This window comes from Canis lupus, chromosome 1, assembly GCF_048164855.1.
Source record: "Canis lupus baileyi chromosome 1, mCanLup2.hap1, whole genome shotgun sequence".
NCBI lineage: Eukaryota > Metazoa > Chordata > Mammalia > Carnivora > Canidae > Canis > Canis lupus.
Window position 1 is genome coordinate 102,586,556 of NC_132838.1, and position 141,662 is coordinate 102,728,217.

Here is a 141,662-nt window from a genome sequence, read left to right on the forward strand (position 1 = left end):
TTTTACCAGAGACATACTTCCACATATCTCTACAACCATCTCCTCTCCAGGCAAACATACACAGGTTTTTCTACCCCTTCTCATGAGACAGAATTTCCAGACTCTCCATCATCCTGGCCTCCCACCTTATTAAAATCCTTCATAAAATGCTGCTCAAAAAAAAAAAAAAAAATGCTGCTCCCAGTATCAAATTCAATCCTGTTATAGTCTAGGCATTACAGGACATAGGAGGACTATGAACTTTCAAATGAACACCATGAGGTAGTGGAAAAGGTGGAATCCCTAGAGTCTGCCAGATGTGGTGGGAACTCCAGCTGTGGCACCACTCCCACCTGGCATCACTCAGCTTATACTGCAAGGAAATGACTTCAAGTTCACTGGGATAAAATCATTTTCATCTGTTCTTCCGACCATTTCAATTCCTTCCAACTTCTTGTCTTCACATCTTTTGTTTTTTGCTTCTATCCTCTATTTTTAAGAAAAGTGGAACCATCAAAGTAAAAAAAGACATGGATGAGAAAGTGATTCATCCAGGTATAAAAGTTTCTCACAGTAAGTTTCCTTATAGAAATTAGGTATACAAAGTATTTCCAAGTAAGACTTGGTTTGCTAAACAAACTTTTCTGAAGGTATAATGACCGCTCAAGAAGAAGGGCATTGGACACTTTATGCCTGCCTACCCAGAGTCCACCAGTAAAGCTAGATATCACGTAAAAGTATGAACTGCTGGAGGGTTTCTAGGCTGGAAAAAAAAATCCTCAGGAGGGGCAAGTAATATATTAAGGAGAGAGAGGACCTGCAGGGTAATGGCACTTTTGTCAAGATCATTCTTCTCCAGGAGTTTCTGAACCAAGTGTAAGGAAGTGACATCTTACCACATGAATTCGTGATGTTGCTAATGAAAGCATTTGAGAACCAAGTAAAACATTTTTTAGCTATTTTAGTGTGAAAATTAATAAAAAGGAAACCTCACTGACAAAGAGTTGGGAAGCTAGCAGGAGGAGCTCTCCTGGACAACTGCAGACCTAACAGATAAAGAGGGACCTTGCACTCAAAGATCACTTTACTATCTCAGCAGGTGAAAGGAAGGTTTTCCTCCTCCCCTAGCAACAGCCCAGCCATTGAGAAGCCACTGTACTCCCAAATCCAAGTTTATTCCCATGGACTTTGTGTTTATAAGTCTCCCAACTCTCCCCCTTCCTCTGTACAAGAGCGTCCCTCTCTTTCTTTTTCCTTCCTCACCTTTGTTCTCCTGACTTGCCGGTGGTTCTGCCCTAGCTTGCACATCCCCAATTGTGAGTATCTGCTATTCCTGAAAAAAAAAAAAATTTTGCCCATAAAATAAGTGATTTTCAATTTTTAAGGCTAACATTAGGCAATAAATAAATCAGAATATTAAAATTAAATTTGCTTCATTAAAAAATGACCCTTTAGGGATCCCTGGGTGGTATAGCGGTTGGGCGCCTGCCTTTGGCCCAGGGCGCGATCCTGGAGACCCGGGATCAAATCCCATGTCGGGCTCCCAGTGCATGGAGCCTGCTTCTCCCTCTGCCTATGTCTCTGCCTCTCTCTCTCTCTCTCTCTATCATAAATAAATAAAAATTTTAAAAAATGACCCTTTACAATAAACACTTAAGATCTGTACTATTTTAATAAAACTTTCTTAAAAATAAAGACATCTATTAAAAAAATGAAGACATCTATCCTTGGGGACAGGACAGGCACCGCCACACATAATTACCCACACACTAATGACTGAAGGACTTTGGTATCGTCGGCCCGTGAGAGTCAGAAAAGGAACCAGGATCAACCTAATTTGGGTCTAGGCCTGATACCAAACTGGAAAGAGAGCTCTGGGGCAGAATCTGAAGGAGCGGTGAGCTCTAGTGGCTGCAAGTACAACTCCATGCATGTTCCATAGATGCTCCATTGCACAGCTTCACTTCTCCATGCCTATGTCTACCCCACATTTAGTAACAGTAATAGCGGTACTGTCATAACTTAAGTGAGCCCTCTGCACGTCATCTCTCTAACCAGCACAATTGCTACAAAACAGAGATTAAGTTTTCCTCTGACAGATTTAACTGCCAGATTGGATTCTGAAACCCCAGATCCAAGTTCAAAAAAAGAAAAAAAAATCATTCCACACCAACCAGGCCCCTGCTTATTTGGGGCTATGTGCCGTTTCAAGCATTCAATCCTCAGGACACTATCTGCTGTTCAAGAAGCAGCCGCCCTGGGGCGCCTGGGTGGCTTAGTCGGTTAAGCGTCTGCCCTAGGCTCAAGTCATGATTTCAGGGTCCTGGGATTCAGCCCCGCACGGTGCTCCTTGCTCCGCGGAGAGTCTGCTTCTCCCTCTCCCACTGACCCTCCTCCAAGCTTGCTGTGTCTCAAATTAATAAATAAAAATCTTTTTTAAAAAAGCAGCGCCCCATTATGCACAGGCTGGAGCCCTGAAAGATGAATGATCAGCGAAAAGTCACACAGCGGGCAGCCCCGGTGGCGCAGCGGTTTAGCGCCGCCTGCAGCCCTGGGCCTGATCCTGGAGACCCCGGATCGAGTCCTACATCGGGCTCTCTGCGTGGTGCCTGCTTCTCCCTCGGCCTGTGTCTCTGCCTCTCTCTGTCTCAATAAATAAATAAAAATCTTTAAAAAAGAAAAGTCACACAGCGTCTCTGCAGCTAAAAGACTGGTCCATGCAACACCCCCAAGGGCGCCTGGAGAGCTGCTGCTAGCTCAGGGACAGGCCGCCCACATATCAACACTGACCCCCAGCAACCCCCAGTACCCGTCACCACGGGCGCCCCCCAAGAAGGCCCACCTCACACAGCGTGGATACCCCTACTACCTCCAGCTCCCGAACACCACAGTCGTCACACCCGAGAGCGGCGACCTGGTGCCCTGTGCGCGTGCGCAGCACACGCCCACCACGCTCCTAAGAGAACGAAACCAAGCCCACGCCCACCCCCCACCCCCAACGACCGCACGCATGCGCGTACTAACACTCGCAAACGACTTCCCTTCCGACCCGCACACCGGAGACCCAGTGAGCTGAGGCCCCGCCTCCGCAGCCAGCAGGAGGCAAGCGTGTTCCTAGCCGCGAAAACTCCCCCACCATGCCAGCCCCGACACACGGCAGAGGAGATCAAGCTTTTTTGGATAAAGGCTTCTAGCTCGTTTACGAACCCAGGCATTTCCAGTTCTACATCCATTCCTCGCTGCCGAATTCGGCCTCTAACTGGTCAGGTCTGTGTCGTGTTCAGCATTCCAGGACTACGGCGGTAGACGCACGCCTGCGCACGCCGCGGCTTAGGAGACACACAAGCCACCGTGGCACGTGGGTGGTGCCGGGCTGTGAAGGGGCCCCTCGGTTGGCCCGGAACCTGGGAGATTTGGGTTCGGTACGTGGCTTCCTCTCCTTGGAGAAAGACCGGGATGAGACTTGGGCGGGGCTGCGGGGGAGAGTGGGGTGCTCAGATCTGCACATTCCAAGTTCCAGTAAAATTTCCCAAGTGTCGTCTTTCTGTGATAGTGATACAAGCAGACGGTGCGGTGGAGGTGTATCTGGAGAGGATAGGTGATTAAAACCATTGTGTATCATCATAGTGTGATGACTATTGGAAAGGAAGACTAGCCGTAAGCTAGGCATCCTCAGGCCTTCCCTGACTCATGCTCCGTAAGCAGCTCAAGATGGAACCGAATCTTTGCTCCTGTTGCAGGCTCGGATAGAAGCAGATGAGGTCAAACTTATCCAGTTTCAGAGGCACTGCTATAAAACAAAATTCAGCTGAGTATATTGAAGATCTAATTGATTTTTAAAAAGACTTTATTTGACAGAGCACAAGCAGGGGGAGCAGCAGGCAGAGGGAAAGGGAGAAGCAGGCTCCTGGCTGAGCAGGGAGTCAGAAGTAGGGCTGGATCCCAAGACCCTGAGATGATGACCTGAGCCAAAGGCAGATGCTTAACAGACTGAGCCATCCAGGTTCCCCTCTAATTGTCTTTATTAAAGAATTCGTGAATCTGGTAGTAAACTATCTAGTGAGTACAGGGGAGCACTGAGGAGTGCTATAATGTGGAGGGTTTTTATGGGAAAGAGAGGGGTTGAGAAAGTTACTAGCAAAAGAAAAGATAGAGTTGTTCCAGACAAGGTCATCTTTCCTTGGGGGAAGGGCAGGTCTTATTAGGTGGATTATCTCTTCTTACTTTGGAAGATAGAGGACCCATGTGAGATTACAGTTGTGGTGGTGACCAGAAAGTTCCTGCCTGATAAGTTAAGACTACATTTCTGGGAGAGGATAAAAGTGCATTGAAGTTGGTTAGTAAGCCCTGATTTGTTGACTTACCCTAAGTGACGCCATTTTGGTGACACCATTTTGGGCCACAGGTTTTCTTTTTAAATGTCTTTAACATTTTTTGCTGCATAACAAACTCTACCTAAAATGTAGTACTAGCTAGAGCAAGGACCATTTTATTACTTTCTGTTTGCGGCAGTGAGGAATTCAAACTGGGCAGGATTTATGTTATTTAATACCTGCTGCCTTGGAATACCCAAGACTCTTCATTCAGGAGTGTGATACGTAACTTGAAGTCCTATATGTGGTCCTGTATCCAGGCCTGTAGATACACCTAAAACTAATATATTTATTAGTTTTATTTATTTATTAACCTCTATTTTTGCTGTCAGTTGGGTTTCTCAGCTTTTTGTCATGTAGTCTCAGAATCTACCCCTCTTCATTTGACCTCTTACTGGCCTTTCCAATGAGATGGCTGGACTCCTTCCCTGAGCTTCCATGAGGGCAAAACAACCGTCTATGTATCTGACCTGGAGCTGGCACAGTGTCACTTTTGTCACATTTTGTTGATTAAAACAAGTTGTAGGTCCAACCCAGATTCAAGAAAAGGGAGACTGCATTTCATTTTGTCAAGAAGAGTGAATTAGCCTGATATTCTTCCTAGAGATTCACTAAAGGTAATCTACTTTAGATTGCCTAAAGTAGAATTGATTAGAAGGAGCTTTCAACAGAGTCTGGGTATGTTCACTATATTCATATGTAGGGTTCTAGAAACAACTGTGAGAGGTATTCAATTCTCTTTAATAACCTTGTTTACCTTGAACTTTTCCCTTATCATTAAAAGTTTTCTTAAACCCAAATTTTAATGAACAAATAGTATGTCACAATATTGCCCTTTAGTGATTTAGCTAAGCTGCTCTTAAGAGACACAGAGTTCTGATCAGCTACTTTCTATGCCTCCCAACTTCCTATTATTTAATTAGGCTCTTTTAAATGTCATTTCAGGGATCAGTGACATTCAAAGATGTGTCCATTGGTTTCTCCAAGGAAAATGAGGATTACTAAACCCTGCTCAAAGAGATTTGTACATAACTGTGATGTTGGAGAATTATCAGAATTTGGTCTGGGTGGATAAGTGCACCCCGCCCTTCATTCAACATCTGGTCTTGGGTGTGTCTCTGTTTTCTACTAGGAATATTTGGTGAGGCTCTAACTTTCCTTAAAATGTGAAAATTGAAATGAGCAGCTTTCTTTATCCCATCTGCCAGATATTCACCAAGACTTTTTCTTGTTTTATGATAGTTTCTATCCTGATTACAATGTGGCTGTATCCAAACACTTAAGTAACAACAACATGGCCAATTCTTTCTCCTTATTTTCCCAGGTCTTTCATTTTTAGTCTGATGTAATTCCACTATTAGAGCATGGGAAAGTACCCTGAATGATAGGGAAAGAAGAGATGAGAGGATCAATGCCAGGTGCTTAAGAGGAATGAGGTAAGGGTAAGGCAGCTGATTCTAGAGGGCAGCACCTTTAAGTTATGAAAGATGGTCTCATCACATGTTTCAGGCATGTGCAGAAATTGAGGCTTCTTGAATTTGAGTTTCTACAGGAATACTAGTCATTTTCTGCCATCACTCAATGTTTACATTGACCTTTTATAAATGCCTACAGCCTCAGAAACTATAGGTGTGTCTTTTTTTTCCTCAGTCTTTGGTAAGGTTTTTTTTTTTTTTTTTTTTTTTTTTTTTTTAATTCCTGATCCTATTCCTCACCAGCACATCCTTATTTCTTTGGTCTTGTATATGGCTCTATATTTTTAAGAAACATATTCTTTGCTACTGCTGTTTCTTTATTGTAAAATCATCTGTATAGTTGTCTGATTGTCCAAAAGGATGTATTAATTGATCATTTATTCACTAACAAACATTTATTCTTTTTTGAAAACTGGCCAAGTGGGATCCCTGGGTGGCGCAGCGGTTTGGCGCCTGCCTTTGGCCCAGGGCGCGATCCTGGAGACCCGGGATCGAATCCCACATCAGGCTCCCGGTGCATGGAGCCTGCTTCTCCCTCTGCCTGTGTCTCTGCCTCTCTCTCTCTCTCTCTGTGTGACTATCATAAAAAAAAAAAAGAAAACTGGCCAAGTGTTGCAGGTCCCCAAGATCACCTCTGGGTTTGATGACTCACTGGGAGTAGTCACAGGATTCAGCCTAAAGTTAGGGAGTAGTCCCCAAGAGCACCCTTATTTCTGATACAATTTGCACATTAAGGGGTCCCCAAGATCACCCTCAAGTTGGATAATTCACTAGAAGGACTCAGAACTTAATAAAAATTTTCTACTCATGTTTATGATTTATGAAAGGATACACATCGGCCAAGTGAAGAGACCCATAGGGCAGAGTCCAGGAGGATTCTAGATGCAAAGCTTCCATTTGTCTTACAACACTGCAGTCATGGACAATGTAAACTCCTCCCAGTAACAGCATGTGATGATATGCAGAGTATGGCCATCCAGAGGTGACCTGACTTGCTCTGGATGGCCAGAAACATCCAATAAAGTGGACAATAAAAAGTGTCTGCTCTTTATTGGGTCTCTGTCAGAGATATGATTAGTTGCTTATGTGACTCACCTCTGTCCCTACACCCTATGGAGGTCACACTGATATTGTGATGCAAAGCCTCACCATAAGTCACACTGACTATCTGGTATGGTTCAGTTTCCTACCTAAAGAAAGATACTTTACTTTTATCAGGCATAACATTTCAAGGAGTCAGATTACCTCCCAGGAGCCAAGGGCAAAGAGTAGAGCTCTTTGGGAAAGGTTAAATTCTTTATTACACAACAGCTAAGATTTATTTTAAAAAAGGATAAAAAGCAAAATAAGCAAAGGTAAAAAGCTCATGGGGCAAAGCCTGGAGGAAACTAGGTACAAGAGTCACACAGGATGTGCTTAATTCTTCTAGCCAAAAGTTGTTAAAATATGCATGATATGTTGGCTAGACAACATTTGAGATTCACTGTCTAAGGGTTTTATTGCTGGCTGGTCACAAAGATTCCCTTCACCTAGAATATGCTAAAATTCCAGAGTCTTCGAAGATAGGTATTCTGCATAAGCTACATTCGTACAAATAATTTAGGCACAGGGATCCACTTTTATTCTAGGAATGGCAGAAATTCACCACCCAAAACCAAAATTCCTAGAGAGCATTGAGGGCCAACTTTGTAAGCAGGACTTCTAAGGAGAGCATTCTCAGGCTTGCTATGTTAATTCTCTCAAGAGTTTGTTTAAAAGTATAGAAGCATTCAGTTTTACTTTTGAGTGGAGGAACTAAGACTTGCTTCCGTGGACCTGTGCATACCAGAAACTATCATTAGAAGGACATAAATCAAGGGATCACTGGGTGGCTCAGTGGTTTGGCACCTGCCTTTGGCTCAGGGCTTGATCCTGGAGTCCTGGGATTGAGTCCTGCATCAGGCTCCCTGCATGGAGCCTGCTTTTCCCTCTGCCTCTCTCTCTCTCTTTCATGAATAAATAAATAAAATCTTAAAACAAAACAAAAAAGGACATAAATTGGTTGTTTTGATGTAGAAGATGAAAATAGTTTTAATTTTGAATCTTGGTGATACGTTGATAGAAAGTAAGGAAGTAAAGCACATTTGTGATGCTTTTATTAAGGAATCATTTAGAGTTGAGCTATAGCTTCAACTATAAGCTGTAAATGTGTAACTGAGATTCAGTAGATGAAACTCAGGACCAGAGATGAATGCATATTTCATACACATATATACCACATACTCTGGTGATAGAGCCCTAGGAAAAAATAGATTACTTATGCATAGAGGAAAATCCATGATTGATCACTCGATAGTAAGAGAAACAAGAAAGTCCTCTGTTTCAATTCTGAGGCGTATTACAAGAAGAGATGGATTTAGGCAGCAAAAGAGCTATAGGACCTGGCTCACCGGGCACCACATCCGCTGATACCTTGATCTTATATTTCCCAAACTCCACTGTGAGAAATGTTTGCTGTTCAATCCACTCAGGTATTTTGTTATAATAAGCTCATGTTGATTAAAACAACTTACAGCCAACATTGTATTTATGGATGCTTATTTCCTAAAATTAAGAAAAAGAAAAAGAGTCTGCTCTCACTGCTTGTATTAAACATTGTCCTAGAGGTTTTAGCCAGTGTAATAAAGCAAGAAAAAAAGTAGAGGGCAGATTGGAAAGGAAGCAGTAAAACTCTCTGCAGATGGCACGATCATGTAGAAAGTCCTGTTTTATACAGAAAGTTACTTTAGAGCTAAATGAGTTTAGTAAGATTGCATATTCTAAAATATATAAAAACCAATCACATTTTAATACAGTAGCATGGAAAAATCAGAAATTGAATTTAAAATACCACTTATAATAGCATCAAAAATATGAAATACTCAGGGCACCTGGATAGGTCAGTGGTTGAGCATCCACCTCTAGCTCAGGTCGTGATCCTGGGGTTATGGGATTGAGTCCCACATTAGGATTCCTACAGGGAACCTGCTTCTCCCTCTGCCTGTGTCTCTGCCTCTCTCTCTGTCTCTCATGAATAAATAAATAAAATATTTTTTTAAAGATTTTATTCATTAGAGAGAGAGGCAGAGACACAGGCAGAGGGAGAAGCAGGCTCCATGCTGCGAGCCTGATGTGGTACTCGATCCCGGGACTCCAGGATCACGCCCTGGGCCAAAGGCAGGCGCTGAACCACTGAGCCACCCAGGGATCCCCAGAATCTTTTTTTTAAATATAAAATACTTAAATAATCTATACTACACTAAGAACTACAAAACACAGTTGAGAGATATATTGAACAAATAGATATGTTACATTCATACATTGGAAATCTCAATATTGTTAAGACATCAGTTCTCACCAAAATTCACTTATATGTTCAGCACCATCTCAATCAAAATCCCTATAGGCTTTAAATAGAATTCAACAACCTGATTCCACAATTCATAGAGAAATGTAAGAGCTACAGTCATCAAACAGTATTGGCATAAAGACAGAGAAAGAGGTTAATGGGATAGCCTAGAGTCCAAAAATAAACTTGTACATAACATGGTCAATTGGTTTTAGGGAAAAAAGCAATTCAGTGAAGACTGTAAAGTGTTTTATCAATTGGTGCTTGAACATCTGGATATTTATATGAAAACAACTTTGATCCATCTCTTTCACCATATTCAAAAGTTAACTCTTCAGTAGAGCTAAATGTAAAACCTAAATCTACAAAACTTTCAGGAAAAAGTATTTGTGACCTTAGGTTAGGCAAATATTTTGATATGTCACCAAAAGAGTAATCCATAAAATATAAAAATGATAAATATAATGTCATCAAAATTAAGAATTGCCTGGGTGGCTCAGTTGGTTGAAAGTCCAACTCTTGATCTCAGCTCTGGTCTTGATCTCAGAGTCATGGATTCAGGCCCCATGCTGGGCTCTGTGCTGGGTGTGGAGCCCACTTAAAAAAAAATTTTAAGAGGCAGCCCTGGTGGCCCAGCGGTTTGGCACTGCCTTCAGCCCAGGGTGTGATCCTGGAGACCCAGGATTGAGTCCCACATTGGGCTCCCTGCATGGAGCCTGCTTCTCCCTCTGCCTGTGTCTCTGCCTCTCTCTCATGAATAAATAAATAGAATCTTTTAAAAAAATTAAGAATTTTGGGCAGCCTGGGTTGCTCAGTGGTTTAGTGCTGCCTTCAGCCCAGCGCATGATCCTGGAGACCCGGGATCGAGTCCCACATCGGGCTCCCTGCATGGAGCCTGTTTCTCCCTCTGCCTCTGCCTCTGTCTCTGTCTGTCTGTCTGTCTGTCTCTCTCTCTCTCTCTCTGTGTCTCATGAATAAATAAAAAATCTTTTTAAAAAATTTAAGAATTTCTATCCTTTGTAAACCACAACTAAGATAACAAAAAGACAACAGCTTAGAGAAAATTACATATCACATATGCAAATAGTACTTGTATCTGGAATATATACCAAACACTAAAAACTCAAAAGAAGGCAAAAAAAAAAAAAAAAAAAAAAAAAAGAAGGCAAACAAACCAGTTTATTAAAGGGTAACAGATTTGAGCAGATACTTCACCAAAGACCTAAGTAATGGCAAATAGGTGCATAAAAAGATGCTCAGTATCATTATTCATTGAGGAAATGCAGATTAAAATCATAATGAGATACCTTGATACACATTTGTATCAATAAAATTATAAGGAATGACTATATACCAACATTACACTATTGAATAAATACTGGAAAATACTAAATTAGTATATTGTTTGTAGACATGTTAAGATGTATGTTAATATAAAAATATGATATTGGAGGGATGCCAGTGAATTATTTTCCTTCCCATATTTATAGGAATTTTCTGTAGCATGAATTCCTTAAGGTTGACAAAGATTACAATATCTGAAGGCCTCTCACATTACTACATACATAAAGAGTGTTGTTGAGGAAAAAAAAATGTTGTTGAGGGACGCCCAGGTGGCTCAGTGGTTGAGCATCTGCCTTTGGCTCAGGGCGTGGTCCTGGTCCAGGGATCGAGTCCAAAATCAGGCTCCCTGCTGGGAACCTACTGCTCCCTCTGCCTATGTCTCTGCCTCTCTCTCTGTGTGTCTCTCATGAATAAGTAAATAAAATCTTTTTTTAAAATGTTGAATAAGTTGTGAACACTGACTAAAGACTTTCCCACATTCCTTACATTCATGGGCCTTTTCACCAGTATGAATTTTCTGACGTTGAATAACTAGTGTTAAGTGACTTTTCCACATTCAGTACATGGATATGGGTTCTCACCAGTATAGTTGCTCATATATTTGTTAAATTGTGAAATCCAATCAGAAGGTTTCATGATATTTATATGGCTTCTCACTAGGATGAATTTTCTGGTGATGAGAAAGCTATGAGCCCTGTTTAAGGCCTTCCCCCAAATCTCACATTTATTTATAAGTATCTCATCAGTATGAGTCCTCAGATTTGAGGGAGACATGAATGATGATTGAAGGCCTTTTCACATTCATTACATTTATATGGCTTCTCACTGTATGTATTATTCGATGTTCATTAAGTAGTGTGATACCCCTAAAGGCATTTCCATGTTCCTTATAGTCATAGAACTTTTCTCCAGTATGAATTCTCTCATCTTGAATAATTAGTGATAAGTGACTAAAAGCTTTTGCACATTCAGTACATTGATAGAATGAGTTCTATGATATACATTAAGTCTCCAGAACTGAATACAGCTTTTTTTTTTAATCCTTACATTCATAGGTTTTCTCACCAGGAGGAAGTCTCTGATGTCAGATAAAGAGTAAAACAGAACCAAAGACCTTTCCCCATTCTTTACATTCATAGAGTCTTTCCCAGTTTGAATTGTATGATGTTGAGGAAGGTCAAAACAGTGATTGAGAATCTTCACATATTGCTTACATTCATAAGATTTGTCAGCAGTATAAATTTTCTGATGACTAAGATGAGATCTCTTCTGCCAAAACCCTTCTCTACATTCACTACACACAGGGTCTATTTCCAGCTAGAACTTTCTGATGTAGGTTACGAGATGTTTGCTGTCTCACAGTAAGTATTTCTTCATGGGTGATTATTACTTCACTGGAATTTCCTTCCTCTTTTCTTTGATGCTTCTTAAATGTGCCTTTATATTCCCAGTCATCTTGGAAAGTGAGTTCCTCAGGATCTTTGTTTCTGCATTTTTCCATTTTCTTCCACTGAGATACATGATCTGAATGATAGAACTTGATCTCAGAGAGATCTCCTTTAGTAGAAGTCATTTTTTTTAAAAATTTAGACTCAATCTGGGAATCCAGGATCATGCCCTGGGCCAGAGGCAGGTGCTAATCTGCTGAGCCACCCAGGGATCCCCAGTAGAAGTCATTTTTATTGTTTTTAAAGATTTAATTTATTTATTCATGAGAATACACAGAGAGGAGAGAGAGGAGAGAGGCAGAGACACAGGGAGAGGGAGAAGCAGGCTCCACGCAAGGAGCCCGACGTAGGACGTGATCCCAGGTCTCCAGGATCACACCCTGGGCCAAAGGTGGCACTAAACTGCCTGAGCCACCTGGTCTGCCCAAGTTAATATCTTCTAAAACATGACCAGCATGCACCCAGAACCAAATGGAATACCGTGCTAGTTTTTTGTGAGATTACAGTCTCTTTTCATTCCCATTCTGTCCCTCTCTTTTATCTCATTTATATTTTGGTGGTCAATGTTGGGGCTTTCTATCTACAAGTATTGCTGGTTTACATATATTTGGGACTGAGTATCTTCTAACATACAAAACTTAATACACTCAAAACCAAGAGGATCACCCTCTACGACCCCTCACATAGACTACATTCTCCCTCCACTACAACTTCTTCACCACCACAATCTCACAGTGCCCCACCTTTGTTTTCTTTTTTCTTCTCTTTTTTCTTTTTTCTTTTTTTGTCCTCTTTACTTTTGCTTTTTTTCTCTATTTTCTTTTAATTTTTTCTCTTTTTTCTTCTTATTTGGGAATCTTGGCCTTTCATTTTTTATTACTCTGTTTTAAAATTTGTTTTTCACTTTAGTGGTCCTTTTGTTTTATTTTGTTCTGATCTTTGTTTTCATTTTCTGGTCTCTGACCTCATCAGAATCATCTAGGGTGAAATTTACTTAGGTTGTGGTTGATATTCTTGACTCGGCCTACTCATACAGTCACTCTGCACTGAGCAAAATGACTAGGAGGAAGAACTCACCAGAAAGCAAAGATTCAGAACTGTACTCTCTGCCAGAGTTACAGAATATGGATTACAATTCGATGTCAGAAAGCCAATTCAGAAGCACAATCATAAAGCTATGGGTGTGTCTGGAAAAAAAGCATAAAGGATTCTAAAGACTTCATGACTGCAGAATTTAGATCGAATCAAGCCAAAATTAAAAATCAATTAAATGAGATGCAATCCAAACTGGATGTCCTAACGACGAGGGTTAGTGAGGTGGAAGAAAGAGTGAGTGACATAGAAGACAAGTTGATGCTATTAAAAAAAGAAGAAGAAGAAGAAGAAAAGTTGATGGCAAGGAAGGAAGCTGAGGAAAAAAGAGAAAATTAAGAGACGATGAGGAAAGGTTAAGGGAAATAAATGACAGATTCATAAGGAAGAATCTACGTATAGTTGGGGTTCCAGAAAATGCCAAGAGGGCCAGAGGGCCAGAAAGCATATTTGAACAAATCATAGATGAGAACTTCCTAATCTGGGGAGGGAAACAGGCATTCAGATCCAGGAGATAGAGAGATCCCACCCCCAAAAATCAATAGAAACCACTCAACACCTCGACACTTAATAGTGAAACTCGCAAATTCCAAAGATAAAGAGAAAAATCCTTAAAGCAGCAAGAGACAAGAGAAAATATTAGATTAACTTCAGACTGCTCCACAGACACCTGGCAGGCCAGAAAGTGTTGGAAGGATATATTAGGGTACTAAATGAGAAGAACATGCACCCAAGAATACTTTATCCAGCAAGGTTCTCATTCAGAACAGAAGGAGAGATAAAGCGCTTCCAAGATGGGCATAAACTGAAAGAATATGTGACCACCAAACAAGCTCTGTGAGAAATATTAAGGGGGACCCCATAAAAGAAAGAGGAAGCCTGGGACACCTGGGTGGCTCAGCAATTGAGCATCTGCCTTTGGCCCAGGGCATGATCCTGGGGTACCAGGATTGAGTCCCACATCGGGCTCCCTGCGAGGAGCCTGCTTCTCTCTCTGCCTGTGTCTCTGTCTCTCTCTGTAAGTGTCTCTCGTGAATAAATAAATAAAATCTTTTTTAAAAAGGAAGAGGGAAGCCCAAAGACATAATCCACAAAAACAGGGACTGAATACATATTTCGATAACATTAAATTCATATCTTTCAATAATTACTCTGAACGTGAATGGGCTAAATGATCCCATCAAAAGACACAGGGTATCAGACTGGATTAAAAAGCAAGACCAATCTATATGCTGTCTACGAGAGACTCATTTGAGACCTAAGGACACCTCCAGCCTGAAAATGAAAGGTTGGAGAACAATTTACCATTCAAATGGTCCTCAAAAGAAAGCTGAGGTAGCAATCCTCATATCAGATAAATTAAAGTTTATCCCAGAGACTGTAGTAAGAGATGAAGAGGGACAGTATATCACACTAAAATGGTCTATCCAACAAAAGACCTAACAATAAGGAATATTTATGTCCCTAATGTGGGAGCCACCAAGTATATCAATTAATAACCAAAGTAAAGACATACTTAGATAATAATACACCAACAGTAGGAGACTTCAACACAGCACTTTCTGTCAATGACAGATATTCTGAGCACATCACCAAAGAAACAGGGGCTTTAAATGATACACTGGACCAGATGGATTCCACAGATATATAGAGAACTTTCCATTCGAACGCAACTGAATACAAATTCTTCTCAAGTGCACGTAGAACTTTCTCCAGAATAGAACAAATACTGGGTCACAAATCAGGTCTCAACTGATACCAAAAGATTTAGATCGTCCCCTGCATATTTTCAGACCACAATGCTTTGAAACTAGAACTCAATCACAAGAAGAAATTTGCAAGAAACTCAAACATGTGGAGGTTAAAGAGCATCCTACTAAAAGATGAATGGGTCAACCAGTAAATTAGAGAAGAATTAAAAATATTCATGGAAACTAATGAAAATGAAGATATAACCATTCAGTATCTATAGCAAAAGCAGTTCTAAGAGGGAAATACATCGCAATACAAACCTCTCTCCAAAAATTGGAAAGAACTCAAATACAAAAGCTAGCCTCGCACTGAAAGAAACTGGAGAAAGGACAGCAAATAAAACCTATACCGAGCAGAAGAATAGAGATAACAAAGATTCAAGCAGAACTCAATGAAATAGACACCAGGAGAACTGTAGAACAGATAAACAAAACCAGCAGCTGGTTTTTGAAAGAATTAATAATATAGATAAACCATTAGCCAGCCTTATTAAAAAGAAAAAAGACTCAAATTAATAAAATCATGAATGAAAGAGGAAGGATCACAACCAATACCAAGGAAATACAAACGATTTTAAAAATGTATTATGAGAAGCTATACGCCAATAAATTAGAAAATCTAGAAGAAATGGATGCATTTCTGGGAAACCACAAATTACCAAAACTGGAACAGGAAGAAATAGAAAACCTGAACAGGCCAATAACCAGGGAGGAAATTGAAGCAGTCATCAAAAACCTTCCAAGACAGAAAAGTTCAGGGCTCGATGGTTTCCTAGGGGAATTCTATCAAACATTTAAAGAAGTAATAATACCTATTCTACTAAATGTAAGGTTGGGGATCCTTTCTACCAAATGAAAGGATAGAAAGGAACAGAATATTTCCAAACTCGTTTTATGAAGACTCCACCAAAAAGGAGAATGATAGACCAATATCCCTGATGAACACAAATGCAAAAATTCTCAACAGGATACTAGCCAATAGGATCCAACAATACATTAAGAAGATTATTCACCATGACCAAGTGGGATTTATCCCTGGAATGCAAGTTTGGTTCAACATTCATAGAACAATCAACGTGATAGATCACATCAACAAGAGAAAAAACAAGAACCATATGATTCTCCTAATAGATGCACAGAAAGCATTGGACAAAATGCAGCATCCATTCCTGATTAAAACTCTTGAGGGTAGGGTTAGAGGGAACATTCCTCAGAATCTTAAAAGCCATCTATGAAAAGCCCACAGCAAATATCATTCTCTCTTTTTTTTTTTTTTTTTTTAGATTTTATTTATTAATGAGACAGAGAGAGAGAGAGGCAGAGACACAGGCAGAGGGAAAAGCAGGTTCCCTGCAGGGAGCCCGACGTGGGACTCGATCCCTGGTCTCCAGGATCACGCCCTGGGCTGAAGGCGGAGCTAAACCACTGAGCCACCCGGGCTGCCCACAAATATCATTCTCAATGGGGAAACACTGGGAGCCTTTCCCTAAGATCAGGAACACAACAGGGATGTTCACTCTCACCACTGCTATTCAGCGTAGTACTAGAAGTCCTAGCCTCAGCAATCAGGCAACAGAAAGAAATAAAAGGCATTCAAATTGACAAAGAAGGAGTCAAACTCTCCCTCTTTGCAGATGACATGATATTGTACATAGAAAACCCAAAAGACTCCCCCCAAGATTGCTAGAACTCATACAGCAATTTAGCAATGTGGCAAGATACAAAATCAATGCCCAGAAACCAGTGGCATTTTTCTACACTAACAGTGAGACTGATGAAAGAGAAATTAAAGAATCAATCTCATTTACAATTGCACCCGAAAGCATAAGATACCTAGGAATAAACCTAACCAAAGAGGTAAAGGATCTATACCCTAAAAACTACAGAACACTTCTGAAATAAATTGAGGAAGACACAAAGAGATGGAAAAATATTCCATGCTCATGGACTGGAAGAATTAATAGAGTGAAAATATCTATGCTACCTAGGGCAATCAATTCATTGATTGATTGCATACCTATGCTACCCAGGGCAATTTCAATGCAATCCCTATCAAAATACCATGTACTTTCTTCACAGAGTTAGAATAAATAATCTTAAGATTTGTGTGGAATCAGGAAAGACCCTGAGTAGCCAGGAGAATATTGAAAAAGAAAACCAGAGCCAGGGGCATTACAATGCCGGATTTCAAGTTGTACTACAAAGCTGTGATAATCAAGACAGTGTGGTACTGGCACAAAAAACAGACACATAGATCAATGGAACAGAAGAGAGAACCCAGAAATGGGCCCTCAACTCTATGGTCAATTAATATTCGACAAAGCAGGAAAGACTATCCACTGGAAAAAGGACAGTCTCTTCAATAAATGGTGCTGGGAAGATTGAACAGCTATGTGCAGAAGAATGAAACTAGACCATTCTCTTACACCATACACAAAGATAAACTCAAAATGGATGAAAAACTAAATGTGAAACAAGAATCCATCAAAATCCTAGAGAATAACACAGGCAACACCCTTTTTTGAACTTGGCCACAGCAAATTCTTGCAAGATACATCCATGAAGGCAAGGGAAACAAAAGGAAAAATGAACTATTGGGACTTCATCAAGATAAAAACTTCTGCAGAGCAAAAGAAACATTCAACAAAACTGAAAGACAACCTACAGAATGGGAGAAGATATTTGCAAATGACATATCAGATAAAGGGCTAGTATCCAAGATCCATAAAGAACTTATTAAACTCAACAGCAAAGAAACAAACAATCCAGTCATGAAATGGACAGAAGACATGAACAGAAATTTCACCAAAGAAGACATACACTAGGCCAACAAGCACATGAGAAAATGCTCCACATAACTTGCCATCAAGTAAATACAAATCAAAACCACAATGAGATACCACCTCATACCAGTGAGAATGGTGAAAATCAATGACAGGAAATAACAAATGTTGGAGAGGATGTGGAGAAAGGGGAACCCTCTTGCACTGTTGGTGGGAATATGAACTGGTACAGCCACTCTGGAAAACTGTGTGGATGTTCCTCAAAAAGTTACAAATAGAGCTACCCTATGACCCAGCAATTGCATTACTGGGGATTTTCCCTAAAGATACAGATGCAGTGAAAAGCTGAGACACCTGAACCCCAATGTTTACAGCAGCATTGTCCACTGTATAGCCAAACTGGAAAGAGCCTCTGTATCCATCGAAAGATGAATGGATAAAGAAGATGTGATATATATATATATACACACACACACAATGGAATATTACTCAGCCATCAGAAACAACAAATACCCACAATTTGCTTTGACGTGGATGGAACTGGAGGGTATTACGCTGAGTGAAGTAAGTCAATTGGAGGACCATCATTATATGGTTTCACTCCTACGGAGAAAATAAAAAATAGTGAAAGGGATTATAAGGGAAGGAGAGAAAATGAGTGGGAAAAATCAGAGAGGGTGACAAAATATAAGAGACTCCTAACTCTGGGAAACAAACAAGGGGTAGTGGAAGGGGTGGTGGGTAGGGGGATGAGATGACTGGGTGACAGGCACTGAGGGGAGCACTTGACGGGATGAGTACTGGGTGTTATACTGTATGTTGGCAAATCAAACTCCAATTTAAAAATATACATTTAAAAAAAGAATGGAGGCAGGCACAGGGAGTGGTCCATGTGAGTACAAGAGAGGCCCCCCCAGGAGCTCACGCTGATGGGAGTAATGCTCTAATCTGAACACTAGGGATTGCTACAGGACCTTCCCAGGCATTGTCTCAAAGGAGCTCCAACTTGCTGACCTTCTTGACCATTACCTGTAGGCCAATATTGTTCTTAATCATCCTAGGCCAATATTGTTCTTAATCATCCTTCACTTACCTGGCACACGCTTCCTGTTACATCTCTTTCTGTCAACCAGGATTCTTTCCCTTGTTCCTGTATGGAGCTCATATTTGGCTTGACAATAGAAAAACCTGTGTACACAAGGAATGCAGCAGAGATTCATATCCATTTCATATCAAAAGTTCTGAAAAAGTGCTTTCTTTTTCAGAAAGCATTCTTATTACATCCTGAGGCTGAGACCTTTTGTCTTAGTCCCTTCTGGATGCTGTAACAAAGTATCACAGTCTGGGTGGCTTATTTACAACAGAAGTTTGTTTTTCACAGTTCTGGAGGCTGGCAGTCCAAGATCAGGGTGGCAGCATGAATGGGTTCTGGTGAAGGCCTTCTCATGGGTTGCAGATGGTCATCTTCACATTACATCCTCACATGGTGAAAGATGATCTCTCTAGAGCCTCTTTTATAGGGATACTAATCCTATTCACCCTGACCTAATCACTTAGTAAAGGTCTCATCTCCAAATACCATCACGTATGAACTGGGGGAACACATTTAGATCATAGTAGAAACCAAACACCACCACTGCCCACCTTGTCTAACTGGGAAACCTGGTCTGTAGATGACCATTAAAACATTATTATGTGTGGTTTCTTTAAACACTGATTAGTCCATTAAATTATATTTCACATAGGAATCTTTCATGTTTCCCTGAAACAATGCATATCTGGTCCATCAAGGCTCCTGCAAAACTGAGTCCATAGGAGATGTGAACATGTGAACTCAGGTCAAAGAGAGATGGATCATTAGTGAGAGTTTAGGGCTTTTGATCCTTTTGTGCATGGGTGAGTTTCAGGCAGGAAATCTCAGGAAAATTTTTGTACATATATATAACATGAGCACAGTTTGAGGAAGGAGAAAGAAAGTATGACTCACTCAGGCCACAGCTTTCTGAATAGCAAGGACCAATGAATCCTCCTCCAGTTTCCCTTCCTGGAGAAGAATGAGTCCTTAAAAGGCAGAAGCAAGGAGGGAGGAGAAAACATGAGAGGTCAGGTTTACCTCCCAGAAGGACATGTTGCAATTTTCTTCCTCATCTTGTGCCAACCTTCCAGTGTTCATGAAAACACTGAGCATTTTAGACAGACTTCTAAAATGTTCCCCACCCCCAAATTCTGTTCCTCCCATGTTACATGCCCTGCATGATTATAATTAAGCTACTAGTCAGTTGCCTTTGAGTTACCAAAAGGAAGATTATTTTTGAATGAGCCTGATCTAATCAGACAAGCTCTTTAAAAACAAGTCAGAAAGAGAGGTGTTCCTGCTGCCCCCAAGGAAGAAAACAGGTGTTCTGAACCGCTGATGGAGAGGTGTGGCCCCGGGAACTGAGAATGACCCTGGTGGATCCAGCAAGAAAAAGGGTACCCACGTCTGAAAGGCAATTAATTTTGCCAACAACTAGTAGCCTTGACAGAGAACCCTGTGCTCCAGGTAAAGTTGCAGTGTGGCAAATACCTTCATTGTAGCCTCGTGAAACCCCAAGCAAAGGACCCAGCTGAGCCATGCTGACTCCTATGGAAATTGGGAGATCATAAAGGATTATTGTTATAAGCCTCTGAGCTTGTGATAATTTATTACACAGCAATAGAAAACTAATATGTTGAGGTTGATGGGGAGACTGTGGACATATCTCAGCCATCCCCAATCCTGAGAAACTATCACCAGCCCCAGTGAGGAAACAGGGATGAGGTGGCCCACCCATTCCAGTTCTCCAAATCCCCAGAGTTCCTGCTTCACCAGGAAGGATCCAGCCAGGCGACCAATGCATGCCTGATATGTTAATGGAGATACTAGGTGGGACTCTCACCAGGCAGAGCTGTCCCCATGGGTCCAAGCACCGGACACAACCTCATCAGAGCAGCATGCAGGATGAAGCTGGCTGCCCCTGGCCAAGTTGTGCAAGCCCAAACCAGGAACAACAACAAGGAAACAGCATAAACAGAGAATATAAACTAAGCATGGCTTCAGCTATATGAAGAGCTCAAGGAAGAAACAAAAATCACACTGCTGAATGGAAACAAACCAACCCGGGACTCCTGGGTGGCTCAGCAGTTGAGCATCTGCCTTTGGCCTAGGGCATGATCCCAGATGTCCCTGGATCAAGTCCTGCATCAAGCTCCCTGCATGAGAGTCTCTCTCTGACTGTGTTTCTGCCTCTCTCTGTCTCTCATGAATTAATAAATAATTTTTTTAAAAAAAGGAAGCAAACCAACCCAACCAAAGGATGTTGAGAAAGAACTAAATAGAAATTCTAGAAAAAATAAGTTATTGTGCTTAATTTTATCAACTGGCACTCAATGTCCATTCCTACATCCTCCTGGTTGAACTTCCTCTACCTTTCCAGGTCTTTGCATGAAAGACTGGACAGAAATAAAAGTCCACCCTTTAGTTGCCCTTGTGTGAAATTTGGATGACAGAGGCAACATCTCCTGCTGCTTTGGCTACCAAAAGGCAGTGGCAGTGATGGCAGAGCTGGCCTCCAGACTCCAGTGTCCACGCATTTGTGACAATAGTGGGTAGTGGTTTCACCATCTTATCTGATCCCTGGATTGCAAGTAAAGGAATGTGTACTGGGAGCTGATGGTTCCTCTGGCAGCCTCCTGCACCTCTACCTCTTGACTGGCTGAGGTAACAGATGTTTTGAAGGTTCAGTTTTGCCACATTTTGGGAGACTAGAAAGAAGAATATTTTAAAAATCATAATATTTGAGTTGCATCTAGTCAGAAAGAATTTGCAAAGATTACATTCAAATATGTTTTAAATGGGTGATTCTATGAATGTTAGATAATTTATAGCTAGTTTATATTATTGGACTCAATACATTAAGGCTGTCTGCAGTTTCTTTACAGTGGCCTCCTTCCGTTCACATACTTCTCCCCTCAGAGCCATGTCATTGCTCAGCTTTTATTTTTTTTTTAATTATTTATTTATTTATGATAGTCTCACAGAGAGAGAGAGAGAGGCAGAGACACAGGCAGAGGGAGAAGCAGGCTCCATGCACCGGGAGCCCGACGTGGGATTCGATCCCGGGTCTCCAGGATCGCACCCTGGGCCAAAGGCAGGCGCCAAACCGCTGCGCCACCCAGGGATCCCTGCTCAGCTTTTAAAACTAAAAATGTTGGTTTTTCAGATCAGGATAGTACAGAGATGTGGCCATCCTTGAGCAGAGTGTGGTGGCTGGTCCCTGGCTCTCTCCTCCAACCCCACACATATCGATCCAGAGGGATGGAGAATGACAGGAGTCTCAATTGCTGGTTCAGATCGGTCTCTCAAAATTCATTGGCTCTCATTTGGAGCAACATAATTTCTCCATCATGACTCTCCGGGGAACTCCTAGTGTTTGAATATTGAAAGCATTCGTTTCTGATTTATATTGCTGGAAATAGACTGGGCTGAATATCTGAAATTTTACCTTCTTGATTCTTCCAGCCATTCTCTTTGCTTTTCTGCATCAATGTCTTCTCAAGGGACTGGACTTGAATTTTTGAATAGCAATAGTATGTAGGTCTGACTCATTTTCCTATATGCAGGGCTTAGCAGTTCTAAGCCAAATGTGATTGTTGGAGCAATGGAGCAGCCATTGCTGGTGAAGAGCAGCCTAGGTGAGCAAGGAGGGGAAAGGCATTGTGGGGGAAAAATGCTCATCCATTTGGCAGGTCAAGGCTTTTCAGGTTTTCCTCCTAAATTCTTTCCTGAGCTGAAAGCAGATGCTTAACCAACTGAGCCACCCAGGTACCCCGCAAATATAATGGTTTCTTTTTTTAAATTTTTTTTAAATTTTTTATTTATTTACGATAGTCACAAACAGATTGAGAGAGAGAGAGAGAGAGAGAGAGAGGCAGAGACACAGGCAGAGAGAGAAGCAGGCTCCATGCACCGGGAGCCCGATGTGGGATTCGATCCCGGGTCTCCAGGATCGCGCCCTGAGCCAAAGGCAGGCGCCAAACCGCTGCGCCACCCAGGGATCCCCAATATAATGGTTTCTTAAAAATACGTTCATAGTTATGAATGTTTACCATTAGATCATGGACATTTTTCCTTGTTCTGAAAAACCTTAAAGATATTCTTTTTAACTCATAGTATTCTACCACATGGACATAGGAGATCCTATGATTTGCCAAGTCATTGCTGATTGTAGGGCACTCCTCTCTGACAAGACCTTAAGGTCTTTCACAGACATCTGCTTCTAGACCATTTCCAAATTTTTCATTGGTGGCAGGTGGAGGTGGAGTCCAAACTTCAGTGAGACTGCCTGGGGTTGGAATGGAACCCCCAATATCCTTCACTTACCTATGCCTCAGTTCCCCAGTCTTTAAAATGAGATTGATGAGGGCATGTGGGTGGCTCAGGTGGTGAAACACCTGCCTTCAGCTCAGGTCGTCATCCCAGGGTTCTGGAATTGAGTCCCTCATCAGGCCCCTTGCTCAGTGGGGAGTCCGCTTTTCCCTCTCCCTTTGCTCTTCCCCCTGCTCCTTCTCTAAATATTTTTTTAAAATATATTAAAAATAAAATGAGATTGATGACAGCATATACCTTGAAGGGTTGCTGTGAGGACTGCAGTTAAAACCATGCAAAGCACTTACTGCAGTGCTTGCTACAGTCATGATCCTCTCTGATCCCTGATGTTCATTTTCCATCCACTGAGCCTCACCATTGTCCTGGGCTACAAATCCACATTGTCCTTGTATTTGGGATGGAACCCCAAAATAAATTTGCCTTCAATTACTTTAACTTCTGTCCAGCTCTGGTTTTGTTAACAGACAGGGGGAGGGCAAAGATACCTCAGAGAATCGGTCCAACTACAGTCCTCTTCCCGGGGAAAATGCAAGTGCAAAGACAAAAGCAAAAGCAGATGGGCGCCTGGGTGGTTCAGTGGTTGTGCGTCTGCCTTTGGCTCAGGTCGGGTCCTGGGATTGAGCCCCATATTGGGCTCCTCATGGGGAGCCTACTTCTCCCTCTATATCTCTGCCTCTGTGTGTGTCTCTCATGAATAAATAAGCATTTTTAAAATGAAAGAAAAGTAACGGGTTGAAAATAAAGGGATGAGCAAAAATATACCAGGTAAACAAAGAAAAATCATTGTCAGTAGTGTTATCCAGTACGAAAATAAAATGTCAAAGGGGTTACATACACTAGCCCAGGGTTGGCAAGTCAACATAGGCTTTGCGACTACAGACTTTGTTGCAACCACTTAGTTCTGCTGTTGCAGCACAAAAGCAGTGGACGTGTAAATAAATGAGCATGGCTGTGTTCCAATAAAGCTTTATTTATAAAACAAGCAGCAGGCCAGATTTGGTTTCTCAACTCCTACACTTGGCAGAGTAGGATACTACAGAATGATAAAAAGTATGATTCATCAATAGGAGTTAAGTTGTAGGTCTTTGTAAATCAAGCAACATAAATTAAAAATCTAAAAATTCAAGATTTTGGCTTAAAAAAATCATTTTAGGAAATTCCGATCCAGTGTACCAAATTATATAAATCTGGAGAATTTTATCATTATAATCCACCAGCTTAAATGGAATCTTGTACCCAAGAAAAGTAGAATATATATTTTTCAACATTACAGAATATATACTAAAATCAATCCTGTATTTAACCAAAAGAAATGTTGAATTAAAAAAAGTAGATATTTTCAGGCCATATTTACCAATCTTAGTTAATTGTAAAATAAAATTTGGTGTTACATAATTAGGATGGTTTTGGATTCAAGTTTACAAAATATCCAACTAAAAGTAATTTCAGCAATAGAAGTTTATTTTTTCCTACACAAGGCTTCAGAGAGCTCCAGAATTGGCCTTGTGGCTCTGGGTCAGCTTCTCTGAGGTCCTTGGTTTTCTCCTTTTGGTTCCAACATGGCTGCAACAGCTCCAGGCATTATGTTCTCATAGGAGAATGTTTAAAAGCAGAGGAGAGGAAAAGAAGTCTTCCTAATAGATGTTTCTTCTAAATGAGAGAAATCTTTCTCAGAAGCCTCTACAGATCCCTGGAATATACTGGCCTTACCCTGGTACATATGAGCCATCCTGAGCTGTGGAAGAGGCTGGAAAGTTAGCATATGGTATCTTCAGAGACTAAGGCAAGACACAGATACTGCTAGTAGAAAGGGGAACTGGGCATGGCTATGTAAGCAACCAACTCCTTTTTGTGACAAAATTTATGAAAGATAACCTAAAACAAGATGGAAATTGAGTAATACTATCTTAAATTTTATTTTGGGGTCAGAAAGAAATAAAAACTGAGATTATAAGAATAACCACTTTCTAATTTCATTATTTTTTATTTTTATTTTGTACCAATTTGTCTTTCATCACCCTGATGTTTGGTATTGTCTTTTCTGGCTTCTTGAATAGTACATTTAATATACTCCAGAATAATCTTTCAGGTTTTCATGCTTTGCATGCATTTAAAAGCTAAAATTCTTCTCAGTAACTTTAGCCCACATCCTACAACTCCTGGAATGTAAATCTCTCGATTGTTATTTTTATTTCATTCATAAATCAAGCACGAAAATGTGCATGATTTATTTCCTTATTAGCCCAAGAGTAATGGAGTGCCTGGCTGGCTTAAGTCAGTAGAGCACTTGACTCTTGATCTCAGGGTCATGAGTTTGAGGCCCACATTGGGCATGGTGTCTACTTAAAAAAAAAAAAGAAAAAAGAAAAAAAGAAGTTGAGCCCAGAGTAATTTGGCTGGGTTTTTTTTTTTTCCCCTTTTTAATTGCTAAGAAAATTAAAACTTTTGGCTGTTGCTAAAATTATTACAGCATGGTTAGAAAATGTGATCCCATATTGTGTTAGAGACAAATTTTTTTCCAACTTTTCCTTGCTTTCATAATCATGGTCTCAACAATTTATATTCATAAAATGTTTCATTATGAATCTTAGAACTCAAGATAAAGGATAGCTTGAATGAAGGCATTTCCATTTGCATTACATTCTTCAAGTCTTTCCCCAAAACATAAGAAGTTGTGACTAGCCTAAGCTAATGGGCTCTCCCCATTACTTCCACTCATATGGTTGCTTGCTAACATCAATTCTCTAATGATTAATAAAGGATAAGTGCTGATGGAAGGCTTTTCTACATTTATGATATTCACTTGTGTTTCCCTATTATGCATTCTCTGATGCTGAAAAGTAGTTGAATCATGATGTAAAGTCCTCCCACGTTCCTTATAGCCACAGGGCTTTTCCTCAGTATGAATTACCTGATGTTGAATCAGCTGTGAGCAATGACCAAAGGCCTTACCACATTCCTTACATTCATATGGTTTCTCACCTGTATGAATTCTATAATGTACAGTAAGGTGTGAGACCCGTTTGAAAGCCCTACTGCATACCCTACATTGGTAGGGTTTCTCTCCAGTGTGAATTCTCTGATGTTGCTTAAGTTGTGAGCTCACCCTAAAGGCCTTCCCACATGCCTTACATTCATAGGGTTTCTCACCAGTATGGATTCTCTGATGTCTAATGAGAGTTGAGCCCTGATTAAAGGCCTTCCCACATTCCTTACATTCATAGAGTTTCTTGCCTGTATGAATAGTCTGATGTTGAATCAACTGAGACCGATGACCAAAGGTCTTCCCACATTCCTTGCATGCGTAGGGTTTTTCACCAGTATGAATTCTATAATGTACTTTAAGATGTGAGATCCTATTGAAGGCCTTGCCACATTCCTTACATTGATAGGGTTTCTCACCAGTATGAATTCGTTGATGTTCAATCAACTGGGAGCTTCGACTAAAAGCCTTTGCACAATCCTTACATTCATAAGGTTTTTCACCGGTATGAACTCTCTGATGTTGTATGAAATTTGAACCAGAATTGAAGGCCTTTCCACATTCATTACATTCATAGGGTTTCTTGCCAGAATGAATATTCTCATGTTGAATGAGTCGTGAGCCATATTTAAAGGCCTTACCACATTCCTTACATTTATAGGGTTTCTCATTAGTATGAATTCCTTGATGACTAATAAGGAAGTCCTCCTGCCAGAAGTCTTTTCTATATTCATTATATCCATAGAGTTTTTCTCCAGTATGAATTTTCTGGTAAAAAGGAAATGATGCTTGTTGGTTGAAAGTGGACATTTCTTCAGGATTGATCATCATTGGACTCAAATGTCCATCTGATTTTCCCTGTTGTCTGTCAAACTGGCTTATGCATTCCCAATCATCTTGGAACCTGGAGCACTCAAGACCATAATTTGTAAGGCTTTCCATTATCTCCCACTGTGGTGATTGTATTTCATAAAGGTGCTGCTCTGGAGATGATACTTTGGTATCACGCCTGGACTCCAATACTGAAAACAAAACAAAACAAAAAAGCAAGTACGTGTTTTTTCCTTTTCCAGAAAAAGGAACTTTTTTTTCTGGAAAATCAGAAAACTTATACTCATGATTATACCTATAAACTCTTGAATGTGGCTAAGCAATTGGAAAATGGGTAAGTAGAAGAGACAGAGGAAATACCATAAATTGAAATGAAGAGTCAGAGAGAGGTTATAAGAATAGTTCTAAAATGTTAGTGTAGATCAGGATCACCTCTGAACCATATTTATTTTATTTTATTTTTTTCATATTTTTTTTAATAAAGGTTTCTATGAACCCCCAAAAAACACAAATATAACCTAGAGTGACAGAAGAAATCACTGGTTGCCGGGGGTTGGGTATATGAGCAATTGTGTGGGAAAGGAGCACAAGGGAACTTTTCAGGATGGTGAAAATGTTCTCTAGTCTGTGGTGACAGTTATACAAGTGTGAACATTTGTCCATTCTCATCAAAACATTGTACTTAAAATGCATGCATTTTGTTGAATATAAATATACCTCAATAAAGCAGATTTAAAAAAAACAATGGTGAAGGGTGGCTGGCCAGAGGTACGGGTTGGTGCATCTGCTTGCCAGGGTATTCAGTAGGATGGGGTTGGGGTGTGTGTGTGTGTCTCTCACATGTCCACTGGAAGTTGTAACAACACAGCTGTGGTCCTCTGCCATGAAGACCACATGCTTCTATCTCTTCTGCTTTCTATCTCTGAAGTTTAGCTGAATACTATGGCTTAGACCTAGTGTCTACTAAACCAGTCTCTCCTGGACCTTTTCATTGCCTAAATGTGGCTATGGAAAAAGAAGGGCCTTGTTCCTTGTTTGGAGGATTAGGCCCCAATTTAATGGGGGTGGCTTCTTCCAGAGCAACATTCTTTGCTGCTTATTCAAACTGCAAGAAATAGCCAACTGAATTAGCCCAATCTTCAAAAGAACCTCCTGTTTCGATTGAATTACTGTAGTGACTTTGTCATAAATCAAATCATACATGTGTTTCTGATTCTGGATCTGTTCTTTTCCAGTGATCAATTTATTTTGGGATGCCTGAGTGGCTCAGAGGTTGAAAGTCTGCCTTTAGCTCAGGGTGTGATCCCAGAGTTCCGGGATCGAGTCCCACATCAGGCTCCCTGCATGAAGCCTGCTTCTTCTACCTGTGTCTCTGCCTCTCTGTCTCTCATGAATAAATAAATAAAATCTTTTAAAAAAATTATTTTGCCAATACCACATTTTCTGAATTTTGTGAATTTATTACAAATTTTAATATTTATAATGTAAGGTTTCCAATTTTTCTTTTAATTCAAGATTATTTTGCAGATGTTTTTTCAGACACCATGTTTGGTTGTTCAGAAGGAAGGTTATGGTCTGATAATTCTAGTGAGACAGGTCCCAAATACAGCCACTATGAATTGGTGGTTGACCTACTCAAAAGTTACCAACACCTGACTGCCATCCCATATAGAACAACCATAAGACTGAAGGGGAACATGGAAAATTAAAGTCAACTTCACAGACAGAGAAGACTACTTTGTGAACATTTAACATGCCTAAATGGAAATCTAGTTTATAGAATTAAAGGCAGGCACATTACTTGCTTTTTGGGCAATGTGGAAAGAATCTGGGTTGCCTGTAAGGGCATGCCTTAAAAATAATTCCCTGGGGATGCCTGCATGGCTCAGTGGTTAAGCGTCTGCCTTTGACTCAGGTTGTGATCCTGGAGTCCTGGGATCAAGTCCCACATCAGGATCCCTGCAAGGAGCCTGCTTCTCCCTCTGCCTATGCCTCTGCCTCTCTCTCTCTCTCATGAATAAATAAAATCTTTAAAAAAAAAAAAAAAAAAAACAATTCTCTGTCCAGACTGCCACTTTTTCTATTTTTCTATCATAGACCCTGACACAGTTTTGTTGATTGATGGCAGAGTACAGTGTTGTTTATTACATAACCCCTTTTACACTGATCTAAATTAAGCCATCTCTAATTATACACTGCACTGTAAGCATCCAAAGATAGCACTGACAGTCATAATAATTTTCTGACTTCTGTCCAACACTCTATGAAGTTGCAATATAGCAATAATAATAGTGAGGTCTTCTATACTAACTTGGTATTTTTCTGACAGGGACTGGCAGAGCATTTTAAAGTTAATTATTTAGCTTAGTAGTCACTGTTTTGGATAACCAAAGAAATACCTCTAAAAATCTTACATACAGTCTTAGCATTAAGATATTTTAGTATCCTCATATGAAGAAACCTCAAGGGATCCCAAAAGCCAAAATAATCTTGAAAAGGAGAACAAAGTTGGAAGTCTCACACTTCCTGATTTCAAAACACACTGCAAAGCCACCATAATCAAAACAGTGTTGTACTGGCATTAAGGCAGCCGTATAGATCAGTGGAATAGAACAGAGAGAGAAACCCCCATGCACATGGTCAAATGATCTTTGATAGGGCACCAAGACAACACAATTAGGAAAGGACAGTCTCTTTAACAAATGGTTTTGAAGAAACTGGATATCCACATGCAAAGCAATGAAGCAGGACTATTACCCTACACATATACAAAAACTAACTAAAATATATGAAAGACCTAAATGTAAGACCAAAAAATGTTAAGTTCCTAGAAGAAAGCACAGGGGAAAAACCTCATGACATTGCATTTGGCAATGATTTCTTGGATATGGCACTCAAGGCCCAGGCAACAAAAGCAAAAATAACAAATGAGGGACGCCCGGGTGGCTCAGCGGTTGAGAGTCTGCCTTCCACCCAGGGTGTGATCCTGGAGTCCTGGGATTGAGTCCCACATCGGGCTCCCTGCATGGAGCCTGCTTCTCTTTGCCTATGTCTCTGCCTCTCCCCCTCTATGTCTCTCATGAATAAATAAATAAAATCTTAAAAAAAAAAAAAAAAAAAGGGATCCCTGGGTGGCGCAGCAGTTTGGCGCCTGCCTTTGGCCCAGGGCGCGATCCTGGAGACCCGGGATCGAATCCCACGTCGGGCTCCCGGTGCATGGAGCCTGCTTCTCCCTCTGCCTATGTCTCTGCCTCTCTCTCTCTGTGTGTGTGACTATCATAAATAAATAAAAATTTTAAAAAAATAAAAAAATAAAAAAAAATTAATTAATTAATTAAAAAAAAAAAAAGAGACAATATCAAACTTAAAAGCTTTGATGCATTGGGGTACCTGGGTGGCCAGTGGTTGAGTGTCTGCCTTCGGCTCAGGTCATGATCCTGGGGTCCTGGGATTGAGTCCTGCTTCAGGCTCCCTACAGGGAGTCTGCTTCTCCCTCTGCCTATGTCTCTGCCCCCCCTCTGTATCTCTCATGAATAAACAAACAAAATCTTTAAAAAAAAAAAAAAAGAATAGGAAACAATATTTCCTAATCATATATCTAATAAGGATTTACTATTTAGGATATATAAAGTAGTACTACAATTCAACAACAAACTACCCTATTAAAAAATTGGGAAAGGACTTGAATAGACATTTCTCCAAAGAAGGTATACAGATGGCCAAGAAGCATATGAAAACATGCTCCACATCACTTAGAGAAATGCAAATCAAAACTATAATGAATCATACCTCAAAGCCATTAGGATGGCCTCTATCCAAACAAAACAAAACAAAACAAAACAGAAAATAACAGGTGTTGATGAGGATTGGGAGAAATTGGAACCACTGTGCCCTGATGGTAGGAATATAAAATGGTGCAATTACTACAGGAAATAGTATGGGGGGGGGTGCCTGGGGGGCTCAGTTAGTTAAGTGTCTGACTCTTGGTTTTGGCTCAGGTCATGACCTCATGGGTTGTGGGATTGAGCCCTGAGTCAGGCTCCTCACTCAGGAGGGAGTCTACTTGAAAGATTCTTTCCCTCTGCCCCTCCCCCTACTCATGCATGTGCTCTTTCTCTCAAAAGAAAGAAAGGAAAGAAGTAAACAAAGGAAGAAAGAAAGAAAAAAGGGAACAAACACAGGATAGAGGGACACCTGGCTGACTCAGTTGGAAGAGCATGCAACTCTTGACCACAGGGTCATGAGTTTGAGACCCATGTTGGGTGTAGATTATTTAAAAAAATAAAAAAATAAAAAAAATAACAACAAAAAACAACATGGAGAGTTCTAAAAAATTAAAAATATAATTACCATATGATACAGCAACTCCACTTCTGAGTATATATCCCAAAGAACTGAAAGAATCTGAAAGAGACACCTACACACCCATGTTTACTGCAACATTACCCACAATAGCCAAGAGGTGGAAGCCATCCAAATGTCCATTGACAAATGAATGGCTAAAAAATTGTGGTACATACATACAGCCTTAAAATGGAAAGAAATCCTGTCACATGTTAAAACACGGATTAACCTTAAGGACATCATGCTAAGTAAAAGAAGTCAGACTCAAAAGGCCCCATATTATATGACTCCATTTATGTGAATATCCAATAATAAGACATTCCAGAGATGGAGAGCAGATTACCTGTTGCCAGGCGTGCGCTGGGGGAGGGGGGAGAAGAGAGGGAGAGAGGGCATGAGGAGTGACTATTTAATGAGTATATATGGGGTTTCCTCTGAGGTGTGTTTAGGAAAAACACCCCTTTCAACACAACTCTACTATTCATACTGTTCTTCTGACCCTACTGATGACAAAATGTGTATGGATTTCTCCCTCATACCAGGTAATTCTCCAACTCTGGATACCAATTGGGTGTCCTACAGATTTAGGTCAATTTTCAAACTATCTTTCTGCAGATAGCATCAGATCCTACAGGTTAAGAGCTCAGGCCACAGACTACCTCTAGTCCCCTCACCTCCCACCCCAATAAACTGGAGGTTCCCACAACCCCTTCTGGGGTTCAATCATTTTATAGAATGGCTTACAGAATTCAGGAAAACAATTTACTTACTATATTACCAGTTTATTACAAAGGACATAACTCAGTATCAGTCACATTAAAGAAATGCAAAGGATAAGGTATAGAGGAAGAGGATGGAGATTCCTTTCCAAGTACACCACCTGCCAAGTACCTCCATGTGTTCACAACCCAGAAGCTCTCCAATCCTTGTACTTTAGAGATTTTTATGGAAGCTTCACTACATAGGCAGGATTGATTAAATCATTGCACTTTGGTGATTCAACCTTTAGGTCTCTCCAGAGTTTGAGAGATGGGGCTGAGTGTTCCAATTCTCTAATTACAAAATCCAAGCTCATCCTGAAGCTATCCAGGCACCCCCAAACACAGTCATCTCATTAGCATACAAGAAGACACTTATTACTTTAGAGATTCCAAGGGTTTTAAGAGCCATGTGCCAGAAAACAGGAGTGAAAACCACAGGGTGATAAAAATATTCTGAAACGAGATAATGGTGATATTGCACAACGCTGTCAATGTACTAGATGCCAATATACTATACACGTTAAAATGGTTAAAAGGTGAATTTTGTTACATATATTTTTGAATTTTTTTAAATTAAAAAGAGCATTTCCAATAATAGCAATAAATATACAATACCTAGGAATAAACATATAAAGAAATGTAGGGGATCCCTGGGTGGCTCAGTGGTTTGGCGCCTGCCTTCAGCCCAGGATGTGATTCTAGGGTCCCAGGATTGAGTCCCACATCGGGCTTCCTGCATGGAGCCTGCTTCTCCCTCTGCCTGTTTATCTGCCTCTCTCTCTGTCCCTCATGAATAATTAAATAAAATATTTTTTAAAAAATGTACAAGACTCATATAAATAAAACTTTAAAACCACCAGGGGATGGACATAAACGAAGAGAAAAGCCTACCATGTCCTTAAATAGATAAAATCAATAAAAAATAAGTTTTCTCCTCAATCTGTAAATTTGTGGTGATCTCACTAAGAATAATTACATGATTTTTTTAAACCAGATATTCTTTTTTAAAGACCAGATTGAAAAAAAAAAAAAAAGTCCAGATGGAAACTTGAATGATTATAGCCAGGAAAATTCTGAAAAAGAATGAGGAGGAACTAGTCTACCAGATATTTAAAACCTTTAATAATTAAAACAGTATGGTATTGGACACATAGTTGACAAAGAGATTGAGATAGAAACAAAAATTTAAAAAAAAAAAAAAAAAAAAAAAGTCCAGGGGTAAAAGAGTAGATGATAAAGGTGGCTATACAGATTAGTGGTGAAAAGATAAAATTAGTTAATGCTGTTTGAATAAATGGATAAGAACCTGGAAAATAGTGTGAAATCACATCCTCCACAGGTAAACTCCACAGGGATCATAAGCAGCACCATAAATATACTACTAGCAAAAAACCACAGGAGACTCATGTATAATGTCAAAGGGGGTAGTCCTCTTTGATTATGATGTAAACCCACATCATCTAAGAAGTAAATAAAACTCAGGACCTCAAACAATCAAACACACACATGCCTTCAAATGACAAAAACCAAAGCAAAAATGGTATCATGGGTGTGGCTGACAGAATAATGGCCTCCCACAGATGCCCACATCTAATCCCTAGAACCTGTGCAGATGTCAGGTAATGCAGCAGCATACATCTCCTCTCTGGATGCTCACTCTGCACCTGACCTCACTTACTTCTAGGGGCCAACTCCCAATTCAGTGTGGAAGAATCCACCACATCTGTAGTGTTAAGTCCTTACAGTACATTGTATATGGTGGAAACTCTTTTTATCAACACACACATTCTTGGTCTCACATCACACCTGGACTTTGGCTCTCATTCAGGGAAGATTCTGCCCCCTGGAGGACACCTGACCATATCTGGAACATTTTTGATTGTCACAACTAAGGAGAGGCAAGTATACTGGCAACCAGTTGAGTAGAAGCCAGGGAGGCTGCTGAACATCCTACAGTACATGTGATGCCTACCCAATGCCCCCACCCCCACCCTGTGTCAACACTGCTGAGCTTGAGGAACCCTTCACCCAGAGCAAGAAGCCCCAAGGCAGGAACATGCTTGCTGCACCAAGGCTAGGGTGGGTAAACTTGTACTGTCTGCTCTCATGCTACTACAGCATAGCTGGGTAGTTGTGACAGAGACCATATATGGCCCACAAAGCCTAAAATATTTATTGTCTGGCCCCTTTGAGAAAACATTTACCAATCCCTATGTTAAAGGAACAGCAAAGAGGCTTGTGCAGCTGTAGCCGAATGAACAAGAGTAGCAGGAGGGAAAATCAGAGAGGAAGCAGGAAGTGGATCATAGAACACAGTCCAACAGAACTTTCTATGATGCCAAAATGTTCTATTCTGCCCTAATATGGTAACCACTGGCTACATAAGTCTACTCAGCTTTTGAAATGTGGCTACAGGCTACCATGGAATGGAATGTCACATTTTATTTAATTTTAGTTAGGGAAGCCTGAGTGGCTCAGCCATTGAATGCCTGCCTTTGGCTCAGGGCGTGATCCCAGATCCCCAGGTTCAAGACCCACATCCTGCTTCTCCCTCTGCCTGTGTCTGCCTCTCTTTCTGTATGTCTCTCATGAATAAATAAAATCTTAAAAAAAAATTTAGATTTTTAAAAAATTTTTTAAAGATTTTATCTATTTATTCATGAGATACACAGGAGAGGGAAAGAGAGGCAGAGACACAGGCAGAGGGAGAAGCAGGCTCCATGTAGGGAGCCCAACATGGGACTCGATCCCGGGTCTCCAGGATCACGCCCTGGGTGAAAGGCAGGCGCTAAACTGCTAAGCCACCCAGGGATCCCCTAAAGCTAAATTTTAAACAGCATGTGTGGCTGGTGGCTACTGTGTTGGATAGCATATAGAGGGTCCTAGGCTAGGGTATCGATTTTGGATTTTATCTTGAGATGGGAATGTGCTAGTAAGTCTTGAGCAGAGACAATACACCCTCACTGAAGTTTTAAGGTCCCTGTGGCTGCTGTGTGGACAATACACTGTAGTGGGCAATAGAAGCAGCGGAATGGGGGAGGAGGCTACTGCAATAGTCTAAGCCAAAGACAATGGTAGCGTGGATGGAATGGCAGCAGTGGTGCCAGTGAGAAATGGTTAAATTCTGGACATATTTCAAGGTAGAGCCAATAGGATTTGCTGACAGACTGAACAGGTATGTGAGAGAGAAAACTCAAGAATGAGTTTTTGACTTGAGGGACACCTGGGTGGCTCAGTGGTTGAGTGTCTGCCTTAGGCTCAGGTCAAGTTCTGGGATCGAGTCCCACATTGGGCTCCCTGTGGGAAGCCTGCTTTTCCCTCTGCCTGTGTCTCTGCCACTCTCTCTGTGTCTCTCATAAATAAAATAAAAAAATAAATAAAATAAATAAAATAAAATAAAATAATAAAATAATAAAATAAATAAAATAAAAAAATAAAATAAAGTAAAATAAAATAAAGTAAAATAAAATAAAATAAAATAAAATAAAATAAAATAAAATAAAATAAAATAAAAGAGAGAGAAGAGCAAATTGTTAGGGAGGACCAAGGACTCCTTTCTGGACTTGTTAAGTTCAAAGTCCCCAATGAATGCTGAAGTGGATATAATGAAGGCAGTTAGATAGAAGTATCCAGAATTTAAAGGAAAAGCTGAAGATGATGGAAATATTCTGTATCTGTATTGTCCAACACGGTAGACACAAGCCACAAAGTGGCTACTGGACTTCTGAAATGTGGCAAGGGCAACCGAGGTACTGCTTTTTTAAATGTATTTAATTATAATTAATTTAAATTACAACAGACATGGGGCCAATGGCTCCACACTGGACAACACAGGTACAAATGGTATTTAAAGCATGGTAACGGAGAAGGTCCTAGTGAATGAAAATAAACAGAAAAGAAGAAACTCAAGTCTGAGCTCTGGGGTGCTCCAACATTTAAAGAAAGTGAGAAAATCCAATCAAAGGAGGCTGAAGATGGTTTAATGAGGGGGTAGTAATGACCCAAATACACAGAAATGTTTTGGGATGAAAGGAACATCCACTTTTGTGAAATGCTGTTGATAAGCTACAAAAGATGGTAACTGGGACCTGACCTCTAAGTTTGGTATCTTGGAGGGAAGATTTTCTAACTCAAAAATCCTGTTTCCTTGTCCACGTACCAGATGGCTATCTGTGGTGACTTCTCTCTTCCCCCACAGGCCTCACTCACCTGGGCACAGGCCGCCTGTAGCTGCTTTCTCTACCATCCAGGGCTCTTTGCCTTGCTCCAGGAAGGAGATCACATCAGGTTTGGAGATGGCAAGACCTGGGTGTGAGAAAAAACACACCACCCAGTTATGGCGCAGGTCCCCAGAATTCAGATCTAGGACCTTGGCATTGACCAGGAGAGGCAGTTGCAGAAGAAATCCAATGTGAAACCCAATGTGACAGTCACCTAAGGACTGAGGAAAATGTACTATCAGCCCATGGAGCTGCTCCTTGACTTCTCAAAAGGTACTCAGAAATGGATAAGGAACAGATATGCTGAGGGTAACATCCAAACTCATATACCAGGTCATCTTACCCAGTGAGACCAGGTTATTGTAGGTCTCCAACATCACGTCTCTGTACAAATCCCTCTGAGTGGGTACCAGCTGTTCCCATTCTTCTTGGGAGAAGACTACAGCCACATCCCTGAACAAGTCTGACTCCTGAAACAACAGGCAGGTATGTTATTTGCATATTTCAAGAAAATGTTTCTTGGTGGGATGAGAGGAGGTAGAGGAGGTCTTTGTAGGAGTGGAGTGTTTGGTAAAAGAGAAGGATGGGGCTGGACGCCTCCAATGTGAGCAGATGACAAGAGAGGGTGGGCATGAGTACAACAGTGCTGAAATGTTCTGGATCATTCCTTTTTACTACAAACCAAAGCTCTGTACAAAGATCTAGAAGGAAAATTAAAATTCAGCAAAGTGGACTTTTCCCAATTATGACAAGCAGTATAATAAAGTGTGTTGACTACTGTCCTTGGCATATAAAATTCTCAATGAGAGAACTATAATTTCTACTTTTGTACAATAACAACAAACCAAACCAACAATTTTTGTTAGATTTACCCTCAAGTTTTATTAAAGAAACATTTTCTTAGAAAAGAGGAGTTTCATATAAATTGAGAATTTGTTGAAGATGTCGGTTTATCATTTTGTCAGAACATATCAAAGCATATTTCCTTATGAGAAAAATCTTAAATTAAGATTACTTTTATTAAAAAAAAAAAGATTACTTTTATTAGCTGTACAATTTTCTATCAAGTGAAAAAATGACTCAACCATTCTCTTATTTTGGATACAAACGTTGGATCAGATCTCTGAAGGCTCTTCCAAGTTCTGACTATACAGATTCTGAAAAATTCATCCACCTGCTCAGTTGCTTACAATCCTTTTACCTCTGTGCTCCTCTCACTCTCAAGCTAAAGAAGCTGCTATAGGATGATCCACATTCAAATGCTCTGTTTGACCTCAAACCAGACCTTAGTTCTGGCATCTAACCTCTCACATATACTCAGCTAAGCTTCAATTACACACCCAATCATTAATCCCTCCAAAAGCAGGAGATCGTGCCTGAGACCAAGACCAGTTCCCACGCTTTTCTATGTCATATCCCTCATAAGTATTCATCTCCATTTCATCAAACCTTGGTTGACAGTTTATACAAGGAGATGGATTTCTGCTCTGTCTAGGCTTCTGGAAGAATACCATACCATCAGAAGATAACGAATGCTATACAGAATGAACCCATGGGCACTGGTCCGAGTGGAGGGGGCAGTGAGAGAGGGTACCAGCTGCCTGGTCTTTTTAGTCCCTAAAGTGAGAACCTCTAAGAACCAGATTCTTGGCTGAAACCTAGGTGGGAGGCTTCAAGAAAAAGAAAGCAAATATTTACATGATTTGAAAACTCACAAGGGACATGACTTTTAGAACTTCATGGGCTGATGGGTCTTCTTCCTGGTTCCTCTCTTGAGGGAGGGCCGAGTCCTGAGATGACAAAGCTGGGAGAGGAAAGAGCAAACATGAAAGGCCAGGCTTGCCTTATAGCTCCCAGAATGCCATGGCTACAAGTCCCCACCGTTCTAGCCCCCACTCCCCACAAAAACTAGTGAATTGGAACATTGAGGCCCTTACCCAAGTCCAGGAAACACAGCTTTAGCTGCTGCAATGAGACAGGGAACCAGTGGCCCTTTCTCTCTCACTTCCCCTAAAAATCCAGAGAATCCCACCTTGTTACTGATGCAAATCTGTGATGGGGATGTCAGTCCTGGTTCAGTGACTAAGACCACGTGGTGTCCCAGGCCAGGGAGCACAGCCTGCTTCATCAGCATCAACCCAGCCCACAATGAAACCTTCCCAGAAACAGAGCATTTAACTCTTTCAAGTCCACAATGAAACACCTTCAGAGGTCTCCCGGGCTCTTTACTCAACTTCCAAATTCACCGAGAAACTTACAGCCCTACCTAAAGCCTGGTGGACACCACTTTGAGTGGACTCTGCTTTGAGTCAACAAATGGGATGTGGTTACAATGGGCAAATTAGTTGGCTCCATTATCATCACATAAATATGCCCATGGACAGATTTAACAGTGAGGAAAGCCGCATACACAAAGTTTACTGAAAAACAGAACAAAAATTAGTATGTAACAGTCCAGAAATAGGCAAGTGGTTGAATCATTTTTGGCCCAGTCATATGACAGAACACCAACCAACTATGAAAGCTAATGTGCAGGTGGAGCAACTGGGTGGCATAGTGGTTGAGCGTCTGCTTTCAGCTCAGGTCATGAGTCCCATATCAAGGTCACCATGGGGAGTCTGCTTCTCCCTCTGCCTATGTCTCTGCCTCTCTGTGTCTCTCATGAATAAATAAATCTTTAAAATAAAATGATGTGGGGCAACATTAACAGACAAAAAAAGATGGGGATCCCTGGGTGGCGCAGCGGTTTGGCGCCTGCCTTTGGCCCAGGGCGCGATCCTGGAGATCCGGGATCGAATCCCACATCGGGCTCCCGGTGCATGAAGCCTGCTTCTCCCTCTGTCTATGTCTCTGCCTCTCTCTCTCTCTCTGTGACTATCATTAAAAAAAAAAAAAAAAAAAAAAAAAGATACAAGTGCTCTCTTTATACAACATGAGAACATTCTGCAAAAGAGGGCAAACCTCCCACTATTGGCACTTGGGCTTAAAAAAAAAAAAAAAATGGAAACAAAAATCCAAGTATTAAGACTGATGTCATTTAACCACTTTGTGAGTTCATCATTAAACAAGTAGTATTTTATAAAGGAACTCAGAACAGGGGATCCCTGGGTGGCTCAGCATTTTGGTGCCTGCCTTCCACCCAGGGCATGATCCTGGAGGCCTGGGATCGAATCCCACATCAGGCTCACTGCATGGAGCCTGCTTCTCTTATGTCTATGTCTCTGCCTCTCTCTCTCTCCGTATCTCTCATTAATAAATAAATAAAATCCTTTAAAAAACAAAAAGGAACTCAGAACAACGCCAGACATATTGCAAATATTTAATTTTAAATAATGTGTATATAAAGTAATGAATCGTCCCTTAATAACATGTGATAGAAATTTTTTTCTTAGTATGACCACTGCTCTAGCATTATCTGTAATAGCTTTATGGTATCTTATTAACCGAATGGCCCATGATTTATTCAACCATTTCCCCATTGTTGGACACACATCTTTTACATGATCATCTAAAATGTTCTCAAGGGGGCAGCCCCAGTGGCTCAGTGGTTTAGCGCTGTCTGCAGCCCAGGGTGTGATCCTGGAGACCTGGGATCGAGTCCCGCATCAGGCTCCCTGCATGGAGTCTGCTTCTCCCTCTGCCTGTGTCTCTGCTTCTCTCTCTCCTCTCTGTGTATTCTCATGAATAAAGAAATAAAATCTTTAAAAAAAATAAAATGTTCTCAAGGGACGCCTGAGTGGCTCAGCGGTTGGGTGTCTGCCTTTGGTTCAGGGCGTGATCCCAGAGTCCTGGGATCGAGTCCCACATCGGGGTCCCTGCGAGGAGCCTGCTTCTCCCTCTGCCTATCTCTGCTTCTCTGTGTCTCTCATGAGTAAATAGATAAAATCTTTTAAAAAATAAATAAAAATAAAGTGTTCTCAAATTTGAGTCTCTGCTTCTAAAATAGTGGTGCTAAATCTTTTGAGGTTTTGAAAAAAGATTTCGTCCCAAATTAAAAAAAAAAAAAGGCATGCATAGGGAAGACTAAAACATCCACCTGCATTTTGGGGAGTCGGGACCCCTTCATACCCACCTAACGGGTCCATGGACCGGGGCTATGCGCCTGAGCGCGGAAAGGGGGGCGTTCGCGGACCGCGCGCCGCGGAGCCCGAAGGGAAATGTAGTCCAGAGCCCGGAAAGTCGCAGCCAGACGCCTGGGCGAAACGTTCCGGTTCTAGCCAGGCCCGAGAGCGGCTCGGGCGTGGCGCCCCTCCCGCACCGACCCCGGTGCGCCTGGCAAGCTCCAGAGCCCCTCACCTGCCGCCTCCTCGAGTTCAAGCGCCACCGTGGCCGCGTTTCCCGCAGCCCGGAGTGCGCTTCTTCCTCGGTATCGGCGGACCAGCCGCCTGGAGCCGGAAGACGGCGCAGGCGCACAAAGCACCGCCGCTACAGCCTCGCGAGTGGACCATCGCCGCAGTCACTTCTGGGAAAGGTAGTCTCCAGGCACTAAGGGGTCGCCAAGCCTCAAGGCCGGCTCTCGCGATACTTGGGCGTGGGGGGTGGAGGGAGCCAGGCGTGTTCAGGAGTGGTGGCAGGCAGTCTGGGGCCCCCGGACTGCGTAGGAGTCGGCTGGTCCCCCGGGAAGGTGTGCGTGTTCGCGTTTCTGGTGGCAGGAACATTGTCCGTTTATGCGGTTCGGTTCAGACCGTCTTGGGTATAATTGGTACCAGTCCACTCTGGTGTGTGACGGTCAGTGTCTGAAAATGTTTCTCGTTTATTAAATCATTGTTTCTGCGGAGCAGCCATTTTATCAGAATTTTCAGAGGAGGAAAAAGCCGGAATTTACCTGGTCACTAATTTTAAACGTTATCTATGTTGAAGTAAATGTAGGTTCGGAAGGAGAGAGCTTCTAGAATGAGCAAAATATATTTTTTTTTAATTTTGGAAAAAAAAAAAGAAAAAAAAAATTAGGCAGCCCCGGTGGCTCAGCGGTTTAGCGCCGCCTTCAGCCCGGGGCATGATCCTGGAGACCCGGGAGCCAGTTCCGATGTCGGGCTCCCTGCGTGGAGCCTGCTTCTCCCTCTGCCTGTGTCTCTGCCTCTCTCTGTGTGTGCCTTTCATGAAAAAAGAAATAAAATATTTTTAAAAAATTTATTTATTTATTTATTTATTTATTTATTCACGAGAGACACACAGAGAGTGGCAGAGGGGGTCTCCAGTGGCATCCCGGGTCTCCAGGATGGCACCCTGGGCCAAAGGCAGGCGCCAAACCGCTGCACCACCCAGGGATCCCTCAGATAACATATAAAGACAACAGCCAAAAAACTTCAAGCAACTTCTGAATTAATTTAGAAGATTTGGGGCAGCCCGGGTGGCTCAGCGATTTAGCGCTGCCTTCGTCCCAGGGCGTGATCCTGGAGACCCGGGATCGAGTCCTGCGTCGGGCTCCCTGCATGGAGCCTGCTTCTCCCTCCGCCTGTGTCTCTGCCTCTTTCTCTCTGTGTGTCTCATGAGTGAACAAATAAAATCTTAAAAAAAAAATTAGATTTGTCCTCATAATAACATAGGTGTAATGATTTAAAAACTATTTTGTATGCATCAATAAACATATTGATGGAAACTAGTGTTTTATTGTGACACAAGAGAGATATAAATAAAGGTGATGGAAGGTAAGGAAGAACCTGTGATGTTGGATTGATATAAACTCATGATTTAAAATTTGAGTGTCTTATCTAACTCAGGTGCTCAAGGTTAACATCAATATTGATAGTTCATACTCTTGATGATATATTATGAAAATGGCATTCAACCTCTGTGGTCTCACTCTCCAAAACACATACCCTAGTGTAATAAGAAAACATCAGACAAATACCAATTCAGGAACATTCTACATAAGATCTGACCAGAAAAAAAAAAAAAAAAAAAAAAAAAGACCTGACCAGAACTCCTCAAAACTGTAAAGGTTTTTAAAAACCAGGAAAGTCTGAGAAACCATTACAATGAAGAGAAGCCTAAGAGAGTGTGACTGCTAAAAATAATGTATCTTGAAAGAGATCCTGAAACAAAGAGCATTACATTAAAAACTATGAAAAATGGGATGCCTGAGTGGCTCAGTGGTTGAGCACCTGCCTTTGGCTCAGGGCGTGATTCCGCAGTCCTGGGATGGAGTCCCACATCTGGCTCCTTGCATAGAGGCTGCTTCTCCCTCTGCCTGTGTTTCTGCCCCTCTCTGTGTGCCTCTCATGAATAAACAAAATCTAAAAACGAAGAAAACAACCTAGGAAAACTCCATATGAATAAAGTATGGAAATTAGTTAATAATAACATATCAATGTTGGTTCATTAATTGTAACACAAGCACTATACTAACATAAGATGTTAATAATAGGGGAAACTAGGTACAGGGTAATTGGGAACTCTGTACTATCTTTGCAGCTTTTCTGTAAAACAAAAACGTTTAAAATAAAACTTGAATTTCCTCATTAAAGTCTTAACTATTTCTTTTCAAAAAATGTGGTTTTGTATTTTCTGTTTCTATTTGGTGAATGATGCCTTGAAGTAATGAGCATAAACCTAGTGCCCAGACCTTGGTTTCTAAATACCATTCTCTAAGAAGAGAAACCAAAGCTTCTTGAAGTATCTGATTCTAGGACTGGGGCAAGGAAAGCACATGATAACAAAACTAGATAATGTGTAGGAAACAAGTCTTTTCAGATATTGGACAAGTAGTACAAGACTTTGATCCCTGAGAGAAGAGAAATAAATGAGATCCTATAATTGCAATGGCTTTCTCTCTGAAGACATATTACATTCCACAAAGTAGAGAGGAGGAACCAAGACAGAGCACTGATTAGCTAAGTTGACACAAACCAATAGTTTCAGGAAACCAAAGTGACTATATTTATGGGACAGAGTGTGGAAGAGGAGTTGGTATTTCCATGAAACAAGACCTCAGTACCTGCGGGTGGAAGAAACTCTACCTCTGCCCTCTGAATTATGGAGGAGCCAATGTGGTGGAACCTTAGAGGAAAGCATCTTTGGAGACAGACATTTGCTTCACGACTCTTCATGGAAACAGAACCAAAGAATCTGGGCTGGGACCTGGAAGAGATAGGGTGTGAGGGTTCCCAGAGAAGAAGATCACTGGGCCCTTTCAGGCTTGTGGTAGGCCAGACATTTCCAAGAAATGACCATAGAGGATGAAATTAACATCAGGGCCTTTGGTCAGGCTTGTAGGGTGGATGGTTTGGTGGGCCTCTGGAGGCCGTTAGCATTAGGCAGGTGGATGACCTAACTGGGAACAAATTTGAAGGCATGAAGCCCCAGATCACCACATAGGACAGGTGCAATAGCCTGCCATTATGGCCAGACTGGGTTCAGATATCAGGTAGTTTATATAAACTGAGCTGCTTTCTCTGCTTGTCCTGACTTGTGGGGTCAAGACCTACATTTCCCATAAGCGGCTGTTGCTCCAGGCCAACCATCTCATTCTTTCCCTGAATGTCCACCTCAGGCCTAATCTGGGAACAAAATTAAGGAGGTGAAAGGGGGTGGAATTTTTTATTTTATTTATTTTAAAGACTTTATTTATTTATTAGAGATAGAACTAGCACAATGTGGAGAGGGAAAGGGAGAAGCAGGCTCCCTGCTGACCAGGGAGCTTGACTTGGGGCCTGGCCCCAGAACCCTGGGATCATGATCTGCCTGGAAGGCAGATATTTACCCAACTGTGCCACCCAGGTTCCCCAGGATTTTGTATATATTTTAAAGGTGGAAGTGTAGTAACAGGATTGGCTGATTTATTGGGTGAAATAGCTAGAGAAAGAGCAGTGGTGAAAGATCACACCAGGGAATTCTGAGATTAATAACTGGAAGAACAAAAAAATATATTAATTAGTTAAAATAACTGGAAGAGCAAATGTCATTAACCAAGATAGGAACAGCTGGAGAGGAGTACATCTTTGGAGATAAGATTGGGGATTTGGTTGGGAGTATGATAGTTTGAAGTGTCTATGAGACAAAGAGGTGCAAATATTGAGTACCATTTTAGGGGCAGTGTCTGGGCTAAAATATTAAGCTAGGAAATATTTTTATCACGTAGCTAGTTTATATTCTGTTATGTAGAGGCAAATCAATATTATTCATTCATCCTCTCTACTTTTTTTGCTCAAAAGTTGTTTTTCTACCCTAAATTATAAATGTATACCTTTATTTTTCTGTAGAATTTTATCTGGGTGTTAAAAAATGCATTTACTTCAATCTCTTTCCAATTTGTTATGCTGCAAAGTGTGATGAATCAATGTTATCTGTAATATTTCTATTTTGAAATTTTATTTATTTATTCATGAGAGACAGAGAGAGAGACAGAGAGAGAGAGAGGCAGAGACATAGGCAGAGGGAGAAGCAGGCACCATGCAAGGATCCTGATGTGGGACTTGATCCTGGGACTCCGGGATCACGCCCTGAGCCGAAGACAGACGCTCAACCACTGAGCCACCCAGGGATCCCTCTCTTCTAGTTTCTTGAGGTAGGAACTTAGAACAGTGACTTGAGACCTTTCCTGATTTCTAATGTAAGCAATTTAGTGCTATAAAGTTCTCTTAACACTGTTTTAAATGCATCAGACATATTTTGTTAAGTTATTGTAAAGGCAACTTACACTCTTCCTCTTGTATTTCTCCTTTACTACTCACACAGAACATCTCAGTATACTTCTGACACCAGATATGTCAGAGTTCCCCTCACACACACACATCAAGCAATTTTGCAACACTAGCTGAATGTCCTACAATTTAACTAAATTCTGATGCTATCTACCCAAAGATAGTATCAGATCCCACAGACTAAGGGCTCAGTCCCAACAGACTCCAGACTCCCCACTCCCCACCCATGCCAATCACAAGCCCCATGTAATATTGGGACACCTGGATGGCTCAAAGATTGAGCGTCTGCCTCTGGCTCAGGGCATGATCCTGGGTCCTGGGACTGAATCCTGCTCATGCTGTGATCCCAGGATCCAGGATTGAGTCCTGCATCACGATCCCTGCAAGGAGCCTGCTTCTCCCTCTGCCTATGTCTCTGCCTCTCTCTGTGTGTCTTTTTTTTTTTTTTTTTAAGATTTTATTTATTTATTCATGAAAGACACACAGAGAGAAGCAGAGACACAGGCAGAGGGAGAAACAGGCTTCATGCAGGGAGCCCAATGTGGGACTCGATCCCGGGACTCCAGGATCATGCCCTGGGCCAAAGGCAGGCGCTAAACCGCTGAGCCACCCAGCGATCCCCTCTCTGTGTGTCTCTTAGAATAAATAAATGAAATCTTTAAAAAATAATAAAATTAACATGGAAAAGCATAGGCTCAAAAATAGCTAAAATAATTTTGACAAAAAAGAATAAAGTGGGCGAAATTACCCAATATAAGTACTTACTCTATTGGTACAAGGCAATGTATAAATGGACATGTAATCGAGGCCATGAAGCATAGACAAAGGGATATAAACATCGGTCAGAGGAACAAAAGAGAATCTAGAAGTAAGCCCACATAAATATGCTCAACTAATTTTTTACTTTTTATTATTATTATTATTATTATTATTATTATTATTATTATTTTGAGAGAGAGTGTGTGCACAAGTGCAAATGGGGCAGGGGCAGAGGGAGAGCGAGAGAAAGAATCCTAAGCAGGCTCCATGTCCAGCATGGAGCCCATGCTGGGCCTGATCCCCACAACCCTGAGATCATGACCTGAATTGGAATCAAGAATGGGACATATAACTGACTGAGCCACCCAGACACCCCTCAGCCATTTTCTAACAATTGTATTGAGATATAATTCACACACCATGCAATTTTCCTATTCAAAGTGTACAATTTAACATTTTTTTAGTATATTCATAGGGTTGTGTAACTCACCACAGTCTAACTGTAAAATGCTTGTTGCCACAAAAAGAAATCCTGTATCCATTAGTGGTCATTCTTTATCTACTCCCTTCAGCCCTAACTAACCACTAAAATGCTTTATGTCTTTGTGAATTTGCTTATTCTGGTTATTTCACATAAATAGACTCATACAATACATGATCCTTTGTTACTGGCTCCTCTCACATAATGTTTTCAAGGTTCATCCATGTAGAATGTATACTGGCACTTCCTTATTCTTATCACTTATGGCTGAATAATATGGGCACTTGGGCTGTTTCCACTCTTTAGCTACTATGAATAATGTTGCTATGAACATTTGTCTACTAACTTTTGCATGTATGGATGTTTTCGTTTTTCTTAGGTATATACATAGGACTGAAATCGCTGGGATCATACGGTAACTCTATGTTTAACTTTTTGAGGAATTTCTAGAACATTTTCCAAAGTAGCTGCATCATTTTAACTTCCCACCAGCAATGTTATGAGGGTTAAATTTTTCACATCCTTGCCCATATTTGTTATCTAACTTTGATTTTAGCCATCCAAGTGAATGTGAAGTCGTATGCCAATGTGGTTTTGATATGTATTTCCCAAGGGCTATGAATGTTGAGCACTTTTTTTTTTAATTTTTATTTATTTATGATAGTCACAGAGAGAGAGAAAGAGAGAGAGGCAGAGACACAGGCAGAGGGAGAAGCAGGCTCCATGCACCGGAAGCCCGACGTGGGATTCGATTCCAGGTCTCCAGGATCGTGCCCTGGGCCAAAGGCAGGCGCCAAACCGCTGCGCCACCCAGGGATCCCTGTTGAGCACTTTTTTATGTACTTATGGAGCATTTGTCTATCTTCTTTGGAGAAATGTTTATTCAATTCCTTTGCGGATTTTTAAACTGTTATTTGTGTTTGTGTTATCTGTAAGTGTTCTTTACATATTATGGATACAAATCCTTGTTAGATATCTGAACTAATTCTTTTCTTTTCTTTCTTTTCTTTTCAGACAGAGAGAAACCAGAGGAGGAGGGGCAGAGGGAGAGGGAGAGAGAATCTTAAGCAGGCTCCACGGCTAGTGTGGAGTCTCATGCGAGGCTCCATCTCACAATCCTGAGATCATAACCTCAGCTGAGATCAAGAGTTGGACACTTAAACGAATGAGCCACTCAGGTGCCCCTGAACTGATTTTTGACAAAGGTACAAAAGCAATTTAATGGAGGAAGGATAGACTTTCCAACAAATAGTGCTGGAGCCATTAGACATCCATAGCCAAAAAGGAAAAAAAAAAAAAAAAAGAGAGAGAACTTTAACCTCATGCTTCTTAAAAAATTAGATTTATTTATTTTTTTAAATTAGACTTAAATTTGCTCCAGTAATCACCAATGAAAAAATAAATATATTGCATCTTCATTGTGACAATTAAAGACAAAATAAGTAGGTCCTTCCATCTCTCAGTAGTCTATATTTATTTCTGCTTCTGAAGATTATGTGATTAGATTAGGACATTAAATTTAGTTGCTGGGGAGACATCTGTTGATTACCGTTTGAAATTAATGTATTTCTTATATCAAAATAAATTTGATTCACTTAGTGACTACTGTCAAGCTTTGTAGAGGGTTTTTTCCAACAGAAGAAACCTAAAAGATAATGGCTGGAATGAAAACTTACCACAGGGATCCCTGGGTGGCGCAGCGGTTTGGCGCCTGCCTTTGGCCCAGGGCGCGATCCTGGAGACCCGGGATCGAATCCCACGTCGGGCTTCCGGTGCATGGAGCCTGCTTCTCCCTCTGCCTGTGTCTCTGCCTCTCTCTCTCTCTCTCACTGTGTGCCTATCATAAATAAATAAAAAAATTAAAAAAAAAAAAAAAGAAAACTTACCACAAATTTTCCGGATAAAATATACCCTATCTCTGGGGCGCCTGGGTGGCTCAGTGATTGGGTGTCTGCCTTCAGCTCAGGTCCTGATTCGGGGGGTCCTGGGACCCAGTCCCACCTCCTGCTCCCTGCTTCTCCCTCTGTCTCTGCTTCTCTCTCTGTGTCTCTCATGAATAAATAAAATAAAATAAAACTTAAAAAAAAAAGATACTCTATCTCTATACATTTGTGAAATGTGGAAAAGGCTGCAAAAACCTAGAAGTTTACTGATACGTCTTAACTTACATAAGGTTTGTCTCTACGGTCTGAAAAAGCAATGAGGAAGATATTCAGAATTTCAAAATTCAAACACAAAACCGACTTCATTTTCGTTGACTGTGTTCCTTTTACTTTTTACACTGGAACGTTTTTCCAATATTGCTGTCTTAGTTCAACTGTAACAGCTTTGTTCCTCCTTTAAAAAACACAGAACTCAAGTATTTGGAGATATTGCTTCATCACCGCACAATTTTTATTACGTTGTATGATTTTCAAACCTATAGATGTACTGTTAATCATACTCTACTCATAGCCATATTGTTTATAGTCAACGTTTTATTACTATAATTGTTTCAAAGATCTTCTGAGACTGTAGTTGCGTTTTAAAAATTTCCTCAGTTTAAAAGTTCCCATCTCCTATGCTTTTTGTCATCGTGCCTCTGGCGAGACGAGTTGCATGGAAGCACATAAAGGCATAACCCAATTTCGGAAGGGTTGAAACATTATTAGGAGTTAATGAAATATTTCAAAGGTTGAAATACAGGAACAATAGGGTAGGTAGAACGGAAAGTATGACCCATAAACTGCTATTTTTCTTTATAACACGTATCATTTCCAGGTATATATCTTTTCTATTTTTTTTCCTTTTCTATTTAATTTCTCCTGAATTAAAATGTCAGCCTGAGAATGGAGAATCGTTATTACGTGTTCAGGTGTGTCCCCAGAGCCTCTAACAGTGCCTGGCATACAGTAAGCGCCCAATAAGTGGAGGAAAGACGCTAAGGAAAGAGCGTTAAGAACCCCGGCACGCGATGCTCTGACCCACTCGCACACCTTCCAGAGGCCCCCGCCCCCTGCAGCTGGGGATCGGGACGCTCGCGCAGAGTAGCCAGCTCCACTCCTGCATCCCTTCCAGCCCAGCCCGCGCAACCCCGCCCACTGTGCCTGCGCAGCCCCCCCACCTCGCCCATTGCGCCTGCGCATCCCCGCCCCGCTCTGCACGCGTGTCCGGCGCGTACCCAGGCTTGAGCGCCTACTGGGACCGGCCCGCTGCGCCCGCGTACTCCGAGCCGTCCCGTCCAAGCCTGGGCGGGACTCGGTCGGCTGGACGGGGTTGACGCGGCCCTGGTTCTGAAGTGGGAGCTCCCAGGCTGGGGGAACGCGTCACACGACTGCGGGCGGAAGCAGGAACCACCGGCCGGGTCCGCGCCTCCGAAGGGCCGCCCCAGGATGCCCCGCGCCGCGCCCGGCCTGGACTCCATTTCCCAGCGGCCCCTGCGGCCGGCCCCGCTGCCCGCCCGAGCGTCGCGGCGCCTTTGTGAGCCCGCCGGTGAGGCCGAGAGCGAGGCCCCGCCCCGGCCCTCGGGGCGTTGGGCTCCAGGAGGCAACGGCGCGGCGGGAGTTGCCAACCCGCAGGGAGGAGGCGGTGAGCACGCCGCGGGCGGGCGTGAGCCCTGGCGGGCCTGCGGGAAAAGAGCGGATATGCGAAGGGGCCTATGACCGTGGGAGAGGGTGTCACTGTGTGTGAGCCCCTGTGACCCCCTTGTCACCGTGTCCGTGCTTCTGTGTGTGACACCGTGTCACCGTGTGTGTGTTCTCGTGTGACACCGTGTATATGCCGTGTGTGTCACCGTGTGCGTGCCCCTGTGACTGTGCGAACGTCTGAGAATATGACAGCGGCGGTGAGTGTGCGGCTGTAAGGTCGTGAGACCCCGTGAGGTTGTGTGACATTATGTTCTGTGACGGTGCGACCCACTGTGAGGTGATGGATGCCAGCTCCAGGATTGTGTGGCTCCTGCAGTGAGAGGGCGACATGCTGGGTGCCTGGGGAGACTGTCGTTTAGGAGAGCCTGGGAGGGGCCGAGATGATGGAGAACACCTGAGTGGGAAGGAGAGGGGAGCCGCCGCCCCAGCTCTGGAGCACAGCAGAGGAGGCTGCAGGACTTTAGCCCTCCATGGCACAGAAGGAAGGTCTTTCCCTTCCTCTCCTAGGTTCTGCCCTATGTGAGGAATTGAAGAGGAAGAAGAGAGGCCTGCCGTGTGCTATTTATGAACATAAACACAGGACTGGTGTTTACTGAGCCCAAAGGATGTGCTAAGCACTATGCTAAATGCTTCATATGAATCATCTCAGGATCCTCCCAACCATTAATAGGGAATGGGTACCATTTCACAGATGAGGAAACTGAGGATTGGAGCGGTTATCTAAATCATGGAGGTTGCAGAGCTAGTGAGTGGTAGACAGGGTATCTGAGGGGAGGTGTTCTGATCCTAAGAACCTAGTGGTTCTTACCATTATGCTGCTTCTGCCTTAGTCTCCAAGGCAGAGAGGTTTAGTGGAAAATAACTCATGATTAGGGGTTTCTGTGACTGTTAATGCATAGTCCCCTCCTTCATCTCTTTGAGGAAATTGCTCAGAAAAGTTAAGAGATTGGTTTACAGGTGCAGTTTGTCATAAATCAGGACTTCAAGCAGAGCGTTCTCTTTTGCTCAGTGTCCTCCAGACCACAGGACCCCACTGATGCCTACCCTGTGTAAAGATGTTTTTTTCTGAGGCATTGTTTGTAGCTTTATCTTGTTTTGTAGTAAGGGTGGTAACATATTCTCTTTTACCATCATTATTTGGTGGGAAGACTATAAAAAGTCAGATCTAGATTCCAGTTGGACTCATTTATTACCACAAAACCTCGGAAAATTTCGATAATGTCATTGATAGGCAACTTTCATATGTGAAGGGGGGAAATAATCCTTACTTGATAGTACCATTTATGGTTTCTTCCTCTCTCCAGGTCTATTTTTCCAGACACTGCCTTTCCAGTGAGGAGCCTGAAGTAGGAGGACAGAGGAAGTCATAAATTCTTAAATTCTTAAAGCCATGTCCAAGGTAAAGAAAGATTTCTTCTCCCTTCTGCTTTGTTTTTTAGGTTTCATAAGAACATCTTGCTTTTCTTCTGAAATTCCCCAGCTAATAAAGCCCCATTCAAGTGACTTTGTCTCATATTCTCCCAGTCCAGTAAAGGAGGTTCCCCAAAGCCCAGCGAGCTTTTTTTCCTCAATCAGCATTTTCATCTTCATTCAAGAAATAGCACTCCTACAGGTTAGGTTTTCTGTCAGGAGCTCTCAGGAAGCAAAAATGCACTCCTTAGTGGGATATGATAGCCTTCAATGTAAGGGATTTGATTTATTGAGGTCATGGTGTATTCTGATGTGACCATTAGCTTAGAGCTTCTTCACAGACTTAAGTTTGGGAGGAAGGCAAGACAAGGGCTATTGGACAGTCCTGGTCATAGCACATGACAAGATCCTTTGCTCAAGGTGATCTTGAAGAAGAGTATGTGTTGAGTTTTGAGTATTAAAGTGAGGGTCAGCTAGGGCACGGATTTTTTTCCAAGATACTCTGGGTTTTGAAGAATAGGGATCCATGGGAGTAATAAGGTCCTGACATAGGGACATTCTGAATTAATAGTAGGCTACAGCTAGCATATTCTAGGTCATCCAGCTAAGATTAGTGGAATTACTTATGGAAAAATAGGACATTTTCTGAAAAAACAAGAGAGTACTTGAATCTACATTTTTAAATGGTGGCATACACATCTATAATGAAAACAATACAAAAAAAAAAAGTACATAGTATGGAATGGGAGGCAGAAGAAACAAATGAAGAGATCAATATAAAGTGTCCAGAAACAAATACAAGTATAAATAAGAATGGAATATATTTATTCATTCACTGAACATAGAGTTATTAAAGACTTATTATATACTAAATGCAGACAGTACTGTGGTAAATGAAAACAAACAATGTCTTTGTTTTCATGTAGTTTAATGTCTACTAATTTATTATATGATGTGATAGTATTTCAAATCAGTGGAGACAGAATGGATTATTCATTTAGAAAACACACATTGAGTTAAATATATTCTGTAGGTTAAATGTAAAAAATAAAACCATATGAACTGTTGGATGAAAATATAGAGAATGGCTGTAAAGAGGAAGATGAACCAGAAGCAGAAAACCACTAGAGCAGCTCTGTCCAGTAGAACTTCCTGTGATGATTGATGATAGAAATGTTCTATATCTGCACTGTCCAATACAGTAGCTACCTGTGGCTGTGGAACACTTGGATATACTAGTGTGACTGAGGAACTGAATCGTTAATATTTGATTTATATTTAAATAGCCACATGTAGGGCAGCCCTGGTGGCACAGCGGTTTGGCGCTGCCTGCAGCCTGGGGTGTGATCCTGGGGACCCGGGATCGAGTCCCACATCAGGCTCCCTGCATGGAGCCTGCTTCTCCCTCTGCCTGTGTCTCTGCCTCTTTCTCTCTGTGTCTATGAATCAATAAATAAAATATTAAAAAAAAATAGCCACATGTGACTAGTAGCTAGTGTATTGGGCAGCACAGATCTAGGCTAATAAAATAATAGCCAGGAATCTTCCTAGTGGAAGTGATCTTGTGGTCAGTGGTCAGTGATCTTGTCCATGTCACTCATTTTACAGATGAGGAAAAACAGGCCTGTGAGGAAAAGGACATGCCTATGTCACCAGTTAGTGATTATATCAGATGCAGGAAGTTGTAATATATGTTGAGGGTCAGTATAAATAGATGATGGTGAATGATAATTTGAAGAGGGTGGTAGAAAGTAATGAAGGACTGTGGAACAGTGATGAGTTTCCCTTTGCCTGGAACCTCATTGGCTTCTCATTTTACTAGGAATGAAATCCAGTGTCCTCTCCACAGTTTGTAAGGCCCTTGTATGATCAGCTCCTGGCTACCCTACTCCTGAACCCATTTCTCCAAGTCTTTACCTTTCTGTGTTGCAGTCACACTGGTCAGTTGTTCCTCAAGCTTACTAAGCTCTTTCCTATCTCTGAACCTTTGCATTTGGTCCTCCCTCTTCTGTAATTCTCTTCCCTTAGATATTGGCATGGTTTATCTCTCACTTTTGGATTGTTGTTTAAATATTACTACTTCATTGAGGTTTACCGTGGCCATCTTATCTAAAACAAACAACTTTGTCACTCTAAATCACCTTACTTTGTTTTTTGTCCTAGTGTTTAACACTACCTGACATTGTATACCTGATGTTTAATGTCTTTCTACTTTGTTAGAATATTAACTCCACAAGCAGAGGGACTATATTTTGTTCACCTCTATGTTCCCAAAGCTTGGAGCATTGTAAGTACTAGGCATTCAGCAAATCGTTGTCAAATTAATATATAAATGAACAAGATTGTGAATTCCTCATCTATGAGTGAGACCAGAGAGGGAAGAACCACCTACCTCTTTTCTCCTGCTGCTAAATTGGTAATGGAAAAAGAGAAAGCAGAGGTATAGATGTATATAGATGTATTTAATGTATAGAATAGACAGAGCCCATCAGTCCAAATGGTATTTCTGGGACCCCACCCCAGACCTTCTGAATCTCTGATGGTAGGCCCCAGGAAACTGCATTTTTATTAAATCCAAGTATACTTTTAAAGCACTTTTGAAAGCCTCTTGTTTCTAAAGATTATATTTAAAGTGCACCTCTTAAAAACAGCACTTTGTTGGTTGTTAGCCGTGTGCCTGTCATAATCTCTATGCTTGCCATGATTCTCTATACTCCTAGCAAGGCACTTGAGTGGCCTGTGTACCTTCCATGATTCCCTGTGCCTCCCAAAATCCCACGTCTCCTTCAAACATTGATTTTTTTAAGAAATCCAGTCTAAGAATCTTTGTCTTTTAATTAGTGCCTGGTACATTTAATGTAATTACTGAATATTTGTGTTTAAGTCTATAATATTGCAGTTTGTTTTCTACTTATTCCATCATTCTTTGTTCCTTTATTTCTTCTTCTTTGCTTTCTTTTGGTTAAATCAAGTACTTTCTCCTTATTATCTTGTTAATTATACATTATTATTCTTTTAGTTACCATTATAGGATATTTACCTGTTTCTCATTATGTAATTATCTTCTCTCTTCCTTCTGTAATCTTCCCTCTATAATTAGCATTCTTACACTTTCTGAGCAAGATGGGACCCCTATAGTCTTACTGTCAACTCTAATTTATTATTAGTAGTAGATATTATATTTATAGTTATTCCTTTGGGGCTCTTGATTTCATATTGATTTCATTTCCATTTTCTTCCAGTTTCCTTTTACTCGTAAAACAATTAGTATTTCTTTGAGGGCAGGTCAACACTTTTTTCCCCAGCATGAACGAACTTTTCATTAGCTCCTATTCTTGCTAGGTCAAAATAGTGTAATTTTAAATTTTTTATGAGGTTAAGTAAGTTTGGGAAATCTCAGTCTAAGTGGAGAGAAGATCTAGGATTTATTTTAAGGAAATAATTAGAGACCTCTGTTGAATTCTTAACATAAAGTAGTAGTATATGAGAACTGCACTTTAATGTTTATAAATAGCATCAACTATTCTTACATCATAGTGAAAAATTAAGATTCATGTAAATGAAAATAAACAAGGCATTAGTATATAAGATATAGCATATTTATACCATGCAATGTTTGCTATCCATCTAACAAAAATGTTAAAGTGAATATGGATAATCATCAACATGTCTGTATAAGGAAACATTTGGACAAATATATACTAGCTATAAATTTAGATTGCTTTTAGGAAGTGGGGTGACATGGTGGATAGTTGTAGGGATGGAGGACTTGCAATTCTTTTAACTTTTATAAAAAGGAAAAAAATCACTAAGGGTAGAAATACTGGACATTATTTGCTAAGCTTCTTTAATGATTACAAATTGTATGAAGTACCTGTTTGCTCAAATTAAAATAAATATTAAAGTATTTGAAAGATATTCAAGTCCCATTGGCCAAGAGGAAAAGGTCAGACAGTTGAAACCATTAGTTTATGTGTGCACCTAAAAAAAAGGTCTTTAAAGAACTTTACCTAGCAAAAGCTGCCTCACCTCTGTTTACAAAGGAAAGGTATGTAGAACACTTTCATTTGAATAAAATGTTAGTTTGAAGTGTTTGAGTTTTATTTTTTTTTAAGATTTTATTTATTTATTTGAAAAAGAGAGAGCACAAGAGGTATGGAAGGGCAGAGGATAGGGAGATGCAGGAAGCCTGACATGGGGCATGATCCCAAGACCCTGAAATCAGGACCCGAGCCAAAGGCAGACGCTTAACTGACTAAGCCACCTTGAAGTGTTTAATAGCATTGACGATTGACAGTACCCAGCCTTATCTAGGACAAGTTTTATCTTTTAAGACTCGGTCTGTGTTCCCCTCCTTCCCTGAAGCCTTTACTCACTTTCCATATTTCCCTTTATTAAGTATTTTAGAGATGGAGGCCTGTAAGAATCAAGCTGATGACATAACTGACATTCTTTGAAGGCATAATTCTGCTTCCCTTATAGCCTCCTTAAATATTTTTATCCATTACTTGGGCACTAGCAGTTCACATATTGACTCATTTTTTCCATTAAAAATATTTCTGCAGGGGCAGCCCAGGTGGCTCAGCGGTTTAGCACCACTTTCGGCCCAGGGCGATCCTGGAGACCTGGGATCGAGTCCCACGTCAGGCTCCCTGCATGGAGCTTACTTCTCCTTCTGCCTGTGTCTCTGCCTCTGTGTGTGTGTGTGTGTGTGTGTCTCATGAATAAATAAAATCTTTAAAAAATAAAAAATAAAAATATTGCTGCATAGTATCATTGATGTGCTTAAATAAATCTTCAATAGGACCATTACTCTGCAGAGTCACATTTAATAGGAGTGATGTTCATATTTGATAACCAGTAGGGCAAGGGCACACACCAGAACTTACCCTAGCTGGGATACTGGAGGCTTCTGCTGTGCTGGGCATTCCCCTTAAGTTGCTGGGTTGTGGGGAGATCTGGAATGGTCACTAGAAGGGCTCAGTGCACTAGCTGTTTCCCAACCACTGTGTCAGTAGTTTAATATTTAACAAGTCAGTTCAGCTCTTCAGATGTGTACCATTAAGTGCATCTATTGTATCAGCTCAAATAAAGAGTAGGCTTTGCTCTGTGACATGCCAAACCTAAGAAGCATATAGCAAACCACATGCAAGCCCTGATAAGTCTGGAGCAGATTTACCTCATTAGAAAGAGCACACATTTGGAATTTTTACACTAGGTCTTATTCTATTTTTTTATTTTTTATTTTTTTGGTCTTATTCTATGTTATAAAGATCCTTAATTCAACATAGTATTACTTGTGAACTGTCCTTTACCAAAAACTCTCACTCATTAGATCCGCACAATTGGGTATGTTCCTCTAGTGAGAACTATAGGGATTTTTTGGTGCCCATCTGAAATGTTCATAAATAGTGCTTAAAAATACTATTATTTTGTCTCTACATGAGAAATTACCAAACTGTCTGAAACTCAGCAGAGTTATCAGGAGCTGTTAGATCATCTTTTATTGCCCCGATTGTTCTGTTACGGCATACACTTGTTTGTTATACTTGTAGTGTAGTGTCGTGTTTTTATTACCTATATTATAAACATTTATTTATGTTCCCACTTGATAAAGCTAGAACATTGGCCATTCCATTGAGGAGTTTGGAAATTGTAGATTTAGACCATATAAAATTCATAGGGCTAAACTCCTATTCCTGCTGCTTCTTTTAAAGCCTTTCTTCACTGCTCTAGTCTATCCTGATTTTCCATATTGACAAATGCATTAGCATTTAGTATGAATAACAATTATTTTGCTCTTGTTTACTTGCTTGCTCTTTTCCCCCTCAGTAGAGACTGTTAGAAACTGCATACTTTCCATGACAATATTAAAACTAAGCACAGAGAAGTCATTTTAGCAACTGCTTGATATATGTTGCACAGAACCTAAGATACTGCCAGAAGATTTCGCTATATACAATATTTCTCTCGAAAAGTACAGTTTAACTCTTCAAACTATGCCAGTCTGAGGTGAAGAACACTAGTTGAGCATAAAAGAATATGTTTATGTCATTTCAGGATTTGGTGACATTTGGGGATGTGGCTGTAGATTTCTCTCAAGAGGAGTGGGAATGGCTGAACCCTGGTCAGAGGAATTTGTACAGAAAGGTGATGTTGGAGAACTATAGGAGCCTGGTATCACTGGGTAAGGAGGTTCCCCAGAATTCAGAATCTGCACATAGGGCTGCTTTCCAGTGTTGGGGAAGCCTCTGATGTACTTCAATAAATTTCCCCTTCTTGTGCTCCCCAAAATAGGTTGAGTGTTGTAGAACTGGCAGCTTCATTGGACTATTCATACAACTTCATCTTCCCCATTCTTGAGACTACTTCACCTCTTCCTCTACTCCCTTCTTAATACCCTTGACTTTCTGATGACCAAGTACCTTGATCTGATTTATGGGCCTGGCTAATTCCCTTTTTATTTCTTATAAGCAGGAGTTTCAGTTTCTAAGCCAGATGTGATCTCATTATTGGAACAAGGAAAAGAACCCTGGATGGTGAAGAAGGAAGGGACAAGAGGCCCATGCCCTGGTGAGTGAGAAAGACCTAGGGAGGTAGAAGAGGACATTGCAAGGAAAAACTCAACTATTCTGAGAGGTTCCAGCTTATAATTGATATTTTGTGGGTAATTTTTCTTAAAGGCTCAAGGTCTGGTAGGAAGCACTGAGGTGCCATTGGCATGAACTCCCTAACTTACTGTCTTTGTATATATTCTCTCACAAATTACTGTCTTCTCTGACAACCTTTTCCTATTCTCTGGGTCCAAGATGTCAGTGTCTGTTTGTTCTTGGTTTTTGGTTTTGCAGGGGTTGCTCCATCATATTTTTTAAAAATCTAGACAGCAATGTCAGTTTTTTTTTTTTCCTTTTCAGTCACTCATTCCTTTTAGAGTGAAGGTTTGATTCATTTATTCACTTATTCTTTTACCAAGATCAGTGAGTTTTTACTTTGACAAAATCATTCTGTTAAATTCTTGAGGTTATTCAGAAGCTTATTAATCATCAAAGAAAGATTTCCAGTTATTCAAGTCTGGGTAACTGAAAATAAGTTTAATAGAAATAAGTCAGAAGAATATACTGGTAGGGGGAAAATAGTGCACAAGATGGAGACTTCTGAGTGAAGAAATGCAGCATGCCACTAGGTGGGGAGAGGCTCAGAAAAAAGTCTGATTTAGAGATGCTAGTATGATTGGATGAGATCACTTAGTTTTATAGTTTGAGATAAACCCTGGTTATTGGGGCCTTTGTGGGAAAGTCGATCTTTGACAACTTTCTCAGTGTTCTGTCTGGTAAATGATCTCTTTACAGTTTCTGTCTTGGGTGAAATTTTATAAACTTTAAGTTTTCTAAACAATTATAGTTTCATTTAGTTATCAAATTTATTTTCATAAAGTAAAAGTAAAAGTGATTTTTTTTATATTTGTACTTTCCAATTTTAATTTAGATAGCTATTTTTTAAATTATTAGGTAAGTTAGTCATTAATTCTATTTTAAAAATCCAGCTTATGGATTTATTAGTGTTACCATTATTCTCTTTTCCAATTCTTTATTTTCTGCTTTTCATTAATTCTATCATTCTAGTTTTCTTAAGTTTTGTTCTCTGGTTTGCTGAAATAAATGCTTATCTATTCATTTCATTCTCTTATTCACTAAATATTTGAAGGACTGCGAATTTTCCTCGGAATATACCTTCAGCTATCCTCCAAAGATTCTAATATTTAATGTTTTTATTATTGCTTTTTCCTAGATAACCTACTTTTGAAAATTTTATTTTACTTGAGAGTTGTTTAAAAGTGTAGTTTTATGCGGGCACCTGGATGGTTCAGTTGGTTAAGCCTCCAACTCTTGATTTTGGCTCAGGTCGTGATCCCAGAGTCCTGGGATTGAGCCCTGAGTTGGGTTCCCCATTCAGCAGGGAGTCTGCATGTCCCTCTCTCTCTCTCTCTCTCTCTGCCTCTGCCCTTCCCCCAACACTTGCTCACTTTCTTTCTCTTTCTCTGCAATGAATAAAGAAATCTTAAAAAAAAAAAAAGTTTGGGATTTATTAACATACTATTATATTTGATCAGATAAGAATTAGCATTAATTCTTTGAAAACTTAGAATTTTGTATGGCATAATATGTAGTTGGTGTTTGTAAAATGTTCCATAGGTTCCAAGGTGTCTTTATTTTCAGTGTTAAGAGCTTGTTACATGAGTTTTACTTTTTTATGGTTATTAAAGTCTGTCTTTACTTATCTTTCTTATTTCCATCTATTTTTTCTTAATAGCTTTATTAAGGAATTATACAGTAAATCAGATCCATGTACATCATAAAATGTGATGAGTTCTGACTTTGTATACACCCATGAATCAAGACATAGAGCATTTCCATCACCCTGAAAGATTGCCTCTGCCTCTTTGCAGTTTATTTTTCTCCACTCCTGGCTCCAAACAATAAATGATCTTTGTCATTTTAGACTGGTTTCCATCTAAACTAAATGGAATCATGTAGTATATATTGTTATGTCTGGCTTATTTTACTCATAGTTTTGAAAACCATACATATTTTTGCATGTATGAATACTTTATGCCTTTTATTGCTGAGCAGTAGTTTATTGTGTAAACATTTTATTTTTCCTTTCATCTGTTCATGCACATTTGGGTTTCTAGGTTTTGGCTATTATAAATAAAGGGGCTCTGAAGCTGTCATTTACAGGACTTTGTATGCGCATGTATGTTTTCATTTCTCTTGGGTAAATACCTAAAAGTGCAAAGAGTTATACAATAGGAATAGGTTTAGCTTAAGAAGCTGCCAGTTTTCCAAAGTAACTGAATTTTAATTCAGTTATTTTTAATTCCCAATAGCAATGTATAAGACTTCCAGTTAACTCCATAACCTCACATCTTTGTCAGTTTTTTACTTTTATTCATTATAATGGTGTTGTATCTCACTGTGGTTTTAATATGCAATTCTCTGATGATGTAATGTTGAACATCTTTTTGTGTGTTTATTGGCCATTCTTTCATGAAGTGTTCAGATCTTTTGCCCATGTTTTTTATTAGGTTGGTTTTCTTGCTATTGAATTGTAAGAGTTCTTTATATAGTCTTCATATAAGTTTTTTTTTTGTTTTTTTTTTTTTGCCATTTATATATATTAGGATATACATGTGCCAACTCTGGCCTATGTTTTGGTTTTTCTGCTACTGTCTTTTGAACATCCAAAGCTTTCGATTTTCATAAAGTCCAATGAATTTGTCATCTTTGATACTTTTTGTGACATATCTAGGAAATTCTTGCTATTCCTTAAGTCACAAAAATTTTCTTCTGATTTCTCCTATACATTTTGTAGTTTTAGCTTTGACATTTTGGTATATGACCCATTGAGCTAAGTTTTGTGTTTGAGGTTTTAGGTGTCTGTCCCCCCCACATTTGGATATTTCAGTTACTCCAGTATCTTTTTTTTTTTAAGATTTAAAAAAAAAAATTTTTGTATTATTATTTATTCATGATAGTCACAGAGAGAGGAGAGAGAGGCAGAGACACAGGCAGAGGGAGAAGCGGGCTCCATGCTGGGAGCCCGACGTGGGACTCGATCCCGGGACTCCGGGATCACGCCCTGGGCCAAAGGCAGGCGCTAAACCGCTGAGCCACCCAGGGATCCCCTTTTTTAAAGATTTTATTTATTTGAGAGAGTGAGTACATGAGCCAGCGGGGGAAGGAACAGAGGGAGAGGAATAAACAGAGTCCCCAGGGAGTCTGATGTGGGGCTCGATCCTAGGACAGCAGGATCATGATCTGAGCCAGAGGCAGACCCTTAACCAGCTGAGCCACCCAACCACCCCAACTCCAGTATCTTTTCTTGAAAAGACTTAACATTATACCACCTTGTTGGTACCTCTGTACCAAAAGCAGTTGACTTTATCTATATGGGTCTAGTTCTGAACTCTATTGTCACATCAATCTATATGCCTATCATTTCAACAGTACCAGTCTTGATTACTGTAGCTTTATAGTAACTTTTGATATCAGTTAGTTCAACTTGTAAAATCACTTTAACTACTTAGATCATTTGCATTCTCAAATAAATGTTAGAATGAAGTTGAGAATTTCTACCCAGAAACCTGCTAGGATTTTGATTTGAATTATATGGAATCTATATATACATCAACTTGGGAAGAACAGACATCCAAATTAACATCAGTTGAATTTAATTCATGAATATGGTTTATTTAGCCATTTATTAGTCTTTTTCTTTTTTTGTAAAGATTTTATTTATTTATTTATTCATGAGAGACAGAGACAGAGAGAGAGAGGCAGAGACACAGGCAGAGGGAGGAGAAACAGGCTCCAGGCAGAAAGCCTGATGCAGGACCCAATCCTGGGACTCCAGGATCACGCCCTGGGCCAAAGGCAGGCACTAAACCGCTGAGCCACCCATGGATCTCCTGTAAATTGATTTTTATATTAACTTTGTATCTTACTATCTTATAGGTTTATTTAATAGCTGTTCTAGTACTTTGTAGGTTTCTGAGGATTTTCTGCATAGACCATCATGTTATCTGCAAACAGTTTATTTCCTCCTTTCTGATCTTATAACTTCTTTTTCTTGACTCAATGCAATAGTAAGGACATCCTCTACAATGCTGAATCAAATGATTAAGAAGATACACTTGCTTATTCTCAATCTTAAGGGAAAATGTATTCAGTCTTTCACCATTAAGTTGATGTTTCATAGATGCCCTTTATCAGTTTGATATTTCTTTTTCTTTTAAAAATTTTATTTATTCACGAGAGACAGAGAGAGAGAGAGAGAGAGAGGCAGAGACACAGGCAGAGGGAAAAGCAGGCTCCCACAAGGAGCCCGATGTGGGACTTGATCCTGGATCTCGGGATCAGGACCTGAGCCAAAGGCAGACACTCAACCGCTGAGCCATCCAGGTGTCCCAATATATATTTCTATTCCTGGTTTGCTAACAAGTTTTATAATAAATAGATGTTGAATTTAGCCAAATACTCTTTCTACATATATTGAAATGATTATATGATTTTCCACCTTTAATCTGTTAATGTGGTGGATTACACTGTTTTTCACATATTAAACCAATCTTGAATTCCTGGGATAAGTTCTACTTGGTAATCATGATGCTTTCTTTCATAGTTCCTGGATTGGATTTACAGTAATTTTATTAAAGGTTTTACATTCATGTTCATGTATTACATTGGTTTTGTAAAGCATAATAGGAATTTTGTCTTTATTATAAATGTGAGAAACCATTGGAAAGTCTCGAGCAGAATAGATGACTGGTGAATGGAAAGAAGGCAACAAATTAAGACCTGTGGCAGGTTAATAAAAATCAAGCAGTTTGATACAAAAAAAAAAAAAAAAAAATTTTTTTTCTTTTTTTTAAGTAGGCTCCACACCCTGGAGCCCAGTGTGGGGCTTGAACTTCATGACCCTGAGATCAAGACCTGAGCTGAGATCAGGAGTCAGACACTTAACTGACTGAGCCATCCAGGCACCCCTAATCAAAATTGCTTTTATGTGAAGGCATTTTAGCTTTGGGATCAATTAAAAGTTTACATTTGGTTGGAATATATCACATAGAAAAAGCCTGGCAAGAGACTTTTTAAAAAGTAGGCTGCATGCCCAGTGTGGGGCCTAAACTCATGATAAAGAGTCGCATGCTCCACTAAGCCAGCCATGTGCCCCCAAAAGACAGTTTTTAGGCTACAAAAGTTTAGCCATAGTTGCATGTACAACCTAAGGCAACCAATATTATCTGGTATATCTTTGGGTCTAGGGATCTTATATGGAAGTTTTTTAGTCACATTGACATTATGGAATTGGCTTTTTAAAAAATAATGAACTTAGCTTGAATTCAGGATAACCTGAGGCAAGACAGGACAGTTGTTTGGAAACTGTAATATTAGATATAAAATTATTGTTTTTAGGTAACTTCTTCAGTTCCTATTTATATCCTAACTTTTAAGTTTTTATTCTTTATAATCTCATACTTTTTAGACTACATCTTACAACTATTAAGTCCCTAACTTTCCTATTTTCAATTTTTGTTTGGAAGTTCTTCTCTTCGGATGAACAAATACAAAAAACCTTTGTTTTCTTGATATCTTTTAGATTGGGAGTATATATTGAAAAGCAATGAATTTTCATCAAAGCAAGTTATTTATGAAGAAACATCCAAAGTAGTAAAAATGGGAAGAAGCCATCTTACTTATAGCCTTGACTGCCCCAGTTTGAGAGAAGACTGTAAAAGTGAGGACTGGCTTAAGAACCAGTTAGGAAGTCAGAAGGTACATTCCAGACAACTGATCATCACTCATAAAGAAATCCTCACTGAAGATCAAAGTAATGAATATACTAAATCTTGGCAAACTTTCCATCAGGATGCACTATTTGATATAAAAAAGACCTGTCCCACCAAAGAAAGAGTACATAAGCATGAACCACAAAAGAGAAGTTACCAGAAAAAATCAGTTGAAATGAAACATAACGTTTATATACAAAAGAAACTTTTGAAATGTAATGAATGTGAGAAAGTTTTCAACCAGAGCTCATCCCTTACTCTTCATCAGAGAATTCATACTGGAGAGAAACCCTATGCATGTGTTGAATGTGGGAAAACATTCAGCCAGAGTGCAAACCTAGCTCAACATAAGAGAATACATACTGGGGAGAAACCTTATGAATGTAAAGAATGTAGGAAAGCCTTCAGCCAGAATGCACACCTTGCTCAACACCAGAGAGTTCATACTGGAGAGAGACCTTATCAGTGTAAAGAATGTAAAAAAGCCTTTAGCCAGATTGCACACCTGGCTCAACATCAGAGAGTTCATACTGGAGAGAGACCTTTTGAATGTATTGAATGTGGAAAAGCCTTCAGTAATGGTTCATTTCTTGCTCAGCATCAGAGAATTCATACAGGAGAGAAACCTTATGTGTGTAATGTATGTGGGAAAGCCTTTAGCCATCGTGGATACCTAATTGTACATCAAAGAATTCATACTGGAGAGAGGCCATATGAATGTAAGGAATGTAGAAAAGCTTTCAGCCAATATGCACACCTAGCTCAACATCAAAGAGTTCATACTGGAGAAAAACCTTATGAATGTAAAGTATGCAGGAAAGCCTTCAGCCAGATTGCATATCTTGATCAACATCAGAGGGTTCATACTGGAGAGAAACCCTATGAGTGTATTGAATGTGGGAAGGCCTTTAGCAATAGTTCATCACTTGCACAACATCAGAGAAGTCATACTGGAGAAAAACCTTATATGTGCAAGGAATGTAGGAAAACATTCAGCCAGAATGCAGGCCTTGCTCAACATAAGCGAATTCATACTGGAGAGAAACCTTATGAATGTAATGTTTGTGGGAAAGCCTTTAGCTATAGTGGATCTCTTACTCTACATCAAAGAATTCATACAGGAGAGAGACCCTATGAATGTAAGGATTGCAGGAAATCTTTCAGGCAGCGTGCCCATCTTGCCCAACACGAGAGAATTCATACTATGGAGTCATTCTTGACTCCTTCCTGTCCTTTACCCTCCATGTCCAGTCAGTTACCAAGACCTGTAGGTTTTATCTCCTAAATATGCCTCAAATCTGATTCCTTTAATCCGTTTCCATCCCATCCTCTTTATCCAGTACACAGTATTGGTAGTCCTATTTCAGTATGGACTATGGAAATACCTTTCTGATTGGTCTCCCTGTATTTACCATTTCCTTTGTCAGTTGCCTATGAAGCAGTCAAACTTGTATTTTAAAAGTTTGATAATATCACTTCCTCATTGATACCCTTCATTGGTTCCCCCATAGTTCTTGGGTTGAAGAATATATTTCTCAAAATAGCCTAAAAGACTGCTCTGCCCCAAATTCTTTGGATACGTATCCAGAATTAACTTGTATTCCAGCATCAAATAGATCTGGCTTTTAATCCTTGCTCTTTCCATTTTCTAGCCCTCTAGTTTCAGGGAAACATTTTGTTATTTTTAAGGTTCAGTCTTCTTATTTATATTATGGGAATAATAATGGTACTACCTCAAAAGTTGATGGGAGAATTAAGTGAAAGAATGCATGTAAATTGCTCACAGTGCCTAGCATAAAGTTAATAAATGTTACCATAAAATGAAAAGATACTGTGGTATACAAACAAGACTTGATCATCTCAGCAAGATTCATCTGAGAAACAAGCAGCAGTTCACTTAAGAGATTATAAAGATTTTTGATTAGGAACAGTAGTTATTGTTCTAAAGGTGGGTAATAAGTGTATCTAATACAGTAGCATTGATGTTAAAGTCCATAATGATATAGAGTAAGATTATCTTTGTTCGTAAGAAAAACCAACTTCATTAGATACTCAGTAGTTCTAAGCCAGATTTTAAAAATTACTAGTGAGAAGTTGAACTTACTGAGATGTATTCATTTACATTTACACAAAGGCAAAATAGGTATTTTTAAAAAGAAAAAGATCAACCACCAAAGAATAGAAAATATAAGTTTGATGCCCTCTCTTTCAGGTGGTTGAACTGTATGAAATCTATGTCGTTTAAAACTGAAAAAGGTGTTAAGCTAGTCCTAATCTGTAATTCCAAAACTACAGGGGAAAAGAAAACTATAGATCAAAACTAAAGAAAACTATTCATAAACTGGAGCCCCACAAACATGTCTTATTTGGTACTCATCAGGTTTAAAATGAATACAAAAAATATATATATCTTTATGTGGGTATGTGTTTTCCAGTTATCCAGTTAAAACCACTCCTTCCCTTACATCTGACTTATTTTATGCTTTATGTTACTGCCTGAGTCCTGGAGGCTTTGAATACACAATCAATTCAGTAACCAATTCACATATAAATATAGGTACAAATAAAATAATGAAATGGAGGATAAAAAGGAAGACTTGAATAGACAGTTTATCCTTCTGCAGGGGAAGACTATTCTCAAGATGTTGGAGGCCCAAAATTAATCTGCAGATTTTCTGTACTTAACAAAATCCTAAGAATATTTTTTTTAAGGTTTGAAACATTGTGTGCATGTGAATATACACACACATACATTCATACAAACACATAAAATACATAAATAAAGGTAATTTGTCACTGGCTTCACAGTATTGGTAAAATTGATTCTGTCCTGTACAAAACCAATTCCTCATTCTTTTATCCAAATGTGAAAAAATTATTAGAAGACATAATAATATAATTTATAATCACAGAGTGAAAACAATCTTCCTAACAAGACATGAGATCCAGAAGCCACACACAGATTTAGATTGGACTGCATAAGATTTATGCTATACTTTATGCTATACTTTGACTATAGTCAAAGACAGTATAAACAAGGTTTTAAATATCAGTATTGCAGATGATTATTACAACATATATGAAATTCATACCCTTAACATAAAAGTGCTCCTACAAATCACTTAGAAAATGACATTACTATTCCCATGGGCAAAGGATTTAAAGAGGCAACAGGTGACTGATGAATATATGATGAATACATATCTCACTAGACTTGGAAGAAATACAAGTTAAATCAATGAACTATCCATCTGTCAATATCAAATTGATACTGATTCCTGCAAAAGCAGGAAAGGAGATACATGTATGAACTGATGTGTAGGAGTATGAATTTGTATAAATTTTCAGAAAGTCAACTTGTCAATATCAGAATTTTCACTGGGGAAACCCAAGATTTTTTTTTTTTTTTTGCACTTAACAGCATACAAATTTATCTTTTTTCCATATCCCATAAAGTAGATAAAACAATGTAAGAGATAACAAAGATCAAAAAGGAGAGGGTCATCAATGGATGAAAAGAATTGAGCAAGTAAAAGACAAAATGGAGGAAAAGTGTTCATTCATGAAATGTAGCAGAGGCTGCTTTGACCTGAAATGTTTGAATGACAGGGATTTCAATAAGAGGAACTACTCTGCCCACATGCTGTGTACAGAACATCCCTAGACAAGTTAAGGCTTCAAGCTGGTCGTGTATAGAGGCTGGGGAAGGGAAGTTGGAAATAAGGAGAAACAATGACAAGACTATTAAATGCTTTTCTATTTGGAAGCCAACAGCTTCTTCAGTCTACCCTCTTCTGTGAGTAAATGGATAGGATCCTTACATCACACCATCCACAAAAATCCAGTTAGGGCAGCCCAGGTGGCTCAGCGGTTTAGCGCTGCCTTCAGTTGAGGGCATGATTCTGGAGACCCAGGATTGAGTCCCACGTCGGGCTCCCTGCATGGAGCCTGCTTCTCCTTCTGCCTGTGTCTCTCATGAGTAAATAAAACCTTAAAAAAAAAAGAAAAAAAAAAAAAGATCCAGTTAAATAAAATCCTAAATGTAAAACTAATGAGTAAAAGTATTGTAGTATAGTAGGATATGTTTACTAACTCATGTTGAACATGTTTCTAAAAAAGAAAATGCTCTTAAAATTCAAAACAGGAAGAGAATATTTGTAATATAATACAAAGGGAAAGATGTAAGAACACCTATAAAAAAACAAAGGACACCTAAGCAAGTATAAAAATGGAGAAAATACGAGAATAGGCAAATCACAGAAGAAATACAGATGGTTGATAAATAGAAGTCCCTGCTTAACCTCACTTGTATTTGAGATGCAAATTTAAATAACGTACCATCAAAAAGTGATAGCTGTATGGAGCAATGAGTACTCCTCACTCACTTTGGAGGCAATGAAATTTTTTCACATGTTCAGTATAGTCGCTGTGGAGGGCAGTATGGTTAGTACATGAAACTGTGGAAAAAATCTAAATTTCTATGAGGGATGACTAGAGATATTAGTAGCAGTTGGAAAGAATGGACCGGTGATATTGACTGACATGGATGGATTTGACTAAAGGACATTGAAACAGCATATTCTGCAGATTTGCATGGTATTATATATTTTTAAAACATTTCTGGGCAGCCCTGGTGGCACAGCGGTTTAGCACCGCCTGCAGCCCAGGGCGTGATCCTGGAACCCTGGATCGAGTCCCACATCGGGCTCTCTGCATGGAGCCTGCTTCTCCTTCTGCCTCTCTGTGTCTCTCTGAATAAATAAATAAAATCTTTAAAAAATAAAAAATTAAAAAAATTAAACATTTCTAATATATTTAGATAAGTATGCAAATGCTTAGAAAAGGTTCTGGAGAGACACATGCAGAGAAGACCTAGTGTTATCTGTAGTATTTGAAGTTCTAATAATGTAATAATATAAGAAACTTTATGAAAAAATGATCTTTTTTTTTTTAATGTTTATTTATTTATGATAGTCACAGAGAGAGAGAGAGAGGCAGAGACACAGGCAGAGGGAGAAGCAGGCTCCATGCACCGGGAGCCCGACATGGGATTCGATCCCGGGTCTCCAGGATCGCGCCCTGGGCCAAAGGCAGGCGCCAAACCGCTGCGCCACCCAGGGATCCCCTGAAAAAATGATCTTATGGAAACTTGGGTAGCTAGCATGAGAGATGGTGGCTAAGTCAAAATCTTTTTGGAATTTGGAGAATCTCTGACTTGGCAGCCTTTCCCATGCATACAGAGACCCCAGTAACCCTTCCTCTTCAGGAAAAATCATCTACAGCTTCCTGCAGTAATCAAGCCATTTTTTTTTTAAGTAATTTTTACACCCAGCATGGGGCTCAAACTCAAAGTTGAGATCAAGAGTAACATGCTCTGCTGACTGAGCCAGCCAGGCACTCCAAGCCATTATTATTATTCTTTTTTTTTTTTTTTTAAGATTTTATTTATTTGTTTGAGACATAGAGGGAGAGAGGCAGAGACACAGGCAGAGGAACAAGCAGGCTCCATGCAGGGAGCCTGACGCGGGACTTCATCCCAGGTCTCCAGGATCACACTCTGGGCTGAAGGCAGCGCTAAACCGCTGAGCTACCCGGGCTGCCCATGCCATTATTATTCTTAAATGCTTATTAGACAGTTAAGGATCATAACATATGAAGAAAACTATCAGCATAATAAGGACCAAGAGACAGAACTAAACCTACAGTTGAGAAAGTTTCTGTAATGACAGAAGAAAACTAAAAATTTATGTTAGGTTCCAACAGGTAAAAATGGAACGCTATCAAAAAAAGAATTAGATAATAGTGTATACTTGAAATTAATTTTTAAAATATTTCATCCATTTATTCATGAGAGACACAGAGAGAGGCAGAGACATAGGTAGAGGAAGAAGCAGGTTCCCTCCAGGGTGCCCAATGCAGGACTTGATCCCCATCCTGGGACTCTGGGATCACGCCCTGAGCTGAAGACATACACTCAACCAACCACTGTGCAACCCAGCCGTCCCAAAACTAGTATTTAAATACTGTTAACTATACTGGAAATTAAAATGTTTAAAAATCACTTTTTTAGGGCAGCCTGGGTGGCTCGGCCGTTTGGCACCGCCTTCAGCCCAGGGCATGATCCTGGAGACCTGAGATCGAGACACAAGTCAGGCCCCCTGCATGGAGCCTGCTTCTTTCTCCCTCTGCCTGTGTTTCTGTGTGTGTGTCTCTCTGTGTCTCTCATGAATAAAATCTTTTAAAAAATGACTTTTTTAAAGAAAAACATGAATAGGAAAAAAAAAATCATGTTTTCTGGAGAGAAAAAAGAGAAGTCAGAACTCCTGAGAATGAAATACTATTGCTGAAATAAACTTAATAAAAGTTTTAAAGAAAACAGAGGAAACTTTACAAGCTCATAAATTAAAAAGAAAATAAGAAACAAAAAAGACATAGAAGTTTAATCAATAGGAGTTCCAGAAAAGTTTACATAGAAAATATAAGGGATATATCAAATAAATGATTGAGAATCTTTCTAAACTGAAGCAAGTTATGAATATTCAGCTTAGAACAACTCAGTTTTGGGCAGACTGAACTGGCAAAAACCACAATTACAATAGAAAAAAAATATCCAGAATTATGCTTGTGAAATTTCAGAATACTGAAGATGAAACCATCCTGAAAAGCTTTTAAAATATGTGAATGTTTCCTAAAAAGAACATTAAAGTTAGTGTTAGTTTTCTCTCCTGTTAGCAATATTAGATAACAGAACATAGAACAGGATCTTCCAAGTTATAAGGTAAAATCACTTTGAATCTGGAAATCTATACCCAAAAGCATAAGGCCAAAGACTGATACTCTGTATATGCAGTTTGCTTCAGTTTACTCTCATTTACCCTTCCCTAGGGTATTAAAGGATTAGGTTTAGTAAAATTTGGATAGAACAGGAAGGCAGTAGCAAGAAAGGCTTCAATAAACAATGGATCTAACCTGAGAAAGTGTTATTGAGGATGATGAAGATGATTGTTTTACAACCATCAGACCAAATTACTGGTAGGGGAGGAATCCAGGGACTCAGTGAAGAAAATCTTCAGAAGGATTGGAAAAGGTTACATTACATAAGTATGAAGTCGGATCATTTTAGCAATATGGTAAAGGCAAGTCTGTCCTTAGGAAAACGGAAAGAAAGGCAATTACTGGCTCTGGGAAAAACAGAGGAAACCATAGCAGTTGTCAGATCTGAATACAAAACAAGCCCCCATGAAATGTGGTATGATTTTGGAAAATAGAATATAAAAAAAGAAAATCCAGGGCACCTGGGTGGCTCGGTTGGTTGGGGATCTGCCTTTGGCTTGGGTCATGTCCCAGGGTCCTGAATCAGGGGTTCCTGCTCAGTGGGGAGTCTGATTCTCCCAATTCCTCTCCCCCTAATCATGCACTCTCAAATAAGTAATCTTTTAAAAAACTCCATTTGATTGGGCAGCCCAGGTGGCTCAGCGGTTTAGCACCGCCTTTGGCCCAGGGCCTGGTCCTGGAGACCGAGGATCGAGTCCCACGTCGGGCTCCCTGCATGGAGCCTGCTTCTCCCTCTGCCTGTGTGTCTACCTCTCTCTCTCTCATTAATAAATAAATGAAATCTTAAAAAAAAATTCCATTTGATTGATATTAGGAAGAGACTCACTCCTTTAAGCACATACCGGGATAATAACATTGGACCTACAGAGAAGGATATGTAATCACATATTGCTTGGCTCTGACGCTTCAGAGAATATTTACATTGTGATAATGATCAAGTGCTATTTTATTTCCAGCTTTATAATATATAGACAAATCACTTAAGTCTGTCTCTGTATGTATATAGACCTACTGTCTACTTAATGTAAAAGGCAAATGTAGCTGATAGACTGGATGGTGGGAGGTGGATAGTAATAATGAGACCGAATAAAGCAAGGGTAAGGGGCAATATTCCCAGAGAAGGGATTCAAGAGATCTAAAATTGAAGAAATTAAGAATGAAGATTAAGAAATATAGATTAGCTATGTTTCAAAGTAAAATACAACACAGTAGTGAATATATAATCCATAATCATAATATATGATTATGAATATGTAATCATAGTAAAGATTACTAAAAGGGTGCCTGAGTGGCTCAGTTGGTTAAGCGTCTGTCTTTGGCTCAGGTCATGATCTCAGGGCATCCTGCTCAGCGGGGAGTCTGCTTCTCCCTCTGTGTCTCTCAAATAAATAAAATCTTTTAAAAAATATTACTAAAGAGTCTATAAAGTTGATAAATGGAGAACAAGCAACTGTCATAAACATTCTGACAGAGGGGTGCACAAGTGGCTCAGTTGAGCATCTGATTTTGGCTCAGGTCATGATCTCAGGATCCTTGGGTCAAGCCCTGCATCAGGCTTCCCACTCAGGGGCAGTCTGTGTCTCCCTTTGCCCCTGCCCCTGGTCAGCTCATGCTATCTCTCACAAATAAAAAATCTTAAAAAAAAAAAAAAAAAGATTCCGATGGAACCCTAATCCCAATTAGCTTAGAATAAAGGTTTTTATTAGTACCTATAATTGAAAGGTATAATGTATATATGGTACAGCTTCAGGCAAGTACTAGACTCATGAGATTAGTAGCTCTGCTCTGTTTCATACTCGGGCAAGCTCTCTCTTTGTGAGGGAAAAAAATGGCATCTGATATTAGACTTAAAATATCCTTCGAGCTTTTAGTCTCAAAAGGAAGGTGATTTCATTGCTCTTAGCTTCCATGTCAATCAGAGAAGAAAAATACAACTTGTTCCAGTTTAGGTTATGTGTCCACTCTGGATCAATGACCGGATCCATATGAGATACTCTGGCCAGTCTAGGTTAAGTGCACATACTTCCAGCAGCAGGACTGGATCACTGGACTGAACAGTTCACAAAAATTCACATGGAACAGAGGCAGTGTGGATGCTGGTTAAGATTCTGTTCGCGTAAAGAAAAAACTTGACCAGAACTGACAGGAGGGCATTTATCAACTCACTCACAAAATATGTGAATATTCCTATCTTTTGCTACAGAAAGACTGTTTGATTAGGTGGTGCTGACTCAGATCCTGTAACAAAGGTAAGTTAAATTGCCAAGAGTGAAGTGGACTCAGTACACTGTAACTTATAATTTAGCTATCTTGCCACTAATCCTAAAACAGCTGCATGCTAGTTAAGGCCACTTCAAGAGCCTAGGGCTTGGGTGACAAGTGGTTGAGCCTCATCACCTGAACCATTCATGCTAGAAGTTCTTTTAAAACCCTGCAAAGGGAGCACCTGGGCTCAAGCCTTGGGCTCAAGGCATGATCCAAGGGTTCTAGGATCAGGTCTTGCATTCATTTCCCGACAGGGAGCCTGCTTCTCCCTTTGCCTATGTCTCTGCCTCTCTGTGTCTCTCATGAATAAATAAAATCTTTAAAAAATAAAGAGGTGGAACCAAGATGCATCCAGCCATTTCTCCCTTTTGTAACCAAATTAAAACAAGGAGAGTAAGAAACATGTAAGAAATGTAAGAACTTCCATCTTTGATGAAGTCAAAAAATATCTACAATTCTGAGCTTCAAAATCCATAAGGAAATACTGCTAAAATGTGGTAAATTGATGCTGTATAGAAGAGTATGATATCCCTCCAAAGCAGTGTCATATCTGGAAGGACAAAAGAAAAGGCACCTTGAGGGGTGCCTGGGTGGCTCCGACGGTTGAGTGGCTGACTCCACATTCAACATGGAGTCTGCATGAGATTCTCTCTCCCTCTCTCTCTGCTTCTCCTGCCCCCATGCTCTCAGATATAAATAAAATCCTTTTAAAAAGGCACCTTGATTGGAACCTTCAAAGTGTTACTTCAAAAAGTCTGACTTTAGAAGCCTTCCTAAACTGTTTACAGTTGCAGAGTGGCAGGGTGAGAAGCTGAAGGGTTCAAGGAGGAAACACTTGGGTTTTGAAAAGGATCTATCATGTCATGGGAGAAAAACTGTCAATGATATGCAGGACAGCAAGGCAAAGGCTAAATCTTTACTACTCAAGATGTGTGAGCTATGGACTGGCAGCATCAGCATTACTTGATAATTGGTCAAAATTCCAGAATAGTGGGCCCTAATCCAGACCTAGTGATTCACAATCTACATCTCTATAAGATCCCCAGGTGATCTGAATACACAGTAACATTGAGAATCACTGGGCTAGGGATTCCTGGGTGGCTCAGCAGTTGAGCATCTGCCTTTGGCCCAGGGTGTGGTCCTGGACTCCCAGGATGGAGTCCCACATTGGGCTCCCGGCATGGAGCCTGCTTCTCCCTCTGCCTATGTCTCTGCCTCTCTCTCTGTGTGTCTCTCTCATGAATAAATAAAATCTTTAAAAAAAAGAGTCACTGGGCTAAAAACAAATTTCCTGCCAGTCTGGAGTACTGACCTTGCATAAATAGCTAGATAAAGAAGAGCTCTATTTATTCAAAGATTTAAAAGTCTAGCCTTTCAAAGACTCTATGGAATAATGTTAGACTCAGACTTAACAGAACTTCCTTCTACCAACACTGAACAAAATGAACAGCAACAAAAAATCTCAGCATCTAAAAGAGCAAAGTGATATCACCTCACATCACACAATGAAAAGTTGAATACAGAAACAACGGGACCACACTAAAAGGACATGCCAGGATCTTTGGCACTTTCTGCCCTCTGGTAGGACTAGGAATAATGGAGAAAAAGCAGGTAGAAGAAATTCTGAAAAACTATACTAATATGTATATATTCTAAATTGAATATTAGAACTTACCTGTTTTTTGATCCAGGAACTTCTCCAAAAATATTGGTAAAAATTTTCAAAAGTTTATGTACAAGAATATGAACTGAACATTGTATTTTATTTAAACTCTACATCCATAGGGATTCCTGTTCTCACTAAATGTGTACTTGAGATAATGCACCTCTGGTGAAGATGGAATTATGGGGGAATAGTTTACCCTCCCATCTGAAACACTATAAAAACTGGACAAAATATATGAAACCTTGGTTTCAAGACACTGGGCATCATTTCAACGAAATGAAAAAATGGGAAACAAATGAAAGGAGTACTAGGACTTATCCAAATAACTGCATGAAGAGTTTCCAGATTATGGTCACTCTGAGTTGAGAAGACAGATCTGGGAGTCAGGGAGATTGGGATGGCTAGAGTTCCCAGGAACTGCCTGAGAGCTCTTAGAGAAAAAAAAAACCTAGACATAGAATTTTTCATCTGTGTAAAAACTCTAGTTTTTACCAGAACAATGATCAGTGTGCATGCATGTGAGGAGGAAATCACCTGAATTACCTGGGGAAAGAATGGAAATATCTACAAAGAGAAATGAACAAATCCAAAATTATAATAAGAGATTCTGACACAGATTTCTCATAGCAACAAGCAGAGAGAAATCATAAGGCTACTACACAACCAACCAACTTTACCTAATTGACATTTTGAAAACCCTCCACTCAAGAACAGAACACAAATTATTTTCATATATACCAAGAATAGTTACCAAAACAGATCACATCCCAGGCTTCAAAATATATCTCAATTAACTTAGAAGAATTCAAGTCATACAAAATATGTTTCCTGACCAGAGGGGATTAAATTATAAATCCAGTAACAGAAAGATACTTGGAAAATCTCCTAATGTTTGGAGCTAGGTAGTATCCCATTGGTCAAGAGAGAAATCTAAGGGAAAACAAGAATTATTTTAAGTTGAATAAAACTTAAAACAGGCTTACAGCATGTCAGAATGTGTGGGATGCAAATAACAGTTCATAGAAGGAAATGTAATAAATAGTACCATTATAAAATTTTGAAAGATCTTAGTGACTTCAATTTCCACCTTAACTAGAATATGAAAAGCAATGAAATGCAAAGTTAGCATAAGAATGGAAGTAATTACTAATAGAAATCAATGAAATAGGAAGCAAAAATAAAAGGTCAATAAAACCAGTAAATCTTAAGAATACTGGAAAAAAAAATACTCAAGGTACCAATATCTAGAATGCCAGGGGTGACATCACCACAAACTCTGTTATGAAATGGGTTGAGAATGTTGTGAACTTTATGTAAATTATTATGTAAATAATTTAACTAAGATGAAATGGGAAATGTTCTTGAAAGAAAATACCAAGTTTCTAAAGAAATAATCTGAACAGTTATTTAAAAACGTATTTATGAGGCACTTGGGTAGCTCAGTGGGTTAAGCATCTGCGTTTGGCTAAGGTTATGATGGGGGGAGGGGTAGTTCTGGGATCAGGTTCTGCAACAGACTCCCCTGCGCAGTGGGGAGCCTGCTTTGCCTTCTCCCTTTGCTGCTTGCCCTGCTTGTGCTCTTGCTCTTTCTCAAATAATCTTTTTTTTTTAAAAAAAGGAATCTGTAATTTAACTCTCCCAAATATTTCCAGATGTTATTGCTAGTTTAGTTCTGCTACTAAATACCAAGGAATATACTTTATATAACGTTTTAAAACTCAAATTTTGTTGTATGGTCTTGTGTACTCCTTCATGTGTAATTGAAAAGAATGTATTCTGCTCTTGTGTTTTATAAATGTCAACTAGTTAACTTGGTCAGTTGTGTTGTTCAGGTCTATATTCTGATTTTGTGTCTATTTGTCTTATTGATAGCTGAAAGACAAAGGAGAAATCCCTTGTAATAGTGGGTTAATCTATTTGCCCATTTTGTTCTTTTTTTCACTTGTGTAATTTGCACCTCTGTAGTCTAATACATAAACATTTAGGATTGTTACATTTACCTGGAAATTGATCCCTTTATTATGTAATGTTTTTCTTGATCACTGAATACATTTATTGTTCTAAAGTCAGCTTCGGGATCCCTGGGTGGCACAGCGGTTTGGCGCCTGCCTTTGGCCCAGGGCACGATCCTGGAGACCCGGGATCGGGTCCCACATCGGGCTCCCGGTGCATGGAGCCTGCTTCTCCCTCTGCCTGTGTCTCTGCCTCTCTCTCTCTGTGACTATCATAAATAAATAAAAATTAAAAAAAAAAATAAAGTCAGCTTCATCTGTTATTTCTATAGTGACTCCAACATTTTTTAATTTTCAAAATATTTTAATTTATTCATGGCAGAGACACAGGCAGAGGGGGAGGCAGGCTCCTAGTGGGGACCCCGATGTGGGACTCAATCCTGAGCCGAAGGCAGACACTCAACTGCTGAGCCACCCAGGTATCCTTCAACTTTTTAATTTAAATTCAATTTGCCAACATATAACCAATCCAGTGCTCATCCCATCAAGTGACCCCCTCAGTGCCTGTCACCCACTTCCCCCAACTGTCTTTTTGTTTGTATGATCCTTTTCCCCACTATTTAACTTTTAATTAACTATGCCTGTATAAAATACGTTTCTGCTAGCATCTAGTTGGGTCCTGCTTTTCCGTTCAGTCTTAAATGTCTTTAAGTATGCTTAGAGTATCTGCTTTTTTTTTTAATTTTTTTTTAATTTTTATTTATGATAGTCACAGAGAGAGAGAGAGGCAGAGAGTATCTGCTTTTGATGTAATTAAAAAGTATATTTGCATTAAAATCAACCTACCCTCAACCACTTTCTAATTGCCCTTTGTCTTTTGTTCTTTTTCTGCCCTCAACTAAATACTTTTAAATTATTCCATTTTATTCTATTAACAAATTTACCTCTTTACAATATTTCAGGGGTTATCCTAGTGTTTAGAATATATACCTTTAATTAGCCAGAATAGATCTTCAAGTTATACATCACCTAACAAGATCCTGCACAACATATTCCGTTTCTCCCTCCCACCTTTTGTACTTGTCATGCATTTTGCTTTTATATGTGATAAACACACAAAGCATGTTACTGTTTTAAAGTTATCTTTTAAATATTTACATAAGTGAAGAAAAATTATTTTACCTTCATTTATTCCATTTATCTTCTTTCCTTTGTGTATATCCAAGGATCTGTTGTGATTTCACGTTCCTTCTTCTTCAAGAGCTTCATTTAACATTTCAAATAGATCTTATGGCAATATATTGTCTTTATTTTGAGAAAATCTTCATTTCTCTATCAATTTTGAAAGATTTCCATGAACAGTTTCACAAAGACAGCTTTTCTTCCAGGACTTTACAAATGTCATTATCCTCCAGTTTGCATGATTTCTAAGTCTATTGTAATTCTTTTACTCTAAGTCTGCTGTAATTCTTATCTTTGTTCCTCTGTAATTAAAAAAAAAAAATCCTTCTTCGTATTCTGAGCTTTATATATGCATGTTCTGGTGTCATCAGCCATTGAATTTCCAAATATTTCTTCTGCTTCATTTTTTTCTATGCCTTTTGGGATGCTAGTTATGTGCTGACCAGATCTTTCCCCACAGCTCTTGGATGTTTTGTCACCTCCTCCCACCCCACATCCCCCTTTGGTTTGGTTTGGGTGATTTTTATTCCCCTATCTTCAAGTTCAATTATTCTTTCCTTGGCTGTGTCAAGTATGTTGAAGGCACGGTTTGTGTTCTAGTATTTCCATGATTCATCTACTCAAATGACCCATGTAATTTGCCTGTTGTGCAACTTTATTAGAACCTTAAACAGGGATCCCTGGGTGGCGCAGCGGTTTGGCGCCTGCCTTTGGCCCAGGGCGCGATCCTGGAGACCCGGGATCGAATCCCACATCAGGCTCCCGGTGCATGGAGCCTGCTTCTCCCTCTGCCTATGTCTCTGCCTCTCTCTCTTTCTCTCTCTGTGACTATCATAAATAAATAAAAATTAAAAAAAAAAAAAAAAAAAAAAAAAAAAAAAAAAAAAAGAACCTTAAACATATTATAGTTTAAATTTTGTCAGTCCAAGTGATCTGTGTCACTTCTGAGTAGTTCTAGATTGTTCTGTCACTTGGTGGGGGTGGGGGGTGATTTTTTTTTGTTTTGTATGCCTTGCGATTCCACACCTCCCCCCAGCCCCAAAAGCTAGGAATCTTGTGTAGGACAGTAAAGAGGTAGATTTCTTGGAAATAGTCATTCCTTCTGTTAAGCCTATGTAGGTGTGTAGAGTAGGGTCATTAACAGAAAGGAATCAATTAGGTTTAAGTTTGGTTGGATGTGGTTACCCTGAGTTCAAGACAGTTTTAAAACATTAGTGATTCCTTAGAACAGGAGCCTGTTTTCCCAGTGGTTTATCTCAATATCTGGGTCGCCTTCAGGGTTGTGTTCCTTGTTATGTCTCAGAGAAAATCCGGTTATGCTAAAACATTTTCATTAATTCATTTATTCACTATTTAATGAGCGCTGATCACTTATTTACTAGTCACTGTACTAAATACTGGATTACAATTCCTTTAATACTCCACAACCCTCTGCCATTATGTTGTGCATTTGTACTTTGGCTTCAGCAGCCTTCCAACTTTTGTGTACCTAGTCATCTTTAAAGTCCTGTTCTTCCTTTAATATGGTCACTATCTCCAAGGGATCCCTGTCCACATATCCTCCATTTACCGGAGTTCACCATTCTCTCCGATATTACCTGTGTATATGTCTCCACATTTCAATATCCTGTATGCCCTTATAAACTGTGTCTGCAGGCAAAAATATCTTATTAGTTTATATATATTAGGTTCATGACCAATGATTTGGAACCATCTTATGGCAGATCTGCAAAGTAATTAAATAGAGGGGTGTAGAAGGGGAAGGAGACTAGACATGCCTCTCCATGAGCATTCTGTTATGTGCTCCTGTATTTGTATGTTCACTCTTCACAAATCTGGATATTTGTCTCTCATGAATAAATACACAGTCTTTAAAAAAAAAAAAAAAAGAGCTATTATATATAGTGATTAGCTGACAGGAAAATAGCCAGGTACATAAATCCAGGGTTTTCCCCCAGGGATTAGTCAGCTTGGGCTGCCATAACAATATACCACAGACTAGGTGACTTAAACAAAAGAAACTGAATTTTTACTTTTGGAGGCTAAAAGTTTGAGATCAGGGTGTCATATGGTTGGATGGTACTGAAGGCTAGGTTCCTGGCTTGTAGACAGCCATCTTCTTGCAGTATCTTCACATGGAAGAGAGAGCAAACTCTCTGGCATTCTTTCTTTTTAAAATACTAATCCTATCATGATGCACCTTCATAACCTCATCTATCACTAAATATCTCCCAAAGATCCCATTTCCAAATACCAACCACATTAAAAATAGGGGTTTGAAATCTGAGAGGACACCTTCAGGGAATTGCATCTCATTCTCCACCAATCACTTATTGCACACCAGTATTCTTACATGAAAATACCAATGTTTATTCATATAAATATAAACACATTTATTTTCAAACAAAACAGTAACAAATAATTTTTCCCTGCTTTTAAGTTCTCATTCTTCAGTATATCCTGGTTTCCTTTCCCAATAGCCCATCACAGGCTTGTTAGATTTTACACACAACGAACATCATATATCTTCATATGGAAACAATATGGTAATGATTCACACATTTATGAGTGAAACCTTTATCTACTTCAAGACTCACTCTTTTTTCTCAGCCATAATTTTCTGTCAGCTGGAAGCAGCACACTGGTTTGCCCAAGAAATCTCTTATATGTGATAGTTCCAGTCCTAAGGGACAACCTCAAACTCTTTCTTCATGTGACCTTAAACCAGGCTCAAAGACCCATCTACAAATACGGACTTAGCAGATGTACCTTGTTTTATGTGACTAATGAAATACCTTTAAATTACAATGGAAATAAAACATCAGTAATTCTTATCAAGTGAAGAGTGGTCTTCATTAAAAATGAGTGCTCCAACTGTCTGACCTTACTACTTTCAACTTAAGATCTATGATAAAGTCACTGCCTCACTGATTACAAATCATCTGGTCAAAGTCACCAGTGACTTTTGTTCTTTGGCTTTCAAAATGAGGCACATTATCAAGTGGTCCCATTTTTACAAAATTTATCTTATAGACAAATGCATTTTCCATGCCTTGGTCTCTGCTACTTTGACAGCCTCACTCTATGCTTTCACATATTAAAAAACTTAGGCTTTTTCTTCAGAATGTGTATTCTGATGTCGGATCAGGGATGAACTCCGACTATATGCCTTCCCACATTTACTACATTCATATGGTTTCTCTGAAGAATGACTTCTCTGATGCCGAATAAGATCCGAGCCACTGCTAAATGCCTTCCCACATTCATTACATTCATATGGTTTCTCTCCAGTATGACTTCTTTCATGTAGAATAAGGGATGTGCGTTGACTAAAGGCCTTCCCACATGTTTTGCACATATATGGTTTTTCTCCAGTGTGAATTCTTTCATGTTGGGCAAGGTGTGCACTCTGGCTGAAGGCCTTCCCACATTGATCACATTCATAGGGTCTGTCTTCAGTATGAATTCTCTTATGTCGAGTAAGAGATATTCGATGACTAAAGGCTTTTCCACATTCCTCACACTGATAGGGTTTTTCTCCAGTATGAATTCTCTGATGTTCAATAAGAAATGACTGACGACCAAAAACTTTACTACATTTATTGCATTTGAAGGGTTTCTCTTCAGAATGAATATTCTGATGTATTTTAAGGTTGGCAGTTCCAGAAAACATCTTCCCACATTCCTTACATTCAAACAATTTCTTTTTCCTTGTATGAACTTTCTGATGTAGAATAAGGGATGAATGCCGATTACAAACCTTCTCACATTTACTGCATCTATACAGTTTCTCTCCATTATGAATTCTTAGATGTAGAATTAGAGTTGAATGCCGCCTGAAGACCTTCTCACATTTATCACATTTGTAGGGTTTCTTTGACATGTGACATCTCTGATGAAGCATAATGGATGAAATCCTATTAAAGGATTTTCCACATTCTCTGCATTTATAAGGATTCTCTAAATGATAAATTTTCTGCTGTGGAATCAGACTTATAGCCTTCTTACTTTCATGGGTTTTCTCTCCAGTATGAATTCTTTTATGTATAACAAGGGCTGATTTCTTATTGAAGCCTCTCCCACATTTATTGCATTTGTGTATTTTCTTTCCACTGTGAATTTTCCTATGTAGTAAAAGGGATGACATCCGAATGAAGTCTTTCCCACACTTTCCACACTGGTGGATGTTCTCAACAAAATTAATTTTCTGGCCCACAGTGAGAGGTGGGCACTGACTCAAAGGCTTCCCACAGTCTAAAGTTTCCTTTCCATTATGAACTTTCCCATGTAGAATAAGAGATGTTCTTTGAATGAAGCTTTCTCCACACTTATCACATTCATAGCTTTTCCTTCCATTGTGAATTTTCTGATGAAGAATGAGGGAGGAGATCTGCCTGAAAGCTTTTCTACAATTGCTGCATTCATAAGGCTTCTCTCCAGTATGAGATTTCTGATGAAGTTGAAGGGATAAACTCTGACCAAAGGTTTTCCCACAGTCACTACATTTTAAAGATTTCTTCCCTGAATGCACCTTCTTGGGTTTTATCGGGACTGAACTTTTCTTGCAGCTTCTCTTTCCTGTGGGAATGTTTTGTGATGCAGACACTTGTTTCTGATAGATACTTTGCCCAGATTTGATGCCCAGATTTGGAGGTAACTTCTTGGTCTCACATTTAAACCCTGAGTCTGAAAGATAGCAAGAAATTCAGTATTTGTTTTTCTATGCTGAAAACTGAAGTTTCTGTGCAGTCATTATCAATGATAATAATAATAACCATTACCATACATAATAACAATAACGACAGTCAGTATAATTTTATCATAGTAAGGACTTTATAGAAATATTTAATAATTAGAATTTAAGAAATCTTGGCAGCCCCGGTGGCTCAGTGGTTTAGTGCCGCCTTCAGCCCAGGATGTGATCCTGGAGAACCGGAAGCAAGGCCCACGTCAGGTTCCCTGCATGGAGCCTGCTTCTCTCTCTCTCTCATGAATAGATAAAATCTTAAAAAAATAAAATAAAAATAAAAAAAATACAGGCATACCAAAAGGCAAAAAACACAATTTGAAAAGACAGAGCAAGCATCAAAACCAGACTCAGATATGGCAGGGATGCTGGAATTACCAGACCAGAAATTTAAAACTAATATGTTAAGAGCTCTAATAGATAAAGTACACAGCATATTAGAACAGATGGGCAATGTAAGCAAGAGATGGAAACCTAAGAATCAAAACAAAACATTAGATAAAAGACACTAACAGAAATAAAGAAATGCCTTGAATGGCCTTATTAGTAGATTCCACATAGCTGAAGAAAAATTCTGTGGGCTAAAGGATTCAATCAACAGAATCCTTATGAAAACCAGAAAGCAGGGGCGCCTGGATGGCTCAGTCAGTTAAGCGTCTACCTTCAGCTCAGCTAGTGATCCCAGGGTCCTGGGATGGAGCCCCACATCCAGCTCCGAGCTCAGTAGGGACCCTGTTTCTCCCTCTCCCCTTGCCCCTCCCCCCTACTCATGCTTGGTCTCTTTCTCTTTTTCTCTCTCAAATAAAATCTTTTTTCGGGATCCCTGGGTGGCGCAGTGGTTTAGCGCCGGCCTTTGGCCCAGGGCGCGATCCTGGAGACCGGGGATCGAATCCCATGTCGGGCTCCTGGTGCATGGAGCCTGCTTCTCCCTCTGCCTGTGTCTCTGCCTCTCTCCCTCTCTCTCTGTGTGTGTGACTATCGTTAAAAAAAAAAAAAAAAAATCTTTTTTCAATGATTTTATTTATTTATGAGAGAGGCAGAGACATAGGCAGAGGGAAAATCAGGCTCCCTGCAGGGAGTATTTGTTGCCAGTAGCCCTGCCTTGCAAGAAATGTTAAAAGAGGTCTGTTAGAAGGAAACTAATACATCAGAAACTTGGATCTATATAGAGAAGGGAAAAGCAATAAAGAAAGAATAAGTAGGGATGCCTGGGTGGCTCAGTGGTTAAGCATCTGCCTTCGGCCTAGGGCATGATCCTGGAGTCCCAGGATCAAGTCCCACATCAGGCTCCCTGCGTGGAACCTGCTTCTTTCTCTGCCTCTCTGTGTCTCTAATGAATACATAAATAATGGAAGGAAGGAAGGGAGGGAGGGAGGGAGGGAGGGAGGGAGGGAGGAAGGAAGGAAGGAAGAAAGAAAGAAAGAAAAGAAAAGAAAAGAAAAGAAAAGAAAAGAAAAAGAAGAAAGAAAGAAAGAAAGAAAAGAAAAGAAAAGAAAAGAAAAGAAAAAGAAGAAAGAAAGAAAATAAGTAAAGGCAAAAAAACCATTTTTCTTCTTAATTGACTTAACAGTTTGTTCAAAATAACAGCAACAATGTATTCAATTGTGTATGCTTATATATTTATTTGATGTATACACGTAAATATATATATATATATGCTTGCTTACATGTATTTTATATATAAATTAAGTGAATGATAGCAGTGATACAGGTGAGGAAGGAATCAGCATTATTTTGTTATTGTAAGGTACTCACACTACCCATAAAGTGGTATAGTGTTATCTGAAAGTGGACTTGGATTAGCTGCAAACATATAGTGTAAATTCTAGGGCAACCATGTAAAAAAAAAAGTATGTGCGCATACACACACACACACACACACACACATATGATATAAGGAAGAACAGAAAATAGAATCATATAAATCTTCTTTTAAAACCACAAACAAAAAAGTAAAATCACAATAACCAGAAAAAGAGTGGAAGACAAACAAAAACAGGAATAAAGACATCAAATAAAATATTTACTTTATATATAGTAAATATCATCCAAATATATCAATAATCACTTTGAATGTCAATCAAAAGCCTAAACCAATCAAAAGAGATTGAATTTGATTTTATTCAGAGTGAATTAAGAACCATGGCCCAAGTATGTGTTGTCTCTAAGAAACTCATGCTAGATATAAAGACACAGATTAAAAGTAAATGCAGAAAAATAGACCATGCTAACAAGAGAACAGGAGTAACTCTATTAATTCTGGACAGAGCAGACTTTTAAAAGCACAGAAGTTACCATGGGAAAAAAAAAAAAAAAAAAAAGAAGTTACCATGGATAAAATGAGGCATTACATAATGACAAAGGAATCAATTCTTCAGAAGCTATAAATTCTTAATGGGTATATGTCAAGCAACAAAACATGAAATAATAAGAGACAAAAACTGATAAAACCGCAAGGAGAAATATATGAATCCACTATCATATTTAAGACACTTCAACATCCCTCTCTCATAAATGAACAGATCCAGGAAGCAGAAAATCAGTTAGTAGAACTCAACCATACCTTCTTTCAACTGGATATAACTGACATCTATAGACTATTTCATCCAACAATCGCAGAGGTCACATCGTTCTCAAGCTCACATGTAACATTCACTAAGTGGACCACATTCTGGGCCTTAAAAACACACCTTAACAAATAATAGAAATCACACAATGCTCTCAGACCACAGTGAAATTAAACTAGAAATCAGTTAACAAAAGATGACTGGAGGGGTATCTGGGTGGCTGAGTCAGTCAAGTGTCTGCCTTTTGCTCAGGTCATGACCTGGGTCCTGGGATTGAGCCCCACATTGGGCTCCCTGCTCAGCAAGGAGTCTGCTTCTCCCTCCCTCTGCCTCTCCCCCTACTTGTGCACGCTCTCTCTCTCCTATTTAAATAAATAAATAAAATCCTTAAAAAAAAGATCAATCACTAGAAAATCCCTAGCTACTTGAAAGTTAAATAGTACATTTCTAAATAAGTGTGAAATCACAAAAGAAATTTTTAAATATTTTAAACGCAATGAAAATAAAACATAACATCAGAATTTGTGGGATGCATCGGAACCAGTGCTTATAGACAAGTCTGTAGCACTATATGCATGTTAAAAAGGAACAAAGATCTAAAATTGGTAATCTAAGATCCCCTCTTAGGAAATCAGAAAAAGCTAATTAAATCCAAAATAAGCAGAAAAAATAAACTGAAATCACTGAAATTGAAAACAAGAAATAGAAAAGTACAACAAAACCAAAAGCTGGTTCTTTCAAAGTCATTAAAGTTGATAAGCTAGGGATCCCTGGGTGGCGCAGTGGTTTGGCGCCTGCCTTTGGCCCAGGGCGCGATCTTGGAGACCCGGGATCGAATCCCACGTCGGGCTCCCAGTGCATGGAGCCTGCTTCTCCCTCTGCCTGTGTCTCTGCCTCTCTCTCTCTCTCTCTCTGTGTGACTATCATAAATAAATAAAAAAAAATTTAAAAAAAAAAAAAAGTTGATAAGCTAAGAAAAAAGAGAATTCTGACACAAATTATTGTTAGAAATAAAAATTAGGACAGAAATATGTATTTCATGGAAATTAAAAGAAGGAAAATTACAATTTCTTTGCTCATAAATCTGAAAATCTAGATGAAAGAAAACACTTTGTTGAACAGTCTTCCAAAAGTCACATGATAGACAATGTGAATAGGCCTTATGTATCCAAGAAATTAAACCAATAATCAATAACTTCCAAAACAGAAAGCACCAGGCCTAGATTCATCTGCTAGTAAATTCTACCAAAAATTTAAATAAGAAACCATACCAATTTTTTATCATCTTTTTCAGAGGATAGAAGCAGAGAGAATACTTGCTAATTCATTATATGAGGCCACCATTACCTTAATACCAAAATCAGACAAAGACAACACAAGAAAAGGAAACTACAGGCCAATATCTCTGATGAATTTTTTTTTCCTCTTTTTTTTTTTTTTAAATTTTTTATTTATTTATGATAGTCACAGAGAGAGAGAGAGAGAGAGGAGGAGACACAGGCAGAGGGAGAAGCAGGCTCCATGCACCAGGAGCCCGATGTGGGATTCGATCCCGGGTCTCCAGGATCCCGCCCTGGGCCAAAGGCAGGCGCCAAATAGCTGCGCCACCCAGGGATCCCTGAATTTTTTTTTAAAGATTTTATTTATTTATTCATGAGAGACACAGAGAGAGAGAGAAAGAGAGAGGCAGAGACACAGGCAGAGGAGAAGCAGGCTCCATGCAGGGAGCCTGACATGGGACTCAATCCTGAGTCTCCAGGGTCACACCCTGGGCTGAAGGCGGCGCTAAACCACTGAGCCACCAGAGCTGCCCAACAGCCCTATTTTTAAAACTGGGCAAAGCACTTGAATAGACACTTCTCCAAGGAAGATAGACACATGGCCAATAAACATATGTAAATATGCTCAATATCATTAATCATTAGGGAAATACAAATCAAACCCACAATATCATCTCACATCCATAAGGATGGCCACTATAAAAAAAAAAAAAAAGACAACTTGACAAGAAGTCGAAACACTTGTATACTCTTGGTGGAAACGACAAATGGAAAACAGTATGGAGGTTCCATAGATAATAAAAAACAGAACTATCATATGATCCAGCAGTCCCACCTCTGGATATATATCCAGAAAAACTGAAATTAGGATCTTAAATACATCTGTACTCCCATGTTGATTATTGCATTATTCATAGCAGCCAAGAAGCAAAACAACCCAAATATCTATTGATAGATAAGGAAAATATGATATATACAATGAAATATTATGCAGCCTTAAAAAAAAATCCTGGCACATGCTACAACATGGATGAACCTCAAGGAACGAGCACTCAGGAAAAAAAAAAAGATTACAAAAGGACAAATACTCGCTGGAGTGGGGGAGAGTAGAGGAGGGATGGGGTAAGTGGATGATGGACATTAAGTAGGGCATGTAATGATTGCTGGATATTATATAAGACTGTTAAATTACTGATCTCTACCTCTGAAACCAGTAATACATTATATGTTAATTACCTGAATTATATTGAAAAAAAGGGGACAAATACTCTTTGATTCCTTTCATATAAAGTATCCATGGGTAATCAAAATCAGAGAAATACAAAGAAAGGTGGTTAACAAGGACCAGGTGGAAGAGAGGAGGAATATTAGTGTTTAGTGAGTGTAATTTCATAAGTTATGACAAGGTGGAAGAGTTCTGGATATCTATTGCACACTTAATTATACATTTAAAAATGGTTAAGATGATAAATTCAATGTTATGAATTTTTTACAATTAAAAAAATTCAGGGGTGCCTAGGTGGCTCAGTCTGTTAAGTGTCTAGCTCTTTTGATCTCAGGGTTCTAAAATCAAGCCACTAGGTGTGGACCCCACTTAAAAAACAAACAAAACAAGGGATCCCTGGGTGGCGCAGCGGTTTGGCGCCTGCCTTTGGCCCAGGGCGCGATCCTGGAGACCCGGGATCGAATCCCACGTCAGGCTCCCGGTACATGGAGCCTGCTTCTCCCTCTGCCTGTGTCTCTGCTTCTCTCTCTCTCTCTCTCTCTGTGACTATCAAAAATAAATTTAAAAATGTAAAAAAAACAAAAAAACAAAACAAAAAAAAAACACAAAACAACAACAACAAAAAAAAACCACTCGTAGGGATCCCTGGGTGGCTCAGCAGTTTAGCACCTGCCTTCTGCCGGGGCGTGATCCTGGAGTCCCAGAATCGAGTCCCACGTCAGGATCCTTGCATGGGGCCTGCTTCTCGCTCTGCCTCTCTCTGTGTGTCTCATGAATAAATAAAATCTTAAAAAAACAAAACAAAACAAAAAAACACTCATAGAACTGTTAAGTAAGTAAGTAAAATAAAGAGAAATCTATCAGAAAAGGGAATGAGTTCTTGGAAAGTAGTCAAAATGAACAGTAATGGAAAATATTTTCATTTTTTTTTTAAAGAATGAAGAAAATGATGCATGTTTGAACATTATCAATGCTATCATGAGAGAATTGGAATATGCTTTCTCTGAAGGAAAATGCTGAAGCAGGGAATATGATAGGTACATCATAAGGGCATTAAGAGCTGAGCTTCTGAGACAAGAAGCTGGGGTTCAAACCTAGCTCTGCTGCCACTTCCTATCTGGGTTACCTTAGACAAGTTATTGAACTCTGATTTTTGGTGTCCTCATATACAAAACAGGAATAATAATAGTACCTACCTTATAGGACTGGGAGGAACCTGTACTTAGAAGTTTGTCTGGTACCTAGTAGAGGGTTTATTAAATGTTGGTTATTTTCCTTCTAGGAGCTCACACTGAAAGAGACCAGAATTTTCATCACAGGCCTGTGGCCTTTAAGGCAGGGAAAGCGGCAGCTTGCAAACATCTTTAAGAGGTTGCCTTCTCAAGATAGAGAGTGCTCTTAGAAACAAACAATAGCAACATGTAAACCTTGGTTCTCTGTCACTCACCCAAGCCCCGGCGTTTCCTCACTGGCTCCACCACCCAAGGTGCTTTCCCTTTCTCCAATAAGGTGATCACATTTGGCCTCCGAAAGGAAAGTCCTGCATTCAGGAAAAACAACAGAACTGAACATGATATGCATGCCACAGAGCCAAGCCCCATGTCAACGGGAATGAGGGTTTATGAGCACAAAGGGAGTACAAAGGGTATGAAGGGCAGGCAGTGGAGGAGGAAGATGAAAGTTCAATTACAGTGCGCTGAATTGTTCATTTCTAACTCTACAATTGCTCATTTCTAACTCTACAAACCAACTATTCTCTTGAAAAATCAGACCACAGGGGCACCTGGGAGGCTCAGTGGCTGAGCATCTGCCTTTGGCTCAGGTTGTGATCCTGGGGTCCTGGAATCAAGTCCTGCATCGGGCTCCCCGCAGGGAGCCTAATTCTCCCTCTGCCTATGTCTCTGCCTCTCTCTCTCTGTGTCTCTCATGAATAAATAAAATATTTAAACAAAGCTGCAGTGGCTTCTATTTTCCTAACTAGGCTGATTTCTGTCCCACAAAGGGTTGGTTGTGGATTACGGAGAGAGAGCCTTACCGAGAGAGACCAGGTTCTGGTAGTTCTCCAACATGACATCTTCATACAGATCCTTCTGAATGGGGCTCAGCCATTCCCACTCCTCCTGGGAGAAGTAGATGGCCAAATCCCCAAATGTCACTGGCACCTGAAATAGAAGATCACATGTCTTTTCACCACAGGCTTACTTTCCCTCGGCTGGAGACAACAAGGAACTTGTCCCAAATACCAGAAATCTATGGTGCCAGGAATCTCTTCAGAAACATTTGAGGTTCTGAGGCCAGGACAAACAGGTATATAAAATAAAATAAATACAACAATACGATATGATATAGCTATTAATTAAGGACAATGTCCCATAGAAAGCATTATCAACTTGGATTTACTGGGCATTGACAAAAGCCATTTTTCTAAGCACTCTACAGGTACTGACTCATGTGAGCCAGTGACCTGGCTGGGGCACTGCTAAGAGAATCACAGTAATGTTACAGATGAGGAAATGAGATGCCCAGAGAGGGGAGATGATGTACGGAAAGTCCACAACTAGTGAATGGAGGAGCTAGAGTTCAATCTGGGCAGCCCGACTTCTGATTCATGCTTAAGTTCATACTCTCTAAAGAGCACGTGACTCAACTACACAGGGCCAAAGGTTCTTTGTAGATGTAATTAAGGTTACTGATCACTTGACATTAAATGGGAAGATTATCCTAGATTTTGTAGGTGGGTGATGTAATCACAGAAGCCCGTAACAGTGGAAAAATTTTCCCCTACTGGAAGAGGAGAGTGGAAAGAGAAGTCAAGATATTGGAAGCCTGAAAAAAAAAAAAAGATATTGGAAGCCTGATTTGACCTGCTACTGCTGGATTGAAGATGGAAGAGGGCCACATGGAAAGCAGAAGAAACTGAATATGCTAATAAACAGTTTAGAAGAGCCTCAGATGGGGATCCCTGGGTGGCTCAGCGGTTTAGCGCCTGCCTTCGGCCCAGGGCGTAATCCTGGAGTCCCAAGATCGAGTCCCACATCGTGCTCCCTGGATGGAGCCCGCTTCTCCCTCTGCCTGTGTCTCTGCTTCTCTCTCTCTCTCTGTGTCTCTCATGAATGAATTTAAAAGACTTAAAAAAAAAAAAGAAAGAAAGAGCCTCAGACGTGACCACACACCCAGCTAATACCTTTTTTCAGCCTTGTGAGACCCAAAGCAGAGGACCCAGCCATGCACTGTGCCTGATTCTGACCCACGAACTATGAGCCATAAATACATGCTGTTCTGAGCAGCCAAGTTTGTGGAAATTTGTTATAGCAGTGACAGGGAACACATAACTTAAGAGGACAAAACTGTTTGGTACAGAAATTGTGTTCAAGATATTTATTTTAGAAAATCACTTCATCATCTAAAGTGGTGACGCAGGTTTTTTAACAGAAGGTTGACTCACTGGCCTGGTTCCAATTAACCCAACCTAAATACAGGGTTATATGGGTCTCTTAAAAAACCAAATTTCCTTCTTGTAAATATGCGTTGTACAAGTAAAAATAGAGACATTGACAGATTAACTTTAGAGCACAACCTCAAGTCCTCCTCTGCCTCAGCAGATCCCATGTAGGCACTCACGTCTACCTTGAGAAATCACAGTGGCTCTCCTCTTCCTTCTAGGGAGCAGCCCAGTCAAACACTCTGGAGATACTAAACAAATAGGTCAGTGGCCATGTGCACACAGAAAAAAAGGAGAGAGCGCTGAGTGGTTACATGGGTTCCTAGAGTTCTTCTCATGTTCCTACCTTTCACGGTGATGGGAGGAAAAAGACCAGGTCTTGGATGGGATTCCGTCAGGCAGAATTTCCATGGAAAGAAAGCAATGGCCCCTATCTTACAAGATGGAACTTCCTTCCAAGAAGAATCACTATTTACCTTGGACTTGGACTTCCCTCGTGCAGCAGGCATCCTTTCCTCCCCCTTGAGAGTCCAAACTTGAAGAAGGGCAGAGTGCTGAGAAGGTGGGGCTGTGGGAGAAGAGAAGTCATGAGGATGACAGGGCCTTTTAGGTGGTCCTGGAGTCTCTAGGATAATAATCCCCTGCTCCTTCATCCTGGTCACACATGCACATGCATGCACACATACACACAGGTACACAGATACACATCGAGAAAGGTCAGGACATCTGCAACATTTCTGCCCCTTCTCAGGGTCAGGAAGGGGCAATGGCCAATGTTATCTGCTCCCAAGATCACAAAAGGCTCTAGATCAGGCGGCAAATGAAACATGAAGACACCTATTCATCCATTTGACAAGCATTTGTTGTGTCTACTATGTGCCAGGTAATGTCCCAGGTGCTGGGCAAAGAGCAGATTTACCACAAAGAAGGACCAGCAACCCTGTACCTTACATCCCAACAGGGATAGCAAGTTTATATAGAAAAAGTGTCAGTTATGGGATCCCTGGGTTGCTCAGCGGTTTTGCACCGCCTTCGGCCCAGGGCATGATCCTGGAGTCCCAGTATTGGGTCCCACATCGCGCTGTCTGCATGGAGCTTGCTTCTCCCTCTGCCTTTGTCTCTGCCTCTCTCTCTCTCTCTCTCTCTCGAATAAAAATCTTAAAAAAAAAGGGGGGGGGGGTCAGCTGAGATCACTGCTTAAAAAAAAAAAAAAGGATCAGAGCAGAGGGTGGAATGATGGGATGGTTGAGGGAGACCTCTCAGAGGATGCAACATTGAGTTCAGGTTTGAATGTAGTGCAAGTATGAGGCACTTGGGGAAAAGCATTCTGGGTAGAGGTACAAAAGGTACAAAGACCCTGCAGCAGGTGTGTGCTTGGTATATGGATAGAGTGAATGGTGTGCTGAAGTAGAACAAGTAAGGTGGGGAGTGGTGGTCTGTGAGATGGCTTAAATCAGGAGGGCCACATCATGAAGGGGGTCACGAGCAGTTTGGAACTGAACCTAAGTGTGATAAGACATCACTGAGGGAGCAGGAGTCTGAGGAGTGACATACCTACCTGACTTGACATTTAATAAAATTTGTTGGGCGGCTATGTGGTGAATAAAATGTGTATGACTGATAAGAAGTGGAGGGGATGCGAGAGCTGAAGAGGGAACTCACTAGGCAGGTATGTGTAAATCCAGCAGGGAAATTCAGTGGGGTGGATTAGGCCCCTCTATCACTGAGTCACTCTGCACGTATGCTGCTCTATATGCATGCCATTAGCTACAGGTGACAAGTGAGTTCTGGAAATAGGGCTAGCGCAACTGAGTGTCTAGTGTTATTTAGCTTCAACTGATTTATTACTAAAGTCATAATTTGGGATGCCTGGGTGGCTCAGCAGTTGAGTGTCTGCCTTCAGCCCCAGGGATGATCCTGGGGTCCTGGGATCGAGTCCCACATCAGGCTCTCTGCATGGAGCCTGCTTCTCTCTCTGCCTATGTCTCTGTCTCTCTCTCATGAATAAAATAAAACCTTAAAAAAAAGACATAATTAAATATTAAAATCAGTGAATTGTTTTATTAACCTAAATTAAAAACTAATCCTTGATTTAGTTAATGTAAAACTTTGAAGAATATTTGAAACAACTGAGTTTGTGAATCTACTTTTCCAATGATAAGTTTTATGAAATTTAAATATAGATCAAGGGATGCCTGGGTGGCTCAGTTGTTGCTTAAGGGTCTGCCTTTGGCTCAGGTCATGATCCCCAGGTCCTGGTATCGAGGCCTGAGTCAGGCTCTCTGCTCAGCAAGAAGTCTGTTTCTCCTTCTCCCTTTGCTGCTCTCCCTGCTTGTGCTGTCAGATAAATAAATAAAATCTTCAAGAAATGAAGAGATTTAATAAAGCGTCTGAACTGAGGTGTACTACACGTGCAAAACACAGATTTAAAAAACTTAGTATGAAAAAAATATAGGGCAGCCCCGGTGGCGCAGCGGTTTAGCGCCGCCTGCAGCCTGGGGTGTGATCCTGGAGATCGGGGATCGAGTCCCACGTCAGGTTCCCTGCATGGAGCCTGCTTCTCCCTCTGCCTGTGTCCCAGCCATTCTCTCTCTCTCTCTCTCTCTCTCTCTTTCTCTCATTCAATAAATAAATAAAATCTAAAAAAAAAAAAAAAAAAGATTTTAAAAAAAAATATAAAATACCTAATTGATAATTGTTTATACTGACCATAAGCTGGTATTTAGGATACACTAAATTAAATAAAATGTGCTGAAATTAACTGCAATGATTGTTATTTTCACTTTTTTCAATACAGCTGCTAGAAATTTAAAATCTATGTCTTGCATTACACTTCCACAGGACCACACTGCTTTATACTAGAGTCTACACCATTCTATTGCTGCATTTTCTTCACACCACAACCTGCCTCCCGAGAAAGGCTTATTTACATTTTTGTTTGTGTGGGACAATCTCCCACACCTTGACAGGGGCTTCATGAAAGCAAGCACTTTTAGACTGTTTCACTGTTCTCCTGGGAATTGAGAATGTGCCTGGCACAGTGCAGTGCTCAAGAAATACTGGCTGACTGAATCAACAACAGTCCAGAATGCTTCCTGGCATGCTGAAATTGGGGTGGAGTGTAACCACATTTTATGCCAATATCATCTTACAGAGAAACACTTTTGCTGACAGTCACTCCAAGCTCTCTAAACTTGTCTTTTGGAAAAGGTCAGGGTCTAGAAAAGGCAGAAATCGGAGTATACTTTATATATTCCCTTTTGAAAAAATTTGAAATCTAGAGAAAAGAACAGTATAATGAACACCTCATTACCTTTCACCAAATGTTAATATTTTCCTTTTTTCTGAAATCATTTCAAAGTTATAGACATGATCAAAGTTCATGCCTAAATGGCTCAGCACATACCTCTAAAGAATGCCTTCAACCCACTCCAGTGCTAACAATAGTAAATATTTCATAAAAAATTTTTGGTGACTTTTCTATGAAAAAGGTATATAGCAGCACAGTCTGGAAAATGGAAATATGAATGCTTCTCTCTACAGCTGTTCTTTTTTTCTCCCTTAAGGGTGCAGTTAGGGAGGATATATGAAACCCAAAGTCATAACTGAGTTCAGAATTTGAGGGACGCCTGGGTGGCTCAGCAGTTGAGCATCTGCCTTCAGCTCAGGGCGTGATCCTGGAGTTCCAGGATCGAGTCCCACGTCAGGCTCCCTGTACGGTGGCTGCTCCTCCCTCTACCTATGTCTCTGCCTTCTGTGTCTCTCATAAATAAACAAATCTTTTTAAAAAGAAAAAAGTTTGGAGATTGATAATGGGTATGTTTTGATTCAAAATGCAAGTCCTAAAATGACCTTTTACTATACAAAGGAACCCAGCCAGAAGAACATTTGGTTTATCATGCTTCTCTCTTTACAAAGAGAAAAGCAAAGTAATAATACTAAGATTAATACTAAAATGAATAAATACCGAGTGCTTAAACATGCTAGGTACCACTTTATGAAGGTAACAATTGAATCTTCACTCCTACCCTGGTGGGGCAGGTACTCTCACTGACACCATTTCCAGATGAGTAATATAAAGCACAGAGAAGTAGGGATCACTTGCCCAAGGCTATAGGGCAGGAAGTGGCAGAGCCCGTATTCAAGCTGATGTTGACCCAGATACCCTGATAACCCTCTGGGTCAGAGGTAAGGGCTGTATTAAACATACCACTTTTGATTTCGGCTCAGGTCATGATCCGAGAGTCCTGAGATGGAGCCCTGTGTTAGAATCCACATTCAGCAGGGAATCTGCTTGAGATGCTTTCCCCTCCCCCTGAGTTCTTGTGTACTTGCTCTCACTTCTAAAATAATCTTTATTATTTTTTAAAGATTTTATTTATTTATTCATGAGAGACACAGAGAGAGAAAGAGAGGCAGAGACACAGGCAGAGGAAGAAGCAGGCTCCCTGCAAGGAGCCCAATGTGGGACTTGATCCCAGATCCCGCCCTGGGTCCAAGGCAGAAGCTAAACCGCTAAGCCCCACAGGCATCCCAATAAATAATCTTTAAAAAATAAGTAAATAAACATATGACTCTGGAGTCCGACCACCTGGGTGTGATGACTATTTTCATTAGCTGTGTTACCATGGGCATGTTAGTTAACCTCTATGCCAGTTTCCTCCTCTATTAAATGAGAATACAGAACTACTGGAGTTGTTGTGAGGATTAATAGAAGTTAAACTCAGGTCCTCCATCTCTCTCCTTCCTTGTGCAGTCCTTCTTGCTGGCCTCAGAACGTGCTAGAACAGCCCGACCTCAGTTCCCCACTCCTTTTGCTCTATGCTCCAATCTCACTTCTCTGCCAGTTTTACTGTAACCTTTCTAATAACACTACAAACCTGCCTTCCACCCTCCTATCACTCCCAGTCTCCCTTGTCTAGCCTTGACTTCTCTTTTCTCCATAGCTCTCATCACTAATGCTCTAGGTTTAAGAGAATAAAAAAGATAATATAAAGAGTATATTGGTCTCTGCCCCCTTCCTTGGTAGCACAGAACTCCTAAAACCCTTGTAAATTCTTAAGTGATAAGAACACTAGAAATGTCTGTTGTTCTAATGAAGTGACTCTGGGTGGTCTCCTGGACAGGGCCTGGTCACCAGAAAGACCAAGTCATGAGCAGAAGCTTGAAATTTTCAGGCTTACTCTGCCATCTTCCAAAAGAGAATCTGCAATTAATGTCTGATCATGCTTACAAAATGAAGCCTCCATAAAATTCCTACACAATGGGGTTTCGAGAACTTCCAGGCTGATAAAGACATCCACACTGGGAGGGTAGCACAACCCAGTTCCACAGGGACAGAAACTCCTGCACTCGGTATCCTCCCAGACCTCATCTATGTAACTTACCTATGTAGCTCTTCATGAGACTGTTAATCTAGATTCTTCATTATAGCCTTTAATAAAAGGGCAAATGTTTCCGAGTTTGATGAGCTACTCTAACAAATCTTGAGAAGAAGGTCACAGGAACCTCTGATTTGTAGCAAAGTTGGACAGAAGGTGTGGGTAGCCTGGGGACCTACTATTGTGATTGGTCTGTGAAGTGGAAGGCCAATCTCAAGGACCTGAGTCATAAACCTGTGAGATCTGGCACTCTATCCAGGGAGATAGGGTCAGAATTAAGTTACACTGTAGGACAGCCAGTTGGTGCTGCAAAATTGCCTCACAGAAAAAATCCACACACCTGCGCCAGAAGTGTCATGCTGCAGCACTGTGAGAGTTAAGGACACACACACACACACACACACACACACACACAGGGGAAGACTGAGTTCTTCCCAAAACACTATGTAACTTGTTTTTTCTGTTTGGTGCTACAGTCTGTCTCCAAGTGCCCTATATCAGTGCCTTCACTTCAAGAAGCCATCCTGGGATCCCTGGGTGGCGCAGCAGTTTGGCGCCTGCCTTTGGCCCAGGGCGCGATCCTGGAGACCCGGGATTGAATCCCACGTCGGGCTCCCGGTGCATGGAGCCTGCTTCTCCCTCTGCCTGTGTCTCTGCCTCTCTCTCTCTCTGTGTGTGACTATCATAAATAAATAAATAAAATCTTTAAAAAAAAAAAAAAAAAAAAAAAAAGAAGCCATCCTGGCCCCATTGGTTGGGGCAGGGGGGCCTCTTCAACCTGGATGCAGTTCATTGTGTGGGATACCAATATCATGGTCAGTGCTCAAGTAAGGAGAGCTGTATTTATCATCACTGTTTTTGTTAGAGTGGGGGAGGGGCCAGTGTTATGGGCTGAGAGTCTGGAGAAGGCTGAATCACTGTGCTGTCCACTTGCTCTGGGGAAGTACTCAGGTGTGTATGTTGAATACACTCATCCCTGGGTGACATCACCACCTCCTAGTTAGTAAGTACAAGAATGTGGGATGTACTAAGTATTTTTTTAAAGATTTATTTATTTATTTATGATAGACAGAGAGGGGCAGAGACACAGGAGGAGGGAGAAGCAGGCTCCACGCCGGGAGCCCGACGCGGGACTCGATCCCGGGACTCCAGGATCGCACCCTGGGCCAAAGGCAGGCGCTAAACTGCTGAGCCACCCAGGGATCCCCTGTACTAAATATTTTAAATGAATACATGAACTCTTTTCACCTTTAAAGCAAACTGACCACCTGGGGCTAACATTTTTCATTTTGAGAATGAAAACGGAAACCTCAACATGGGCCTGCTTATAGGTTTCAGCCCCTATCGACATGTAGCACAATCTGCCCTCCTGGTATGAGACAGGACTCTACACAGGAAGTACCCCCGCTGTCCTCTATGGCAGGGTCTAAAAGACATCAGTACATAACCATGGTTATGAGACATAAACCATTGTTCTATCAGAATGGCCAAGGACTTGGGGAGATTTACAGCACAGGACATTAAGGTGAAGAGTTGTGGCTCAGTGACAGACTAAGTGGCCTGGCCTTCCATTCTGTGACTGTGCTAAGTAAGCAAGGCTGCCCTCCTCCAGAAAATGGAGCCAAAGGGGCCTACCCAGAGTCTTGTGATGCCTGAATTCTCTCTGCATTAGATTCCAAGGCAGGGGTATGCTGGGTGATCTGTAGCATCTGCTTAACTAGTATCTCCAAACTATAGAGGTAATGCCTAGTTCTGTGGTCTGGGCATAACCCAATGCAGCTTCTTCACTACAGAAAACTTCTGCTGGTTGGTTCTGTTTCATTTTGAAACATCCACATGCCTTTGGCATCCTGTATCTTAATAAATCTGAGCTTGTGTCAATATAAACATCATATTTTAAACTATTTATCAGATAAGTACATCCCATGGCTTTCGCTTTCCGATTCCTCAGGTAGAATAGATTATTGCAACAAATGGTACCCTGTCCGTCCTGTGATTTCTTGTAACTGTACTCAGCCATGCACCCCAATTAGAAAAGCACAATTCCTGCCCACAATTTTTTTTTTCTGAGGAACTCAGCACTGCTGGGGAGGAAAGAACGGCAGTTTGATATCAGATAATTCTGGATTCAAAACTTGCTTCTGGGGGATCCCTGGGTGGCGCAGCGGTTTGGCGCCTGCCTTTGGCCCAGGGCACGATCCTGGAGACCTGGGATCGAATCCCACATCGGGCTCCCGGTGCATGGAGCCTGCTTCTCCCTCTGGCTGTGTCTCTGCCCCTCTCTCTCTCTCTGTGACTATCATAAATAAATAAATTTTTAAAAAATTAAAAAAAAAAAAAAACTTGCTTCTGCCAGGGCACCTGGGTCACTCAATGGCTAAGCATCTGCCTTCGGTTCAGGTCATGATCCTAGGGTCCTGGGATGGAGTCCTGCATTGGGTTCCCTGCAGGGAGCCTGCTTCTCCCTCCACCTGTGTCTCTGCCTCTCCATATGTCTCTCATGAATGAATAAAAAACCAAAACAAACAAAGAACTTGCCTCTGCCAATTTTAGGGTAAAGAAAATCTACCTCATCCTTAGCTGTTAGGAAGTGTATATGAACTACCTTTACAAGAGCTATCTTCAGCCAGAGGCACACACTAATTTCTCACCTTCCTTATCCTTTTTTTTTTTTTTTTCAGTATACACCAAGCATCCAAAGGACCAAAGAAGGGGATGCCTGGGTGGCTCAGCAGTTTAGCGCCTGCCTTCAGCCCAGGGCGTGATCCTGGAGTCCCAGGATCGAGTCCCACATCAGGCTCCCTGTGTGGAGCCTGCTTCTCCCTCTGCCTATGTCTCTGCCCCCGCCCCCCCTCTGTGTGTATGTGTTTCTAATGAATAAATAAATAAAATCTTAAAAAGAAGCCCAAAGGACCAAGGAAGCCTGAGACCCATTCAGAAGGCTGTGAGTAGAATTCTCATATACTGCAGGCAGGAAAGAAATTAGCACAACCTCAGTGGAGGGTAATTTGGCAATCTGTGAAAATTGGAAGGACACACACCCTCTAACACAGTAAACCTCATTTCTGGTATTTGTCTTTGGAAATCCTTGCATGTGGATAAAATGAAACACAAAGGTATTCATTGTGGCAAGGCTTGTAGGCAGGGGTAGTAGAGTCCTACACTGAATGGCATGAACCTGGAAGCTGCCTGGGTTCAACTTCCAACTCTGTTACCCTTGTCTGAGTGACCTCTCATGTCCTCTTCTCTAGGCCTCAGCTTCCTCAATTGCCAAATGGGGCAAATAACAATGACTTCACAGGATTGTTAGGATGATTAAGTGTGAAAACAGGTAACAAGCTTAGAGCAGTGCCAGTGCTTACCAAATATAAGTTATCAAGAGAATGGAGATAACCAAAATGCTCACCAATAGGAAAATGGCTGAGTGTTATGTACACACAATGGGACACCATGTAGAACTTAAAAGGAACAAAGTAGCACTACTTCAGTGCTTCTTCACTGGGGGCAACTTTGCACCCAGGGGACACCTGCAATGTTGGAGGACATTTGTGGTTGTCATAACGGGGGTGGGGGGGTGTTCCTGGCTTTTAGTGGGTAGAGGCCAGGATGCTGTTCAACACCCTACCTTCCAGAGGATAGCAAACCCTACCCCCCCAAAGCAAAGAACAATCTGGTCCAAACATCAACTGTGCCAAAGTTGAGAAACCTACTCTACCGGCATTGTATGAAATGATCTCCATGATGTGGTGTAATGATAAAAGAAAGGGTAGAGGAAAACTTAGGAAAAAGGAAACATGGAAAACCAATTCATGGGACAGCCCAGGTGGCTCAGCGGCTTCGCGCTGCCTTCAGCCCAGGGTGTGATCTTGGAGACCCTGGATCGAGTCCCACGTCGGGCTCCCCTACGTGGAGCCGGCTTCTCCCTCTGCCTGTATCTGTGCCTCTCTGTGTGTGTCTCTCAGGAATAAATAAATAAAATATTAGAAAAAAAGAAAGTAAAGAAAACCAATACATGAGTGTGAAAAGGCAGACAAGTTCTGGAAAAATAATCAAGAAGTTGGTAGCACTGATTGTCTCTGAAGAAGGGAACTGGGTCACTTGGCATGGGAAAGGAAACTCGAAACTCAGTTTTCCTTATCTACACTTTGGCACTTGTGTTTCATGCATAGTAACTACCTCTTCAAAACAACACAAATAAAATAGCATGAATCTCATACTACCTCAGGCTAGAGCTGTATGCCTGGCCTGTCTTCTAAATCTCCAACGTAGTGTGAGAAAAGGGCTCTGCCATTTAAATTCAACACTAAATAGATAAATAGATAGACAGACAGACAGATAGATAGATAAATTTAACACAAAGCTAAATTCCTCATACTAAAGTGAGCACAGCAAAAATCTGGATGGAAACAAGTTTCAAAGATGTGCTGGGAGTGGTCATGCCTCCCCTCAGAGGAAGACAACTAGGTTCCTTCCTCTCAGCCCCAACATTTCTGTGACCCTGGGGGGATGTTTGTGTTAATATAAACATATTTTAAACTATTTATCAGGTAAGTACATCCCATGGCTTTTCCTTTCTCAAGTAGAACTGATTATTGCAGCTGAGCACTGAGTACTTGAGAACTCAGTCAACTCTCAAAGTACTTGAGAACCAGTCAATTAATGTACAGTCTCGCTGCTTCCTTTCAAAGTTTGATTTTGCTGTACCATCTGTCAAATATTTGAAGATCATCCCTACTCTGAACCTGCCAGCCTCAAAGGCCAAGAATATTGAAGACATTTTCCTTAAAGACGCAAATCCAACTATAACAGGAAACACGGGCTTTGAATGTGATGTGAGCCCTGATGTTTCTCTGCTTTACATGGTAATAGATCTCATTCAGAGGACGGAGCTAGGAATATCCTTATTGCAGGAAAGCACAGCTTTCAAGACTGCCTTAGACAAAATACTGAAAGCACTGGTCACTCATAACCCTCCCCTCCCTCTACCAAATTAATTTACCTTATTCCTCAATCCAGCTCTCAGAGCTAAAGCTCTCAACCTTGTATATACTTTAGAACGTCTCAGGAGGGCAGCTCCGGTAGCTCAGCGGTTTAGTGCCTGCCTTCAGCCCAGGGCCTGATCCTGGAGACCCGGGATTGAGTCCCATATTGAGTTCCCTGCATGGAGCCTGCTTCTCCCTCTGCCTGTGTCTCTCATGAATAAATAAATAAAACCTTAAAAAAAAAAAAAAAAAAAAAAAAAGAATGTCTCAGGAGTTTTTTAATACATACCAATGACCGAGCCGGATGGCAGATCAAAATCTCTGGGGACCAAGCCTGGAATGTTTTAAAGTAGGCTCCGCATCCAGTGTGGAACCCAACTCAGGGTTTGAACTCACAGCTCCACAATCAACACCTGAGTTGAGATCAAGAATCAGACACTTAACCAACTGAGCTACCCAGCTGTCCCTGGACATTTTTTTAAAAAGATTTCCAAGTTGATGGAGTGCCTGGGTGACTCAGTTAGTTAAGCGTCTGCCTTTGCTCAGGCCATGATCCCAGAGTTGTGGGATCAAGCCCCATGTCAAGCTCCCTGCTCAGCGAGGTGTCTGCTTCTCCTTCTGTCTCTGCCCTCCGCCCCCCATCCCCAGCTCGCCCCCCATCCCCAGCTCGTGGGTGCCAGGGGGTGCACTCTTTTTCAAATAAATAAAATCTTTAAAGAATAAATAAAAGCCATAGTTTATTTTATTAAGATTTATCTACTTAAGAGACAGAGAAAGCACAAGCACCTCTACACATGAGAGGGAGGAGGGCCAGGAGAGGGAAAAGCAGCCGCCCTGCTAAGCAGGGAGCCTGATGGGGGTGGGGGTGGGGAGCTCAATCCCAAGAACCCAGGACCCTGGGAGTGGGGTCAGACACTCAACTGACTGCCACTCTGGTGCTCCAGGAAGCCATAGTTTGGAACCATTCCACCAGGGCAGCCTGGGTGGCTCAGCAGTTTAGTGCCTGCCTTCAGCCCAAGGTGTGATCCTGGAGTCCCAGGATCAGGTCCCACATCAGACTCCCTGCATGGAGCCTGCCTCTCCCTCTGCCTATGTCTCTGTCTCTCTCTGTGTGTCTCTCATGAATAAATCAATAAAATTTTTTTTTTTTTTAAAAAGAACCATTCCACCAGTCTCTATGAGCCTCAGGGAGTAGGGCTGAAGATCTGACCTCCCTCTGCTGAAACTCAAACCTCAGTGCTGAAGAAGAAAAGTCTGTGGTAAGCTCAAAACCAAACTCTTGGATTCCCAGTCAAAGGACACCAAGTCACTGCTGGTGGACATTACTGGCTTTGGAGTTAAATGAGATGGGAAGCCTGGGTGTTGATCCCGTTCTTAATTCATAATCCCTTCACTCCGCCTTATTTCTCAAAATACTTATGACCGCTTAATATGAACTGAATTGTCTTCCTATCAAATGCAAACTCCAGATGAGTGGTAATCTCTGTCTTGTCAGTTAAGCACAGTGCCTGAACCATTGCAGACCGTTACACTACAAAATGAGTGAAGCCTCTCAGAACCTACCCAACCTGCAGAACACACTCTTTCTTTTCATCTAGAGATCATCCCTTTATTACCTCTTTCCTCCAGCCCCTTTACTCTCCTCCCCATACTCACACCTTCGTATAGTCCATAGTGTGCCCTTATCAAAGCTCTATACGCCAGTGATTCTCAACTGGGGTGATTTTGCCCTCCAGGGTACACCTGACAATACGTGGAAACATTTCTAGTTTCACAGTTGTGGGGGGAGGGTATGCTACGGCCATTTGGTGTATAGAAACCATGGATAATTCTAAACATCTTACAATATGAGGGCAGCCCCTGCCCACCATATACACACAACAAAAAATTATCTGGCCCAAAGTATTCACAATGCAAAGAATGAGAAACCCTGGTCTAGACACAGAAACATCTCCAGATCCCTGTGTTATTGCAAAATACTTCCCACCCTGGGGCCCAGCTACTACTTCCCAACCCAGGTTATTCACCCCACAGGTTTCCTAGGGACATCTTCATCCTGGAAGACCCTGTACTCCTTGTCTCCCCTCCCACAACCAACTACTGCCCCCTCAGGACTCTGACCAGAAAATTCTGAACCTAAGCTCCTCCAGCCTAGACTTCAGGATTATATGTTGACCTGAAACGTTTTACTCTGGGCTCAACTTCTGCTTTTCTTCCCCTAGCTTTTACTAAGTGGGTGTGAGATCCTGGGGGTCATTATTTAATAATTACGCATTCATTTATGTGTTGCTTTCTTGCGTCAGGCACTGTTCTACTTAACACTGGCCACAAGCCTAGGATCAGTAGGGCTACCAACCCCCGTTTGGGGAGTGAAGGGAGGGGCAGGTTTCAGAAACCTCTCCTGAACTCTCAAGATTAGTGAGTGATGGTTCCTGCAGCCCTCCGCAGCCATAGGTCCCAGAGGCCACGGTGGGCCTTGCCGGCCCTCTAAATGCACACTAAGGCCGTCTGGCCTGCTGGGGCACCGCTGTTGCACTGGGGGAGGTCGTACCCTCATCTCAGGTTCTAAGACAAATGTTGCCTTAGCATTCACCACCACGCCCCCGCCTCCGCCCAGGTAGGGGACACGCGACCCCCAGCACCATGACCCACCGCACCAACCAGCTCTGCCCTGGGTGTCTCACCCGTGTCACCCCCTTACTTCTCGCTCGCTGGGGTGCCCGCCGTTGCCCGCCCTCCCTCCCTCTCATCGCTGCCTTCCTTCTCATCACCCACGGTCGTGGGCTGAAGCCCACACCGCCCCGGGACCTCTCACCGCCTCACGACCCCGTGCTGCGTCACCACCCCGGGACCCCTCACCACCTCACCACCCTGAGCTGCGTCACCACCCCGGGACCCCTCACCACCTCACCACCCTGAGCTGCGTCACCACCCCGGGACCCCTCACCGCCTCACCACCCCGGGACCCCTCACCACCTCACCACCCTGAGCTGCGTCACCACCCCGGGACCCCTCACCACCTCACCACCCTGAGCTGCGTCACCACCCCGGGACCTCTCACCGCCTCACCACTCCGGAACCCCTCACCACCTCACCACCCTGAGCTGCGTCACCACCTCGGGACCCCTCACCGCCTCACCACTCCGGGACCCCTCACCGCCTCACCACCCCGACTGCGTCACCACCCCGGGACCCCTCACCGCCTCACCACTCCGGGACCCCTCACCACCTCACCACCCTGAGCTGCGTCACCACCTCGGGACCACTCACCGCCTCACCACCCCAAGCCCCATTACCACCCCCAGATCCTTCACCACCTCACCACCCCTCACCGCCTCACGACCCAATGCCGCACAACCCCACCATCTCACAGCAGATACTTACATTCCCCTCAGTCCTCAGGGGTCGCGGCTCCGCGGCGCCCACTAAGATAGCTGCGCAGCACCAGACCCTGGCGCCTGCGCACTCCCCTCCACAATCCCCGGCGCCACTACCGGCCCCGCCTCCTCACGCGAGCAACGCGTAGACCGGCCACGGCCCCGCCCCCTTGGCGACCCCGAGAGCTCCCGGCCCCGCCCCTAAACAAAGCCACGCGGCGCGCACGCTCTCACGCATCTCTCCCGGGATCTTCCCACCAACAGGGCTTGAGGTCGTTCCCCTCCCCGGCCCCAGGCCGTTCGAAAGCACGTTCACGACTTCAGAGCCGTGCCGGGGCCGCCGCTGCGCGCGCAACGCCGAGACCCGGCCCCCTCAGGTCTCCACGCATCTCGCCGGGCAAGGCGCACGCACGGACCCTACCGTGCACTGCGGTAGTGTCTTCTTTCTGAGTCACGTAGATGCACTCGGCGCTGTCTTCCCGTGATCCGCGGACTAAACCCAGCCTCCGCAGTAGGCTGCCCTCCGGGCTTGCACACTCGCCGAAGAGGCCCCGCGCTTGCGCACTGCGAGCTCAGTCTGCAACCCGCCCCCCCCCCCGGAGCCTTTTGGGGGGCCGTGCGCTGCGGCCCTGGTCGGCCAGGCCCCAGACGTGCGATTGAGGGACCCGGGCCTGCGGTGGCAGAGATCTGTGCGGCCTGGAGTCGAAATGACTCGCACGAGGCACGTAAGGAGGCTGCACCAGACTAGCACTGGAATCTCACTTGCCCCCACGTAGACCGAAGGACCCCCAGTGTCCTTTGCGCCTTCCCGGCCCGCTGCCTACATTTCCCAGGAGGCCCCGCCCCGCGTGCGGTCGGGGCCCAGAGCGTCTGGGGCGCGCGCGGTAGTCAGGAGTCTCAGAGGTCGGGAGTCTCAAAGGTGTGTAGTGTGGCCGCCCTGCTCCTGCTTGGGGGTCTGCGTCGTGAGGCCCGGGTTGTGTCACTGTGTTGTGAGACTGTTTTTGTGATCCTCTTGTTTTGCGTGTATGTGACCCGAAGGTATGTCGTCTGTGGCTGCTTTTACACAACGGCAGCGTTGAGTATTTGTGTTACGAGTTGTATGGCCCACATAAGTGTGTGTGAAACCAATGTTTGTGACTGTGGTGTAGACTTTTTTGTGTGTGTTTTAAGATTGTATTCATTCATGAGAGACACAGAGAGCAGAGACAGGCTGAGGGAGTAGCAGGCTCCCTGTGGGTAGCCCGATGTGGGACTGGATCCCAGGACCCCAGGATCAGGACCTGACCCGAAGGCAGAGGCTCAACCACCGAGTCCCCAGGCGCCCCCCATTTTTCCGTTTTTATTCCTGTTGCGGTGTGTGGATTTGCTCCCCATCGAGCAAATCTCCTCAGTCCTGTACACGAGCGAGGTGTCCTACGGCTATATTGGATTCTGACATGACCTCTCTGGGCCAGCTCAGATGCCCCAGGTCAAGCACCGTCCACAGGACTGCTCCCACATTAGACGCTAATTACCAGCCCGCAGGTCAGAGTCTCCGATGGCCCGCCTCCTTGTTTGATTAATAGGCTAAGAGCGGTGCGCAGGACTCAAGAAATGTTTTACTCACCGGATCACCAGTTGTTCTAAAAGGATGTAACTCAGGGATGGCCAAATAAAGTACGTGGGAAGGGGCTCCGAGCCTCCACTCTTTGAGGACCCCTGCTTGTTCACCAGCCCGGAAGCTCTCTCAACTCCGCCTTTTTGGGATGGAAGCTTTGTTACATAGGGATGATTGATTAAGCCATTGGCCATTGGTGATGGAACTGAATTTCCAGCCCCTTTCCTCCTCCAGGAGTGGGGGGTGGGACTAAAATTTCTAACCCTCTAATCTCTTGGTTGGTTCCCCTAGCAACCAGCCCACCTGGTTAGGAGTGATAGCCCCCACCACCAACACTCCCGCATTCCAGTTCCTTAAGTAGCAAAATACGCCCTTCACGCTCTCATCATTTAGGAAATTCCAAGGGTTTGGGGAGCTCAATGCCAGGAAGGTGCAAACAACAAATGTATTTCTTATTATAAAGCACAATATTACAGCACGTATGGGGGAAACAGGATTTGTGATTGTGCTGGTGTGACCCTATGAATGAATGAGTTTCTGGGGCTATGTGTTAAGAGTGAATGCATAAGGGACTAAATTTTGGATTCCCATTTGTATGACAAGGTAGTGGTAATAATCAAAATAGTTAACAAGTATTATTATAGGACTTTTACTACCACCACTGCTAGCAGCTAGCACATTGTAGTCACTGGTGAAAGGTGTCATTTCCACTTCAGGTCTTACTTAATCCTTTTAACCCTATTTGTGGAGGCTGAGAAAATTAAGGCCATTCTACCTCAAGTTTAGCATTAGCACAAGTACAGCCATTTTAAGCCCCTGTGAATAAGAGCTGAACTTTACAGGAAAAACTGCAGAATGCCCTTGGCAGAGAATCCCATATCAGATCTTAAGAAACTCCCCCACCCTTTCCCCCATATTGGAATGGGAAAAAAATTCCTCCACCTCTTCTGAAAATCCCCTAGACCAGCCTATAAAAAACCCAGCTATAACCCATTTTGGCATCCAACCCCCCTGCACTGCTGTGTGGAGTATACTTGGACCCAAGCTCGAGCTTGCTAATAAACCCTCGTGTGCTTGCATCGGTGTCAGCTCCTTGGTGGTGACAATCGCAATCTTGGGCACAACATATTCAGAGTTGTTTCTCCCAAATCCAGGTGCATAAACAGGCACAGGGAGGTTAGGTAACTCACCCAAAATCACACAGCTAATAAGGGTTAGAGCTGATTTTTTTTTTAAGATTTTACTTATTTATTCATGAGAGACATAGAGAGAGAGGTAGAGACTTAGGCAGAGAGAAGCAGGGTCCATGCAGGGAGCCAGATGTGGGACTCAATCCTGGGACTCCAGGATCACGCCCTGAGCCAAAGGTGGCTCAACCACTGAGCCACCCAGGCATCCCAGAGCTGATTACTTAATCCAGGTCTTGCTGGCTCCAAAACCCCCTGCTCTTTCCACTCCTTCAGGGTTTTTTTTCCCTACAGCAAGCTGCTGCTTGACCCGGAATTCTTCTGAGTACCTGGTGGTGCTGGAACAAAGGGGATGGCCAAGAGATTGATGTAGGAAAGGTGTTAAGGTTCGAAACCGATAGCCAAGAAAGAATTCTTGAGACGTCTCTTTGGTGCAAAAAAGGTGATTTTATTAAAGCACAGGGACAGGATCCAAGGGCAGAAAGAGCTGCACTAGGGTTTTGAGGACTGATTATATAGTTTCATGTTGGGAGGGGATTAGGGATAGCATAAGCTTCCCAGGTATTTTGGAATCAAGGTTTCCAGCACCCTGAGGGGGCTGGCTATTGTTATGAAAAGGTCATTTATTACTGTTTAGTAAAAACTCTGTCATGAGACACTTCAGATGTGTATCAGTGGGCCATATGCTTAGAAGATGATTCCTAACATTGTTGGGCTGGCGGCATCAAGGGGGATCAGGAGGCACCAACAAAATGGCGGCAGACCCTCCACTTTGTTGCCCCACCTCAGAACTTTCCCATCACCAGCAGGCTGCCGAAGACACGAAGACACGTCATCAGGGGGACACCGGACCTATGCAGGAAACCTGAACCTACTTTACCCAGACCCCATAAGGGCATAAGCAGTTATCACTCCATACCAATTTCACCACTAATATGCCCTAATACCTATCATCCCCTATGGACACCCAACCGCTGACCCCTCCCCTCTTAAAAAGCCCGCTTGCCCTCCCCAGCGCCGGACTTCCCAGGCCCGCAACTCCCCGCTCTCCCTCCCCTGCGGGCCACAGAACCTCGCCTGAGAGCGCATCCCATTAAAAGCCTGTTTTGAGTTAGTTAAAAAAAAAAAAAAAAAAGCCTGTTTTGGCCAACTTTTGCCTGACCTCTCTATTTCATTTCACTATCGGATTAAACCTGAAAAACATGTATTTTGGGAGGGGGAATGTAGAGAAAAAGGCTCTTCCAAAGGAATTTCTTTTTTAAAAAAAGATCTTATTTATTCATGAGAGACACAAAGAGAGAGAGAGGCACAGACACAGGCAGAAGGAGAAGCAGGCTCTATGCAGGGAGCCTGACGTGGGACTTGATCCAGGGTCTCCAGGATCATGCCCTGAGCTGCAGGTGGCGCTAAACCGCTGCGCCACCGGGGCCGCCCGCCCACTCTGCCTGTTTCAAGGACTTGACAACAAGCTGTAAGTATTTTTTTTTTTTTTTTTTTTTTATTTATGATAGTCACAGAGAGAGAGAGAGAGGGGCAGAGACATAGACAGAGGGAGAAGCAGGCTCTATGCACCGGGAGCCCGACGTGGGATTCGATCCCGGATCTCCAGGATCGCGCCCTGGGCCAAAGGCAGGCGCCAAACCGCTGCGCCACCCAGGGATCCCACAAGCTGTAAGTATTAAGGAAATTTAACAATTTTTCTTTTCCCTTTGTTTCCCATATAGGAGATTGCAGTCAAATAAATGACCCTTACAGTAAATAAACAAAAAATAGAATTGGAGTACAAAATACATATAACACACTCTGATATAAGAATATTCTGAAAAAAAAAAAAAAAAAAGAATATTCTGGTAGGTGGGGCACCTGGGGGTCTGCCTTTGGCTCAGGGCATGATCCTGGGATCCCGGAATCGAGTCCCACATCATCAGGCTTCCTGCATAGAGCCTGGTTCTCCCTCTGCCTATGTCTCTGCCTTTCTGTGTCTCTCATGAATATATTAAAAATCTTTTTTAAAAAATATTATAGTTTATCCAATACCTCATCACATAAGATGGTTTGAGAGAATCTCATGCAGTTTAGATAATGTTTTTTAATCATGATGTAAAACAGAATCTAAGACATTCACATTTATATCCCTAGGGATATTCAAAGTTAGCAACTTTCTTTAGAGCTCCTGAAATTATGCATCATGGTTTTGGAGCTAGTGGGTGGGAAAGACAATCCCTACATAGATGTCATGATTAGAGGAGCCCACCTGGGTTTCAAATGTGAACCAAACCATGTTTCCTCTGAATTAGATGATGATTTATAATTGAGCTGCTTTCCATATAAGCAACTCAATGTCAGGCACTTTATACCAGGATGAAGCAAAGATACACTTAACTAATAAAAACTTCTCTAGAGCAATACCAGGGAGAGTAACTAGTATATGAATATGTAGCTTTGAACAGAGTTTTCTGATATGTGCACTTTAATGAATCAAAGTTTAACTCCATTCCACAAATACAGGCATTCAGGACACCCTGAGAAGTAATCCAAACTGCCATTACATTGTTAGTGCACCTTGGCCTTGGCCTTGAAGAATGACTTGGGGGATAACTGAATAGGGAGAGAGGACACATAGAAGTGTGGGGCTGATTTTTTTTCTTATTCTCACCTAGATTTATTTTCTATCTGTGGTGATTGATCCCAGTTGATCACAGATTTTTCCCAGCTGGGATCTCCCTTGGAGTGGATGACCTCCAACATCCAACTGGTTCCTGAATAGGGAAGAAGAGAGTGTCATCTATGTCATCTATTTCAACATGACTTTTCACCCTAACACTGCATTTGTTTTAAATGATAGCTTTAGGGATCCCTGGGTGGTGCAGTGGTTTGGCGGCTGCCTTTGGCCCAGGGTGCGATCCTGGAGACCTGGGATCAAATCCCATGTTGGGCTCCTGGTGCATGGAGCCTGCTTCTCTCTCTGCCTGTGTCTCTGCCCTTCTCTCTCTGTGTGAGTATCATAAATAAAAATTTTTTTAAAAAAAATAAAAAATGATAGCTTTATTGAACTAGAACTCCCATACAATTCATCCATATAAAATATCCATATAAAAAAATAAAATAAAATATCCATATAAAATATACAATTCCATAACATATTTTTAGTATATTCACAGGTAGGTGGTAACCATCACCACAGTTAATTTTAAAACATTTTTATTGCCTCAAAAAACCACTTGATTGTCTTTTTTTTTTTTTTTTTTTAAAGATTTTATTTATTTATGATAGTCACAGAGGGAGAAGCAGGCTCCATGCAGGGAGCCCGACGTGGGATTCGATCCCAGGTCTCCAAGATCGCACCCTGGGCCAAAGGCAGGCGCCAAACCGCTGTGCCACCCAGGGATCCCCACTTCATTGTCTTTGGCTCATGCTTCTTTCCTCCCACTCCCCCATTTTAAGCAAACAGTAATCAACTTACGGTATCTAAATATTTGCCTACTCTGGAGATTAAATATAGATGGAATTGTATACTATGACCTGTTATGTCTGATCTCTTGGGTTGTTTTCCATATTGTGTTTTTTAAATCTTGGGGGGCCTAGCTTGCTGGGGAGAGACTGCCCCTTCCGGGCAAGCTAATTCCTAGAGATAGTAAACTACACACCTTTCACATGCAAACCAACTAATCCCTAGGAACTCTTTCCCACCCATCTCCTTTACCTCACTCTTAATCAGCAAACCAGTATTTTCCCTTTCCTAAATCAACCCAGAGCCAGGTGCAAGACAAGAGACCAGCACTATAGCCCACAAGCCACCAACGTGAAACTATTTCCCCTGCCCTGCCTTGCCTTTCCCTTGGAAAACACAGAGAAGGTTGTGGGCCATGCTTTCCCTTCATTCCTTTCTGCCTGCTGCCCAAACCTGGGGCATCTCCACCTTGCCCTGTGTGGAGTGGTGTGTCTTCTTTTCTTGGGAAATATGAGTAATAAACTGTTAAAGATAGTTGCCTTTGCGCCTGTCACCATATGATACCCGATTAGAACAAATCCTGGGTACATTTTAAAACATCTCCTGTTGATGTAGTTTTGGAATGTTGGAGAGGTCTGGAGTCAATAACCAAGGAAGAATTCTTGAAACGTGTTTGGTGCAAAAAGGTGAATTTTTAAAAAATTTTTTATGATAGTCACACACAGAGAGAGAGAGAGAGGCAGAGACATAGAGAGGCAGAGAGACAGGCAGGCTCCATGCACGGGGAGCCCGATGTGGGATTCGATCCTGGGTCTCCAGGATCGTGCCCTGGGCCAAAGGCAGGCGCCAAACCGCTGAGCCACGCAGGGATCCCCAAAAAAGCGATTTTATTAAAGCAGACCCATGGGCAGAAAGAGCTGTTACACTGGGGTTGTGAGTGGTGATGGATTAGGGACCTGGGAGTTAGGGGAGTTTAAGGAAAAAGGGAGGTTTCCAAAAGGACTTTCATATGCTAAAGACAACCTACCAGATGCTGGAGGCCCTGCCATCATCATCAAGCCAAGGTTGTGGGCAGCCTGGGTGGCTTAGCGGTTTAGCGCCCCCTTCAGCCCAGGGTGTGATTCTGAAGACCCCGGATCGAGTCCCACATGGAGCTCCCTGCATGGGGCCTGCTTCTCCCTCTGCCTGTGTCTCTGCCTCTCTCTCTCTGTGTCTCTCATAAATAAAATAAAAAATAAAGAAGCTAAGGTTGTTTATCCCTCTACCAAAGCATTAACATTTAGTTGGAAGTTTCCTGGAGGAATGTTATACTCTACCTGACTCAAGTATTTGTCAATGGGCTGCAGATTATAAGGCAATTTTTAATTTACATTATCTTCTACCTTTGTTTCCCACATCATTGTGGAGGGAAGGGTGATGTTAGGGCTCCCGGAAATTGAGTTATGGGTCTCTGAAAATTAAGCTATTGATGACTTTTTCCTTGTAAATCACGAAGACTTTTGTAAACTGATGGAGACTCTCACCCCGAAGGACTGTGATCCCTATTAGTTAATCATTTGTTTTTCCCTTCTCTTAGTTTTAGGGCAGCCAGGAGTCCCTGAGAAATGTCACACATTGGGAGTGGGGGGTTTGCTTGTGCTTTGCCCTCAGCTTACCTTCTGCTTTCTCATCAACACTGTACCCAAGTTGAGGTTCCTGCCACATGAATGGGAGCTGGTAGAACAATCAAGTGCCCATAACTTGACCTCACCTGCCCAGAGAACTAGGCATCAGCAGCAGATAGCTGGGGGCATGGTGAGAAGCACTGCCATTTTGGACCTCTTGGGAAGATAGCCATCTGACTGGGCACTAGCAGGAAGGGAAGAACCAAATTCTAGTAGGTTATCTTGAATCAATGTTTCTTCATTTGCTGTATGTTCTTTGGACTACTTCCAAGACATCTAGTGGATGTTTTCTTGTTTAAAAATAATTTTCACCATTTTCCTGGGGTGCAGGTCTGCAGTGCTGTCATGCCAGCTGTGGAGCCTCCAGCCCCACCCCACCAACTAGTGTATCTTAAAATCACTTTGTTAATTCACCAGTGACGCACATGTCCACGTGATGTGTTTATTCCTCATCCTGTTTACTCAGGAACATTAAATTAATTCTTCATTCTTGAGATACTCTATTCTTTTGGCTTCCATCTGACCACACTTCTCTTTTGTCCCGCTCTTCTGGCTTCTGCCGCTCAGTATGTTTGCGTCCTCCTCATTCTGCATTTAACATCTGACCCCACCCCCCGCTCCACCCAACCACTGATGCTATTTCATACATAAGATGTGACTGCTTGGAGAGAATTATCAAAGCAGAAAGCTGTTGTAGACATTCTGAACTCTACCAGGAGAGTCAGTCCCACCATCTTCCAGGTCTGGGTGTCCCCCCCTCTGAAGCAGCGCTCATAGATGGTGCATGCAAGGAAAGTGACACAGATTCTCAGTGAAGCAGATACCAGTTTTTTTTTGTTTTTTTTTTTACGATTTCATTTATTTATTCGTGAGAGAGAGAGAGAGAGAGAGAGAGGCAGAGACACAGGCAGAGAGAGAAGCAGGCTCCACACAGGGAGCCCGACGAGGGACTCGATCCTCCATCTCCAGGATCACACCCTGGGCCAAAGGCGGCGCTAAACCGCTGGGCCACCCAGGCTGCCCAGCTACCAGTTTTGACTACAAAAGCCAAACATTAATTTTCTTCTCTCTACTCAATTTGAGCTAGTGTTTGTTGGGGCCAGGCGGGAAGGGAAACTCCTCAAGATGGCGGATACGCCAAAATGGCTGAGGTTCCTGTCACCACCTCCACTTGGGACGCCAATGGACCAATGACCTGCTGACAGCTTGAGCAGACCCTTACACCTCTCCTTTGGACTTCCCCAACTGAACCCAATGCCCTTCAAACCCCAGAGGAGGAAGTCACCTTTGACTGGTCGAATTGCAATCCTTCCTTTGCATAGTGAGGGTCACTCTGACTGGTTGGATTGCAATCCTTCCTTTGCATATGAGCCAACCAATAGGAAACCGTTCTGCCTTACAACGTTATGTAAACCCCCTACCACGTTGTCTTGGCACGACTTCCTCGACTCACTCTCTTTCCCCCGTGAGTCGTGGAACCTCGCCCGAGGGTGCCTGCAATAAAATCTGTTCTTGGACCCTCGCTTGCCTTGGCGGTCTCATTTCCATCTAGTTACTAAAAAACTTAACAGTGTTGAACATGTGACTGAATACCTGAAAATCACCTGATGTAGGAAAGATCCAAAGCTGACAGCCAAGAAAGAATTGAATTGAGATGTTTGTGGTGCAAAAAGATGATTTTATTAAGCACAAGGAAGGACCTGGGGGCAGAAAGAGCTGCCCTGGGGTCATGAGCAGTGGCTCATATACACTTTCAGGTTCAGAGGCGGTTGGGGAATAACCTATGTCTCTAAGGAATTTTATTTTATTTATTTATTTTTAATTTTCTTTTTTTTAATTTATTTATGATAGTCACACACGCAGAGAGAGAGAGGCAGAGACACAGGCAGAGGGAGAAGCAGGCTCCATGCACCAGGAGCCCGCCGTGGGATTCGATCCCGGGTCTCCAGGATCAGCCCTAGGCCAAAGGCAGGCGCCAAACCGCTGCGCCACCCAGGGATCCCTCTAAGGAATTTTAGAAGCAAATGTTCCCAGGACCTTGAAGGGGCTAGCTATTGTTGGGAAAAGGTCATTTATTACCCTCTAATAAAACCTAAGTCGTGCTCGCTTCGGCAGCACATATTCAAAAAAAAAAACCTGAGTCATGAGACCTTCAGATGTACATTGGTGGGTCATATGCTTGGGGGATGATTGCCAACATGTACTTGGTTGGGCGGTTGGGGGTAGAGATAAAGGAATTTTTATATGTTAAACTCACAGGATCCTGGAGGGCAGAGCTAAGATTGCCTTTTGCCTTTAGCAAAGTATCAACATCCGGTCAGCTGAGTTCCTAGAGAAAGGCAACTCTGGGGCAGCCCAGATGGCTCAGTGGTTTAGCGCCTTCAGCCCAGGGTGTGATCCTGGGTACTCGGGATCGAGTCCCAAGTCGGGCTCCCTGTGTGGAGCCTGCTTCTCCCTCTGCCTGTGTCTCTGCCTCTCTGTGTCTCTCATGAATGAATGAATGAAATTAAAAAAAAAAAAAAAGATTTCATTTATTTATTCATGAGAGAGAGAGAAAGGCTGAGACACAAGCAGAGGGAGAAGCAGGCTCCACGCAGGGAGCCCGATGTGGGACCCAATCCCGGGACTCCAGGATCACGCCCTGGGCCAAAGGCAGGCGCCAAACCGCTGAGCTACTCAGGGATCCCCAATAAATGAAATCTTAAAAAAGAAAGAAAGAAAGGTCACTGCCTGCTTCAAGGACTTGTCAGTGGGCTGTAAATAAGAAAATTTAATAATTTTTCTTCTGTCTTTGTTTTCCACACCAGAACTATAAATGAAAGTGTTCTGAGGGGCGCCTGGGTGGCTCAGTTGGTTGAGTGTCTGCCTTGCACTCAGGTCGTGAACCCCTGGTCCTGGGATGGAGCCCCACATTGGCCTCCCCACTTAGTGGGGAGTCTGCTCCTCCCTCTGCCTGCTGCTCCCTTGCTTATGCTCTCTCCGTCAAATAAATAAATGAAATCTTAAAAAAAAAAATGATCTGGAGGGACACCTGGGTGGCTCAGCGGTTAAGTGTTTGCCTTTGGCGCAGGGCATGATCCTGGAATCCTGGGATTGAGTGCCATATCAGGCTCCCTGCATGGAGCCTGCTTCTCCCTCTGCCTATGTGTCTGCCTCTCTGTCTCTTGTGAATAAATAAAATCTTAAAAAAAAAAAAAAAAAGTGTTCTGGAGGATTCAGGAAAGGTCAGAAAGGATCTCTCTCTGATAGCAGAGAGCCCTACAGAGGGACATACCACATGTAGCCATCTGCTTCTTCTAATGAGCTGAGAGAACTTACTGCCCTCTGGCCCAAGGAGAGAAAGCCCATACAGTCACACATGCCAGCTCTTCCCAGGGACTGAATCACAGATCCTTTGAGCCAAGAGTAACAATTGCCTATTTTGAGACATTTTGTTGTGTGATTCAAATAAACTATATCTATTTTAGAAGTGTTAGTCAGGTGTCCCACTACATGTAGCCACCTACATCTGCAGTCTTACACTGGTTTATTTACATCTGTCCTGAGTAGATCAGCAGGAGAAATTATTGCTTGACCAAAATGTTTTGTTTTTTTTTTTTAAGATTTTATTTATCTATTCACGAGAGACACAGACAGAGGGAGAAGAAGCAGGCTCTATGCAGGGAGGCCAATGTGGGACTCAGTCCCAAGACTCCAGGATCATGCCCTGAGCCAAAGGCAGACAGACGCTCAACTGCTGAGCCACCCAGGTATCCCAATAGATAAAAGCTTAAAACTGTGAACATATTTATATATAAAATATATAAAGAAAACATGGTTGTATAAAATTTATATACAAAACCTATCTTTATGTAAAATATATAAAATAAATAAAAATATGTATATAAAATATAACTATAAACATAAAATATATAAACATTAAAACTATAAATATATAGGGGCTCCTGGTTGGCTAAGTCCGTGAAGCATGCAACTCTTGACTTGGGGTTTTGAGTTCGAGTCCCATGTTGGGTATAAAGATTCCTTAAGGGATCCCTGGGTGGTGCAGCGGTTTGGCGCCTGCCTTTGGCCCAGGGCCCGATTCTGGAGACCAGGGATCGAATCCCACATCGGGCTCCCGGTGCATGGAGCCTGCTTCTCCCTCTGCCTGTGTCTCTGCACCTCTCTCTCTCTCTGTGACTATCATAAATAAATAAAATTTAAAAAAAAATTAAAAAAAAAAAGATTCCTTAAAAAAATAAATAAAATCTTGGGTATGGCTCAGTGGTTTAGTGCTGCCTTCAGCCCAGGGCCTGATCCTGGAGACCCCGGATCGAGTCCAACATCAGGCTCCCTGCATGGCGCCCGCTTCTCCCTCTGCCTGTGTCTCTGCCTCTTTCTCTCTGTGTGTCTCTCATGAATAAATAAATAAAATCTTTAAAAACTAAAATATTTTGGGACACCTGAGTGGCTTAGTGGTTGAGCGTCTGCCTTTGGCTCAGGTTGTGATCCCAGGGTCCTGGAGTCGAGTTCCGCATCAGGCTCCCCTCAAGAAAACTGCTTCTCCCTCTGCCTGTGTCTCTGCCTCTGTGTGTGTGTGTGTGTGTGTCTCATGAATAAATAAATAAATAAATAAATAAATAAATAAATAAATAAATATTTTTAAAAATCCTTTAGAAAAACACCCAGGAGCACCTGGGTGGCTGAGTTGGTTGAACATCCAACTCTTGGCTACAGCTAGGGTCATGATCTCTGTTGTGCCCAAGATTGCAAATCTGAGAAACCACCGAGGAGCCGACACTGATGCAAACACACGAGGGTTTATTTACAAGCTCGAGCTTGGGTCCAAGTGTACCTGACACAGCGGAGCAGGGACTTGGACCCCAAGGTGGGTTTCAGCTTAGTTTTAAGGACTGGTCTAGGGGACCTCCAGAAGGGGTGGAGCAATTCCTCAAGTTCTGTTTACATTTTGATATGGGGCCTTCAAGGGCATTGAGCTCTGTTCTCATTCTAATAGGGGCTTCCTGCCCTTGGCTTGGGCTCTGTTTTTATTCTAATATGGGGCTTTATAGGACGTTAAGCTGTAAGTCGTTTTCTTCCTGTAACTGAAGTAAGGTAAAGTTCAGCTCTTCTTCACAAGGGCCTGGGATGGTTGGACGTTTGCTAACGCTGAACTTAAAGTGGAATGGCCTTAATTTTCTCGGCCTCCACAATCTCTGATTCATGGGATGCAGCCCACATTGGGCTCTGTGCTCTGTGCAAGAGTCGGCTTGTCCCTCTCCCTCTGCTCTCTCTTTCTTTCAAATAAATAAAACATTTAAATTTTTTTAAATAAAAATAATATAAACATCAAAACTTAAAATTTTAAACCTATCTATACATAAAATGTATGTAGAAAACATGTTTTGTATATTAAATTCATATATAATTTATATAAAATTTATAAATATGTATATATAAACATATATACATGTTTATAAATGTATATATGTATAAATGTATAAATATGTATATATAAACATAATATATAAAATAAAACTACATGGGACACCTGGGTGGCTCAGCAGTTGAGTGTCTGCCTTTGCCTCAGGGTGTGATTCCATGATCCTGGAATCGAGTCCCACATTGGGCTTCCTGCATGGAGCCTGCCTCTGTCTCTCATGAATAAATAAATAAAAATTTAAAAAATAATAATAAAACTACAAAACTATAAAGAAACTACAGAAACTTGGAACTATAAACGTAAAATATAGGTATATGTGATTGTATGTCATTTTTATGTTCATTTTTAATTGTCTGAAACTGTCCATTTTTCATAATTTTCATTTATATTTTTCTTTTTATCCTAGAGTTGTTTAATGGAAATATTTTATAATTTCCAGTGTAAACATCTATTTATATTTTCATTTTCTCCTTTAAATCTCTTCATTTCTTGCATTGTGAGCATGTCACTTGTAATTTCAATTTTTAGACATATTGATGCATTTTTTGTAACCTGGCCGAATATATGGTCATTTTGTTAGGTTTTCCCGATGAACAGCATAGAAATTAAAGAAGGCAGAGCCAGGTAGTAGGTTCGAGCGTGCTTTAATGGGAAGCGCCGGGTGAGATTCCAACTCTGAGAGGCTCGAGTGAGGGAAGTCGTGCCCAGGCAAACCGCAGGAGGGTTTATAACGAGTTTTTGGCGGGAAGATGGGGGCAGGGCGGCATTGTAAGGTGGCCTTGGTGGGAAGATGGGGGTCCCCGGGTCGGCCATCTTGAGGTCCCCAGTCTCACCAGGCCAACACATTTAAAAAAGATTCTGTGTATGTTTGAAAAGAGGTTTATCATGTATTATCTGTAGTCTGCTCATCACACTTCCTGGCCCTGAGTTGGAAAATTTTTAAGAAATTAAGCTTGAGGTAGGCTACCCAAAGGTGTCCCTGGATAGACTATCTCTTCAATATAAACTTGCTCAGAGAAACAGAACTGAGAATAGGCCAAGTTGTTAAAACTTTATTTTTTTAAAGATTTTATTTATTTATTCCTAGACACAGCTAGAGAGAGAGAGACACAGGCGGAAGGAGAAGCAGGCACCATGCAGGGAGCCTGATGGGGGACTCCATCCCGGGTCTCCAGGATCAGGCCCCGGGCTGCAGGTGGCGCTAAACCGCTGTACCAGCGGGGCTGTCCTAGGCCAAGTTGTTAACAATGGCCATCTATATAGAATATCAATTATTTTCAGTATTTATCTTGATGGCTTACTCTGCCCTCCCCTTTTCTAAAATAAGCAGTTATCACTCTTCCCAATGGTAAAGCCAGGCCACATTATTAAAGCTAAATAATGGGAAGTCACTCTTATCTATTTACCACAATTCTATCTGGTAATAAAGAAGTTACCTTTGAGATATTTCCTCCTCTAAGCATAATGACTAAGCAGACGGGGACATGACTGGAACCACTGAAGAGCTTTAGGTCCCCTAATCACTGATGGATGGTTCAGTTCCCCCAGCTGGACCCCTTTCTCCAGAAATCAAAGAGTGATGCCCCAGGCGCAGACCTGGGCTTCTCCAGCAAGGCTGGCCCTGCCGGAGCAATCAAGGCGACTTTCCAACAGCTTCCACCCAGGTTTCACTGGCTGGCCCAGAGAAGGAGCTACAGTTATTGGAGGGTATCATGGTTAAAATTGCAACTGTAGCATCTCTGAGGAATGCAGGGCAAGTCAGTGGGTGGCAAGGGGTTGTGTGTCCATACGGGATGATAGACATTAGGGCATATTAGTGGTGAAATCTGTATGGAGTGATAACTGCTTATGCCCTTATATGGGGTCTGGGTAAGGTAGGTTCAGATAGCCCTGCGTGCTACTTCCCCAGCAGGTGACTTCCCCACTCTCTCCCTCCGCTGCAGGCCACGGAATCTCACCCAAGAGCTCATTCCATTAAAAGCCTGTCTCCACTAACTTTTGCCTGGCCTCTCTATTCCATTTCACTACTGATCAGATTAAACCTGACAAACAGTGCCTGTGATTTTTCATTCACAAACTATGGGTAATAATAACCTCTTCCTTACTGGGTCGGGATCAGGTAATTCGTTAATACACATTAAGTTCTAAGGACTAAATGAGCTCGTAGCCTTAATGCTGAAATGTGCTTCGTGCTCTGCCCTCTGGACAACACATTAACATAGGAAGATTTTGAAGAATGAAGGTATGAAGTTCCAGAGAAAAGGTGGCCTAGGGGATCGTGGGATTTCACAGAGGGGATCAGAAGGGGGTTTTGGGGGATCCCTGAGTGGCGCAGCGGTTTGGCGCCTGCCTTTGGCCCAGGGCGCGATCCTGGAGACCCGGGATCGAATCCCACGTCGGGCTCCCGGTGCATGGAGCCTGCTTCTCCCTCTGCCCCTCTCTCTCTCTCTCTCTCTCTGTGACTATCATAAAGAAATAAAAATTAAAAAAAAAAAAAAAAAAAAAAAAGAAGGGGGTTTTGGGAATGGGCACTTCTCACTTGTCAAGTCAATTTTGAGGGTCCCCTGTGGTAATCCCTGGCCTAGGCCTGTATGTAGTAAACGTTTAGCTCTCTGAATGCTGTTCTCAACACCCCCACCCTCCAATGGTGTGACATGGTGCAAAACAGGCTCATTCCCTGGTTCTGTTTGGTTTACTCTCATATGAGATCATACAGTACTGCTTATAAAGCTTAAAGGAGAGATGATACAATGTTTATTATACAGTGCATGTCCCTGTGCTTGGTCCTGAGAGCAGTAATCCACCCATGGAACATCCCATTTCCTTGCTCAGTTTTGTTATATCATTGTCTTCCTCAAAGATGTTCTTGCTGAGTAGTTGGGTCATTGTGACTTTGCATTGTGTCTTCAAGAGTATACCCCTCTTAGAAATACAAACTTAGGGGCACCTGCGTGGCTCAGTTGGTTGAGCATCCAACTCTTGATTCTGGCTCAGGTCATGATCTCAGGGTTGTGAGATTGAGCCCTATTGGGCTCTGTGCTAGTAGAGTCCCATATCAGAGTCTCTCCTCAGTGGGGAATTGGCTTCTCCCTCTCCCTATGTTCTCCCTCTTTGTCTCTCTCTCTCTCTCACAGTGAATAAATAAAATCTTAAAGATTTTATTTATTTATTCATGAGAGACATGGGGGCGGGGGGGAAAGAGACAGAGACAGAGACAGAGAGAATCAGAGACACAGGCAGAGGGAGAAGCAGGCTCCATGCAGGGAGCCTGACGTGGGACTCGATCCCGGGTCTCCAGGATCAGGCCCTCGGCTGCAGGCGGCACTAAACCGCTGAGCCACCCGGGCTGCCCAATAAATAAAATCTTAAAAGAAAAAAGAAAAAATTCAATTCAGCCTCTGGACCACCTTTATTGAATTTAAAAATGTCCACTGGGGAAAAGCTGCCCTTATACCATGAATAATCTCCTTCGATCCCCTGTCCTAAGGAATCTCTCTCTCTCTCCTCTCTGTGTATTCTAATGAATAAATAATTAAAATCTTAAAAAAAAAAAAAGAAATGGAAACAGACCATTCACATTCTGTTTCTGGATGTTTGCTGATTAAGCAAGAGCATGCCTTTATTTTCCCATTCTCTATTTTACTAATCCTGCTCCAACCTACCTACATGTTTATTCACCCTCCTCACATCTGTTGAATAGAGCACACAGATATCACCAAGGTGACCGTCCGTGAGACAAGTCAAACACACTCTAATTCTGACCAGGCAGGGCATTTCCTCAACCGTGTCTCCTGCCCTCTGTGTGGAGAATGCAAGTTAGGACATTTTCTCTTGTGATTCGAAGGTGATTTAAGTAGAATTTTCTTTTTCTTTTTTTTTTTTTTATAAATTTTTATTTATTTATGATAGTCACACACAGATAGAGAGAGAGAGGCAGAGACACAGGCAGAGGGAGAAGCAGGCTCCATGCACCGGGAGCCCGACGTGGGATTCGATCCCGGGTCTCCAGGATCGCGCCCTGGGCCAAAGGCAGGCGCCAAACCGCTGCCACCCAGGGATCCCTAAGTGGAATTTTCAATGCAGAGTTTTTCTAAGGATTGAGTAGGAATCATTATACAATAGTTTCAGATTAGTGAGACAAATTGATGACAGTCATCTGAGATAAGGAGTTCAAAGACTTTTTAAAAAAGATTGTATTTATTTATTTGAGAGAGAGAAAAAGAAACCATGAGAAGGGGAGGAGCAGAGTAAAAGAGAGAAGCAGATTCCCTGCTAAGCAGGGACTCTGATGCAGGGCTCATCTCAGGACCTGAGATCTTGACCTAAGCCAAAGGCAGATGCTTAACCAACTGAGCCACCCAGGCATCCCAAGAAGTTCAGACTCGACCTCTAAACTGTTGCATAATGATTTCTGTAGAAGAGATGGAGCTTTTATTTTATTTTAAAGATTTTATTTATTTACTCATGAGAGACACACACAGAGAGACAGAGACACAGGCAGAGGGAGAAGCAGGCTCCAGGCAGGAAGCCCGACGTGGGACTCGATCCCGAGTCTCCAGGATCCCGCCCTGAGCCGAAGGCAGCGCCAAACCGCTACGCCACCGCCACCGGGGCTACCCGAGATGGACCTTTTAGACAATAAAATGAACGAGGGTTACTTGCAAACTTTGTTATTGTTGTGTAACCTTTACAAAATTATGCTGCACGTGAAACTGCACAATCAAGCACAACTGGACGACGAGGTGCATATGGATGTCATAGTAAGTACATGGATTTATCTACTCTGATGTTCTGTGAATTTTTATAGGTAAAAGATAAGAGGGTGCTATAAAAACCACAGGAGACTAATAGCGAGTTTTGCAAAAGACTAAATGGCCACTGGACAGCTAGATGACCACTTATTTGGCCATCAGAACAATAGAGAATATCAGGGCAGCCCCCGTGGCTCAGCGGTTTAGCACCGACTTCAGCCCAGGGCCTGATCCTGGAGACCAGGGATCGAGTCTCACGTTGGGCTCCCTGCATGGAGCCCGCTTCTCTCTGCCTGTGTCTGTGCCTCTCTCTCTGTGTCTCTCATGAATAAATAAATAAATCTTAAAAAGAAAAAAAAAAAAAAAAAGAGAGAGAATATCAGTTCTGCCACTATGCTGTTTATATATTGTCTCCACGGACAATACACAAATATAATACAATGGATGCTATCCAAGACTCATCAGACCAACACGGTAAAGTTACTAATTAGATCCCAACTAAACATAAAAGTTTTTAAAAATTTAAGAAGTCAAAAAAGAGTAAAAAGAGACTACATGGTCATTGAGAATCAAGGTATTAACAATATTATCGAAAGACATAGAAAGCCCTGGAAATTCCCAAGAATAAAATCGTATCTTTTTTTAAGGTTTTTTTTTTTTTTTTTTTTTTAAGATTTATTTATTTAGCAGTGCGTGGGTGGCTCAGTCAGTTAAGCATCTGCCTTTAGCTCAGGTCATGATCCCAGAGTCCTGGCTCCCTGCTCTGGGGGAAGTCGGCTTCTCCTTCTCTTTCTGCCCCTCCCCCGCACTCATGCATTTCTCTCTCTCTCTCAAAGAATAAATAAAGAATGCACAAGTGGGAGGGGCAGGGAGAGAGAGAATCTTAAGCAGACTCCCCGCTGAGCATGGAGCCCCACCCAGGGCTGGATCTCAGAACTCTTGAGATCAAGACCCAAACAGAAACCGAGAGTCAGTTGCTTAACCTACTGCAATACCCAGGAGCGCTTGAATTTGTTTATTATTCTAATCGATTCTTGCCTGGTTCTTGATATTCCTGTTCAGATTTTTCAGAGATAAACTTTGAAGGGGCACAAAGCTTTGCAGTAGCCATTGAGGAGATCCACAGAGATGCCAGTCAGCTTCCCAACCTCACCGTGGGTGTCTCCATTCTGGACTTCAGAGACATGGTGTCCCTGGCCTTTCAGAAGACTGAATCTGCACGTGGTCACAAGGGCCCCATTCCTAACTACAGCTGCCATGGCAGCCTCCCTCTGGCTGCAGTGGTTGGAGCAGCCAGATCAGCTATTTCTATTCCAATGGCAAGATATCCAGCACTTAAAAAAAATTCCCCTTGTGAGTAGCCCTGAAATCTCCATTATCATGCTTAACTACATCCCTATTACAAGCATCATTGGCTTTCTTATTTTTTTTAAAGATTTATTTATTAGAGAGAGAGAGAGAGAGGCAGCCTGAGCACAGGGGGTGAGGTGCAGAGGGAGAAAAAGAATCCTCAAGTAAAAAAAAAAAAAAAAAAAAAAAAAAAAAAAAAAAGAATCCTCAAGTAGACTCTGCTGAGCATGGAGCCTGACATGGGGCTCAATTTCATGACTCTGAGATCACAACATGAGCTGAAATTGAGAGCCTGATGCACAACTGACTGAACCACCCAGGTGTCCATTTCTTATTTATGTGAAGTTAGTCAAATTATTTTTGAGCCTCCTTGTCCTAAACTACAAAATAAGGAAAACCACAGTATTCTTGTAGGTTGGCAGAAGGATTGAGGAGTAGGTATGAAGGGTGAAAACAAACTAAGTCCTAAAGTGGTGTTATTGTCTTGATCCTTCCCCTCCTCCTCTTCGTCCTTCTTCCCGTCTTCTTAATCTTCCTATTATCATTGACAGTGAAGTATCAGAAATCATACTAAGATCTCATGCCCTCTGATCATCAGATGTACCAACCTTTCAAATTCTTGAGTGACAATCATATCTTGTCTAAGGTATCTTTTTTAAAGATTTTATTTATTTGACTGAGAGAGAGAGCGAGAGAGCGCACAAGCAGGGGGAGAAGCAGAGGGAGAGGGAGCAGGGAGCCGGATGCAAGGCTCAATCCCAGGATGCTGGGACCATGACCTGAGCTGAAGGCAGAAGTACACTTAACCAACTGAGCCACCCAGGAGCCCCTAAGACATATTACTTATACATCACTATCATAACAAAAAACAATCATGATAGTAGCATCTCTTTAAGAAGAACTCTGGGGGGATCCCTGGGTGGCTTAGCGATTTAGTGCCTACCTTTGGCCCAGGGCATGATCCTGAGTCCCGGGATCGAGTCCCACGTCAGGCTCCCTGCATAGAGCCTGCTTCTCCCTCTGCCTGTGTCTCTGCCTCTCTCTCTCTGTCTTTCATGAATAAATAAATTTAAAAAAAAATCTTTAAAAAAAAAAAAGAACTCTGGAATTTTTCTAAGACATTCTCATCTTGGAGAATCTGTGGTACCTTCACTCTCCCCTGGAGATTTCAGAAGCTGTAAGCCCCATCCCCCTGTACCAGCCAGGAGTGAATAGATGGTGCATGGAGAATTCTCAGAAGAAAGCCTGACTGACTCTCCACATTCTTCTGTTTGTGCCCGTCTGATTGTCAGAGAGAGGTCTGTACCATGGTATTTCCACACTTCAGACTTGGATTCAAATGAGCTTTTAAAAAGAAAGATGTATGGGCAGCCCAGGTGGCTCAGTGTTTTAGCACAGCCTTCGGCCCAGTGTGTGATCCTGGAGACCTGGGATCGAGTCCTGTGTCGGGCTTCCTGTATGGAGCCTGCTTCTCCCTCTGCCTGTCTCTCTCCCTGTGTGTGTCTCTCATGAATGAATGAATAAAATCTTTTAAATAAATAAAATAGGGCAGCCCCGGTGGCGCAGCGGTTTAGCGCCGCCTGCAGCCCAGGGCATGATCCTGGAGACCCTGGATGAGTCCCACGTTGGGCTCTCTGCATGGGGCCTGCTTCTCCCTCTGCCTGTGTCTCTGCCTCTCTCTCTCTGTGTCTCTATGAATAAATAAATAAAAATCTTTAAAAATAAATAAATAAATAAATAAATAAATAAATAAATAAATAAAATCTTAAAAATAAAAGAAGAATCCACATGAAAAATTTAGAGGATTTTAGAATTCAATTTAAGTCTCTCACAGAGAACTCTAGATTTCAGGTTTGTCCCAGGGGAAAAAAAAATTTGAATAGCCTCTGCCATAGTCTTTGTACTGCTGTCAGCCATGAAGAAGAATTGTGAGGTCATCACTCTGAAGTATAAGCAGTGATTTCAGAGTGTGTATATGTGAGTGCTTCATTTGTACTTTCTGGTCTTGAGGACCAGGAAGGATGACATTTTAATCCAGGTATCATGAAATCATTGGTGGCTTTGCCCGTAGACGGAGCTCACTGAAACAGTTGTTAGGCATCTGCTCTCTGAAATAACTTAAAAGTATTTAAGCTCTCTTCACAAAAACTATCCTGGCTATTTCTTTCTTTCTTTTTTTCTTTTTTTTTTTTTTTTACGATTTTATTTATTTATTCATGAGGGACAGAGAGAGAGAGGAAGAGACACAGGTAGAGGGAGAAGCAGGCTCCATGCAGGGAGCCTGATGTGGGACTCGATCCCGGGTCTCCAGGATCACCCTGGGTGGAAGGCAGACTCAACTGCTGAGCCACCCAGGGATTCCCAGAACTTAGGGTGACAATTTTGCCATGAGAAAATGAAAACAGGATAGAAAAAAAAGTGCTTGACTTTGTGAAACACAAAAGTTGTTTTGACTTCCAAAACTTTTCTCATTGCTTAAGTTTGTTTCCCTTGTTATTTCTTTTGGTTATAGCCAAAATATCCTAAATTACAATTAACATTGTATTCACTGAATGGATATGGCTCCTGACCCTGATTAAGAGAAAAATTGAGTATTGTGAAAAGTGATTCTGACTTCCTCTGGGATGCCCAAAGATCTAATGTTCAGAGTCTGCTTTCCTCATCTTCCCTGCTCTGTCTACAGTGTGAGCTGTTCTCCCGGATCCAGTCAGGTCCCCTGTCAGGCTCACCTCACTGCTGCTTTGGGTGCAGCCTCTGCTCAGAGGGAACAGGTGATAGGAAGACTTTAAAACCATACCCTCAGGCACCTAGCTAGCTCAATTGGTGGAGCATGTAACTTGTTGATTTCAGGTTGTGGGTTCAAGCCCCACAACGGGTGTAAAGATTACTTAAAAATAAAATCTTAAAACAAAACAAAACAAAATACCCTTCAAGGATGCCTCCATTCTGCAAGTTCTGAGAAGCCACCATTCTTCCAGATCCAATTTGCCCACAAAATAGGGTTTCAGGGCGTCTCCTTAGACATCTTGGATTTCCACTTGGGTGACAGTCAGGGCTTTTTTTGTCCAATTTGATTTGAATGTAAGAGGAAATGCCCAGGTTCACCTCCAGATTCCAGGGCTTATGAAACAATCCTCACAAACAGCTCTTCTGGACCAATGTGTTGGGTTCTTGGAAGCCATGTGGAGGGGTGGATAAACAGTGGCCCACAGGCCAAATTGTTTATCTATTGTCTATGGCTGTGTTTGCATGTCAATGACAGAGTTGAATAATTGTAATGGAGGCTGTGTGGCTGACTAGGCTGAAAATATTTACCATCTAGCCCTTTTTTTTTTTTTAAATTAATTAATTTATTTATTCATGAAAGAGATAAAGAGAGAGAGGCAGAGACACAGGAGGAGGGAGAAGCAGGCTCCATGCCAGGAGCCCAACGCGGGACTCCATCCGGGTACTCCAGGATTGTGCCCTGGGCCAAAGGCAGGTGCTAAACCAGTGAGCCACCCAGGGATCCCCCCATCTAGCCCTTTATAGCAAACTTTGATGACCCCTGATTTGCACAGGTGAGCAAAGTCTATTTACAAAGGAAAAGACTGGAACATCCAGTGCTTTATTCTTTGGGTCCTTCACATTTCTCCATGTTTACAGCGAATTCCCTGCCCTGATTTTTGCACCACTAATACAATAAGGCATTGTAAAATCCCCTATCCCGTATGTGTTTCATATTCTGGAATACTTCATCACCAGATACATGTGGAAAGAGGGGGTAGATATTGTCAAGTCCCCTCATCCCCTCTATGTGTTTGCATCTGGGGTGTTTATTAATAGTAACAATAATGAGTGTCTACAGTGTCATGCCTTTTGGATAAGAAGCACAGAAACGGGGATCCCTGGGTGGCGCAGCGGTTTAGCGCCTGCCTTTGGCCCAGGGCGCGATCCTGGAGACCCGGGATCGAATCCCACGTCGGGCTCCCGGTGCATGGAACCTGCTTCTCCCTCTGCCTGTGTCTCTGCCTCTCTCTCTCTGTGTGTGTGTGACTATCATATATAAAAAAAAAAAAAAAAAAAAAAAGCACAGAAACGATAAAAACAAATAGAAATGGTTACTTGGAGAGGATCCACGGGAATGAGATGTGAGTAAAACCTCCCTTCGTCTTTTTTTTTTTTTTTTTTAATTTATTCACAAGAGACACACACACACACACAGAGGCGGAGACACAGGCAGAGGGAAAAGCTGGCTCCAAGCACGGAGCCCGATGTGGGACTCGATTCCGGGTCTCCAGGATCAGGCCCTGGGCCGAAGGCGGTGCTAAACCGCTGAGCCACCCGGGGCTGCCCTTCGTATACCTTTTATTTTTTTATTTTTTATTTTATTTTATTTTATTTTATTTATTTTATATTTTATTTTGCTATTTTATTTTATTTTATTATTTTATTTTATTCATGAGCGACACAGAGAGAGAGAGAGAGAGAGGCAGAGACACAGGCAGAGGGAGAAGCAGGCTGCATGCAGGGAGCCCGATGTGGGACTCGATCCCGGGTCTCCACGATCATGCCCTAGGCTGCAGGCGTTGCCAAACTGCTGCGCCACCGGGGCTGCCCTCGTCTACCTTTTTATATAAATTTAACTTTTGAATCATGTGAACATTGTACGTGTTAAGACATAAAAACCAATTTTATTTTATTTATTTTTATTTTAAAGATTTTATTTTATTTTTAAAGATTTTATTTGTTAGGGTGTCTGGGTGGCTCAGTTGGTTGAATATCCAACTCTTGATTTCAGCTCAGGTTATGATCTCAGAGTCCTGAGATGATGAGCCCCTAGTCTGGCTCTGTGCTCAGCATGGAATCAGCTTGTCCCTCTCCCTCTGCTCTTCCTTGAGCTGTGCACCTTCTCTCTCTCCTTAAAATAAATAAATAGGGATGCCTGTGTGGCTCAGCAATCAAGCGTCTGCCTTCCGCTCAGCATGTGATCCTGAAATCCTGGGATCAAGTCCCACCTCGGGCTCCCTGCATGGAGTCTGCCTCTCCCTATGTCTCTGCCTCTGTCTCTCATGAATAAATAAGTAAAATCTTAAAAATAAAATAAAAATAAAAACTAAAGATTTTGTTTAGAGAGAGGGCAAGCAGGTTGCAGGGGAGGGGGGAACAAAGGAGAAGGAAAGAGAATCTCAAGCCGACTCTACACTGAACACAGAGCCCTGTGTGGGCTTGAATTCAAAACCCTGAGATGATGAGCCACGCCAAAATCACGAGTCAGACACTTAACCGACTGAGCCACCAGGCACCCCAAGATACAATTTCATATACAACCAAAGCTGTGTGACCCTAGATAGGGCACTCAACCTTCCTGGGTCTGTCTCCTATGCAAAATGTGAATAACAAACAGAATCCACCTCAGTGACTTGGTGAAGAAACTCAGTGAAGTCATTTATATTATTGCATTTAGTAAAACCTCTAGCATGTGCCTAGAGCTAAATAAATGCTCGCTATTATAAATTACTGATTTATTTTATTCTCTATAAATTATTGATTTTAACATTGAGCTAATAATCACTACCCTTTCAAGTTGCAGGGAAAATGATACAACAATAATGCAAGTAAAGCATGGGAAACATAATAGGCACTTAATAGAAAGCCGCTGTAATGTTAAGGTTCTACAGAGAAACAGACTAATAGGATATATATATTTTTAAAGATTTTATTTATTTATTCACGAGAGACACAAAGAGAGTGAGAGAGGTAGAGACACAGGCAGAGGGAGAAGCAGGCTCCATGCAGGGCGTCTGACAGTGGGACTCGATCCCGGGACCCTAGGTTCACGCCCTGGGCTGAAGGCAGGTGCTAAACTGCTGAGCCACCCGGGCTGCCCTTAATAAGGTATATTTAAAGAGATACTTATTATGACAAATTGGCTTATTAGTTTATGGGGTCTGAGAAGACCCACAGACTGCCATCTGCACACTGGAAACCCCGGAAAAGCCTGTGTTGTAAATTACAATGCCAGGGTCAGTCTGAGAGAATCTGCCCTCCTTCCACTTTTTTGTGCATTTTTGTTCTACTTGGGCCCTTGGTGGATTGGGTGATGCCCACTGAGCAAGAGAGAGAGCCTTTGGCTTTATTCAGTACGCCTATACAAATGTTAAGGTCTTCTGGAAATACCCTCACAGACTCACCCAGAAATCACCTTTAACCAAATATCTGAGCTGTCCATGATCTAGTCAAGTTGACACATAAAATTAACCACCACTGTCACCAAAAAAGAGGGTGAGGGTATGATTCATTTTAAAAATGATAGAAGACCATACGAATAAATGTCACAAAATGGTGGGCTATGGGCTATATGGCCAGCCTCCAGACGTCTGGCCAACAGTGTTTGAAAAATAATTTTGATTAGAACCTTTCTCTAAAAATAGAGACACTTTCCACATAGAATTGGGATATCTTGGACCGCCTGGGTGGCTCAGCGGTTTAGTGCCACCTTCGGCCCAGGGCCTGATCCTGGAGACCCAGGATCGAGTCCCACATCAGGCTCCCTACATGGAGCCTGCTTCTCCCTCTGCCTCTGCCTCTCTCCTCTCTCTGTCTCTCATAAATAAATATATAAAATCTTAAAAAAAAAAAAAAGAATTGGGATATCTTCAGAAAAAAATCACAATTTAGGGGAATTCTAGATCTGTCCCCCCATGTGGCAGCACTCTGCTGGAGATTTGGGATGGATTCCATCTTCAAGGATCCCCATTGCTCCCTGTGTCTCAGAGCCTGCCAGCATTCTCCAGCTGGCTCCCACAGGGAACCCAGTTTGAGAATCCTGCGTTGCCAGATGCTCTTTGACCTGGAGTCGGCCTACAGGCCTTCAACCCCTTCCTGCATGCCGGAGGCCTCCCGTGCTGGGGGCTTGGGGGTGAGGGCACTCAGGCGGGCCCGGACTGTCTGTATGTGTCTCCTGCCCATGTGTCAACCCTGGAGCACCCTGCCCTCCTCACAATAAAGACGCTGTCTGACCTCCCCCCCACCCCAAAAGAGAATCCTGCGTGCTAGCAACACCCCTCAGCGTTTGGACAAGCAATTGACGGATGTGGCCACCAGGTGGCACCACGGCTGTGTACTGTTCAACCACTAGATGGCGCGCGAGTATTCCCCCGGGCCAGACAACTTTCAGAAGTGACCCCCCCATGAGGTCCTACTGTGTGCTGGAGGCATCCGGGGTGACTTCCTTAATCCTTACAAGTGCACATAGGGAGCTGTACCTCCTACGTGGCCGTGGAAGTAACTGAGCTCAGGGGCCCCATATATAAGACCAGGCAAAGCATTTCTCAAGGGCAGGAGGGTTTGACATGCTGTATGTGTCCTGTGTTTGTCAGAACTTCTGCTGCACAATGTTGTAAGCACATGGCATTTAATTGTTTTTGTTATCGGAGTTGCTTAGTTATGATTATTAAATGTATCTGACCACCAGTTCTGCTGGTTGCTCCCAGTAGCAATGGAACCCTGACACTGAGCTGGTCCCCACAGAACCCTGAGTCAAGACCACCCTACTCTGCCTCCTTTGCAGCCACTGTTGATTAAAACATGGGCAGGGTGATGTGCCACCTTTACCTACTTTCACCCAACCTTCCTTTGGATGGCACTGCACTTCTTCCCAGAAATCCTCCTGGGGTAACCCTGGCCCTGCCTCCCCTGTCCCCAGCTTAGGTGAAGGAAGTACTTGCTTGTGGTCCCTTGGGATCACATGCTTTTCTTCATCCTAGCACTTTCCACACTCATGGTTGCCCACACAATTGTCTGCCTGCCCCCTGCCAACACCACCCCATCCCAAACTGGTACCCTCGTCCCAGTGTGGGGGCTCTGAGTTCCACAAATGAATGAGGTTCTTCTTGGCTTCTTGAGACGCCCTGGCTCTCAACCTGCACTGAGCACCTGAGGAGCTATTTCTCTTTTCTAGTTCAGCTGAGACATAATCAACATATAATACTAAGTTTAAGGTGTACCATGTGAAATGATGCACTTGTATTGCAAAATGAGTATCACCACTGTTAGCTAACATCTCCATCCAACCAATCATGCAACAACCATTTTAAAAAACTGGAGTGGCACTGATGTGGGAAGCAAAGGCTGTACTACTTGCAGCCCACTGACAAGTCCTTGAAACAGGCAGAGTGACCTTCTTTTAGGGACTCAGCTGACCTGATGCTTACACTTTGCTAAGTGCCAAAGGCAATCTTAGCCCAACCTCCAGGATCCTGTGTCTACTTTAACATATAAAAATTCCTTTGGAAAATTCCTTTATCTCGGGATCCCTGGGTGGCTCAGCGGTTTAGCGCCTGCCTTTGGCCCAGGGCCCGATCCTGGGGACCTGGGATGGAGTCCCATGTCAGGCTCTGACATGGAGCCTGCTTCTCCCTCTGCCTGTGTCTCTGCCCCTCTCTCTCTCTCTATCATGAATAAATAAATAAAATCTTTAAACAAAAATTGCTTTATCTTTACCTCCCAAATATAAGTTGGCAATCACCCTCCAAGCATAGGACCCACCAATATACATCTGAAGGTCTCATGATTGAGGGTTTACTAACAACAATAAATGACCTTTCCCAACAAGAGCTAGCTGCCTCAGGATCCTGGAAACCTTGCTTCCAAAATTCCTTAGACTTTTTTTTTTTTTTTAATTTATTCATGAGAGACACACAGAGAGAGGCAGAGACATAGGCAGAGGGAGAAGCAGGCTCCTAGCAGGGAGCCCAATGCGGGACTCCATCCAGGACTCTGGGATCACACCCCAAGCCGAGGGCAGACATTCAACCGCTGAGCGGTTGACAGACTTTTGCTGTCCCTAATCCCCTCCCAACTTGAGAGTCACTCCTCCTGATCCCAGTGCAGCTCCTTCTGCCCATGGGTCCTGTCCCCGTGCTGTAATAAAACCACCTTTTTGCACCAAAGATGTCTCAAGAATTCTTTCTTGGCTGTCAGTTTTGAACCCTAACATTTTTTCTACCTCAGCACCACTTGGGATGGATTCCCCCTTACTACCCGTCCTCCCACCCCCGCCCCCAGGAGATTCAAAAGTGCATGAAGTAGAGCAAGTGTTTTGAGTGCTGAACAGACCCTTAATTATTCTGTCATGGTCTTGCTAGAGTCAAAAGAAAGAAAAGGCCTTTCTTGGGGGAATGGGGCCCCAGGGATCTAGATGGAGCTACATGTTCTGATTCTGACGCCAACTGCAATGTTTGGGGGTTTTCTGCACTGGCGATCGCTAACGAGTCTCTGATATCAGCAGGAAGTCCTATGACTCAGCTCAGTTCTAACACTGTTTACCAGACATCGCATTTCTTTTTTTTTTTTAAATTAATTTATTTATTTATGATAGTCACAGAGAGAGAGAGAGAGAGAGAGAGAGGCAGAGACACAGGCAGAGGGAGAAGCAGGCTCCATGCACCAGGAGCCTGATGTGGGATTTGATCCCGGGTCTCCAGGATCGCGCCCTGGGCCAAAGGCAGGCGCCAAACCGCTACGCTACCCAGGGATCCCCAGACATCGCATTTCATCCCACAAGTGAAGGACCGAGTCCGATGAGATTGCCCACCCCCCCTTCAAACACCAATCTAGGCTGTCACCTGTGCTTCTGAATGACCAGCTACCAATCAGAGGGTCCCATGACCTCCTCCTCAGACTCAATTAATTTGCTAGAGCGGCTCATGGGATTGAAAGAGACCCCTTACTTGCTAGATTACTGGTTTATCGAGAACAGCCAGATGTAAGAGATGCATAGGGCCAGGCATGGAGAAAGGGTGTGTAGAGCTCTTCCCACATCTGCTTTTGTTCACCAACCTGGGAGGCCATCCTTCTGGGTTTTTATGGTGGCTCCATTATTGGAATGGTTGATTAAATCATTGGCCATTAGTTTTCTTTTTCTTTTTTATTTATTTATGATAGTCACACAGAGAGAGAGAGAGGCAGAGACACACAGGCAGAGGGAGAAGCAGGCTCCATGCACCGGGAGCCAACATGGGATTCGATCCCGGGTCTCCAGGATCGTGCCCTGGGCCAAAGGCAGGCGCCAAACCGCTGCGCCACCCAGGGATCCCGGCCATTAGTTTTCGATTCAACCTCCACCCCAAGAAGTGAGGGGATGGATGGGACAGGAAGTTCCAGCCCTCCAAGATGGAGTTGGTTCCCTTGGCAACCAGCCTGATTCCCAGCTGTTTTCCAAAAGTCACTTCATTAACATGTTAAAGGCACCTTTCTCACTGTCAATTCTTAGGAATTCCAAGGTTTAAGAGCTCTGTGCCAGAAATGTGGATGAAGACGAAGTAATTGTTATTATAGATCACTAACATTATAATATCAAGGTAGGAAGATAACATGGCTAGCCTGAGGTTCTGACATTCAGCAGAAGTACTGGGCTATACACTCGTTTCCGTGTCCCTGCCCACTGAGAAAGCCTGCTCCAGGCTTGATTTTCTTATTGGGTGAAGTGGGCACTATGGAGGGTAAACTACATTAGTGGGGTTACAGTGGAAGTTTAGTAATATAAATGCTTTACATGCTTTGGCACATAACGAATATTCAGCACATGGCAACTAGCATTAGCAATATGAATTGTATTAAACAGATAATATGGGGATCCCTGGGTGGCGCAGTGGTTTGGCGCCTGCCTTTGGCCCAGGGCGCGATCCTGGAGACCCGGGATCGAATCCCATGTCGGGCTCTCGGTGCATGGAGCCTGCTTCTCCCTCTGCCAGTGTCTCTGCCTCTCTCTCTCTCTCTGTGACTATCATAAATAAATTAAAAAAAAAAAAAAGATTTAAAAAAAAAAACAGATAATATGGATCATTGTTACCTTATTATTTTTTAAAGATTTTATTTATTTACTCATGAGAGACAGAGAGAGAGAGGCAGAGACACAGGCAGAGGCAGAAGCAGGCTCCATGCAGGGACCTCGACGTGGGACTCGATCCTGGATCTCCAGGATCACGCCCTGGGCTGAAGGCGCTAAACCGCTGAACCACCGGGCTGCCCGAGAAAATAAAATTTAATTTTGTACATACAAGATCCCCAGACACGAGAGGTCCTGAGACAGAAGGATAAGATGAGGCACCCATGCCAGCCTGAGCTAAGCAGTGGGACGGGGGCTGGGATTTCAGAGGGGAGTAGGGCAAGGAAAACACAGGTTTGGTAAGTCGATGTTTGCCCAAGATTGAGTATCTGACAAACCACCAAGGAGCCAACACCAATGCAAAAGCATGAAGGTTTATTTACAAGCTCGAGCTTGGGTCCAAGTATACTGGACACAACAGACTAGGGGCTTGGACCCCGAGGTTAAGAGGCATAGCAGTTTTATAGGGGCCAGTGGCCAATGGGGATTGTAACACATACAGAAAGTTACAGGGTCATGTCGGTCCACAAGCAGGTGGCCAATTGAATTACAATTCATCCTACAGGGTCCGTTTGAACTAGCCTGTAATTCTGGTCAGCACTGGAGCAGGGGTTTGGCGGGCAAAGGGCTAGGTTTACATTCTTCGGTGGTTGGGGGTTCCACATTCCTTTATGAGCCGGTGGCTTGTTTAGAGTGGGGAAGTGGTTTCTTCCTGTAACCGGGTTGGGGTTCAGTTCTTGGTCTGAGATGGCTGACAAAATATAATGTTAAACCCAATGGCCCCAATTTCTCGGCCTTCACACGCTGTACAGACAGGGCGCTCAGATAAAATTTCTCTCTGGTAAACTCTAATTCTGGAAAAGACCCCCAATGTAGAGTCTTCTCTGGAGTTAAGTTTCTCAAATTTCTCTTGAGCCTGCAGGGTCTCTGGATTGCCTTTAGCTCCAAATAGACCACAAGCCAAAGTGGCACATTTTGGAAAGACTTTTTTTAAAAGATTTTACTTATTTATTCATGAGAGACAGAGAGGCGGAGACAGGCAGAGGGAGAAACAGGCTCCATGCAGGAAGCCCCATGTGGGACTTGGACTCGATCCTGGGACTCCAGGATCACACCCTTGGCTGAAGACCACGCTAAACCGCTGAGCCACCCCCGGCTGCCCTATTACACTATCTCTAACGCCCTCCCAACTTGAAAGTATATAATGGGCCACTCCTCAAGACGCCAGGTCAACTTTTGACCCAGGGTCCTTCCCTATGCTTTAATAAAACCACCTTTTTGCACCAAAGACCTCTCAAGAATTCTGCCTTGGCCCTGAACCCCTTCATATACAAATCAGGACCAGCCACTTGGATGTCTGGGAGAGTCCCAAATGCAAAGCTTCTGTGTCCTCAGAATGAGTTGCCCTCCCAGCATATTAATACGTATCACCAACCTGCAAGCTCACCCAAGCCTTGGGGCCCCAGGGATCTTACTGGGGTTTCATTAAGTAGGCATAAGTAATCCATTCAATGTCCAGCTTCTCCCCTCTATCTGGAGATTGAGTTTATCTGGTAGCCTAAAGCCCCAAACCTCTAATCACACTGTTGGGTGGGTCTTTCCCACATGACCAGCCCCGTCTAGGACCTTCTTAGCATAAACTCAGGTGTGGCCTGAGGGACCCACCCTGGAATAACAAAGCCACTCTTACCACTAAATGATTCCAAAGGTTCCAGGGTTCCATCCCAGGAGCCTGGGAACAAAAGCCTACCAAATTATTTTCATCCTGCAATCTGCAAGACCAAAAACTAGTTACTATGATGAACAATGGAGAGGTTTTAAAAGGCAAAGAATAACCATTCTCAGGAAAGTAAACTGGAACAGTAGCCACCATCACTTAGAAGCCTCCATAGGGCTGGGCAGACTGGACATCCCAGAGGAGGCATGGGCCAACACCCATCCATTCCCCAAACACAATCTTGGAGAACTGCTAAGGTTGACTTCAATTTGCCAGTGGCTCTGGGCCCCTGGGAGACAGCACATAGGGAAGAGCCCTGCAGGGCCAGCAGCCTTGGCTGAGCTCTTTAAACCCCAGTCCGGGGATCCCTGGGTGGCTCAGCGGTTCAGTGCCTGCCTTCGGCCCAGGGCATGATCCTGGAGTCCCGGGATCAAGTCCCACATCAGGCTTCCTGCATGGAGCCTGCTTCTTCTCTGTGTGTCACCTCTCTCCCTCCCTCCCTCCCTCCCTCTCTCTCTCTCTCTCTCTCATGAATAAATAAAATCTTAAAAAAAAAATCTTAAATAAATAAATAAACCCCAATCCATCTGTTGGATAGGGAGACCAAGCTCCAGGAGGCTGCCAGAAAAATGAAATGACAGGATGTGCATGGGTATTTGACAAGGGCTGAAGGGGTCTCATCCTGATTTCTAGTTGCCAAGTGGTTAAGAACTTCTTGGGCCCATCTGGCAGGGCCACCAGCCTGGGTCATCCTAGCGCCTGGTCTTCTGTAACACGGAGGTGACTGTAGCATCACTACAGGAGTGGTGCAAGGATTCAGTGCATCCCCTTGTTGTGCCCAAAATTGCAAATCCAAGAAACCACCAAGGAGCCAACACCGATGCAAGTACATGAGGATTTATTAACAAGCTCAAGCTTGGGTCCAAGTATACCCAACACAGTGGAGCAGGGACTTGGACCCCGAGGTGGGTTCCAGCTGGGTTTTTATGGGCTGGTCTAGGGGACCTCCAGAAGGGGTGGAGGAATTTCTCGAGTTCTGTTTGCATTCTGATACGGGGCTTTCAAAGGCGTTAAGCTGCTTTTTTCCTGTAACTGAAGTAAGGTAAAGTTCAGCTCTTATTCAGGAGGGCCTGAAATGGCTGTACTTGTGCTAATGCTGAACTTAAGGTGGAATGGCCTTAATTTTCTGGGCCTCCACAATGGCACCAGGTGACTGCTCACTCACTGTCCCACATCCTGGAACAGGGCCCACCAGGTTCAGTATCTCGCAGAAACGAAGAGAGAGATTTAAGGCAGGGAGTCAGTCGACAGCAGAGCCAACTTTAGAAGCTTCATTATATCCTCTATTTGGAAAGATATTGGGAAGCCTTATTTTGTTAACTTTGGGGTCCTAAACCTCTTACTTTGGAGCTGAACTTGAGAGTATAGGGGTGAGAGGTCACCAGGCCTTTGGTTGCTCCTCTCCATGAGGGCAGGAGTGTCAGGGAGGTCAGGGTGCTTCAGAATGTTCTTCTAGAGGGGCCTGGGGGCATTCGGCCTTTACATGTATATGGGTAAATAGCCTTCTATCTGTCCAAAGTCATGTCGTGTGTGTGTCTGTGTGTGTGTCTGTGTGTATCTCACACACTATTCTGGTGCTTGAGAGGGTGTGGAGGCTGAGAAAAATTAAGGCCATTCCACTTTAAGTTCAGCATTAGCACAAGTACAGCCATCCCAGGCCCCCGTGAATAAGAGCTGAACTTTACCTTACTTCAGTTACAGGAAAAAAGCAGCTTAACACCTTTGAAAGCCCCATATCTTGGGCACAACACCATGCCAGGTGAGAGCTCTTGCCCAAGGCCTTGGCGCACTGTGCACACCAAAGACCTCATCCCAGTATGTGTGTGTGCCCCGGCAGGTGCAGCGCCAAGCTGCGACCGAAGGCCTTGCCATACCACTTGCACGGGAACGGCCTTGCCCGGGAGTGTGTGCATCCAGGCAGGTGCAACAGGGAGCTGCGGCTGAAGGCCTTACCGCAGGGTGTGTGCTCTGGTGCATGGTCAGGGCCAAGAGTGACAACAGATAGCTGAAAGCTTTCCCACACTTGCTGTACTGGAATGGCCTCTTCCCTGAGTAGATCCTTTGGTAGTTAAGCAGGTCTGAATGCCGCTCAAGTTCTTTCTGCAGACTACATACTGATGCCTCTTGTTGGGCTGGTAAGACTGGGGACCTCAAAATGGCCGACCCCAGGCCAGCAACCTCCCAATAAGGGCGCCTTACCGCCCTACCCTAACTTAGCACACAAAGACCTGTAACCCTTGCCCTAATCGGAATGCCGCCCTGCCCCCATCTTCCCCACCGGAAACCTCTATAGGAAACCTCTATAGACCCCCCTGCGGTTTGCCAGGGTGCGACTACCCCAGCCTGAGACTTCCCCCGCTCCGCTCGCTCTCTCCCTCCCCTGCGGGCTGCAGAACCTTGCCCGAGAGCGCGTCCCATTAAAAGCCTGTTTCAACCAACTTTTGCCTGGCCTCTCTATTCCATTTCACTACCGATCTGATTAAACCTGACACCTCTCTTCAGAGGGATCTTTCCTAGGCTGGTACATAGTGGGGCCAGTGTCCCTACCAAACTCATAACACTGGTGGCCTTCATCCTCCACGATGGTTGCTTCCTCCCCCATCCCCCCAGCAGCTCCTTCCTCCAGGCCTCCGGGCTCAGCGGCTGAGTGGCCTCCATCCTCAGCCTCCATCTTATCTGCAGGAGTTCCCTCCCCAGACATCCTTGTTCTGCTGCCTCCCATCAGTCAATACAGCTGAAAGAGTCTGAACATGCACATGTCATCCAGGGGGTATCCAAAAAGGAAAATGAAGTTCAGTTCTTAGATAAGTGTTCCTACCCCCTCCACAGCTTAGCTTAGCAGAGTGATGTGCAGGAAGGGTCCCCATTCTGGGGCCTACCTCCAAACCAGTTTATCCCAGCTCCACCTCCAACAACTCTAAGACCTGGTAGCTTAGCTCTCATCTATAAAATGGACTGGAATTCCTGCTTCCAGGTGGCCATGTGATTCAGATTAAGCAATGGATCAGAGAGAGAGAAAGGTCTGGTCCCTTCATCCCCCCCCCCCTTTTTTTTTAAGATTTTGTTTTATTCATTCATGAGAAACACACACACACACACAGAGGCAGAGACACAGGCAGAGAGAGAAGCAGGCTCCATGCAGGGAGCCTGACGTGGAACTCAATCCCGGGTCTCCAAGATCACGCCCTGGGCCAAAGCAGTGCTAAACCACTGAGCCACCTGGGCTGCCCCCTTCATCCCCTTATAAGGACACCAATCCATCACAGGGGCTCCATCACTTCAGCCAAACCCAATAGCCTCTCAAAGGCCCCACCGGTGAGCACCCAGATATTAACAACTAGGGATTCAACATATGAATGGGTGGGAGTGATAATGGACACAACAGCTTCTACAAGCCCGGAAGAAGCAGAGAAAGAGAGTCTTCCCCAGGAGCTTAGTTTGGGACAAGGGGTGACTTATCAACTGGGAGGAAAAAATTCTCCTCTACCCTTCAGAGGGTTTTCTGGCTGGTCTACAAATCAAACTGACAACAAGACAGATTCACAGGAGAAAATCAAATTTTGTACATACAGGATCCCCACAGACACGAAAGGGTCCTAGACAGAAAGGTAAGACAAGGCACCTGTGCCAGCCTGAGCTAAGCAGTGATGGGGGCTGGGGCTTCAGAGGGGAGCAGGGCAAGGAGAACACAGGTTTCAGAAGTCTGACAGGCACTCAGATAAAACTTACCTCTCTGGTAATAGCTCTAATTCTGGAAAAGACCCCCCAGTGTAGAATCTTCTAGAGAGTTAGGGGAGGGCCAAAAATTTCTCTTCAGCCTGCAGGGTCTCAATAGCATTCAGCCCCAAATAGTCCACATGCCAAAGTGGGCCAAAGACTTCTTTAGGACTTAGGAATGGAAACATTCATGAATGTTAGAGCACAGCAGATTTTATAGATGGTCTAGTCAATGTTTCTCGATCCTACTACACATTAGAATCTTCTGAGGAGTTTCAGAATATAATGCGTTATGACCACAACAATTTGAGTTGATCTCCAGAGGTGAAGCTGTGGGCAGTAGTATTTTTTGACAGCTCCCAAGTGATTGTGATACACAAACAAGATTGAGGACCAATGAATCTATAAAGTTTGCGGCTCTTTTAAGGATTTTATTTTTTTCTTAAGTAATCTGTACACCCAATGTGAGGCTCAAACTCACAACCCTGAGATCAACAGTGGCATGCTCCACCCACTGAGCTAGCCAGGTGACCCTGTACAAAGCTTATTTTTCAAATGAAACACCTGGGTGGCTCAGTGGTTGAGCATCTACCTTTGGCTCAGGGCATGATCCTGGGGTCCTAGGATCCAGTACCAAATCAGGATCCCCACAGGGAGCTTGTTTCTCCCTCTGCTTATGTCTCTGCCTCTCTCTCTGTGTCTCATGAATAAATAAATTTTAAAAATCTTTTAAAAATAAAAAAAAATTTAAAAATAAATAAAATGAAACTTCATTGCACTGTCCCAGATGGAAATTCCATATCACTTGCCATAAAGATAGTCCTAACAGTGACTACTGTGAAAAAAAAAAGATACCACCTGAAATAAAGGGATTGGTAAGCATGAGAACTGCTACAGATAAACTTACTCCTTCACTGAAAAACGAAAGCCTGAAAACGAAAACAAACAAAAAAACCCACCAACTTCCTGACCACAGGATTCAGAGTTGCCAGGCTTTACCCCTCCAGGGATCATGAGGTTACACCCTGATTTCAGAGACAAGGTGAGGGAAACATGGGTTGGCCCAATTTCGCTAGATACCTTTAAAAAACCTAATACTAATAAGCAATGAAGGCATATCTGAGACTAAGAAGAAAAAGATGCTTGATACTACAGGGAGGGTAAGGTGGGGTGAAGGCAGGAGCACCACATCTTCTGACTGCAATGAAAGTGACCTCCAGGGATCCCTGGGTGGCGCAGCGGTTTGGCGCCTGCCTTTGGCCCAGGGCGCGATACTGGAGACCCGGGATCGAATCCCACGTCGGGCTCCCGGTGCATGGAGCCTGCTTCTCCCTCTGCCTGTGTCTCTGCCTCTCTCTCTCTCTCTGTGTGACTATCATAAATAAAAAAAAAAAAAAAAAAAAGAAAGTGACCTCCAAGTCAACCAAGCACCGGTGCCCTGGTTATCCTACAGATGATGCAGTCTTGCCAGACAGCTGGTCCAGCAAAGGTAGAGTAGTGCCTGGACAAGAAGCTAGAACTGCAGGTCCATCCCGGCAGGTTCCACTGGAG

General features: G+C 42.2%; 3 protein-coding genes and 2 long non-coding RNA genes across 24 annotated transcripts; 3 read left to right on the forward strand and 2 right to left on the reverse strand.

Moving 5' to 3' along the window:
- The first annotated feature begins 2,950 nt into the window (after positions 1 to 2,950).
- On the forward strand, positions 2,951 to 8,865 carry LOC140642653 (uncharacterized). Its single transcript, XR_012039070.1, has 3 exons — positions 2,951 to 3,401; positions 5,298 to 5,788; positions 6,655 to 8,865. It is a non-coding gene; the product is annotated as an uncharacterized lncRNA (long non-coding RNA).
- A 15,104-nt stretch (positions 8,866 to 23,969) lies between these two features.
- On the reverse strand, positions 23,970 to 40,612 carry ZNF582 (zinc finger protein 582). 9 transcript variants are annotated; one of them, XM_072843126.1, is made up of 6 exons: positions 40,455 to 40,606; positions 37,874 to 37,962; positions 36,502 to 36,628; positions 36,148 to 36,243; positions 31,184 to 31,237; positions 23,970 to 27,024 (listed from the first exon to the last, which is right to left on the reverse strand). In XM_072843126.1, exons 2-6 carry the CDS (start codon positions 37,880 to 37,882, stop codon positions 25,703 to 25,705), a joined length of 1,608 nt encoding a protein of 535 aa, XP_072699227.1. In that variant the 5' UTR covers positions 37,883 to 37,962; positions 40,455 to 40,606; the 3' UTR covers positions 23,970 to 25,702. The 9 variants fall into 9 exon arrangements, with proteins under 9 accessions (XP_072699227.1, XP_072699162.1, XP_072699172.1 ...); XM_072843061.1 differs by lacking the exon at positions 40,455 to 40,606 and adding an exon at positions 40,231 to 40,418; XM_072843071.1 differs by lacking the exon at positions 40,455 to 40,606 and adding an exon at positions 38,096 to 38,119.
- An 8,559-nt stretch (positions 40,613 to 49,171) lies between these two features.
- On the forward strand, positions 49,172 to 66,226 carry ZNF583 (zinc finger protein 583). Of its 8 annotated transcripts, none has more exons than XM_072843016.1 (5): positions 49,172 to 49,701; positions 50,971 to 51,065; positions 57,137 to 57,263; positions 57,551 to 57,649; positions 63,236 to 66,226. In XM_072843016.1, exons 2-5 carry the CDS (start codon positions 51,057 to 51,059, stop codon positions 64,708 to 64,710), a joined length of 1,710 nt encoding a protein of 569 aa, XP_072699117.1. In that variant the 5' UTR covers positions 49,172 to 49,701; positions 50,971 to 51,056; the 3' UTR covers positions 64,711 to 66,226. The 8 variants fall into 8 exon arrangements, with proteins under 8 accessions (XP_072699117.1, XP_072699091.1, XP_072699141.1 ...); XM_072842990.1 differs by having other exon boundaries at positions 49,172 to 49,607; XM_072843040.1 differs by having other exon boundaries at positions 49,172 to 49,607; positions 57,137 to 57,226; positions 57,554 to 57,649.
- Positions 66,227 to 79,670: 13,444 nt separating this feature from the next.
- ZNF667 (zinc finger protein 667) lies at positions 79,671 to 106,055 on the reverse strand. Of its 5 annotated transcripts, none has more exons than XM_072842939.1 (6): positions 104,333 to 104,477; positions 101,238 to 101,361; positions 91,062 to 91,153; positions 89,179 to 89,305; positions 88,591 to 88,683; positions 79,671 to 82,010 (listed from the first exon to the last, which is right to left on the reverse strand). In XM_072842939.1, exons 3-6 carry the CDS (start codon positions 91,092 to 91,094, stop codon positions 80,431 to 80,433), a joined length of 1,833 nt encoding a protein of 610 aa, XP_072699040.1. In that variant the 5' UTR covers positions 91,095 to 91,153; positions 101,238 to 101,361; positions 104,333 to 104,477; the 3' UTR covers positions 79,671 to 80,430. The 5 variants fall into 5 exon arrangements, with proteins under 5 accessions (XP_072699040.1, XP_072699056.1, XP_072699064.1 ...); XM_072842955.1 differs by lacking the exon at positions 101,238 to 101,361 and adding an exon at positions 100,966 to 101,180 and having other exon boundaries at positions 104,333 to 104,459; XM_072842963.1 differs by lacking the exons at positions 101,238 to 101,361; positions 104,333 to 104,477 and adding an exon at positions 105,932 to 106,055.
- On the forward strand, positions 104,482 to 108,216 carry LOC140642660 (uncharacterized). The gene is made up of 2 exons (XR_012039080.1): positions 104,482 to 105,244; positions 107,919 to 108,216. It is a non-coding gene; the product is annotated as an uncharacterized lncRNA (long non-coding RNA).
- Positions 108,217 to 141,662: the final 33,446 nt, after the last annotated feature.

Bases quoted from the DNA above. Each gene is read 5' to 3' on its own strand.
- ZNF583 (XM_072843016.1), top strand. The intron at 57,264-57,550 runs GTAAGGAGGTTC...ATTTCTTATAAG, and splicing joins TAGGAGCCTGGTATCACTGG to CAGGAGTTTCAGTTTCTAAG. The intron at 57,650-63,235 runs GTGAGTGAGAAA...GATATCTTTTAG, and splicing joins GACAAGAGGCCCATGCCCTG to ATTGGGAGTATATATTGAAA.
- ZNF667 (XM_072842963.1), bottom strand. From the start codon at position 91,094: ATGCCTGCTGCACGAGGGAAGTCCAAGTCCAAG. The intron at 89,306-91,061 runs GTAAATAGTGAT...CTTCTATTTCAG, and splicing joins GAGGGAAGTCCAAGTCCAAG to GTGCCAGTGACATTTGGGGA. The intron at 82,011-88,590 runs GTGAGTGACAGA...GCTATCTTTCAG, and splicing joins GAGGAAACGCCGGGGCTTGG to ACTCAGGGTTTAAATGTGAG.
- ZNF582 (XM_072843061.1), bottom strand. The intron at 36,629-37,873 runs GTGAGTTTTCAA...CTGTTGTTTCAG, and splicing joins TTCTAAAAGTCATGTCCCTT to GAGTCAGACTTGTTCAGGGA. The intron at 31,238-36,147 runs GTGAGTGAGGCC...TGTCTCTTTCAG, and splicing joins TACAGGCGGCCTGTGCCCAG to ATTCTTTCAGTTCTTTGGGA.